At 38.7% G+C, this 126,438-nt stretch overlaps 3 protein-coding genes and 2 pseudogenes across 7 annotated transcripts; 3 read left to right on the plus strand and 2 right to left on the minus strand.

Annotated features, from left to right (window-relative positions):
• Positions 1-290: 290 nt before the first annotated feature.
• LOC125170158 (olfactory receptor 8S1-like) lies at positions 291-88,482 on the minus strand. Its single transcript, XM_047866442.1, has 4 exons — positions 88,419-88,482; positions 3,240-3,281; positions 2,507-2,605; positions 291-1,243 (listed from the first exon to the last, which is right to left on the minus strand). The coding sequence occupies exon 4, from the start codon at positions 1,224-1,226 to the stop codon at positions 291-293; it is 936 nt and encodes a 311-aa protein (XP_047722398.1). The 5' UTR covers positions 1,227-1,243; positions 2,507-2,605; positions 3,240-3,281; positions 88,419-88,482.
• On the minus strand, positions 44,896-45,813 carry LOC125170159 (olfactory receptor 8S1-like). Its single transcript, XM_047866443.1, has one exon. It carries the CDS (start codon positions 45,811-45,813, stop codon positions 44,896-44,898), a length of 918 nt encoding a protein of 305 aa, XP_047722399.1.
• On the plus strand, positions 63,099-94,274 carry CB4H12orf54 (chromosome B4 C12orf54 homolog). Of its 5 annotated transcripts, none has more exons than XM_047866448.1 (9): positions 63,099-63,184; positions 63,861-63,973; positions 69,228-69,258; positions 69,750-69,788; positions 72,687-72,719; positions 76,120-76,144; positions 77,828-77,876; positions 93,851-93,922; positions 94,169-94,274. In XM_047866448.1, exons 2-8 carry the CDS (start codon positions 63,918-63,920, stop codon positions 93,897-93,899), a joined length of 282 nt encoding a protein of 93 aa, XP_047722404.1. In that variant the 5' UTR covers positions 63,099-63,184; positions 63,861-63,917; the 3' UTR covers positions 93,900-93,922; positions 94,169-94,274. The 5 variants fall into 5 exon arrangements, with proteins under 5 accessions (XP_047722404.1, XP_047722401.1, XP_047722405.1 ...); XM_047866445.1 differs by lacking the exons at positions 93,851-93,922; positions 94,169-94,274 and adding exons at positions 86,871-86,985; positions 88,202-88,413; XM_047866447.1 differs by lacking the exons at positions 63,099-63,184; positions 93,851-93,922; positions 94,169-94,274 and adding exons at positions 64,584-64,713; positions 86,871-86,985; positions 88,202-88,413 and having other exon boundaries at positions 63,888-63,973.
• On the plus strand, positions 91,153-92,862 carry LOC125170160 (glutamate dehydrogenase 1, mitochondrial-like; annotated as a pseudogene).
• Positions 94,275-112,209: 17,935 nt separating the features above from the next.
• Positions 112,210-113,155, plus strand: LOC125170754 (olfactory receptor 8S1-like; annotated as a pseudogene).
• Positions 113,156-126,438: the final 13,283 nt, after the last annotated feature.

Genomic DNA, 126,438 nt, shown 5'->3' on the forward strand with positions numbered 1-126,438 from the left:
CCAATAGCAACAGATGTCCACATAGAAATGAAAAATAAATCAACATTTTTATAAAATGACCCCTCAAAAAGAAGACTGATTCATTTCTCCTTTCCTGAATAAGACTGAACCTGAGTCATCCTGAGATAACAGTTTTCTGTCCTCTTCACAAGCATTTTCAAGGAAATAAATGCCACTGCATTCCCTATAGCATCTAGCATCATGGACAATCAAGAAACCCTCCTTAAAATCCATTATCTGATCATGTAGCATAATAGTTCAGTCTCCCTTTAGTCATAATCTTCTGTCTACTACATGAGAGAATGAAAATATTTTCTGAACATTCTTCCCATAGCTGCCTTCACCTCTTTGTTCTGCAGGCTGTAGACAAGGGGGTTCAGCATGGGAGTGACCACGCTGTACTGCAAGGAGAGCATCATCGCCAGACGGGAGCCTGAAGTTGGCAAGAGATAGCTGAGGAAACCTGAGCCATAGAACAAGATCACAGTAGTGAGGTGAGAAGAGCAAGTAGAGAAGGCCTTGCTTCTGCCTGAGGTGGAGCTGATGCTCAGGATGGTGGAGACAATGCGAACATAGGAAAAAACAATCATAACGAAGGTTCCAAAGAAATGCAAGACAGAGGAGCACAGCAGGAGTGTGAAGTTGGTCGAGGTATCAGAACATGACAGAGGGAAGAGAGAAGACAGCTCACAGCTGAAGTGGGGAAGAGTCTGGTCCTCGCAATAGTCTAAATTGACAGCCAAGAGGATATTAATGAGAGCATCAACAAAGGCCAGGCCCCAGGAACCCCACACCATCCCAACACAGAGCTGGTTGCTCATCACCTGGCCATAGAGCAGAGGGGAGCTGATGGCTACATAGCGGTCATAGGCCATCACAGCCAGCAGACAGGCCTCCGTGCCCCCGGTGGCAAACACAAAGAAGGCCTGAGCCAGGCAGCTCTCTACAAAGATGGTTTTACTTTCAGAAAGTAGATTCTCCAGCATCTTGGGGACTGTGACAGATGAGTGGCAGAGGTCCAGGAAGGACAGTTGTCTCAAAAAGAAGTACATGGGCATGTGGAGGTGAGAATCAGCCCTAATCACCAGCAGCATCAAGAAATTTCCCATCAGAGTGAAGAGATAAATCAGAAAGAACAGCACAAAGAGTATGGCCTGAATATTGGGGTCAATAGATAGTCCAAGGAGAATGAACTCACTGATAGCACTGTAGTTTTTCATTGCCATATACAGAAGTGTTCTCTCTGGAAAACAAGAAGATCCACCAAAAGTCTCTCAGTGCCTCTTACTTACCCCAGCACCTAGATCTTATTCTACGTGAATATCTTTTCACTAAAGTCCCACAATCCACATTCATGTATTTAAAAGTTAACATCTTGGCCGTCATTTTGCCATTGATATTTTAAATAAGCCATGGTCCTATTTTTTATTATAGTCTTTTCTGGAGCTAGAATGATTTTATGTGGTTTAGATGGTACATTTGAAAAGAAGTTTCCTGACATGAGAAGAAGGTGGAAAAGAAGATTGCAGGAGTGAATTACTTGAGAAACTGAGGTAGGATTAAGTCTAGAGTAAAAGGACTTAGGTAAGAGTAGGGATACTTTGTCACTTCTATGTCTAAGAGAGAAGGTCAAGAGTGCAAGAAGTGAGTTTCCATTTGACTGCTTCCATTTGTTTTCAATAAGGTGTAAATGAGATCATTGGTTGTGTATGTGTATGTGTGTGAGCATGCCCACATGCACACAAGGAATTATAAAGGTATTGATAATAAAATTAAAATGATAAAATTAATGATAAAATTATAAAGGTATTGACAATGATAAAAAGCACAATCTTGAGAAACGGGGCCAAGGTGAAGTGTAAGAAACTATTGGAGGATAGGAGGACAATAAGACACCAAGGAATTAGAAACTGGCTGTGGAATTAGATTGTTCTGGATTATTCTAACTTTAAATTTCCTTCATTTTATTTAATGGCATCATGCTGTAATTAAACTTTAAAATACATTCACAAAGTAATAATACATTTTCAAAAACTGATAGCCTACACCATGATGTCCAGTGACGTGTTAGGTGGGCTTTTGTGGGCAATGCTATGACTATAATGGGTCATGAAAAGCTGTACTCAGGTGATAAGACAATGGTCTGGTTATATCACGATGCTAATCCTAAAAATAATATATCCAGTAATTTACATAGTCACTATTCCTACCTCTGCCATTATTGCAGGCTTTAAGGCCCCCACATGGTTATCTAAACTTTCTCCTCATACTTTGAAACTTGTGCATATATCCCTATAGTGGCCTGATATTCTAAACGTCATCTGAGTCTCAATAAAACTGTTCAATATTCTTGCCTCAAACTGGAGGCCCTTCCGGGCTCTGGCTGTTCTAATTGAACACTATTTCATTTACTTCATCAGTAAAGACTGAGGAATCTATCATGTTGTCATTCACTAACTGAACAATTAATGCCTCCCAGCCCACATAAGGAACAAAACCTAATTACCTGAATTCTCAGTTGGTAGTACACTGTTCTGTGGCAACAATATTTTCAGATCCAGTAAGTAATAAGACTCTTCAGCTCGTGAAGTCAATATTAAGAATACTGTTTTAAGGGAGAAGTAGAAAATCATATATTGGGTGTTAACATTTATGATGGATTCAACACTAGCAATGTAAAACAATAAATTGTGGGTAATATCTAGATATTTCGTATAGTTATTTGGGTTCAGAGTATAGGAGATAATATCTTAAATTATTCCTCTTTCACTCTCTAGATATAGCAATATTATGCATGGAGGCTCCCAATGCTCATTCTGAGATCACCCCTTTGCCCCCAGAACAAAGCAAGAGAACCCAAGTAAGGGTTCACAGTAGCCAGGGGTGAGGCTTGTGTTGTATCATTTCAGAGACAGCACATACAAAGGAATTCCCTTTCTCTTGGCTACCAACAAACATAGTCCAACTAACTAGATCCAAAGATTCCATGAACTATATAGAGAGAATCCCAACCTTGAATCAAGGCAATACCTTGCAAAGAGAAAAGCATTCTGATAAAAGTCAATGCTACGATTTAATTTCACAGTTAAGTTTCTTCTTTAACATTATTTAGAGATTCTCAGGACAATCTTTTAAAAATAACATTAAGGAGGAATATCAGTAAGATGACAGAATAGGAGGTCCCAGCCCTTATCACCCCAAGAAACAATGATTTAACAACCATCTATGGATGAAAATACCTTTATGAAAGATCTGGAATCCAGGTGAGACATTATAGCACCCTAGTGGAATACAGAAATGAGAAACACATTTGAAAGGGTAAGAAATACCTTTACCCGTATCAACCCTCTCACAACTCAGCATAGTAAAGCACAAAAAAAGATATCCTTGACCCACAAGTTCTCCCATGGGGAAAAGAGGCAGCAAGCATACCCATGGATGCCAGCCCCAGATTTACCTGCCACATACCCCAGCACTATCTGCCTGCCTGTGAACTCCAGCACAAAGCACAAGGCCAGCCCACATACCCCATCAGCCAGCCTGCTCATGGTCCCCACCAACCAGCCTACCAAGAATCTCTGGCCTGGCTGATGGCGAAGAACTCTCCTCGCTGAAGAAGTTTCCTCTTGAAGAAATATCTGCACTCCAATATTCATTGTCACATTATTCACAGTAGCAAGACATGGTGGCAACCTAGGAGTCCACTGACAGATTAATGGATTAAAAAATGTCATATAGGGGCGCCTGGGTGGCGCAGTCGGTTAAGCGTCCGACTTCAGCCAGGTCACGATCTCGCGGTCCGTGAGTTCGAGCCCCGCGTCGGGCTCTGGGCTGATGGCTCAGAGCCTGGAGCCTGCTTCTGATTCTGTGTTTCCCTCTCTCTCTGCCCCTCCCCCGTTCATGCTCTGTCTCTCTCTGTCCCAAAAATAAATAAACGTTGAAAAAAAAAATTAAAAAAAAAATGTCATATATATATATGTGTGTGTGTGTATATATATATATATATATATATATGTAATAGAATATTACTCAGCCCTAAGAAAAAGAGGAAATCCTGCCATTTGCAAAAACATGGATGAACTTAGTGGACTATATGCTAAGTGAAATAATCCAGACACAGAAGGAAAAATACTACATGATAACACTTATATGAGGAACCTAAAATGGTCAAACTCATAAAAGCAGAGACCAGAAAATGGCTGCCAGAAGTTGGGAGGAGGAGAAAACAGGGAGGTATTAGTTAATGGATTAGGGTAGTTAATGGATTAGGTAGTTAATGGATTAGGATTAGTTAATGGATTAAAGGGTACAAAATCAGCTACACAAAATGAATAAGTCCTAGAGATCTACCAAATTTCATGGTGACTATAGTTAGTAATTCTGTATTGTATCCTTAAAAGTGACTAAGAGGGTAGATCTTACATGTTCTTATCACACACAAAAAGTCACAATAATAAATAAAGAGGGTGGGAGGAAACTTTTGAACGTGATGGACATGTTATGTCATAGATTGTTATGGTGGTCTCACAGATGTATACTTATCTCCAAACTCATCACATTTACACATTGAATAGATACAGCTTTTTCTTTGTCAATGTCGTCTCAATAAGGTACTTTAAAATTTATATTAAAGCATTTTTATTGTGGCTGATTCCTGAAACATCACCATTATTGATTTATTTCTTAAATCTCTATTTCAAAATTTAAAGTAAACAGCTCTGGGAATATAATATAATAGGTTTGTTTCTAGATATTAACACCATTATGTGGAGGAAATTAGTTGGCTCTTGCCCAAAGTAAAAGTTCCCTGAGAAATGTTAATTTCAGAATCAGACGAAGGCTACCAAGCATAATAAATAGCCCATAAGAGTTACTCAGAACGTGATAGTGAAAAATATGAATGAATGAATGACTGAATGAGAGACTACTTTTTAAAGACAAGCCAGTCTGTGTGATGAAGACACACGCTTCTAAATAGTATTTGTTGTAGTCCCATGATTTTTAAGGGCACTTGGCATTAGGGGAAAACACAAAATTGGAGGTGCCAAAGATAACCATCACCTATTTTCTTCATGTGTTCTGGTTTGCTTTATGTCCCATTCCTTGACCGATTAGATACCTCATATGCTCTGGGGTGGGTTAAGGGAGATCTTTGGTTTGGTTTGGTTTCACAAAGATTTACTAAACAAACATGGAAATCAATAGCATTATTACATAAATTAGACTGCAGTATAATTTCCCGAGGATTTATATACAAATCACAATGATTCCTATTATGCAATCAATTGTCAAGATTTTGAACAGTACTTTTCCACATGAGTGGCTCACATGAGTGAGGACTAGCTATATACATTGCATAGTAATTAAGATCCCCTTATGGAGTTTCCAGTTCCAGCTTCCCAGGAAAAGCACCAAATGACAAAGCTTACTACCTCACATCTGTGGTACCCTATAGCAGTCACATTTGCCCTACAAGCATGAACAAGATGATAAGGCTGCCCATAAGGGCAGCACAAAAAGAATGATGGTGAAATACCATCTTAGAAGACAAGGAAGCACTACCTACATTTCAAAAGGCTTCAAATCCCATCTGTCAAAACACAAACTCAATTATTAGATATTTATTGAACTATTGTTAATCATCACAGGTCTGTCAATGGGACTGTGATTATATAAGAGAATATCCTTATTTGTAGAAGATGAATGCTTAAGTACTCATGAGTGAGGTGTTACAATGTCATATTACTTTCAAGTGATTCAGCAGATCAAATTACATAGACAGAGAGATAGATGATAGATAAATGTAAGTTAATAAAGTATATGTAGCAAAATGCTAACAATTTATGGATCTAGGTAAAAGTTATACTATCATATTACTTTCAACTTTCCAGTATGTTTATTATTTTTTTTAATTTTTAAAAAATGTCTTAGTATTTATTTATTTTTGAGAGAGAGAGAGACAGAGCCTGAGCCTGAGCCAGGAAGGGCAGAGAGAGAGGGAGACACAGAATCTGAAGCAGGATCCAGGCTGAGCTGTCAGCACAGAACCTGACGTGGGGCTCAAACTCACAAACCGTGAGATTCCATGACCTGAGCTGAAGTGGGATATTTAACTGACTGAGCTACCCAGGTGCCCCAGTGTAATTTTTTTTTTAAGTTTATTTATTTACTTTTGAGAGAAAGAGCAAGTATGAATTGGGGAGGGGCAGAGAGAGAGAATCCCAAGCAAGCTCCATGCCACCAGCATGGAGCCTGTTGTGGGGCTTGAACTCACAAACCGTGAGATCATGACCTGAGCAGAAGTCAAATGCTTAATCTACTGAGCCACCCAGGCACCCTTGTTTATAACTTTTTTTAATGAAAAATGTTTTTAAAATTTTTGAATTAAAAAACCCACAAATTTAATGACTAAATTTTACTTAGACATTTCCACTGTGGAAAATCAAATTAAAGCTAAATGATATACCTTAAAATACAAAAATGTACAGAATACAGTTACAGTGTATTTCCCTTAGTTACAAGACCATGTGTTTGCAATATAAATCTGATAATAAAATGTTATTCTTGGTTACAACACACTCTCTCTATACCCACCAAACACATTCCAAAAAAATTATGTATTCAAATACATAATTAAGACAAGTCTTTGTGTGCTTTTCCTTTTGTTACATGAAAGTTGTGAATTCTCACCTCTGTGAGAAACAAAACAATATACATATAGAACTTGACCAACATATGGAAAATATATACTAGGTAAAGTGACCAAAATAGGAAAGCAACTGAGGAGAGGCATCTGGATGGTTCCGTCCGTTAAGCATCTGACTCTTGATTTCAGCTCAGGTCATGATCTCATGGTTTGTGAGTTTAAGCCCCAGTCGGGCTCTGCGCTGACAGTGCAGAGCCTGCGTGGGATCCTCTATCTCTCCCTCTCTCTCTGCCCCTCCCTCACACTCTCTCTCAAAATAAATAAATAAACTTAAAAAAAAAAAAAAAGGAAAGAAAGAAAAGCAACTGAAGAATCGTACTTCAAATCCCTATCATTGAAACAATAGAGAATCTAGCATTCTGTTAATGCAATGCAAAATCAGCTGCTTAGGGAAGAAATCCAATCAGTTATTTGCCCTGCACATGTCAACCAAGTAGCTGGACCAATTGTTTTAATGTTCAGGTGTAATAAGTACCCAACCTGTGGTGCTCGCTCTGTCAGCCCTCACTGCCAACATAGTTGTACCTTGAGATCTTTAGTTAACACCATTAAAGCCATATTTTCAACAGAATGGTCCAAAAGAAGCAACTAAGTCAAACACAGAAATGAAAAACACACCTTGAATTATTGAACTGTTTGGCTGCCTTGATGGCTTTTAAATGATTTAAGTAATTTAATTTTCAGATATAGATTTGAAAATGTTGAACTGGAAACTTATAAACAAATGATTGTGTAGTTGCTTCACAAATAGAGATCCGAATGAGTTTTACAATGTTGTGATTTTTTCTTTGCAAGTATCCTATTGATTGAGTTTCTTTTGTTTATTGTTTTATGTTGACATACGAAATCATGCACATTGCCAGCAATGGGTAAGTTTATGCTGACAATAATTCCAACTTCTGTTGTGAAGGAATTAGAAGTCTACTGATGCAAATGCACTATATACTACACAGTCAGTTTTGACTTTATTTACTTCTTAGTTTTACACACATATATGAAGACAAAGTGGCAAGACTTCCACTTAAGAAAGCAAGACCCACCAAATATACTTGTTGCAATGTGTGCGTTTCTTTTTCTTATATTTATTTATTTATTTATTTTAAAAAAATGTTTTAATGTTTATTTATTTTTGAGAGAGAGAGAGAGAGACAGAATACTGGTGGGGGAGGGGCAGAAAGAGGGAGACACGGAATCCAAAACAGACTCCAGGCTCTGAGTTTCAGTACAGTAGGGCTCAAACTCAGGAATGGTGAGATCATGACCTGAGCCAAAGTCGAATGCCCAACCTACTGAGGCACCCAGGCACCCCTTTTTACTTATTTACTTATTTATTTATTTACTTATTTATTTAGAGCAAATGCACACATGAGTGGGGGACAGGCAGAGGGAGAGAAAGAGAGCATACCAAGCAGGCTCCACCTCAGCATAGAGCCCAACTATGGGCTCTATCTGACAACTGGTGAGATCATAACCTGAGCTGAAATCAAGAGTTGGTCTCTCAACCAACTGAGCCACCCAGGTGCTACACAATGTATGCATTTCTTAAAGATATTATTTTATAGTATTGATATTTAAGAAAATGCTGACAACTCCTAAAATTACATAAAACAGATCTATAACTTACTTGATACAAACTTTGTGATTTATTTAACTTCCAAAAAGTACAACTCTCTGGAGTTCAGGATTGAAAGATTTTAATCTACAAAAATTAGAAATATGTGTGGTGTTCTTACCTGTTCGGGTGGTAATCTCAGTGACCCAACCTTTCAAGACTCTGATAAAATTCAAGCTCTATGCTAAAAGGCAAAGAGAAGCAGCAGAGGCATGGAGATCTCATTGGAGGCAGACTTATATGGGGCCCTATCCCAGATCTGCTACTGTCTAGATACATGAGCTTAAAAAGAAGTTTCATCTTTTTAATTTCAAGTTTCCCATCTACACAGTGGGGATAACAATACCCACTTTGCAGCGTCATAATAATTTAATTGGGTAATTTATATAAAATAAAAGCTTTAACAAACTCAGTTTTAAATTTATCTTAAATGCTTAACATTCCAAAGGATGAGGAAAAGAAGCACATCTGAGAAGCTGACAAAGACATCTTAGGGAACTAGTCCTAAAAACTAGTCATCCTGGAGCAAACAGCATTGCAGGAGAGCTCTGGGACAGTGAAAAAAGAGTTTAGATGAGAGGAATCAGAAGAAGTATCTTAGAAAGCCATAAAGAGAGGGAAGGCAGAGAGAAGGGAGAATAAAGTAGTTCAAGTAGCTTCAGAAGGAACAAAACCATCAGAGAATTTAGAAAGGACATTATTATGCCCTTGGCTTGTATTCTGGAGATCAGCATTAATAAGTGAAGCCATCCTTGTTTAGTTGATTTCCATAAAGAGAGGATTACCGCAACTACTCAACTCTGTGAATAGGTATAATTTACAGTCTAAAAAGCTGGATGAGTAAAAAGAAGTATGTTTACCCAGGCTCCAAAAGACCCTGTAGATAAATCTGCAGAAACTTTTTCTAATTTCTGCTTGAGGATCATCTCACTTGAGCAATTTCTTTCATCTTTCTTAATCCTGATTAATCATTTGTCCACTTCCTCTATGATGAATACCTTGCTGTTTTCACTGTCCAAATAATGAATCCTCTTATGTAACCTGTCTCTGGACAGGCAGCTGGATTTTGTCAGTTGATGAGTTGAAGGACTGAATGAGGAGCCTAAGAGACAGCTGGCTAATGTTAGGCATTCCCTGGAGTCACACTAGAAGTTTGACTTTGGACTCATTAAAAAGAAGAACTTTTGGGAGGGCAACAGGGGACATTATTATGCAACATCTTTGGAAATTCTGGGTTTGAAGCAATTACTTTGAACTACTGAATGACAAATTCTCTTATTCTGATGAGAGCTCCACAGGAACAAGGAGGGAGAAGAAAATTTGGTCCCCGTGTAGGAAGCCAGGATTTTCCCTCAGGCCAAATACAAGGTGGATGACTCCTCTTGGGATTTTCCATGGAAGCTGAGGAGTGTTATCTCCTGATCATCTTCCCATGTGTATATGAAATAGGTTTGTAAATACAAGTAAGCTGAATATCAGGAGAGTCAAATGAGTAAAAACAAGACAAACTTGCTTTTCATTAGTCTTTCATTACATAAGAAATTATGAAACAATCTCCTGCCATATCAATGAGACACTACACCACCTTACCTAGATATAATGGCTTAGCAGATATGCTCAGAGGCATTTTCTGTACATATATGAGATCCATATGTATGTTCCAGCTTGTTTTCATCACTTAATTAAACATCTTGGAGGTCTTGTCATGCCTACATGCAATACCCAGCTTTTTCCTCTTTATGCCTATGTGATATTCATAATACAGATCTGCCATAATTTAACCATTCTTCCATTGATAATTATTCAAGCTGATTCCAAGCTTCAATAGATTCAAATCTATTATAATCAGTGCTATACTGAGCAAAAAAATGTTTGTACCTATGGGTATGTATGCTAGTTATTTTGTAGTCTAGAACACCATATTGCAATTTCTGCATCAATATCAGAGATATAAATTTGAAATTAGATTTGATAGTTTACATATTCCACCTCTCAATTATATCAACTTACTGTTGTGTACTTGACTGTGTGAGGTATCTATTTGACTATGTGGACTCAACAATGTTAATTTCATGCTGCATAACATATAAAGGGGAATGTGAGAACAAATAAAATCAGAGTCATGCATGTAAGTCATTCGGCCTCTGAAAGGAGACTTCCTCATCTTTGAGGGAGAACAGGAAAACTGCATGTGTCTACAGCTGCAGCACAAAATCACTTTGAGAAGACATGGAACCTAAAGCCAATATATTTAAATTAGTACAGTGACAGGAAAAGTAAGTCAGAATAATTTCTGTATTCTTGTACAAATAGTGCTGGCACAGGTCAACACCAATCGCAATGAAGATTTCCAATGAAAACCAAGCAAGCATTTATTATTGGACATATACTTCTACTACACACAGCACTGACAGATAAAGTACAAAAAGAATTTACCACTTATTTGAAATTTAATCTTATGATATTCCATTTTTTGAACATTTCACAATTTATCCATTGTTCTGTTGATTGGTATTTGAATTGTTCCCACTTTTTAGCAAGTATTCATAACTCTGCTATGAACATTCGTATAAAAATCTTTTATGTAGGGGCGCCTGGGTGGCGCAGTCGGTTAAGCGTCCGACTTCGGCCAGGTCGCGATCTCGCGGTCCGTGAGTTCGAGCCCCGCGTCGGGCTCTGGGCGGATGGCTCGGAGCCTGGAGCCTGTTTCCGATTCTGTGTCTCCCTCTCTCTCTGACCCTCCCCCGTTCATGCTCTGTCTCTCTCTGTCCCAAAAATAAATAAACGTTGAAAAAAAAAATTTTTTTTTTAAAATCTTTTATGTAGATGTACACACTAATTTTCCTTGTATATTACTTGAAAAGGAATTGCTGGGACATAGCATAACTATATGGTTGGTCTTAGTAGAAACTAGCAAACTATTCTCCAAAGTGTTTGTAACACCGCATGCTCAGCACCAACATATGAGGGTTTCAGTTGTTTCACATTCTTATCAATATTTTGTATTGTTCGTCTTTTTTTTAAGTTTAGCAAATCAGATGCATGTGAAGTAGAAATTCATTGTGGTTTAATTGCATTGTATCAATCATGTTGAGGAAATCTCCATGTTTACTGGCCACTTGTATATCCTGTTTGGTGAAAAATATAAATTTTTCCATTTGTATTGAGAATATATATTCCAAAGTCTATGAATTCTTTTACCTTTCTTAAATGTGTCTTTCAATGAACAGAAATTTTTAATTTAATGCAGTACAATTAGGCACTTTTATCTTTTTGTAAGTAGTACTTCTTGTTTCCCCGTCAAAACATCTTTGCCCTTCCCAAGATCATGAATATACTTTCCTAGGCAGTCTTCTAAAAGCTTTATTATTTCACTAGTCACAAATAGGATTACAACACATAAAACTGAATTTCTGTATGGTGTGAAGTAGGCTATACTATATGGGATATTCAAACAATCTAGTACCTTCATTTCCACTTAAATTATATTAGTACATTTGTTGTAAATCAAATGCATATACATATGGGTCAATTCCTGTTCCAATATTCAATTTGTCTATTATTATGCCAATTCCACATTGTCTTAATTACTCTTATTTTACAAGCCTTGAAATCTGACAAAGTACTCTAGAGTTGTTTTTCAAGATTATCTCGTCTATTGTGGAACTTTAAATTTAAAATTGAATTTGAGAACACTTGTCAATTTCCATAAAAGTTTTGCTGCAATTTTGATTAAGATTATATTGAATATACAGTCGCCTGGATGGCTCAGTTGGTTAAGTGCCAAGTCTTGATTTTGGCTCAGGTCATGATCTCATGGCCATGAGATTGAGCCCTGTGTTGGGCTGGGTGTAAAGCCTGCTTAAGATTCTCTCTCTTCTTCTGCCATCTGCCCTTCCCCTGCTCGCCTGTGCTCTCTCTCTCTCCCTTTCAAAAATAAATAAATATGTAAATGATAGCCTTGCTGGATAGAGTATTCTTGGCTGCAGATTTTTCCCATTCAGCACTTGGAATATATCATGCCACTCCCTTCTGGCTTGCCAAGTTTCTGTTGAGAAATCTCCAGCAGCCTTATGGGTCTTCCCATATGGGTATGTTGTGTTTTCATTTTTGTCTCAGAATTTTTATTTCCCTTTAGCATTCTTTTGTAAGGCATGTCTAGTGATGATAAATTCCCTCAGTTTTTTTTTCTCTATGAAAGTCTTTATCCCTCCTTCATTTATGAAGAACAACATACTTTGCTGGGTAAAGTGGTTTTTGTTGACAATTTTTTTGCTTTGAGCATTTTGAATATATCATTCCATTCTCTCCTGGGTGGAAGGTAACTGCTGAGAAATCTGTTGGTCTTATGCGGATTCCCTCATATGTGGTGAATCTTTTCTATTGCTGCCTTTAAAATTCCCTCCTTGTCTTTGATTTTAGAGAACTTGATTATAATCTCAGTCAAGATCTCCTTGGGTTGTATCCTTTTGGAGATCTTTGAGCTTTGGGTACCTGGTTGGCCATATCTTTCCCCAGATTTGGGGAATTTTTGTCCATTATTTCTTCAAGTAAGCTTTTTATCCCTTTTTCTCTTTTCCCTTTTAGAACTTCTATAATGCAAATACTTTTCTTTTTGTTAGTTGCCCATAATTCATACAGGCTTTCTTCACTCTTTTTCATTCTAATTTATTTTTTCTCCTCTGATTGGATAATATCAAGAGTTCTGTCTTCCAGTTTACAGATTCTTTCTTCTGCCTGATTGAGTCTGCTGTTGAAGCTATTACATTTTTTATTTTACTCATTGTATTCTTTAGCTCCAGAATTTCTGTTATGTTCTTTTCTGATTCTAGCTCTTTACTAACTTATCATTTTGTTCATGCCTTGTTTTCCTGAGATCGAGTTGCCTATCTGTATTCTCTTGAATCTCAGTTAATTCCCTTAAAATAACTATTTTTAATTCTTTTTCTGGTAACTCACAGATCTCCATTTTTGGAAGATCAGTTGCTGGAAAACTACTCTGTTCTTTTAGTGGGGTCATCTTTCCTCCTTTTCCATGTTTCTAATGACTCTGCATTGATGTCTACAAATTTGAGGAAGCAGTCAACTCTTCCAGCTTTTCTGGACTGGTTTCAGTGGGGAATATCTTCATCTGAATGTCATTATAATGGCACTGGTTGGGTGGAGTGCAGTGTATTTGCTTCCTGGGAGGGCACAGCAGCATAGTCTCTATGCAGCTCCATCATCTGAAGTCAACATTGGCACAGACTATGGGAGTCTTCTGTGGCCAAGACTGTGGAGTACCTGTGGATGGCAGTGGTGGCTATGGCTATTGGTAGTCTAAAAGAAGAAACCTGCTGGTATCTTCTTGTTGCCCCTTTTTGCCCATGGGAGGAAGTTCTAATCAAAATGATCCCTCTTTCTGCCTGATCTGGCACACTGGAACTCAAAGTGCTAGCAGAGTTGAGGTCCTATGATCAGGTACATGTAGCACTATCACAGTGCCTGGGTCCTGGGGCACAGATGCACTTGCTGCTGTACTAGTACTGGTGTCTAAGGTGTGAGAATCTGCAAATCTCCATGGAACCAGGGTCTGGGTCTCTAGACCTTATCGTAGTGTCTCAGGCAGGAAGGAGAAATGCAGTAGTAGCAGCACACTCGTAATTGCAAGGCACAGTAGTGGCTTGGGTCAGGGGACGGGGTATAGTAGCAGCACAACCTGTGGATGATGAGTCCAAGTCCCAACTCTGGCCCAGGGAGCAGTTGCAGAACAAGAGGAGCATGTTTCAAGTGGCAGTCCTTTAAAGCTACGTGTCAGGACCCAGGTGACAGATTGGAGAGCAGTGGTGGCTGGGTACAAGGAATGGGAGGTCAGAACCACAACATGTTACCTGAGGGCAGGGCTCAGAGCAGGGACAGCTTGCCCCTAGTAATGGTGGTCAAAGAGTGACTTGAGACCCAAGGGGTAGACTTCAGGGAAGCAGTGGCTGCCCTAGAAATGGTAGGACAAAGCTATTACCTGGGACTAGTGGCAGGATGCAGAGAAGCAGCAGCTCTGGTTCCATATGTGGCAAGGTAGTGTGGCATCCTGATCCCAGAAAGTGAGGCACAGCAGTGACTGAGGCCCCTGGGGCAAGTCTCACCACAGCAACATCTCCAACCCCAGGGAGGAGATGCAATGGTGGGGACTCAGGCACCTCCATCAGATGGGATAAGCAATAGTGAAGACCATGGGAGTTCTTAGTACCAAAGGATGCAGACATCCACAGCAGTGAGGCTTGCTGGGGTTCTCCTGCTCGCCTTTTCCCCATAGGATGAAATTCCTCTGAGAGGAACCTTCCTGGAACTGAGCTGCTCTTGACCAGGGGATAGGGTAACACAGGTAAAATGCTTCTTATGCTTTTCTATGTGGCCATCCTCAATTTTGGAGCTCAGCAGTTTTTATCCTTCTTCCTTGTAGTCCAGAACTTTCTCTGAGCTATTTTAGTTGTTTATTTATTGTTTTGCTGGTTTTGGTGGGGAGAGAATGTTGGGAACTCCTAGCCCTCCATCTTGCAGATGTCACTTCCCTTGCCTCATATATTTTCAAAGCTTTGTTTTTATTTTTTGTTATTTATTTATTTTTTTATATGAAATTTATTGTCAAATTGGTTTCCATACAACACCCAGTGCTCATCCCAAAAGGTGCCCTCCTCAATACCCATCACCCACCCTCTCCTCCCTCCCACCCCCCATCAACCCTCAGTTTGTTCTCAGTTTTTAAGAGTCTCTTATGCTTTGGCTCTCTCCCACTCTAACCTCTTTTTTTTTTTTTCCCTTCCCCTCCCCCATGGGTTCCAGTTAAGTTTCTCAGGATCCACATAAGAGTGAAACCATATGGTATCTGTCTTTCTCTGTATGGCTTATTTCACTTAGCATCACACTCTCCAGTTCCATCCATGTTGCTACAAAGGGCCATATTTCATTCTTTCTCATTGCCACGTAGTGCTCCATTGTGTATATAAACCACAATTTTTTTATCCACTCATCAGTTGATGGACATTTTGGCTCTTTCCATAATTTGGCTATTGTTGAGAGTGCTGCTATGAACATTGGGGTACAAGTGCCCCTATGCATCAGTACTCCTGTATCCCTTGGATAAATTCCTAACAGTGCTATTGCTGGGTCATAGGGTAGGTCTATTTTTAATTTTCTGAGGAACCTCCACACTGCTTTCCAGAGCTGCTGCACCAATTTGCATTCCCACCAACAGTGCAAGAGGGTTCCCGTTTCTCCACATCCTCTCCAGCATCTATAGTCTCCTGATTTGTTCATTTTGGCCACTCTGACTGGCGTGAGGTGATATCTGAGTGTGGTTTTGATTTGTATTTCCCTGATAAGGAGCGACGCCGAACATCTTTGCATGTGCCTGTTGGCCATCTGGATGTCTTCTTTAGAGAAGTGTCTATTCATGTTTTCTGCCCATTTCTTCACTGGGTTATTTGTTTTTCGGGTGTGGAGTTTGGTGAGCTCTTTATAGATTTTGGATACTAGCCCTTTTGTCCGATATGTCATTTGCAAATATCTTTTCCCATTCCGTTGGTTGCCTTTTAGTTTTGTTGGTTGTTTCCTTTGCTGTGCAGAAGCTTTTGATCTTCATAAGGTCCCAGTAATTCACTTTTGCTTTTAATTCCCTTGCCTTTGGGGATGTGTCGAGTAAGAGATTGCTACGGCTGAGGTCAGAGAGGTCTTTTCCTGCTTTCTCCTCTAGTGTTTTGATGGTTTCCTGTCTCACATTCAGGTCCTTTATCCATTTTGAGTTTATTTTTGTGAATGGTGTGAGAAAGTGGTCTAGTTTCAACCTTCTGCATGTTGCTGTCCAGGTCTCCCAGCACCATTTGTTAAAGAGGCTGTCTTTTTTCCATTGGATGTTCTTTCCTGCTTTGTCAAAGATTAGTTGGCCATACGTTTGTGGGTCTAGTTCTGGGGTTTCTATTCTATGCCATTGGTCTATGTGTCTGTTTTTGTGCCAATACCATGCTGTCTTGATGATGACAGCTTTGTAGTAGAGGCTAAAGTCTGGGATTGTGATGCCTCCTGCTTTGGTCTTCTTCTTCAAAATTCCTTTGGCTATTCGGGGCCTTTTGTGGTTCCATATGAATTTTAGGATTGCTTGTTCTAGTTTCGAGAAGAATGCTGGTGCAATTTTGATTGGGATTGCATTGAATGTGTAGATAGCTTTGGGTAGTATTGACATTTTGACAATATTTATTTTTCCAATCCATGAGCAGGGAATGTCTTTCCATTTCTTTAAATCTTCTTCAATTACCTTCATAAGCTTTCTATAGTTTTCAGCATACAGATCCTTTACATCTTTGGTTAGATTTATTCCTAGGTATTTTATGCTTCTTGGTGCAATTGTGAATGGGATCAGTTTCTTTATTTGACTTTCTGTTGCTTCATTGTTAGTGTATAAGAATGCAACTGATTTCTGTCCATTGATTTTGTATCCTGCAACGTTGCTGAATTCATGTATCAGTTCTAGCAGACTTTTGCTGGAGTCTATCGGATTTTCCATGTATAATATCATGTCATCTGCAAAAAGTGAAAGCTTGACTTCATCTTTGCCAATTTTGATGCCTTTGATTTCCTTTTGTTGTCTGATTGCTGATGCTAGAACTTCCAGCACTATGTTAAACAACAGCGGTGAGAGTGGGCATCCCTGTCGTGTTCCTGATCTCAGGGAAAAAGCTCTCAGTATTTCCCCGTTGAGGATGATGTTAGCTGTGGGCTTTTCATAAATGGCTTTTATGATCTTTAAGTATGTTCCTTCTATCCCGACTTTCTCGAGGGTTTTTATTAAGAAAGTGTGCTGGATTTTGTCAAACGCCTTTTCTGCATCGATTGACAGGATCATATGGTTCTTCTCTTTGTTTTTGTTAATGTGATGTATCACGTTGATTGATTTGCGAATGTTGAACCAGCCCTGCATCCCAGGAATGAATCCCACTTGATCATGGTGAATAATTCTTTTTCTATGTCGTTGAATTCGATTTGCTAGTATCTTATTGAGAATTTTTGCATCCATATTCATCAGGGATATTGGCCTGTAGTTCTCCTTTTTTACTGGGTCTCTGTCTGGTTTAGGAATCAAAGTAATACTGGCTTCATAGAATGAGTCTGGAAGTTTTCCTTCCCTTTCTATTTCTTGGAATAGCTTGAGAAGGATAGGTATTATCTCTGCTTTAAATGTCTGGTAAAACTCCCCTGGGAAGCCATCTGGTCCTGGACTCTTATTTGTTGGGAGAGTTTTGATAACCGATTCAATTTCTTCGCTGGTTATGGGTCTGTTCAAGCTTTCTATTTCCTCCTGATTGAGTTTTGGAAGAGTGTGGGTGTTCAGGAATTTGTCCATTTCTTCCAGGTTGTCCAATTTGTTGGCATATAATTTTTCATAGTATTCCCTGATAATTGTTTGTATCTCTGAGGGATTGGTTGTAATAATTCCATTTTCATTCATGATTTTATCTATTTGGGTCCTCTCCCTTTTCTTTTTGAGAAGCCTGGCTAGAGGTTTGTCAATTTTGTTTATTTTTTCAAAAAACCAACTCTTGGTTTCATTGATCTGCTCTACAGTTTTTTTAGATTCTATATTGTTTATTTCTGCTCTGATCTTTATTATTTCTCTTCTTCTGCTGGGTTTAGGCTGCCTTTGCTGTTCTGCTTCTATTTCCTTTAGGTGTGCTGTTAGATTTTGTATTTGGGATTTTTCTTGTTTCTGGAGATAGGCCTGGATTGCAATGTATTTTCCTCTCAGGACTGCCTTCGCTGTGTCCCAAAGCATTTGGATTGTTGTATTTTCATTTTCGTTTGTTTCCATATATTTTTTTAATTTCTTCTCTAATTGCCTGGTTGACCCGTTCATTCTTTAGTAGGGTGTTCTTTAACCTCCATGCTTTTGGAGGTTTTCCAGACTCTTTTCTGTGGTTGATTTCAAGCTTCATAGCATTGTGGTCTGAAAGTATGCATGGTATAATTTCAATTCTGGTAAACTTAGGAAGGGCTGTTTTGTGACCCAGTATATGATCTATCTTGGAGAATGTTCCATGTGCACTCGAGAAGAAAGTATATTCTGTTGCTTTGGGATGCAGAGTTCTAAATATATCTGTGAAGTCCATCTGATCCAATGTCTCATTCAGGGCCCTTGTTTCTTTATTGACCGTGTGTCTAGATGATCTATCCATTTCTGTAAGTGGGGTGTTAAAGTCCCCTGCAATTACCACATTCTTATCAATAAGGTTGCTTATGTTTACGAGTAGTTGTTTTATATATTTCTGGGGCTCCAGTATTTGGCGCATAGACATTTATAATTGTTAGCTCTTCCTGATGGATAGACCCTGTAACTATTATATAATGTCCTTCTTCATCTCTTGTTACAGCCTTTAATTTAAAGTCTAGTTTGTCTGATATAAGTATGGCTACTCCAGCTTTCTTTTGGCTTCCAGTCGCATGATAAATAGTTCTCCATCCCCTCACTCTCAATCTAAAGGTGTCCTCAGGTCTAAAATGAGTCTCTTGTAGACAGCAAATAGATGGGTCTTGTTTTTTTATCCATTCTGATACCCTATGTCTTTTGGTTGGCGCATTTAATCCATTTACATTCAGTGTTATTATAGAAAGATACGGGTTTAGAGTCGTTGTGATGTCTGTATGTTTTATGCTTGTAGTGATGTCTCTGGGACTTTGTCTCACAGGGTCCCCCTTAGGATCTCTTGTAGGGCTGGTTTAGTGGTGACAAATTCCTTCAGTTTTTGTTTGTTTGGGAAGACCTTTATCTGTCCTTCTATTCTAAATGACAGACTTGCTGGATAAAGGATTCTCGGCTGCATATTTTTTCTGTCTAGCACACTGAAAATCTTGTGCCAATTCTTTCTGGCCTGCCAAGTTTCAAAAGAGAGATCAGTCACAAGTCTTATAGGTCTCCCTTTATATGTGAGGGCACGTTTACCCCTTGCTGCTTTCAGAATTTTCTCTTTATCCTTGTATTTTGCCAGTTTCACTATGATATGTCGTGCAGAAGATCGATTCAAGTTACGTCTGAAGGGAGTTCTCTGTGCCTCTTGGATTTCAATGCCTTTTTCCTTCCCCAGTTCAGGGAAGTTCTCAGCTATGATTTCTTCAAGTACCCCTTCAGCACCTTTCCCTCTCTCTTCCTCCTCTGGGATACCAATTATGCGTATATTATTTCTTTTTAGTGTATCACTTAGTTCTCTAATTTTCCCCTCATACTCCTGGATTTTTTTATCTCTCTTTTTCTCAGCTTCCTCTTTTTCCATACCTTTATCTTCTAGTTCACCTATTCTCTCCTCTGCCTCTTCAATCCGAGCCGTGGTGGTTTCCATTTTGTTATGCATTTCGTTTAAAGCGTTTTTCAGCTCCTTGTGACTGTTCCTTAGTCCCTTGATCTCTGTAGCAAGAGATTCTCTGCTGTCCTCTATACTGTTTTCAAGCCCAGCGATTAATTTTATGACTATTATTCTAAATTCACTTTCTGTTATATTATTTAAATCCTTTTTGATCAGCTCATTAGCTGTTGTTATTTCCTGGAGATTCTTCTGAGGGAATTCTTCCGCTTGGTCATTTTGGATAGTCCCTGGTGTGGTGAGGACCTGCAGGGCACTTCCCCTGTGCTGTTGTGTATAACTGGAGTTGGTGGGCGGGGCTGCAGTCAGACCTGATGTCTGCCCCCAGCCCACCGCTGGGGCCACAGTCAGACTGGTGTGTGCCTTCTTTTCCCCTCTCCAAGGGGCGGGATTCACTGTGGGGTGGTGTGGCCTGTCTGGGCTACTTGCACACTGCCAGGCTTGTGATGCTGGGGATCTGGCGTATTAGCTGGGGTGGGTAGGCAAGGTGCACAGGGGCAGGAGGGGCAGGCTTAGCTCGCTTCTCCTTAGGTGATCCACTTCAGGAGGGGCCCTGTGGCAGCGGGAGGGAGTCAGATCCACTGCCGGAGGTTTGGCTCCGCAGAAGCACAGAGTTGGGTGTTTGCGCAGAGCAAGCAAGTTCCCTGGCAGGAACTGGTTCTCTTTGGGATTTTGGCTGGGGGATGGGCGGGGGAGATGGCGCTGGCCAGCGCCTTTGTTCCCCACCAAACTGAGCTTTGTCGTCCGGGGGCTCAGTAGCTCTCCCTCCCTTTGTCCTCCAGCCTTCCCGCTTTCCGAGCAGAGCTGTTAACTTATGACCTCCCAGATGCTAAGTCGCGCTTGCTATCGCAACACAGTCCGTCAGGCCCCTCCGCTTTTGCAAGCCAGACTTGGGGCTCTGCTTGGCCGGTGGGCCGCCCCTCCGCCCCGGCTCCCTCCCGCCAGTCCGTGGACTGCGCACCGCCTCGCCGCTCTTCCTATCCTCTTCCGTGGGCCTCTCGTCTGCGCTTGGCTCCGGAGACTCCGTTCTGCTAATCCTCTGGCGGTTTTCTGGGTAATTTAGGCTGGTGTAGGTGGAATCTAAGTGATCAGCAGGACACGCGGTGAGCCCAGCATCCTCCTACGCCGCCATCTCCCCTCTAGATCTAATTTTTTTTTCAACGTTTATTCATTTTTGGGACAGAGAGAGACAGAGCATGAACGGGGGAGGGGCAGAGAGAGAGGGAGACACAGAATCGGAAACAGGCTCCAGGCTCCGAGCCATCCGCCCAGAGCCCGACGCGGGGCTCGAACTCCCGGACCACAAGATCGTGACCTGGCTGAAGTCGGACGCCCAACCAACTGCGCCACCTAGGCGCCCCTCAAAGCTTTGCTTTTAGATCCATAAACATTTTGGAAGCTATTCCTTTTGGGGAGATTTTATTCTTTTATCATTATGTAATATCTCTCTTTGTCCCTGATAATCTTCTTTATTCTAAAGTATACTTTGAAAAATTAGTATAGATAATCCACCCCCCTCTTGTTTTTCTTGGTATATCTTTTATTTTTTAATTTACATCCAAGTTAGTTAGCATATAGTACAATACTGAATTCAGGAGTAGATTCCTTAATGCCCCTTACCCATTTAGCCCATCCCCCCTCCCACAACCCCTCCAGTAACCCTGTTTGTTCTCCATATGTTTTGTACCCTCAGTTGCATAGTACCCTCTAGTTGCATCCACACAGTTGCAAATGGCAAGATTTCATTCTTTTTGATTGCTGAGTAATACTCCAGTGTGTGTGTGTGTGTGTGTGTGTGTGTGTGTGTGTGTGTACATACACACACACACACCACATCTTCTTTATCCATTCATCTATCAGTGGATATTTGGGCTCTTTCCATACTTTGGCTATTTTTTTTTATACTTATTTTTGAGAGAGACAGAGAGACAGAGAGCAAGAGGTGGGGGGACTGAGAGAGTGAGACACAGAATCCAAAGCAGGCTCTAGGCTCTGAGCTGTCAGCCCAGAGCCCAACACAGGGCTTGAACTCAAAAACTGGGAGACCATGATCTGAGCCAAAGTTGGACGCTCAACTGACTGAGCCACCCAGGCATCCCCATACTTTGGTTATTGTTGATAGTACTGCTATAAACATTGGGGTGCATGTGCCCCTTCAAAACAACATACCTGTATCCCTTGGATAAATACCTAGTAGTGCAATTGCTGGGTTGTAGGGTAGTTCTGTTTTTAATTTTTTGAGGAACCTCCATACTGTTTTCCAGAGTGGCTGCACCAGCTTGCATTCCCACCAGCAGTGCAAAAGACATCCTCTTTCTCTGCATCCTCGCCAACATCTATTGCTGCCTGAGTTGTTAATGTTAGCCATTCTGACAGGTGTCAGGTGATATTTCCTTGTGGTTTTGATTTGTATTTTCCGGATGATGAGTGGTGTTTCCTGGATGATTTCCCATCCAGTATTTCCTGGATAATTCAGTGGCCATCTGGATGTCTTCTTTGGAGAAGTGTCTATTCATGTATTTTGCCCATTTCTTCACTGGATTGTTTGTTTTTTGGGTGTTGAGTTTGATAAGTTCTTTATAGATTTTGGATACTAACCCTTTATCTGATATGTCATGCAAATATCTTCTCCCATTCCATCGGTTGCCTTTTAGCTTTGCTGTCATGGTATATCTTTCTCATCAGTTTTTGTCCGATGTATTATTGTCTTCTCCTTAAATTTTATTTCTTATAGACAGCATATATTTGTTTTATAGTGCAATATAATAATATCTTGTGTTTAAACCCATTTGTTTAGCCCACTCGCATTTAAAATTATTAATGGTTTCCCTATGTTGTTATCATATACATTTTTAAATAATCTCAGTCTACCTTCAAATAATAGGTATAGCAATTCAAGTGTAGTATAAAGACCTTGTAACAATTTATTCCCAATTATTCCTTTCTCTGTTTTGTGCCATTGTCATGCATTTCACCTGTGAACACACAGTGCACTATTATATGAACACAGAACACACTGCTACATTTTTGCTTTAAAAATATTTGTTTTTATCTAAGAAAAACTTTCAATTTTTTTCTGATTGGCTTTAATTTTTCAACATTGCTACACTGGATCTTATTTGAGAGTCACTTGTGTCCACTTGTGTCAATGCTTTGAAACTATACATACTACTGCCACATTCTGCCACTCTCTTGTAATTGTCTTGCTATAAAAATAATTTTAGAGCAGTTAAAGTTTTATAAAAGACTGTATTTTCCCTTTATTTGTTCTCTTTTTTTATACTCTCCATTTCTTTTTATAAGTCTAAAGTCTTAGCTTATATAATATTCCATGTACCTGAGAAACCTCATTTAACTTTTATGTACACTAGGTCTTCAGGAAATACATTCTCTCATGTTTTCTTTGCCTAGAAAGTCTTTATTTGTTCTTTAATTTTGGAGGTTATCTTTGCTGGGTACACAGTTCTCAGTTGGCCATTTCTTTTTCGCAGCTCTTTAGAAATTTCACTCCACTGTCTTCTTGCTTGCATGGTTTTAATGGGAATTCTCCTGTAATTGTTTTATTTTTCCCTTAAAAGGTTTTTAGTATTGAATTTTTGTCTTTTTATTGTTTGACCCTACCTGTTTCTCCCATTCCCCAACCCCCCACCTCTGGCAACAACCAGAGGCTGCTGTTATTCTTATATTTGTACCTCCCAGGTAATGTATGTTTTTTCTCTGTCTAGCACAAATTCCTGCTCTTTTCCCATGGGTAGTATTCCACTTTTCCCCCTCTTTTATTTTCCCCAAGGTGCAAAGAATTTTACCAGTGCCCTCAACTAAAGGTTTTGATATACTCTGTGCAGATTAAGGTTTTTGTTCCATAAGGGAAATAGAGAAGGGTCTAGGTGGAGTTTCTGCAATGACTGCTATTCCCTTACCCCCACCACAGGGAGGCTTTTTTACAGTACTCTTTTTTCTTTACATTTCTCAGAGGAAAAGCCTGAAAGTGTGAACCTCCAGTGTCTGCCGCCCCCAGAGTCTTCATATTCTCACACTAGCCTACACTCAGTCTTTGGGAATTGATAAAAATTATGTTGTATTTATTCTTCATACCGGTTTAGATGGTTTTCAGTAGTATCTATCCTAGTTAAACCTTTTTACCCTTGCAGGTGTTTGTTTCTCTCTAGATTTCAAATTAGCCATTTGCCCTGCAACCTGCTTAGGGGCTCAAGAAGCACAGGGGCACCTGGATGGCTCAGTGGGTTAAGCTTTCAAACTTACATTTCGTGAGATCAAGCCCTGAGTCATGCTCTGCACTGACAGCATGAAGCCTGTTTGGGATTCTCTGTCTTCTCTTTCTCTGCCCCTCTCCTGCTCTCTCTCTCTCTCTTAAAGTAAATAAATAAACTTAAAAAAAAAAAGAATTGCAGTTGTTAATCTGCAGTGTGTCCAGCTATTTTCTTCTTGCAGTGATAGGAGCAGCATTCTTTCCAGCTCTCCATATCTGGGCTGCAACGGGAAATTCTCTCTTCATCAGCCATCAACCATTTCACTCTATTTAATGTGAATTTTTCTCTTTCCTTGAAGTACTCGACAAGTTATATCTTTCTTAAATTATGCAAAATTTGTACAATAATTTCGTCAGATTTTGCCTCTTCAGATTTTATCATTTCCTTGATTCCCTTAAATCCCTCTACTAGAAGAATTCTGGAGTCTCTCAATAACTCATTTATATCTTTAGTATCCTTGTGTCAGTGTGCTTTATTAGATATGAGTTTCTCAGTATGATTGTCTTGTCTTTGGCAACATTGAGGTGGTCTAATAATAAAATACAATCTAGGGCTTATTTCAAATATTAATATTTTTATTTCAGTGGTCACCTTTTTTCATTTCTAAAATACAAGTGAAATATTTTATCTCTTTGATCATGTTTTGTTTCTTCCTGCTTTTCTTAGTAATTATCTATTTGTTGAAAGTGGAAATTATGCTTTTGTTTAACACTTTTGAGTGTCTTAAATATATCTTTTAAAATATTTTTTCAGAATAGGTTATAATATGAATTTCTTATAGAGTTATTCCTCTTCTGATTATTGATTTTTTTCTCTGTCATTCCTATTACGTTTTGGAATTATGGCTTACAGACTAATTTGAACTTTTTGTTGTTTTCCTATTAATTTTTTAATTAATTCCAGTAGAGTTAACATATAGCATTATATTGGTTTAAGGTATACAATACAGTGATTCAAAAATTCTATACATTACTCAGTGCTCATTATGTTAAGTGTACTCTTTAATCCCCATCACCTATTTCCTTTTGCTTGTTTCTTAAATTCCACATATGAGTGAAATCATATGGTATTTGTCTTTCTCTGACCAACTTATTTCATTGTAGCATTATACTCTCTTACTCCACCCATGTTGTTGCGAATGGCAAGATTTCATTCTTTTTTATGGTTGAATAGTATTCTCTTTTTTTATCTACACCATTTCTTCTTTATTATCACTGATGGACACTTGAGCTGCTTCCACATCTTGGCTACTATAAATAATGTTTCAATAAACATAGGGTTATGTGTATCCCTTTGAATTAGTGTTTTGGTATTTTGGTGGTTAAGTACCCAGTAGTGTGATTATTGGATTGTAAGGGAGTTCTACTTTAATTTTTCAGGAACCTAAATACTATTTTCCAGAGTAGTTGTATCAGTTTGCATTCCCAACAGCAGTGCAAGAGTGATCCCCTTTCTCCATATCCTCCCCAAAACTTGTTTCTTGTGTTGTTGATTTTAGCCATTCTGACAGGTGTGAGGTGATATCTCATTATAGTTTTGATTTGTATTTCCCTGATGATAAGTGATGTCAAGAATCTTTTCATGATGTATCTGTTAGCCATCTAGATGTCTTTGTTGGAGAAAGGTCTGTTCATCTCTTCTGCCCATCCCATTTTTAAATTGGATTATTTGCTTTTTGGGTATTGAGTCATATCAGCTCTTTACATATTTCGGATACTAATCCTTGATCAGATATGTCACTTGCAAATATCTTCTCCCATTCGGTAGGTTGTCTTTTAGTTTTGTTGATTGTTTCCTTCACTGTGCAGAAGCATTTTATTTTGATATAGTCTTAATAGTTTATTTTTGCTTTTGTTTGTCTTGCCTTGGTAGACATATGCCTGTGGTCTCTTCAAGGATTTTATGGCTTCAGATATCCATTTAGGTCTTTAATCCATTTTGAGTTTATTTTTGTATATGGCATAAGAAATTGGCCCAGTTTAATTCTTTTGCATATAACTGTCCAGTTCTCCCAACGCCATTTGTTGAAGAGACTTTTTCCTATTGTATATTATTTCCTCTTTTATTAAAGATTAATTAATCATACAATTGTGGGTTTATGTCTGGGTTTTCTATTCCATTGCATTGATCCGTGTGTCTCTTTTTGTGCCAGTACCATACTGGTTTGATTACTACAGCTTTGTAATATAACTTGAAGTCTGGAATTGTGATACCTCCAGTTTTGTTTTTCTTTTTCAATACTGCTTTTGCTATTCATGGTCTTTTGTGGTTTTATGCAAAATTTAGGATTGTTTGTTCTAGTTCTGTGATAAATTCTGTTGGTATCTTGATAAAGATTGCTTTAAATCTGTAGATTATGTTGGGAAGTATAAACATTTTAATAATATTCATTCTTCCAACCCATGAGTATGGAATGTGTTTCCATTTCTTTGCGTCATCTTCAATTTCTTTCATCAGTGTCTCATAGTTTCAAAGTACAGGTCTTTCACATCTTTAGTTAAGTTTATTCATAGGTACTTTATTATTTTTGATGCAAGTGTAAATGGGGTGGTTTTCTTAATTTCTCTTTCTCCCACTTCATTATAAATGTGTAGACATGGAGATGCCTGCATGGCTCAGTTAAGTGTCCAACTCTTGATTTCAGCTCAAGTCATGATCTTACAGTTCATAGGAACGAGCCCCATGTCAAGCTCTGCAGTGACAGAGTAAAGCCTGCTTGGAATCCTCTCTCTCCCTCTTTCTCTCTGCCCCTCCCTAGCTCATGCTCTCTCTCACTCTGTGTCTCTCAAAATAAATGTTTTAAAGAATGTATAAATGTATAGAAATGCAACATATTTCTGTCACAGACTAATTTGAATTTGAGTTTTGTTTTTTTGTGTTGTTTTGTTCCCTCTCTCTACTCCTCCTATTTCTCTACCTGGCAATTGCCTTTACATGGACCTTTGTGACTTCTTCCACAATCAGTTAGACTATTCAGTAGGGTATTGCCTCAATGGCAGAGAAAATTAAACCTTGACTAAACACTACTCTGGTTTTACCTAACAAAGTTTTAAAACAAGACCTGAAAATAACCTAACTGCTCCCAGAATAAAGCTCAATAATACTTTTAGGAATTCAAAAATATCAACCATCTGGCAGGGTAAATTTCATAATACATGGTATCATAATATCACAATAAAAAGCTCCTAGACATGGCAATCCCTATCAAAATAACACCAGCATTCTTCACAGAGCTAGAAAAAAGAATCCTAAAATTTGTATGGAACCAGAAAAGACCCCGATAGCCAAAGCAATCTTGAAAAAGAAAGCCAAAGCTGAAGGCATCACAATCCCAGACTTTAAGCTGTATGACAAAGCTGTAAGCAATGGAACAGAATAGAGAACCCAGAAATGGACCCACAAATGTATGGCCAACTAATCTTTGACAAAGCAGAAAAGAACATCCAGTAGAATAAAGACAGTCTCTTCAGCAAACAGTGCTGGGAAAACTGGGCAGTGACATGCAGAAAAATGAACTTGGACCACTTTCTTACACCATACACAAAAGTAAACTCAAAATGGATGAAAGACCTAAATGTAAGACAGGAAGCCATCAAAATCCTTGAGGAGAAAGCAGGCAACAACCTCTTTGACCTCACCTGCAGCAACTTCTTACTCAACACATATCCGGAGGCAAGGGAAACCAAAGCAAAAATGAAGTATTGGGACCTCATCAAAATAAAAAGCTTCTGCACAGCAAAGGAAAAAATCAGCAAAACTAAAAGGCAACTGATGGAATAGGAGAAGATATTTGCAAACAACATATCAGATAAGGGTTGGTATACAAAATCTATAAAGAACTTATCAAACTCAACACCCAAAAAACAAATAATCCAGTGAAGAAATGGGCAAAATACATGAGTAGACACTTCTCCAAAGAAGACATCCAGATGGCCACTGGATCATCCGGGAAATACCAGATGGGAAATCATCCAGGAAACACCACTCATCATCCGGGAAATACAAATCAAAACCACAAGGAAATACCACCTGACACCTGTCAGAATGGCTAACATTAACAACTCAGGCAGCAACAGATGTTGGCGAGGATGCAGAGAAAGAGGATGTCTTTTGCATTGCTGGTGGGAATGCAAACTGGTGCAGCCACTCTGGAAAACAGTATGGAGGTTCCTCAAAAAATTAAAAACAGAACTACCCTACAACCCAGCAATTGCACTACTAGGTATTTATCCAAGGAATACAGGTATGTTGTTTTGAAGGGGCACATGCACCCCAATGTTTATAGCAGCACTATCAACAATAGCCAAAGTATAGAAAGAGCCCAAAAGTCCATCAATGGATGAATGGATAAAGAAGATGTGGTGTGTGTGCATGTATGTGTGTATATATGTATACACACATACATGGTATATATGTATAATACATGGTATATATGTATAATACATACAATGGAGTATTACTCAGAAATCAAAAAGAATGAAATCCTGCCATTTGCAACTACATGGATGGAACTAGAGGGTATTATGCTAAGCAAAATTAGTCAGAGAAAGACAAATATCATATGACTTCACTCATATGAGGACTTTCAGATACAAAACAGATGAACATAAGGGAAGTGAAGCAAAAAGAATATAAAAACAGGGAGGGGGACAAAACTTAAGAGACTCATAAATATAGAGAACAAACAGAGGGTTGCTGGAGGGGTTGTGGGAGGGGGGATGGGCTAAATGGGTAAGGGGCATTAAGGAATCTACCCCTGAAATCACTGTTGCACTATATGCTAACTAGTTTGAATGTAAATTTAAAAAATTAATGTTAAAAAATTATAAATAAACATTAAAAAATAAAATTAAAAAATTAAAATTAAAAAAAACTCCTAGGTATGTGAAGAGTAAGGAAGATACAACCCATAATGAGTAAAAAAAAAAAAAATCAGTCACTTGAAGCTGATCCAGAAATAACAGAATTTTTAGATTACTGGAATGTTGGCCAGGGGTGAAAAGGAAGGATCATAAAACAGCATGAAGACACATTTTGGAGTGATGGATATGTTCATTATATTTACTGTGAGGATGGTTATGTGAGATAGATATAGAATAGACATGGATATAGATATCTCATAGCTTATGAAATTATATAGTTATTATATACAAATTATGACTCAATAAAACTGTTAAAATTTAAATTGTGCAAGACTTTGACCTAGAATTTTTACTTCTATAAATCATTCCTAAAGCAATAGCTACCTATATATGAGAGATGTATGGTCAAAGTACATTAGTAATTTAGTAAGAACAATTAAAAACAACTTAAAAATATGAGTAGATTAATTAGTTACTGTACATCCATGTAAGTATATTATGCAGTTATTAGAAAAATTGTTCCTAATCTATATGTGGATGAAACATGTTTACAAGAAATAGTAATGGTAAAGAAAGGAATTTGAAGAATCCCCTTTTCTTGCTGTATAGCAGCCTAGATACCCTCCAGTGACTATTGTAACTAGACATAGTACATAAGCATATATACTATGTATAACTATATATATGTGTGTGTGTGTATATATATGTATATGTATATGTATATGTATATGTATAACGTACCATTTGCCATCTGCCTCTTCCCCCCTCCCCAAAATAAAATTTTAAAATATTAAAAGGGGTGCTTGGGTGGCTCAGTTGGTTGAGAGTCCAACTCTTGATTTTGGCTCAGGTCATGATCCCAGGGTCATGGGATCGAGCCCTGTGTCAGGCTCCAGGCTAAGTATGGAGCCTGCTAAGGATTCTCTTTCTCCCCCTCTGCCCATCTCCTCTGCTCAAGCACTCTTGCTCTCTCAAATTAAAAAACAAAAAAAACAAAAAAAACAAAACTTACCATTTTATATACATTTCTGAATTTGCAAAAAGAGAAGGATTCTGCAAAGTCAAAAACAAAATGAAATCTGAAACCCAATGAATTAAATGAATACCAAACCTAACTTTTACCCCAAGGATTTCTGTTGAATCCCAGAAGGTCCACTCTAGTGACTATTGTTAACCATGGGCTGTCCCACAGTAGGGACTTTAATTTAGACTCCTGTATAACCTGGGACCCAAAGATGGTCAGTAAGTAACAGTGTCACCATTAGTTCTGAGTTAAAAAAAAAAAATTTAATCTTCATAACATCGAAGCAAGTTTCAAAATTCCAGCTTCTGATGTGATTTTAAACATGTCAAGTGGGAAATTTAATTTAAAATAGTTCCTTCAGGTGTTGTACACTGAGCATGGAGCCTGCTTAAGATTCTCTCTCCTTCACTCTCTCTGTGTTCCTTTCCCCAACTCATGCTCTATCTCTTTCTCTCTGAAAATATAAAACAAACAAACAAACAAACAAGAAAGGATAAGAACCATATGATCATTTCAATACATGAAGAAAAAGCATTTGACAAAGTACAACATCCACTCATGACAAAAACCCTAAACAAAATAGGGACAGAGGGAACATATCTCAACACAATAAAAGTCATATATGAAAGATACACAGTTATTACCCTCAATGGGGAAAACCTGAGAGCTTTTCCTCTATGGTTGGGAATAAGACAGGGATGTCCACTCTCACCACTGTTATTTAACATAGTACTGGAAGTCCTAGCCTCAGAAATCACTGTTCACTATGACATGATACTCTTTGTAGAAAACCCAACGACTCCACCAAAAATTGCTACAACTGATAGACGAATTCAGCAGTCACAGGATACAAAATCAACATACAGAAATCTGTTACATTTCCACATACCATAATGAAGCAGCCGAAAGAGAAATCAAGGAATTGATCTCATTTTCAATTGCACCAAAAACCGTAAGATACCTAAGAATAAACCTCACCAAAGAGGTAAAAGATCTGAATTCTGAAAACTATAGAACACTTATGAAAGAAATCAAAGATGACACAAATAAACAGAAAGGTATTCAATGCTCAGGGATCAGAAGAACAAACATTGTTAGAATGTCTGTACTACCCAAAGCAATCTACACATTTAATGCAATCCTTATCAAAATGCTAACACCATTTTTCACAAAGTTAAAAAAAAAATCCTAAAATTTGTATGGAACCACAAAAGACCCCAAATAGTCAAAGCAATGTTGACAAAGAAAAGCAAGGCTGGAGGCATCATAATTCCAGACTTCAAGCTATATTATGAAGTTGTAGTCATTAAATAGTAGACTGGCACAAAAACAGACATGTAGATCAATGGAACAAAATAGAAAGCCCAGAAGTGGACCCACAGCTATATGGCCAACTAATCTTTGACAAAACAGGAAAAATATCCAATGGCAAAAAGACAGTCCATCCAGCAAGTGGTGTTGGGAAAACTGGACAGCAATATGCCAAACAATGAAACTGGACCACTTTCTTATACCATACACAAAAAAATAAATTCAAAATGGATGAAAGGCCTAAATGTGAGACCAGAAACCATCAAAATCCTAGAGGAGAACACAGGCAGCAACCTCTTTGACCTCAGCTGCAGCAAAATCTTACTAGACATGCTGCTGAATGCAAGGAAAACAAAAGCAAACATGAACTATTGGAATTTCATCAAGATAAAAACTTCTGCACAGTGAAGGAAACAATCAACAAAACTAAAAGGCAACCTTTGGAATGGGAGAAGATATTTGCAAATGGCATATCTGATAAAGAGTTAGTATCCAAAATCTATAAAGAACTTGTCAGACTCAACACCCAAAAAACAAATAACCCAGTAAAGAAATGGGCAGAAGACATGAATAGAACACTTTTCCAAAGAAGACATCCAGATGGCTAACAGAAACATGAAAAGATGCTCAACATCACTCATCATCAGGGACATACAAATCAAAACACACTGAGATACCACCTCACACCTGTCAGAATGGCTAAAATTAAGAACACAGGAAACAACAGGTGTTGGTGAGGATATGGAGAAAGGGAAACCCCGCTTGCATTGCTGTTTGTGAATGCAAACTGATGCAGTCACTCTAGAGAACGGTATGGAGGTCAAAAAAAAAAAAAAACTAAAAATAGAATTAACCTACAATCCAGCAAGTGTACTAAGTATTTACTCAAAGGATACAAAAAATACAGATTCGAAGGTGTACATGCACCCCAATGTTTATAGCAGCATTATCAACAATAGCCAAACTATGGAGCCCAAATGTCAATCAATTGATTAACAGAAAAAGAAAATGTGGCATATATATATACAATGGAACCTTATGAAGCCATCAAAAAGAATGAAATCTTGCCATTTGCAATGGTGTGGATGGAGGTAGAAAGTATTATGCTAAGTGAAATAAGTCAATCAGAGAATGACAAATACCATATGATTTCACTCACATGTGTAATTTAAAAAACAAAACAGATAAACATATGGGAAGGGAGAGGAAGAGAAGAGATGGAAACAAACTACAAGAGACTCTTAATGATAGAACAAACTGAGGGGTGATGGAGGGGAGGAAGGAGGATGGGCTAAATGGGTGATGGATATTAAGGAGGGCTCTTGTCATAAGCACTGGGTGTTTTATGTAAGTGATGAATCACTTAATTCTATTTCTGAAATCAATATCACACTATATGTTAACTAAAATTTAATTTAAAAAAAAGTCCTACCTAAAAAATAGCTTGGAACAATAGGAAACTAACTAACCCTAGGTGAAAGATCTGAGATGCAGGAAGGAATGGTGAACTGATACCAGTAATCATCATGACAGGGCTGTTGCTACATAATAGGAATAATGGAGTAAATGTGTGGCACTCAGCTGAACCTCTAGGACATCTCTTGGCACTGCAGTTATAGGAACTACATCTTGATAAGGACATAGAAACGAAGTTCTCATCTGCCTCAGGGATGAAGTTCTTCTTCACTCAGCAGAAATGTGAGCTGATGGTGACAGGAACCTTAATGAATGTTAGAGAAGGGAGATGATGAATATAATTTATGGTCTAGGGACTAACCACCACAGCAAGAACTGTAATTCCTACTAGCCTTATCCTTGTAGATTATGACAGACACAGAGATAAACTGCCCATATTCCACTTCAACAAGACCTACTTACTGCCCAGATGCAGGGAGTGTAGTCAGTACACACATTCCAGCTGTTAGATCCTTCAGTGTCTGCCTCAAATGCAGGGGGCCAACTTGCCCAAGGTCATGTCCTTCTAGGGACAGACAATACCACTGATTGAGTGAGATGGTAGCATAAGACCTGGCTGTTTTGGTCTGATCAGAGACAACTCTGATGGTCAATACTCACAGGCTTCCTGTGGATTGTCTAAACCTTGCATCACAGTCCAACTCCTCCTTATGCCCAATCATGCTTATCCTCTAACTTTCCATAGGTGTTAATCTCTGATAAACCACCTTGCCCCCCAAACTCCAATGCAGCATCTGCTTCTAGAGAACCAAAATTATGATAGAAGTTTTCCCCCAAGAAATTAGGACCCAAATAATTTTTATAGGGTTTTGGCACAATGGCATTAACTTAGTATAAGGAGTACATAAATCTGAGTGGTAAGATGGATACCCTATAGTGGGCACTGTCATGAACCTCTTAAGAACCTCTTGGATTCCTGTTACATATTCTCTGCACCTTTTTCTCAGCTTCTATGTGCTTTCTAACAGTGTGCACCTTTAATCTTTGAAGGATTCCCCTTGGGTCACAGGGGCCATTTCACTCAGATACATAGAAAGTTGGAATTACCTGGAAATTTATACCCTGGTTCTTCTCACTTTTTTTTTAATGTTTATTTATTTTGAGAGAGAGAAAGTACAAGCAGAGGAAGGCCTTGGGAGAGCAAGAGAGAGAATTTTAAGCAGGCTCCACATTCAGCACAGAGCCCGATGTGGGGCTCAATCTCATGACCGTGAGATCATGTCCTGAGCCAAAATCAAAAGTCAAATGCTTAACCGACTGAGCCACCAAGACTCCCCTTTTCTCACTTAAACAGTTTCTCTCAGGCTCATTTCTTTAAAAAACCACATTTACATGAATCCTCATCTCAAGGTCTGCTTCTGAAGAATGAACTTAAATTACGTCAGCTATAATTTTGGACTTGATGGACCCACCCTGCTTCCAGAACATCTGGTAGATAAAATGGCATACATAATCTAACAAAAACACAAGAATATCCTTGAAACACAAATGGAATAGAAATGCAGGGGCGCCTGGGTGGCGCAGTCGGTTAGGCGTCCGACTTCAGCCAGGTCACGATCTCGCGGTCCGTGAGTTCGAGCCCCGCGTCAGGCTCTGGGCTGATGGCTCAGAGCCTGGAGCCTGTTTCCGATTCTGTGTCTCCCTCTCTCTCTGCCCCTCCCCCATTCATGCTCTGTCTCTCTCTGTCCCAAAAATAAATAAACGTTGAAAAAAAAATTTTTTTAAAAAGAAATGCAAAATACTGCATTGCACTTAAGTAATAAGTCTTCCAATCTCTAGGTAAAGCTCTGATTAAGTTCATATAGGATACTGGGAATTAAATGTGCTCAGTATGAGATAGATGACGAGATTTATTCAAACTTGAAGTGAGTGTGTGGGGTGGAGTCACCCTATTCCTTATAGAAAGCTAAGAACAAATGAAAATTGCCAAATTTCTAGCCAATAACTTTATAGGAGTTTCTGGAACAAGCATGTCAGGAAATCATAAACAAAACCTCATTAGGAAGCACTGAGACAATCTGCTTACTGACTCGCTGACAGGAGTCTTAATTAGTCATCACCTAATATCATCACCAAGCAAAAGCTCCAAAAGGAGTGAAAGCTGGTTGTGGATTCGAGGCTGGAGCAGGGGAAGGGAGACACAAACTGACAGGGAAGAGTTTGCACAGAGAAGGAGGAGGAGGAGGAGGAGGAGGAGGAGGAGAAGGAGAAGAAGAAGAAGGAGGGAGAGGGAGAGTGGGAGAGAGAAGAAGGAAAAAGGACAAAGAAGGAGGAGGAAGAGGAGGAGGAGGAGGAGGAGGAGACGAAGACAACAAAGACGATGAAGACAAAGATGAAAGAAACAATCAAATCCTGCCTATTAAATGAGTCAGTCTGCTTACCAAAATTCCAAAACATATGAAAAAAGTTAGTGCTAAAATTCTAGCCAACAAAATCATCAATTTGCTACTATTTTGGAACCTCATCACATAGACATCAGCATACATGTTTTTAAGATACAAAAAGGGATTGGGGCGCCTGGGTGGCTCAGTTGGTTGAGTGTCCAACTTCAGCTCAGGTCATGATCTCCTGGTTCGTGAGTTCAAGCCCCGCATTGGGCTCTGTGCTGACAGCTCGGAGCCTGGAGCCTGCTTCAGATTCTGTCTCTCTCTCTCTCTCTCTCTCGCTGTCCCTCCTTCGCTCACACTCTGTCTCTCTCCCTCTCTCTCTCAAAAATAAATAAACATTAAAAAATTTTTTTAAAGATATAAAAAGGGATAAATGAATAACACAGTTTAAATATTACAATTTTCTGAAAAATTGAGGCAAAATAAAACAAAATCAAACAGCTACTAAGATAAATTATTAGCTATCTTTAAAATTATTCTCATTAAAATTAAAACTGTAATGGATGGAATAACCTCTACACTACATTGTTTATATATTAATGGGTGATTGTGAAGATAGTACTATGAAATTCTCTCAGAACACAACATAGAAAAATAAAACATAAGAAATTAAAGCATTTAAGAGACATAGAAAATAGGTTGAGAAAATGCACATATTATAGAGCCCTAACGAGACTGTTCAAAAGTTCCAAAAGGCAAATGAATGATAGAAAATTCATACTTGAATAACCAGAGAATTTTCCATAAATAAAGATATATTTTATTCATTTTAGAAAGTATATTATCAACATCAAGCAAGATAAATAAATATAAATTTATAGTAAAGCATATTCTGGTAACTCTGAACATCAAAGGTTTTGTTTTGTTTTGTTTTGCCATTTTAGTCGTTTTTAAAAGTATGGTTCAGTGACCTTAAGTACATTCTCAGTAGTGTGCAACCATCACCACCATACATCTCCAGAACTTTTCATCTTACCAAATTGAAACTGTAGTTATTAAACAATAATTCCCCATTCTCTCCTCTCCCCATCCCTGGCAACTAACATTATACTTTGTGTCCCTATGAATTTGGCTATTCTAGATACCTCACGTGAGTGGAATCACACACTATCTGTCCTTTTGTTTCTAGCTCACTTAACTTAGCATAATGTCCTCAAGGCTCATTCATGTTGTTGCATGTGTAAGAATTTCCTTCATTTTTAAGGCTGAATTATTTTCCATTGTATGTATATCCACATTTTGTTTATTTATTCCTTTGTGGACTAATATTTGGGTTGCTTTGAATTTGGGCTATTATGAATAATACTGCGATGAACATGGGCATAAAAATATCTGTTCAAGTACCTACTTTCAAATTCTTTTGGGCATATAACCAAAAGTGTGATTGCTGATCATATGATAACTCTATGTTTAATTCTTTTGAGCAACTGCCATCCAAACTATTTGCCATAGTGACTGCACTATTTTATATTCCCACCAACGGTACACAAGGGTTCCCTTTTCTCCACATCCTCACCAACATTTATTTCTTGTCTTTTTAAAAACAAAATTTTTTAATTATCTCTACTCCCAACGTGGGTCTTGAACTCACAACCCCAAGATCAAGAGTTGTATGCTTCACCAACTGAGCCAGCCAGGCACTCCTCTTGTCTTTTTGATACTAGTCATTCCAACAAGTATGAGGTGCTATCTCACTGTGACTGTGATTACGCATTTCTGGTCTGATGTGTCATCTAAGGCCATGTCATTTGTGTATCATTTGTGACAACATGGATGGACCTTGGGGGCATTATGCTAAGTGAAATAAGTCAGAGAGAGAAAGACAAATGCTTTCATACAGTGATGACACTGTATGATTCTCTTTATATGATTTTTGTAAAAAGACCAATCTATAGTGGAAAAAGCAGTTCAGTGGCTAACAAGTGGTGAACAAGAATTGACTGGAAATGGATATGAAGTCATCTACTTGGGTGTTGGTAACTTAATACCTGAAAAAGGCTGACTTACACAGCAGTTTACATTTATTAAAATTAACTGAATAACACTCTCAACATTTCAGCATATAGATTTCACCTCAAAAGAAAAAAAGAAGTAGTCAAATTTTGAATTCTAGTTAATGATATACATGCTGAAATATTTAGGGTGAAATATACTGATTAGGGTGAAGTGTACAGATGTAATTGTAACTTTTTTTGAAATGCATTTGAAAAAGGTACATTGATGAATGGGTACACAGATAGGTAGATGATAAGGCATGCATAGGAAAATGTTAATAGTAAAATTTAGACGTGATTTTGTAGATGTTCACTCATAGAATTCTTTCAACTTTGCTGTATATTTGAAATCTTTTATTTTCAAATTAAATGAATGCTGGAAAAGCTTGAAAACAATATTTGAATTTTATAAGTAACAAAATACCAATGAAATTAAAAACATTAAGAGAAAATAGAGAAAAATTATAAATCACTAAAATTGATTCATGTACAAATATGAAACCCAAATATACCATTAATTACTAAAGAAATTAAATTGGCAATCAAAATTTCCCCTCCCTAATAACAACAAAAAGCTAAGTCCTCAAAATTTTAAAAGCAAATTTCATAAAACCTTCAAGGAAGTGATAGTTCCTTTTTTATGCAACTTTTCAAAGAAACTACAAAAATGAAAGCAAGTGTACTACTGATGCCAAGATTAGATGTCTAGACAAATTTACATAGGCAAAAAGCAGATTAGTGATTGCTCATGGCCAGGGTTGTGGGGAGGGAATGGAGAGCGGCTGCCCATGGGTGCTGAAGTTATTTGAAGTAATGAAATGTAGTGATGGCTGCACAGCCGTGAATGTGCCAAAGACCACTGAATCGTATGCTTGGTTTTCTTTGCTTGTTTTCTCCTTTCAGAGATTCTCATTTATTATAAAATGGTTTCACAAAATTCCAAAAATATGCCAAACTTCCCAGTTTCCACCATGTGCATGGGACCATTTAAAATACAACCCTGCTGTGGGACGCCTGGGTGGCTCAGTCGGTTGAGCGTCTGACTTTGGCTCAGGTCATGATCTCACAGCTCAAGTTTGAGCCCCATGTCAGGCTTTGTGCTGACAGCTCAGAGCCCAGAGCCTGCTTTGGATTCTGTGTCTCCCTCTCTCTCTGCCCCTAACCCACTCGCATTCTGTCTCTGTCTCTCTCAAAAATAAATAAACATTTAAAAAAAATTTTTAAATACAACTCTGCTGCCACTGACCATTCTGTGTCCCATACTGGCCGAACCCCAGAACTATGGGCACATACACACATGCTTGAGACCAGAACTTCCTTTTGGAAACTCTCAAGCCAAAAGGTGACAATCAGGTACCTTAGCTCAAAGGAAATGAGTGGCAGGAATTTGCATATTTTAAAAAATTGAGGGGCGCCTGGGTGGCTCAGGTAGTTAAGCCTCCAACTCAATTTTGCTTCAGGTCATGATGATCTCATGGTTTGCGAGATCGAACCCCATGTTGGACTCTACACTGGCAGTACAGAGCCTGCTTGGGACCCTCTGTCTCCCTCTCTCTCTCTCTCTGCCCCTCCCCTGCTCATGCTCTCTCTCAAAATAAATAAATAAACATTCAAAAAAAGTTGAGTCAAACTCATCTGGGCTATAGCCCAAATTTTTTTACTCTAACTGTGCAAAGAACAGGACTTGGATTTGGAGTGGAAGGTCAAGACTGTCCTTCACAGAACCAAATGAAGGCAACTGTACCTTGCAGCAACAGGCTCAGAGTCTCTCTCCAAGGCAGGGTCTGCCCAAGAGGCTACAGGGGGCATTTTCCTAACATCAATCATCCCCGGGCTGGCTCTGTGCAGGTCCTGCTGGGGTCAGGCAAGGGCTCAAAGTCCAGGACAGACCTACCTCACCCACGGGTAGCACCTGCCCCACAGGGCCTCAGCATCTTCCCTGCTGCAGCTTCTCTGCAGAGCCCTGCTCCTCACCGCACAGGCTTGCACATTTCCAGGTTAGCAGTGGTGCTGGAGCTCCTCTGGCAGCAGCCCCTCCCTGAGGGTGCTCCGGGTGCCCAGGATGAGGTGCGGGACTGGGTCCATGCCCCACTACCATGACCTGAACTGTATGCTTTGAATAGGTGATCTTTGTGATTTGTGAAACATAATCTCAGGAAAGCTGATGAAAAGACAACACCAGGTGAATGTAAGAAAAAAATCATACTATCTGATTTATGAACATAAATGGGAAATTCCTAAGTTAAATACTGGCAAAAGTTCATTCAGTCTTTACTACTCCACCTAAATAGGGTGATTTCAGGAATGCAACGATTCTTCAATACCAGAACACCTACTGATACAATTTAGCATTAAAAAAAATAATAAAACCATATAAATTTTAGGATTGTTTGTTCCAGCTCTGTGACAAATGTTGTTGGTATTTTGATAGGGATTGCATTAAATGTGTAGATTGCTTTGGGTAATATAGACATTTTAACAATATATGTTCTTCCAATCCCTGAGCGTGAATGTTTTTCCATTTATCTGGGTCATCTTCAATTTCTTTCATCAATATTATCAGAGTATAGGTCTTTTACTTCTTTTGTTAGGTTTATTCTGAATAGCTTATGGGTTTTGGTGCAATTATAAATGGGATTTATTCCCTGATTTTTCTTTCTCTGCTTCATTATGGGTGTATAGAAATGCAACAGATACCTGTACACTGGATTTTGTATTCTGCAACTTTACTGAATTCGTGTATTAGTTCTAGCAATTTTTTGGTGGAGTCTTTTGGGCTTTCTACGTAGAGTAGCACGTCATTTGCAAATAGTGAAAGTTTTGCTTCTTCTTTGACAATTTGGATGCCTTTTATTGCTTTTTGTTGTCTGAATGCTGTGGCTAGGACTTCCAGTACTATGTTGAATATTAGTAGCAAGAGTAGACATCCCCTGTGATCCAGTAATAACACTACTAGGTATTTACCCAAAAAATACAAAAACACTAATTCAAAGGGATACATGCACCCCTATGTTTATTGAAGCATTATTTATAATAGCCAAACTATGCAAGAAGCCCAAGGGTCTATCAACAGATGAATGGATAAAGATGTGGTATATAAACATACAATGGAATATTAGTCAACCATAAAAAAGAATTAAATCTTGCCATTTGCAACAACATGGATGGAGACAGAGAGTATAATGCTAAGCAAAATAAGCTAATCCAAAGAAAAACAAATACCATATGATTTCACACATATGTGGAAACAAAACAAAACAAATGAGCAAAGAAAAAAAAAGAGAAAGAGGCAAACCAAGAAATAGACTCTCAACTATAGAGAACAAACTGATGGTTACCAGAAGGGTGGGGGGGCGCAGGGATAGGTGAAACAGGTGATAGGGATTAAGGAGTGCACTTGTGATAAGGACCAAGTGTTGTATGTAAGTGTTGAATCATTAAATTGTACAACTGAAAATAATATTACACTGTATGTTAACTAACCAGAATTTAAATAAAAACAAAAAATAAAATAAAACTATATGACTATTTCAATAAACTTATTTTTTATTCAACATGTATTTATTGCATGCCTATTATGTGACAGACACTATACATTAGTAAACAAAAGAGAAAGGGTCCTGGTCTTCAATGGAAACAGAAAAAGCATTTGATAAAATTTTACACCAATTCTTAGTAAAATGTAGTTAAGAGAGAATTATTATAAGTGAATTCACTTATAAGTGTATTATATATCTTATAATGTAAGATATATTAATCAATAACAGAACAAACATCATCCTTAATGTTGAAACATAAGTTTTTTCACTGATCCCAATAAAAAGATGTTTGTACCAGAGGTTCTGGCCCATGAATTAACTTTAAAAATGAAAAACATACAACTCAGCACCAAATAAATAATCCAATTAAAAATGGGCAGAGGACCTGAATAGACATTTTTCCAAAGAAGACATTCAGATGGCCAACAGACACATGAAAAGATACTCAACATCACTAATCATCAGGGAAATGCAAATCAAAACCACAATGAGATACCACCTTAAACCTGTCAGAATGGTTAAAATAAAAAACACAAGAAATAACAAGTGTTGGCAAGGATGTGGGGAAAAAGGAACTCTCTTCCACTGTTGGTGGGAATATAAACTTGTACAGCCACTGTGGAAAACAGGATGGAGTTTCCTCAAAAAAATTAAAAACAGGTGTGGCTGGATGGCTCAGCCAATTGAGCATCAGACTTTGGCTCAGGTCACAATCTCACAGTTCATTGGTTCGAGCCCCACATAGGGCTCACTGCTGTCAGCACAGAGCCCATTTCGGATCCTCTGTCCCCTCTCTCTCTCTGCCCCTCCTATGCTCATGCTCCCTCTCTCTCAAAAATAAACGAACATTAAAAAAAAATAGGAATACTATATGACCCAATAATTCCACTACTGGGTATCTATCCAAAGAAAATGAAAACACTAATTCAAAAAGATATATGTACTCCTATGTTTATTGCAGCATTATTTATAATAGTCATGATATGGAAGCAACCTAAGTGTCCATCAACAGACAGACACACACATACACACACACACACAAATACTACACAGCCATAAAAGGATGAGATCATGCCATTTGGGACAATGTGGATGGATTCAGAGAGTATTATGCTAAGTGAAATTGGCCAGACTGAGAAAAACAAATACCAGATTCACTCATATGCATAAACTAAAAAAAACAAACCAATGAAGAAACAAACAAAAAAGCAGAATCAGACTTATAAATACACAGAAGAAACTGATAGTTGCCAGAGGGGAGTGGGGTCAGGGGATGGGCAAAATGGGTGAAATGGAGAGGAATATAGGAGATTCCAGTTTTGGAAGGAAAAAGTCATGGGAATAAAAGGCACAGCATAGGGAATATGTCAATGATATTGTAAAAACGTTGTATGGTGACAGATGACAGCTACACTGTAGTGAGCATAGCATAACACATAGAGAAGCTGAATCACCTCTGTGTTGTACACCTGAAACTAATGCAACATTGTGTGTCAATACACTCAAATAACTTTTTTAATTTAAAAATAATAAACATAAAAAATAAAAATGAGATACATAAAAATTAGAAACAGAAAAAGAAAATTATTTGCTTTTATTCAAGATGAAATCATTAAAGTGTAATTTTAATATCCAATAGTATTTATAAATAAGCCATTAGAAATAGGAAGATAGTTCGACAAAGTTAACAGATATAAGATTAGTATACAAAATATCACAACTTTCCTATGTACTAGAAATAACCAAGTAGTAAATGTAATTGGATTTTTAATTCATAATAGAAACAAATAATGGAAAAATATCTGGTACTATATCTAACAAAATTTGTGTGTGTCACCTTTATGAAAATAAGTTTTGGGATGCCTGGGTGGCTCAGTTGGTTGACCATCTGACTCTTGATTTCAGATCAGGACATGATCCCAGAGTTGTGGGATCAAGCCCTGCATAGGGCTCCACACTGGGCATGGAGCCTGTTTAGGATTCTCTCTCCCTCCTTCCCTCCCTCCCTCTCTCTCTCTGTCTCTCTCTCTCTGTCTCTCACTCCCACTACACTCTCTCCCACTCTATAATTTAAAATATTTCTAAAAATAATAATAATAATAAGTTTCATCAATGGTAACTGCAGAATAGCCTTTGTGAATGAAAATGTTGAACCTTTGCATAACCATCATGCCCAGCCATGGCCACACTGCAAATTCATGGACCAGAACTAGGCTCCCCAGGAAGGAAGAGATTGGCATTCACATGGTAGACTATTCTACGCATGATTATTTCAAACTGCTTTGGCAGTGGAGTCCTTCTGGTGAGAACTCACCCTATATATTTTCTCAGTTTCTTTGCCTATAATTTACACAATCAAAATACATTTACTGTGAAACATACATGTTTGAAACTATTTTATATTCTTGAAAAAGTAGTGAAGATTGGCAGAGATCAAGATTGCCCTTGATCTCTTTAAGTTTATATTTTCTGCTACTGGGCAGTACAAAGTGAAGGGTAAGTAAGTAAAGTAAGTAAGTAAAATCTAAAAGGTAATTTCAGGGTCGTCTGGGTGGCTCAGTCGGTTAATCATCTGACTTCAGCTCAGGTCATGATCTCCTGGTTTGTGAGTTCACACCCTGCATCGGGCTCTGTGCTGACCGTTCAGAGCCTGGAGCCTGCTTCAGATTCTGTTTCTCCCTCTCTCTCTGCCCCTCCCCACTCGCACTCTGTCTCTCCCTCTCTCAAAAATAAACAAACATTAAAAAAATTAAAAGGTGGGGCGCCTGGGTGGCGCAGTCTGTTAAGCGTCCGACTTCAGCCAGGTCACGATCTCGCGGTCCGTCAGTTCCAGCCCCGCGTCAGGCTCTGGGCTGATGGCTCGGAGCCTGGAGCCTGTTTCCGATTCTGTGTCTCCCTCTCTCTCTGCCCCTCCCCCGTTCATGCTCTGTCTCTCTCTGTCCCAAAAATAAAAAAAAAATAAAAAAAAATAAAAAAACGTTGAAAAAAAAATTAAAAGGTAATTTCAGAAAGAAATAATGATTTTTGACCTTGATAACTTTAATCTCCCAAATCTCCTTCTCAGTAATCCTCCAATTGTATTTCATGATCCAAGGGGCTTTTGCTGAAAATCCATTGGTTTCTTTTTAGAGTTTGTCATAGGCACAGTGCAGCATTTGCTCTGCCATTGACTCTCTCACATTCTGCCATTTCTGTAGCATTATTAGGGCTGAGTGGCAGAGCTACTTGTCCAGCAGTGTCTCCCTCTCACAGCTGTAGAGACTACAATATACAGAGATAGATATAGATATAGATGATACAGATATATATAGATAGATATAGATATAGATATAGATATAGATATATAGATATCTTTTCTTTGCAAATGACAGAATCTAACTCTGACTTACTTAAGTGAAATAAAACAAAACAACAATAACAAAGCATTAAAAGGGAAATTCATGAACTGGGTCTGGGGTAGCTCATAGCACCAAAGGGACAGTCAGTGTGTCAAGGTAGTAAAGAAAACAGGCTTTGGGATAAGTCTATTTGATTCCAAATTCCACCCCCATCACTTACCTCTCTGAGTCCACGTTCTCTTTTCTGAACAAGGACAACTAAAGTATTTACCCAAAGCATTTGTTGGGGTATTTAAGTGAGATAATATACATAAAATACTTAGCACAGTACCTGACATGATGCAAATATCTAATCACGTGCTTTTAATATAATTTCATTTATCAATCTTCCTTGAAAGTACAGAATCTAGGATAACAATAGTGATCTTAGCAGCAGAGGCGCTGGGATAGGCTATCAGAGTGCTGCAAAGAGAAAGGCTGACCTCTGCTTCTCTGAATCTATCCTCAAGATTAAAATTTCTAAGGGAATGGATGGTGTGGCACTGACCATGTGCTCATTCCTATACCAGCCACTGTCTCAGGAAGAATAAGTGAATAACGAGTGGGGGAGGAAAGAGAATTTGGGGACACCATAATTAACAGTCTCTCTAGAACTATACTGAACAACATGGAGTTTAGTTACTGGAAGGATAGTAAAGATAGTGTAAGCAGGCAATAACAAAGTCTACCTTACTGTCTATAATAAATTAAATATTTTGTAAGAAAAATTGTAAGACAAGAGGTTTATCCATCCATTTTCCTCTGACTAGGACAGAACAACTATCATTCCAAGAAAATAATCCCACCTTTTCTTCAGCATTTTAAAGAAACAATGTAAGGTATCTCGCAAACCATGATTATCAGAAAATTCTCCTTAATATTCATGCACTATTTATTGTGGTTCTATTCATTTCTTCCCTCATCATTCTGATTTTGTAGTCTATCAATTAGAACGCTAGACACGTTTTCTCAAAATTCTTCTCACAGCTGCCTTCACCTCTTTGTTCTTTAGGCTATAGATGAGAGGATTCAGCATAGGAGTGACCACACTGTACTGCAAGGAGAAGATTAACTCTTGAGTGGATCCTGAATTTGGCATGAGATAGCGGAGTAATCCTGAGCCATAAAAGAAGATCACTGCAGTGAGGTGGGAGGAGCAGGTGGAGAAGGCCTTGTTTCTGCCTGTGGTAGCATTCATACTCAGGATCGTGAACAAAATGCAAACATAGGAGAAAAATATCAAGAGGAAATTTCCAAAGAAATGCAGGAGGCTGGAGGAGAGCAGGGCAGTAAAACTTGCAGACACATCAGAGCAAGACAAAGGATAGAGAGAAGGCAGTTCACAGCTGAAGTGGTATATATTTTGAGCCCCACAGAAGTCTAAATTGAGAGCTACAAGGATATTGATAAGAGCATCCAAAAAAGCCACGCTCCATGAGCCCCACACCAGCCCCATACACAATTGTCTGTTCATCATCTGGCCATAGAGCAGAGGGGAGCTGATGGCAACATAGCGGTCATAGGCCATGACAGTGAGTAGGCAGGATTCAGTGCCCCCAGTGGCAAACACAAAGAAGGCCTGAGCCAGGCAGCCCTCTACTGAGATGGTTTTCTTCTCAGACAGGAGGTTCTCCAACAGCTTGGGCACAGTGACAGAGGAGTGGCAGAGATCCAGGAAGGACAACTGTCCCAGGAAGAAGTACATGGGGGTGTGGAGGTAAGAATCAGCCCTAATCACCAGCAGCAGCATCAGGTTCCCCATCAGGGTCAGGAGGTAAATAACAAGGAACAGTACAAAGAGCAGAGCCTCAATCTTGGGGTCAGCAGACAGCCCAAAGAGGATGAACTCAGAAACAACACTGTGGTTTCTCATTGCCTTCAATATTTCCTTTAGAATGTAAGAAATAAGTCAGATAAAGCCTCTTCTTCTAACAAATATTCAAGTGTTTTAATGCTCTTCTCCACTCAGAAAGTTTCATACCTACTCAAAAATTTATGCTCTGAAATGATAAACTTCCTTAAGTCTCTAGATTTCCTAAAATCTGAAATAATCTTTTCTACAGGATTCCAACCCTAGATCAACTCCCTGTCCACTTTTATTGTTCTTCCTTTTAATGTCTTAGAATTTATTTTTTGTTGTTTTTTATTATTAAAGCTACTGGACGATGTTTTGTAAACTCTTGATAATAATCCAGTAGAGAGGGAGAAATGGCAGGAGGAATAAGAGAAATTGCAGAAATAGTGTCTGAGAGCAGCTGGGTTGCAGAGCAGAAGCAGAGCATGGCCTTAGGTGGGAGTGGGTTTACTTCATCCATCAAACATGCATAGATTTGTTGTTGGGAAGGAAGTAGTTCCCATCTAATGGCTTGTTTTTTCAATAAATATTTAAATGGGGTCATTAATGGAAACTGAAGATGAGTAGTGACTAGAGATTTGCAGAGTGAGGAAAAAGTGAATGAATTAGAAAGAAGGCAGCATAGAGGTATCCTAGATGCAATACAACTGATTAAGGGAAACTGTTGATGAATATGGGAACATACTCTGGTAATAATCTCTATCCCCAGTTTGTGTCATCTATTCAACTTCAGCTCTAGTCTGTTGCCCTTACGCCATTTGAAAATATAGACTACCTACTCACTTTCCAAAGCTTAGCTTTCTCTATTTCCTACTCTGGACTGACAACCCAGATTATAACTACAGACTCAGAATGACTCTACAACACCACTGACTATATCATCTTGACCCCTCATGTCCTGCTCTGTCTCTTGCACTCATACTCCAAGACTGGCACATTGAATTTCTCAAAGAACGTATTATTTCTTTCCCATTATTTATCCAAACGACACCTAGAATTAAAGCTATTCTTAGGAATCAAGTCCACATCGCCTGTACTTCTCACCTAGGTGACCAATAACTAGCACAGAATTAAATGAAAACCTTTTCAAATCCAGTGATCCAGAAGACAAGTTTGAATGTCAGTGTGAGAATTCAGTGTTAAGGTGGAGCTTGAAAATTCCTGTTGGATACAGACCTCTCCCTTGATTTCTAAAAGAGGGAATAGTAGGCTAAGTTGTATTATTTCTAAAAACCTAAATACTTCCAGTCACATAACGATTGCATTTTCCATATAATTTTTTTCTTTTGCTCACCACTATAGTTCTAGCTACAGCAACTTGGATTCATCCTGAGAGCAGAATATCATTGGCAGAAGATGCCGGAAAAGCAAGGAACCAAACCATGAAATGCAGACAGAGAACCACCCATTATAATTTTGGAGGGCACCAAAAAGAAAGGCTCCTCATCTCTAAATGGTTCCCCACCTACTAGCACTAGAAACTCCTTAAACTTTGGGGAAATTTTCTCTCTTAGAAATAAAGGCAAAAGGACATTTTCATGAAAGATAAACCTGGAAAGTATGCCCTATCAGCAGCCATACTTCCTCAAAAGTATATAGGTGTATTGTAGTAGAGTTATTTGAGCGATCACATAAATAAATAAAATCACTTCTATTTTTACCTGGTGCTGAAATTTCATTACTCTCAATGTTTCATTTATTCAGACTGTGAGTCCAAATTTAGAACAGAAACAGCTCTGAGAACATTACCGCTATAAGTTTTCAGTTATTATCACAATTAGGTGGAGTTAGCTGACTAGATAATTTCCAAAGAATAGCTGCCTAAGAGGAGCTTCTTTTAAGATGAGACATACAAAAGTACCTAGCATTATAACTGCTCCAAAGGATAAAAATGAATATGTGAATGAGTGAATAAGTGAATGAAGGAAACTTAGGGGAAGAATAGTCTACAGTTTTACTACTCACAGGGAACAGATCTGATTAGGAACCAGTAAGGGATTTGGACAGTCGAGGCTTGCATGAAACCAGATGTATGAAGGGCACCGAAAAATTTTGCCAACTGGAAATGTTTGCCCCATGATAGTGTCTCATGCCCTGGTCTGAACCTCCACATACCTCGGAGCATATAATTACAGAGAATACCTATAACTAAAGATGTAATTAGTTTCTGGACCCATACATTTGGAGTGCTTGGAGAGAGTTATTTTTGAGTCACAAAGTACCCAAAGTCTATCATTGATGTCCTATCCCTTCTCACCTCTTACAGACAGCTCTCAGCCTTCCTGAACTTCCAGGTTTCTGGTATAATGTGGCCTTTGAGCACCCCCAAAACAAGGAATAAAGCTAGATATAAAAAAGATCTTGTCCCAGTTGTCCCATATGTAAAACGAAAGCTAAAAATTATTACCTTGAAGAGTTGTGAGGACTTAAGAATCCTGAAATGTTGAAGACTCATTAGATTCTCTTTTCTTCACATCCAATGCTAGGGTTTAATTTTCCCAAAAGGAGGAAGAGAGGGTGATTTTAAGGAGCAGACCAAACATTTCAGGTCTCAGAAATGAATGCCATGTCAGAGAGAGACGGGGAAGCAATGATATCCAGCCCAGGGAAACAGAGAGGAGATGAGAGCTATAAGAAAGGAAGTGCCTGATGAGGGGGTAACAAGAAGCAGCAGTAATTGAAGCAGAAAGGATCCTACACAGGGAGCACAGAAGCAGATAAATTCATCAGAGAACAGATGAAAAATATTACCACGTGTCTGGGTTTTTCTGGGGCAAAATATGTCCCATTTTTCTGAGTTGGTGGGCATGCCACTGAGCTCAGGAGAAATTCACAAGAGAGAAAATGTGCCACAACTGTCCAGTCATGTGAATTGGCATTGCTTTTTCTATTTAAAAACTTTCTGTGCATAAAGAGAAACATGTAAGCTCAGTCCTCAAAAGCCTCTGCAAATAAAGGCTTCAGAAAACTCTTCTAAATTTTGACAGCATCTTTACACTTATCCCTTAGTGATTCCATAAAATAACAAAGGAAAACTTGAAAACTTAAAATTCCTAACAAGTAATAAGGCAATTTCTTTCATATTTCCCCCAACATAATTACACAATAATTTCTGCACATATCTCTCTGTATGAGTGTTAATATAGTGCTCAGAGCACCATCCTGACAGAAGAGGCTCAGGTCTAGCCATTCAGAAGGGATTGTGGGTTAAGGTGGTCAATGAGATGGCAAAGTATGACCTGACAGCCCAGGGGACATTGTGGGTCCATCCTGATTGCTGGAAAGCTCAGCTTGAAGCTTGCTTTAGACTCATTAGCTAAACATGGTTACTGAATGATCCCTCTGGGAATTCCTACTAAAGTGATTCACAGCTTCCCTTTAGGTCATTTTTCTAATGTTGTCATGTATTTGATTATTACATTTATTCAGATGTAATTATTATATATGACATCATCATTGTTACTACCACCACCACCACCACCACCACCACCACCACTACAACAACTACTACTACTACTACTACTACTACTACTACTACTACTATATGGTCAATGATAATTTAAATTTACCAACATATTTGACTTTTATTTGCTCAATTGTTTCTATGGCACAAAAACAGACACATAGACCAATGGCATAGAATAGAAACCCCAGAACTACACCCACAAACGTATGGCCAACTAATCTTTGACAAAGCAGGAAAGAAGATCCGACGGAAAAAAGACAGCCTCTTTAACAAATGGTGCTGGGAGAACTGGACAGCAACATGCAGAAGATTGAAACTAGACCACTTTCTCACACCATTCACAAAAATAAACTCAAAATGGATAAAGGACCTGAATGTGAGACAGGAAACCATCAAAACACTAGAGGAGAAAGCAGGAAAAGACCTCTCTGACATCAGCCGTAGCAATTTCTTACTTGACACATCCCCAAAGGCAAGGGAATTACAAGCAAAAATGAACCTTATGAAGATAAAAAGCTTCTGCACAGCAAAGGAAACAACCAACAAAACTAAAAGGCAACCAACGGAATGGGAAAAGATATTTGCAAATGACATATCAGACAAAGGGCTAGTATCCAAAATCTATAAAGAGCTCACCAAACTCCACACCCGAAAAACAAATAATCCAGTGAAGAAATGGGCAGAAAACATGAATAGACACTTCTCTAAAGAAGACATCCAGATGGCCAACAGGCACATGGAAAGATGCTCAACGTCGCTCCTCATCAGGGAAATACAAATCAAAACCACACTCAGACATCACCTCATGCCAGTCAGAGTGGCCAAAATGAACAAATCAGGAGACTATAGATGCTGGAGAGGGTGTGGAGAAACAGGAACCCTCTTGCACTGTTGGTGGGAATGCAAATTGGTGCAGCCACTCTGGAAAACAGTGTGGAGGTTCCTCAGAAAATTAAAAATAGACCTACCCTATGACCCAGCAATAGCACTGCTAGGAATTTACCCTAGGGATACAGGAGTACTGATGCATAGGGACACTTGTACCCCAATGTTTATAGCAGCACTCTCAACAATAGCCAAATTATGGAAAGAGCCAAAATGTCCATCAACTGATGAATGGATAAAGAAATTGTGGTTTATATACACAATGGAATACTATGTGGCAATGAGAAAAAATGAAATATGGCCTTTTGTAGCAATGTGGATGGAACTGGAGAGTGTGATGCTAAGTGAAATAAGCCATACAGATACCATATGGTTTCACTCTTATGTGGATCCTGAGAAACTTAACAGGAACCCATGGGGGAGGGGGAAAAAGAAAAAAAAAAAGAGGTTAGAGTGGGAGAGAGCCAAAGCATAAGAGACTCCTAAAAACTGAGAACAAACTGAGGGCTGATGGGGGGTGGGAGGGAGGGGAGGGTGGGTGATGCGTATTGAGGAGGGCACCTTTTGGGATGAGCACTGGGTGTTGTATGGAAACCAATTTGTCAATAAATTTCATATATAAAAAAAAAGAAAAGAAAAGTGACTTCAGGAAAAAAAATAAAAAATAAAAAATAAATAAAAAAAAGAAATTGTGGTTTATATACACAATGGAGTACTACGTGGCTATGAGAAAGAATGAAATATGGCCCTTTGTAGCAACATGGATGGAACTGGAGAGTGTGATGCTCAGTGAAATAAGCCATACAGAGAAAGACAGATACCATATGTTTTCACTCTTATGTGGATCCTGAGAAACTTAACAGAAACCCATGGGGGAGGGGAAGGAAAAAAAAAAAAAAGAGGTTAGAGTGGGAGAGAGCCAAAGCATAAGAGACTCTTAAAAACTGAGAACAAACTGAGGGTTGATGGGGGGTGGGAGGGAGGGGAGGGTGGGTGATGGGTACTGAGGAGGGCACCTTTTGGGATGAGCACTGGGTGTTTTATGGAAACCAATTTGACAATAAACTTCATATATTGAAAAAAAAATTTTTTTTTCTACTAAAATTGGAAAGTTTGATAGCTGAAACTGCAATGGATGAATTCAACACAAATCAGACAAAGCTGAAGAGGTATTAGTGAATCAGAAGATAGGTCAGAGGAAAATAAGAACTCACACCTGTGAGCATTTTCTTTCTCCTAGAACTTCTTTTAAGTTTCATTTAGTGCAATTCTGCTTCATGATGTATTTATCTCATCTTCACTCTTAAATGATGTTTGACCAGACAGAATCCTAATGGGGAAGCTTTTGTTTGTTTGTTTGTTTATCCGGTACTTTGAAGATGTCTTCTGTCATCTGTCTTTTGTCTTCTTGTTAGTCTAATTCCTCTCTTGTGAAGGCAGTTGTTAATCTAATTGTACTTCTCTGGAGTTCATTTGTCTTTTTTCTCTCTCTCTCTCTCTCTCTTGCAGGTTTTAATATTTTCTCTTTTGATTTTTAGTAACTTTATTATGATATGACAAAGTGTGACTTTCTTTTTTTAATTTATTTATTTAAATTCAAGTTAGTTAACATACGGTGTAGTATAGGTTTCAGGATTAGAACCCAGTGATTCATCACTTACATATAACACCCAGTGCTCATCCTAACAAGTGCCCTCCTTAATGCCCATCACCCATTTAGTCCACTCCCCTCTGGCAACCCTCAGTTTGTTCTCTGTATTTAAGAGTGTCTTATGGTTTGCCTCCCTCTGTTTTTATCTTTATTTTCCTTCCATTCACCTATGTTCATCTGGTTTGTTTCTTAAATTCCACGAGTGAAATCATGTATTTCTCTTTAACTGACTTATTTCACTTAGCATAATACCCTCTAGTTCAATCACATTGTTGCAAATGGCAAGATTTCATTCTTTTTGATTGCCAAGTAATATTCCAGTGTGTGTGTGTGTGTACACTACATCTTCTTTATCCATTCATCAGTCGAAGGACATTTGGGCTTTCTCCATGATTTGGCTATTATTGATAGTACATAAACATGTATAGATAGATACATATAGATACATAGGTAGATACATATACGTATTGATAGATAAACATAGGGGTGCATGTGACCCTTCCAATCAGCATTTTTTTTTCTTTTCATTTAACATACTTGGGATTTACTTATAGGGCTTCTAGTATTTGTAGTTGATATACTTTTTTAGTTTGGAACATTTTCATCCATTATCTTACATGTTGCCCTATTTTCATATATATTACCTTATTCTCTCTCCCTTCTCTGTAATTCCATGTACATGTATGTTATCCTTACCATTCTATGCATTAGGTATTTTATATTCCCTTGTTTTTTTTCTTTATTCTTTCTGTACCTTACTGAATACATTTTCTTCTTACCTACCTTATAAGTCATTAGTATACTCCTCAACATTGTCTAATATCCTTCAAACTTATCCATTAAGATCTTAGTTTCAGCCACTGAATTTTCTAGAACTTTCACTTAGATTTTTTTATAGTTTCCAGAAATATTATGCCAAATTCTCAATCTTGTCTTTAATCTCCATAAATATTTTAAGCTTATTTGTTTTAAAGTTATGTGTCTGGGTCTGTTTCTACTGTCTTTAGTTTTTGTCTCCCCATATTGTTTATTTTTTTCTATTGAGAACAGGATGTTATTATGAAAATTATGGAAATAATTTAAAGCTCTGGCTTATATTCTCTTCCTCCAGAGAAAATTTTCCCTAACTTCTGTCAGACAGCCATGGACATTCACAGTCCTGGATCATTCTCATGTAATTCCAGGGGCTGAGATGAAGCTGGGCTTCAGTCCTTATGAAGTTGGGCTGCTTCCAATCCACTTTTATTTCAGGGTATTGCCCTTCAAGGCTCCAACCCACCCCCTTGGTGGTCCCTGCATTCCATTTTTCCCACTAACTTTAGGAAACTGTAAAAATAACTTTTCACATTCTCAACGACCTCTTCAAGATGCACTTATGTGAAAAAGAGATCCCCGAATGCTGAGCTTGCTTCTCTAGATTTTCTTTTCTTTGGGATGATGGCTCTAAAATTCTTCACTGCTTTCTTAGTTTTAAAATATCTTCAAAGCATATATTAAAAATATGCTTTTCAAATAAAGATCCCAGAAATAAACCCATGCTAATATGGTCAATTAATCTATGACAAAGGAGGCAAGAATATACAATGGGAAAAAGACAGTCTCTTTCAATAAATGGTGCTGGGAAAACTGGACAGCTACATATAAAGGAATGAAACTGGGACACTTCCTTACACCATACACAGAAATAAATTCAAACCAGATCAAAGACCTAAATGTAAGACCTGAAATCATAAAAATCCTAGAAGAGCACCAGGCACCAATTTCTCTGACATTGGCTGTAGCAACATTTTTCTAGATACCGTCTCCTAAGACAAGGGAAACAAAAGCAAAAATAAACTATTGGGACTCCATCAAAATAAAAAGGCTTTTTGCACAGCAAAGGAAACTATCAACAAACAAAAGGACAACCTACTGAATTGGAGAAGATACTTGAAAATTATACCTGTGATAAGGGGTTAATACCCAAAATATATAACGAAATTATATAACTCAACACCAAAAAAATAAAAACAGTCCAACCAAAAATAGGCAGTGTACCTAAATAGACGTTTTTCCAAGAAGACATACAGATGGCCAACAGACACATGAAAAGATGCTCAGTATCACTAATCATCAGAGAAATGCAAATCAAAACCACAATGAGATACCTATCAGAATGGCTAAAATCAAAAACACAAGAAATAACAGGTGTTAGCCAGGATATGGAGAAAAAAGAACCCTCTCGCACTGTTGGTGGGAATGTAAATTGGTACAGCTACTGTGGAAAACAGTATGGAAGTTCCTCAAAAATTAAAAATAGAAATACCACATGATCTGGGGTGCCTGGGTGGCTCAGTTGGTTGAGGGCCCAACTCTTGATTTTGGCTCAGGTCATGATCTCATGGTTGTAAGACTGAGCCCCATATAGATTGAGATTCTCTCTGTCTCTCTCTCTCTCCCTCTGCCTCTCCCCCAACTAAGCACATGTTATCACTCCCTGTCAAAAAAAAAAAAAAAAAAAAAAAAAGTTCCCTACTGTGCCCAGTTTGCAGACTTTTATAAATAAATAATCACTGAACTTTTTTTAATTTTTCTTAACGTTTGTTCATTTTTGAGAGATAGAGACAGAGTGCAAGCAGGGGAGTGGCAGAGAGAGAGGGAGACACAGAATCTGAAGCAGGCTCCAGGCTCTGAGCTGTCAGCACAGAGCCTGATGCGGGGCTCGAACCCACAGACCACAAGATCATGACCTGAGCTGAAGTTGACCGCTTAACCGGCTGAGCCACCCAGGCGCCCCTCACTGAATTTTACTGAATGTCTTTTTGCGTCTGTTGAGATAACGTGGTATTTTTTTCACTTAAAGTTTCAATTAGTGGGTTTAAATAAACTTTTTTAAAGCTTGAATTAGAAAATTCTTGCATTCATGGTATAAATCCAACCACTTTAAAATTAGAGGATTGGAGAAAAAACACTTCCTTCTAAATATATTCATAGTCAAGGTTCAAATAAATTAATTTTCCCAAACCTTGTAAGTAGAAATTGAAAGGTATTAAAGAGCAAGGATTAAAGTTTATTTACATCTAAAATACTTTTCATGTTGCCTCAAACACACACACCATTATATATGAAACATGTAAGTGAAATATCATATACCTCTCTATCCATCTCTCTCTCTCTCTTTCTGTCTCTCTGATCTATCTGTGTATCTACACAGACACACACAGAGAGACACACACACAAACATCACTTGTAGCTCATTTGCTCTGTCCTTGGAAAAAAAAAAAAAGGAAGGTGACATTTCATTCTTCCACTGAACTGAAACCAGAAATGCCTTATTTTGATTTACATAAATTGGCATTAGAGGCTGCTCCTGTAACCCTGGAGCATAATGGCATTATCAGGTCACACAACTCCTGTTGTTGTTGAGAAATAAAGCAGGGGCTCTAAGTTACAGGAAATAAAATGAAGATAGTTCCTCTAATTAAATCAATCAGATTCAACAGGTGGCATAGCCATTTTTACCTGAGATAGAAACAAGAGAGAAATGATCACAAACTGTAAGCACATTAGGAAGGTCTGGGAGATACGGAGTTTGGCTGAGCAAGTCTGATCGCTGAGAATAAAGCCCATTGACTACTTTTTCTCTTCCTACCCCTTTTTTTCTTTTCTTCTTCTCTTAATGCAACCTAAAATTAAAGGTAATTAGAATAAGCTAAGAGTTAAGAGAAAGATACAAAATTATACCTTGACTTCCTTTTTTAAATGTTTATTTATTTTGAGAGAGAAAGAGAGAGCACAAGCAGGAGAAGGACAGAGAGAGGGAGAGAGAGAATCCTAAGCAGGCTCCATGCTCAGCATGAAGCCAGACACGGGGCTCATTCTCAAGAACCCTGAGATCATGACCTGAGCTGAAATCAAGAGTCAGACGCTTAACAGACTCAGCCACCCATGCACCCCACTGACTTCCTTTTTAACACTTAAATAATTCCTTTTTAACATTAATTCCAAATATCATATTTTTAAGATAGTGCCTGAGTAACCACTGCAACAGATTTACATTTTTTTGTAAATGACATATGCGAAGCTCAAAGTCATAAATCATGGAGGCATGAAGAGTAAAGAAACAAGCTGGTTCAGACCAAATGACTAAGACACCACTGCCTCCTCGTGGCACAATTCCAGGATGACAAGTTATGATTAGTGGAAGGTGTTTTGTTTTTTCAAATCAGAGTTTCGACAGCCAATGTCACAGAAGCCATGGCTTGGAGTAGAAAGAGAGTTGCTATAAAGATCCCAGAAAGACATGAGAAGAATAGCAATTCTGAAAAGAGACAAAACCAGAGGAAAGTTATCCAGGTTTTCTTTCAGGTCTCCCAGGTATGGGGGCAGAGAGGTTAAAAAAGACTTGAGTAATAAGAAAAGCTGGACTTCAGTAGTTCCAGAATGGTATGCAGTAGAGGGAGATTGTACAGAAAAACTAACAGACACTTAAATCAAGTCTACATTACAGGCGTTGCTCTTTTCTGTATCATGTAAAATTATATATATACACATATACACAACCCGGTATTTCTTCATAAATATATAAACACCCAGGCTCAAAAACAATGTAATTTATTGTATGTTTGCCTATGAATAAGTTACTTAATCCTCTATTAGTTTTCTTATCTATAGGGATAATCATAGTAACTACTTCAGTGAGTTTTTGCAACTCAGTTTAGTGAGTTTTGCAGTTAAAAATGTTAATAATAAAAATAATGACATGATTGAGTCTTTACCATGTGCCACAGGCTATTTTAAATGTTTTACTTTATCTTATTTCTTCTCAAGACATTTATAAAGCATGCAAAGCTCTTAGCTAATACTATGTCAGCAGTTTGTACTCAATAAACAATATTTTTAAAGTCTGTAAAGTGTCCTCTATATCTCAAGTCAAGTAGGAGGAACACATTTGTTTACACAGTTCAGCCAATAAGACACGTTGTCCAGGCACTGTACTGGGCTCTGGGAATGTAAGAATGAGTAAGACAGAGTCTCTTCCTTTAAGACATTTATATTATGTGGAAGAAAGTTGTATTAACAGCTATAATGCAACATAGTAATTTATATTACAACAGTGTGACAAGATTGCTATGGGAGTTCTGAGGAGGAAAAAAAATCATTCTTCATCAGATGGTCAGGGAAATATTCACAGCAAAGATACCTATTTGACTTTGCCTGTCTAGATCACTAAATTTCAGGAAGAAAAGAAAAAAAATCTTCCTGGAAAAAGAAACACTTTATAGTAAAGGGAGAGAGATGTGGACATGTAACATTTGAGATTAAGAGGATGAATTTTGGAATTAAACAGAGCTGAACTGAAATCCCAGCTCTGCTCTTCACCTGCCTTCTGACTTTGGACAGGCTACTGCTCTTTCTCCTGTTCCCTTGCCTATAAAAAGGATGTGACAATCGTGCCCTATCAAAGGTTGGTTGTGAGAATTAAATGAGATGTTCACATAACATTTGGCACATTGTCTAGCCCATTAGTGTTGCGTTGTTATTAATATATTTCCCTCTAAGTTGTCATTTGCTGAAAAAGGAAAACCACCTACTAATTGCTAATTTTTTTGTCAAGCAGAATTAACCATATTAAATGGATTGTAAGATGCATTTGTATTTCAGAAACACTAAAATATGAAAAATGTCCATCTTAGAATCAAAGAAGATTACATTATCATAATTATGAGGACCAGTCTGCAAAGAATCTTTAATGCTATCCTGAATATTCAGAATTGAGCCTACTGTTAAAATCCTTCCCTTGTTGGTGGTTTCTAGATATTTTGTTTATAGTTCTTAAATGACACCTTAAGGTTAATGTTAACTTTCTGTTTCGTGTGGTCTCTAACATGTCCTCAGCAAATAGTGGATATTCCAAAGAGTATGGAATTAAATGGAATCTGACCAATCCATGAAAGGTGACCATCAGGTTCTCATCTTCGAACTCAAAGGAATAAGCCATAAGATCAGTACAAAATGAATACAAAAGATGCAGTTTTTGCCTAAACCCAACAGCTGATAGATAACTCACCTCCTCCCACTGTGTGATTGTTTAACAAAAACAAAAAAACAAAACCAACTACAGCAGTGGTAACTACATGTTAGACTGCCTCTGAATCATGTGTTGTTAATACATGGATTGCTGCCCACACCCTAAGAGTTTCTCCTTCAGTAGGTCCAGGGTGGAGCCCCAGAACTTGACTTGTTAAACCTGGTAGGCTAGTACTGATGAATCTAGTCTGCTACACTTTGAGAACCACTCAAGTAGAGGCAATTGGGCCTCCAGAGTCTCAGCCAGGGACAATTATTCAGAAAGGTCCTTGGCTCGTCTGACCTTCTCTCTGGTGGGTTGGGTAAGTCTGCCTCAATGCCCAGAAGAAGCCTGTGAGGCCTCTCCAGTCAGCTGCCTTCTCTGGTTCTGGCTCTTCTCTTTGTTTGGCATTCTCTACATCCACGATAACATTAGATATTGTCCTGGGGAGAAGGAACTGTGCTCCCACTGAGCATTATTAGCCATAGAGAGAGATGAATGGGAAGTGAGATTCTGCCAGGTATCTCGGGGTCTTGTTACTGCAAACTACACTTGTCTCTTTAGGCTCCGGCAGCTTCTGCCTCCTCTGACATATCATAGGAGGCTTAGTTAAGGAAAATTTGTGGAAGGAGCTCCCCAGTGTCCAAGCTCAGGAACAACTGCTGAACTTTAGCCTCCCTCATCTAGAGACCTCTGAGGAAATTGGCCAGCTGCCCACTTTGTCTTCAGCTTCCTCTCAGCAAAAGTATTAGAAATAAAAGAGAGGGGATACCCTTGAGGCATTCCTAGTGAGCTCCAACCTGACCTGCTATAGCCAAATGCAAGCATAAATTGTCTTCAGCCTCACTAGCTGGGATTGTTTAGAAGCTAGCTGGATTTAGAAAATATTTGTTAACTGCTACAGGAGAGGGATTACACCAGTTAAAACCCTGAATTATAAACATTTAAAACACATAACTCAAGTAATTAAACATACATGGCATTTTGTTATTGGGATGTCTGAACAGAATAGACTCCTCCTTTCCATTATAGTTCACACATCCTTTCTACTGCTTTGTTATTGTAACAGTGACCACCCTATTGACCTCCTCCCCATTAACATGGACACTTACTGCATAGCTCATCCAAACATTACTGCTTAACTACAAAAGAGCTACTCAAGGACTTGGACCACCTCCTCCAGCTATTTTACTCCCAGTTTCCATCCTAGTAGTCAAGACACAGCAGGTGCTTAATAAACATTTACAGAACAAATAATGTTAACATCAACCTCCTGATCTCTCTTCATTGTTGTTTTATCCCTGATACCCTTTCCATGAGGATACCTCATTGTTTTTTTTTTAATAAAACCCCTATCCTGATATCTCTTTTCCTATTTTAGAAAGATGATTGAGATGTTTCACCATGAATGAACAGACTCAAATACTTCTAGTCTTTAACAAAACATGTAAATCTTTTAGTTTTCAAATACAGATTTTAAGCAGTTTAGCAGACTTGTCAAATCTTTCTCTTCTTTCTGTTGCTGTGTTTTTCAACAGCATGTCCAAGTATAATGACATTACTTCCCACCCATCAATTCTTTTCTTAAAGTCCACTTTCCCTGTAAGCTGGCTTCCGTCTCTCCTCCTTCTCGGGAACTACACAGTCTGTGCACTAAAATCTTACTCTTGACAAATCTTAACTACCACTTTCTTCTTTGATTTCTATACCTTCATGAATATTACAAAATTGCACCTTCCCTGTTTCCTTATACTTCTTGTAATTCTTTTTGTCTGCTTAATAGAACCTACTTTAAATGGTAGATGTCTCAGGCCAGGACTTTTAGAGCTCGCAAATGCTGAAGTAATTAGCAATGCTATTCACCAATACTCCAGTTTTCTATCTAACAGCATGATAGGAGGGAATTTCTGAACCACCTCAAAGCTAAGAGTGCCTATGTCTTGCTTGAACCAATGAAATATGAGTTGGGGGGCCTGGGTGGCTCAGTTGGTTGGGCATACGACTCTTGATTTCTGCTCAGGTCATGATCCCAGGGTCGTGGGATCCAGCCCCACATTGGGCTGCACACTCAGAGTGGAGACTGCTTAAGATTCTCTCTCTCTCCCTCTGCCCCTCTCTCCTGTTCCTGATCTGTCTAAAACAAAATGAAATAAGTGGAAGTTACATGTTTAAGGAAAATGTTTTTAAAACAAGCACAATTCATCATGTTTCTAGTTTGCTGCATCAGAAATTGCTAAAGCATGAAGAAGAAACTTCCTCAGCTTGATTACTTGAGTGAGGATGATACAGAGTAGGGCCTTTCCCCTAAAGCTCCCCAGAAAGGACATGTAATGTGAACAAAACCAAAACTTCCCAGTTTTAAACTGCTGAGATTCGGGGGTTATGTTGGGAGTCCCAAGAGTACCCTCAGGCTTGATGACTCACCAGAAAGACTCACAGGACTTCAGAAGTGGTGTAATTATGGTTACAGTTTATTACAGGGTTAGGATACAAATGAAAATCAGCAAAGGGAAAAAGCACATGTGGCAAAATCCAAGAGAAACCAAGCACAAGACTCCAGTTGTTCCCTCCCAGTGAAGTTGCATGGGGACCCACTTAATTCTCCCAGGAATGATGTGTGAGAACACATGTGAAGAGTTGCCAACCAGGAAAGCTCACACAAGCTATGAAGTCCAGAGTTTTTATTGGAGGTCAGTCTCATGCAGTGCCTATGTGACCAGCCTCAACTACTCAGACTCAAGTCACCTCCAGATCAAAAACATTCACCATAAATGTAAACTTATTTGGTCAAGCTAGTACACCATGGCTCAAAGCCTCCGTCTACAAAAACATTCTTGTCAGGCAGAATATTCCAAGGATTTGGAGATTATCTCCCAGGAGCCAGTCAAGGAGTCCTGAAGACAGGCCTTTCTTTGGAATATGTAGAGAATGAGAAACCCAGGCCAGCAGAGTTAACTCTTTACTGCCTAAGGAGTTAATCTGGGGGCGCATACAGCCCCAAGTCATCCAAATCATCCAAATTCCAAATCATCCGAATAATTTCCACTTTTGAAATACTTGTTAAACTAGAAAAATTAACAAATGTCCAAAAGTTTAAAAATATCATTACCAGGAGATCTGTACCGCAAGAAATTTAAAGAAAAGTCCTTTGGGGAGAAGGAAATGATACCATATGGAAATCTGGATCCACATAAAGAAATTAAGATATCAGAAAGGATATTTACATGAGTAATTATAAAAGACTGTTTATTCTTTTTAAATCTCCTTTAACAATAATTGACTATTTAAAGCAAAAAAAATAATGTATCTGGGGGGTTATAACAAAAGACAACAATAGTATAAAAGCATCAGGGAATAAATTAAAGTATATTGTTATAAGATTTTTATACTACACATAAAGTGACATAATATCACTTGAGGGTAGTCCCTAATATGTTAAAGATATAAACTATAAATCATAAAGCATCCCTTAAACTAAAACAAAAAGAGCTACAGCTAATAATCCAACAAAGGGATAAAAGAAAATCATAAAAATACTCAATTCACAAAGACACAGAAAAAGAGGAACAAAGGAACAAAGAATAGCTAGGACAAATAGAAAACAAAGAGCAAGATGGCAGCCTTACACCCAAATGTATCACAAATCACATCAAATGAAAAACTGGACAGCAACATGAAAAAGAATGAAACTGGACCACTTTCTTACACCATACACAAAAATAAACTCAAAATGGATGAAAGACCTAAATGTAAGACAGGAAGCCATCAAAATCCTCAAGGAGAAAGCAGGCAAAAACCTCTTTAATCTTGGCCTCAGCAACTTCTTACTCAACACGTCTCCAGAGGCAAGGGAAACAAAAGCAAAAATGAACTACTGGGACCTCATCAAAATAAGAAGCTTCTGCACAGCGAAGGAAACAATCAGCAAAACTAAAAGGCAACCGACAGAACGGGAGAAGATATTTGCAAATGACATATGAGATAAAGGGTTAGTATCCAAAGTCTATAAAGAACTTATCAAACTCAACATCCAAAAAACAAATAATCCAGAGAAGAAATGGGCAAAAGACATGAATAGACACTTCTCCAAAGAAGACATCCAGATGGCCAACTGATACATGAAAAAAAGCTCAACATCACTCATCATCAGGGAAATACAAATCAAAACCACAATGAGATACCACCTCACACCTGTCAGAATGGGTAATATTAACAACTCAGGCAACAAGAGATGTTGGCAAGGATGTGGAGAAAGAGGATCTCTTTTGCATTGCTGGTAGGAATGCAAGCTGGTGCAGCCACTCTGGAAAACAGCATGGAGGTTCCTCAAAAAACTAAAAATAGAACTACCCTACGACTCAGCAATTGGATAAATAGGTATTTATCCAAGGGATACAGGTATGCTGATTCGAAGGGACACATGCACCCCACTGTTTATAGCAGCACTATCAATAATAGCCAAAGTATGGAAAGAGTCCAAATGTCCATCGATGGATGAATGGATAAAGAAGATGTGGTATATATATGCAGTGGAGTATTACTTGGCAATCAAAAAGAATGAAATCTTGCCATTTGAAACTACGTGATGGAACTAGAGGGTATTACGCTAAGCAAAATTAGTCAGTCAGAAAAAGATAAATATCATATAACTTTACTCATATGAGGACTTTAAGACACAGAACAGATGAACATAAGGGAAGGGAAGCAAAAATAATATAAAAATAGAGATTTACAAAATAGAGAGGGGGACAAAACATAAGAGACTCTTAAATATGGAGAACTAACAGAGGGTTACTGGAGGGGTTGTGGGATGGAGGATGGGCTAAATGGGTAAGGGGCATTAAGGAATCTACTGCTGAAATCACTGTTGCACTATATGCTCACTAGTTTGGATGTAAATTTTTTAAAAAATTAAATTAAAAAAAGAAAAAAAGAAATTGAAAGCCAAATTTTTCAGACCCTGTTTTGCAATTCAAAGTTAAAGGTGGATTCTGCTAAGCTCCTTCCTGCTGTCTCTCAGAAGCACTGGATGTTTAATGCAGTGGGTGGAAGGCAATGAAGCAGCCAAAAATCGTAGAAATTAAAATTCAAATTTTATATTTTCTCATTCTTTCATCATTATCATTTAGATTGAATGGAACCCGGGCTGAGGGGGGGGAGGGCAGGGGAGAGCCAATTGTCTCAGATCTATGATGTCACAGCTGAAGTCACAGAGAGTTGAAAAGGGCAAGGTAGACGGGGAGCAGATGAGATGGGATTGTTGTGAAATGGGGTTCAAAGAGGAGAAATTCTAGGGGGAAAGGGGTGGGACAAAGTATGACTTGGGCAGCGGAGCTGGGTAACTTTCTGGGCATAATTGGCCTAGTTCTGACTGGGGTTTGGAAGAGGGGAGGATAAGAGCAGGAAAAGGGGAGGTAACTTTTCAGAGGAGGGTTTAACTCTTGTCTAGGTCACTGCTTTGTCCTTTCAACCCCATGTGTTTTTGACACTATCAACTATGAGGTTTCCCTCTTCCTCCACAAAGCACTTGAAGGCTGGGGCTGCCAGACTTCCAGCCTGCAGTGTTACCCTTAGATAACCATGAAGATTCTGACTGTGGGGTAGAATGGGATAGGGAATTTTCCTATCTTCAGTTCATTACACACTACTTCCTATCCTTGCTTCAAAGTCCACCTTCACCTCAAGGGGACTCTAGCCAGCTTCTTAGCCCCAATCTCAGCCAGCTATTATTTTTTACTCAGGTTTTTTTTTTTTTTCACCTACCTTCTCACTGGAACTTTCTGTTCTTACTTACTGAAAAAGACTTACCTGGGGCTACACTTCCTTCCTCTCACCCTTATCTTTCTTTACACTTATGTGCACGTGCACACACACACACTCACACACACACACACACACACACACATTCAAAACACAAATGCTTCGTGTACTACTGAGACCTCTGTCCTTGTGGGTAAGTGCTTCTCTTCTCACTATACACCTGCCCTCTCCCCCTATCATTTGTGCCTCCCCAGGGCCTAGAGCTATCTCCAACTTCAGCTCCAGAGTGTCTGGTTTCTGTTCAAGGACAAATGGCACAGCATACTTTCCAAGATCAAGAACAAAGGACCTCCATACAGCAGAATAGGTAAATGGGGGTAATGATGATCGCCAAAAGTCTTTAGATTAGATATGCTGCGTGGGAGAAAAACTAGGGTCACCTGTCTACCATCCCCCTTCTGATACACTTACTTCCTGACAGAGGAAGGGGGGGGGGACTTTCATGTATCCTCTCTTCTCCACCTCCTCAATGTTAGAGACATTAGTAGACCTTTGTCATTTCAATTTAGAGGGTTAGCTTCAATCTGAAATCCCTCTAGGAGTTAGTTGAGTATACAACGTAGGGACATTTATCCCAGGGTAAATGTTTGTTAAGAAGTCCTTATGTGACCTACAGTTTAAATCAAGGCCAGCCATCCAGAACCATGCTTCCCTTGGACTAGGGTAGAGAGGAGGGCCAGAATCTGCTGTATGAAACTGAGTATGAGACCCAGGCAATGTTATCCATAAAGTCAGAAGAAAGGAGGCTTGCTATGAACTTATGGGTCAAGAAAGCTTCAGAAAGGAATTAGGACTTGGCTTGAGCTTTTGAAGTATTCAGATGTTTTGACTTAAGAAGTAAGTAGGAAGTCAGGAAGTCAGGAAGAAAGAGAAAGTGTCTTCAAAGTTTCCAAGTTACCTATCTCTAAAATGCTCAGAATGGTCAACTGGACCTCAAGTCTGAGAGCCAGTAAGGAATTGAGAAGCCTGAAACTTGCAGGAAGATGAAAATCTGTTCCAAGAGTATGAAGTCTCTTGAAGACAGCTGCAGGACTATGAGGAGAAATAGTGAGTAGATATTGGAGTCTCTGCGAGTTCTATATGAGAAAGCATAAAAACCACACCAGAGATATCTGCTGACAGGTGTTCTGACGGTAGAAGCAGGCAAGACACTGAAAAATAGTGATAACAATATTTAAAATGAACTTTACAGTTACAAAGGCTTTTATATAATCTAACCCCAAACTCAGTAAGGTAAAGATCATTTCTCCTACTTTTTTTACATGCAGAAATAAATTTATACAAAGAGACTTGACAAAAGTCCAAGAACTAGAACACAATGAAGCTGGAATTCAGACAAACTCTTCTTTCTCCAAACTCCAAATTCTTCCTACTGCAGTGTAATTAGGCTTTCAATAACTCAGTATAAAACAAGGAGGACATGCGCGCCTGGGTGGCTCAGTCGGTTAAGCGGCCGACTTTGGCTCAGGTCATGATCTCGCGGTCCGTGAGTTCGAGCCCCGCGTCGGGCTCTGTGTTGACAGCTCAGAGCCTGGAGCCTGTTTCAGATTCTGTGTCTCCCTCTCTCTGACCCTCCCCCGTTCATGCTCTGTCTCTGTCTCAAAAATAAATTAATTAATTAATTAATTTAAAAAAACAAGGAGGACATAATATATGCTCTCTTAGAGAAGTCATAACAAAGAATATATTCAAACTGACTGGGAATTAGCTTTTTTTATTACTATTACTTAGCATGACAGAGCTTCAGTTTGCTGTAAAGTAAAATGCTTCCCCCACACAGCAGCCCTGTTTGAGGATAAAAAATGTGGATCAAAGCACCCACCTCAGTGCCTGGTTCATGGAGGCTCAATCTTCTTCAGCCCCAACTTCCAAGAATAAATTGCTAAAATTCTACCATGACTGCATCTTTTCTCTCTCCTCTTTCTCCCTTGTTGCCCTCCTTTCTCTTTCTCTTTCCCTCTATCTCTCTCTCTTTAGATAGACAGGTAGATAGATAGATGGATATTGTTTGTTTTAATTTATTTAGCCATTGTTTATTAAATAATGTAATCAATATGTGCTTATCCATGGATCATTACATAGCAATAATTATTTACTATTGCCATTTTGTTGTATCCTGAACATATTGTAATTCCATTGCTTCTCTCCTCTTGCTATCTTTGTGATTTGTTGAATCTTTCTTTTAGAACAAAATAAGCTGTTTAGTTAGGATTATATTTTCAGAAATTGCAAATAAAATTGTAACATTTATAACAGGAATATATATGAATACACACACACACAGAGACAAAATGTAATTCATTCAGTGGAGACAAGAATGTTCATTTTTAGAAGAAGTTCCTTTTAGCCTAATCAATAAGTAGAATGGCAAGTACAATCACCTACAATACATAACAACAACAAAAAAAACATTTTACTAAACCTGTCAACAAATTCCATGAAAAATGTTCAATAAAAAGAAGTTGCCTAAAATGACCCATAAGTAAACAAACCTAAAACTAATAGGGCTAATATTCACTGTCAAATAACCAAAGGCCCTTTCTGCTTCCATATATTCTGTAAGAACGATGAATTGTGAAAGAAAATCAAAGTTTGGAATTTCAATGTCATTTAAAAACTTTACAAAAATGGCTCTTCTATATTAATAAGAAAAGAAACTAGGTGTACAATCCCCATTACTACGTTAACAAAACTAGGAAATGACTGGGAATGAATTGTTGAATTTTCCTAGTGTATGTTTTGATTCCTTTCTCTTTATCTTTTGTGTATGTACTAGAGATTTCTTCTTTGTGGTTACAAGGAGGTTTACATAAAATATCTTATATAGTATAAGTCCATTTCAAGCTGATAAATTTGATTGCATACAAAAACTACATTTTACCCCTCCCCTATGTTTTATATTATTGTTGATATTTATATCTTTTTTTTTTAAGATTTTGTTTTAAGTAATCTGTGCATCCCACGTGGGGCTCAAACTCACAACCTAAAGACCAAGAGCCGCATGCTCTACTGACTGAGCCAGCCAGGCACCCCAATATTCACATCTTTTCATAATGTGCATCCATTAACAAATTATTGTATCTAGAGTTATTCTTAATACTCTCGGGTTTTAAGGTTTATACTAGCATTAAAAATGATTTAAGCACCAACATTACAGTATTGAAGTATTCTGTATTAGACTATATACTTACCTTTTCCAGCAAGATTTACACTTTCATGTTTTCATTCTACTGTTTAACATCCTCTCATTTCAATTTGAAGAACTCCCTTTAGCATTTATTTTTTTTAATTTTTGTTTTTACATTTATTTATTTTTGAGAGACAGAGCACAAGTGGGGGAGGGGCAGAGAGAGAAAGAGACACAGAATCCCAAGCAGGCTCTAGGCTCTGAGCTGTCAGCACAGAGCCCAACATGGGGTTTGAACCCACAAACTGTGAAATCATGACCTGAGCCAAAGTGGGACGCTTAACCGACTGAGCCAGCCAGGTGCCCCTAGCATTTGTTGTACACCAAGTCTAGTGGTGATGAACTTGCTTAGCTTCTGTTTGTCTGGGAAAGTCTTTGTCTCTCATTTATTTCTGAAGGATACCTTTGCCAGGTAAAGTATTCTTGGTTAGCAGTTTTTTTCTTTTGATACTTTGGTGTGGGATGCCTGGGTGGCTCAATTGGTTAAGCATCTGTGTCTTGATCTCAACTCAGGTTGTGATCTCATGGTTTGTGAGACAGAGCCCCACTTCAGGCTCTGTGCTGACAGTGCAGGGCCTACTTAGGATTCTCTCTCTCCCTCTCTCTCTGCCCCTCCCTTGCTCTCTCTCAAAATAAATAAAGAAACTTAAAAAAAAATACTTTGGCTATTTCATCCTACTACCTCTGGCCTGCAAGGTGTCTGCCATAAACTCTGCTAATAGTCTTCTGGAAGTTCCTTTGTATGTGGCAATTCACTTTTTCTTGCTGCTTTCCAAATTCTCTTTGTCTTTGACTTCAGACAATTTGATTATAATGTCTCAGTGAAGATCTTTCAATGTTCAGCCTTTCTGAGATTTTTGAGCATCCTGAATCAGGATGTTTATTTCCCTTCCTGAATTTGGGGATTTTTCTGGCATTATTGTTAAATAAGCTTTCTGCCCCCTTTCTCTTTCCATTCCTTCTCTCAAAATGTCATTGTGTCATTTGATGGTATCCCATAAGTTACATAAGGTTTCTTCCCTCTTTTGCATTCTTTTTTCTTTTTGTTCCCCTGCTTGAGTCTGCTGTTGAAGTTCTCCATAGAATTCTTTAGTGCAGTCATTGTATTCTTCAGCTCCAGAAAGTGTTTGGTTCTTTTTTTTTTTATGGTTTTTACCTCTTTGTTGAACTTTTCCTTTTGTTTATGTATTGCTTTCCTGATTTCCACTAGTTGTCTGTGATCTCTTGTAGCTCACTGAGCTTCTTTAATATGATTATTTTGAATAGTTTTCAGACAATTCCTATGTTTCCATTTCTTTGGTGCCTGCCACTGGAGCTTTGTTCTTTTAGTAACACTCTTCCTTGATTCTTCATGTTCCTTGAGTTCTTCCATTGCTGTCTTGGCATTTGAAGAAGCAGTCCCCACTGCCAATCTTTACTGACTGGTTTCAAGAGTGAAAGACCTTCACCAATAGCCCAGCTAAAAATGGGGGTGGGGGTGTCTCTCAGGCCTTTTTTAAGGATGCACTTACCCTTACCTTCTTGTTCCCTCTTGTGGAAGGTTTAGGATTTCGTCTTCTCTTCCCATAAAGCTAGTCTGGGTACTGAGAGCCTCCTATTTATTTTCCCCAGGATGGTGCCCTGGTGCATTCCAAGATTGTATGTCTTCTCTCATTCCTACATAATTGAGCCAGCTGCTGACATCTACATACTGTGCAATGCTTGCACTTGCCATCTGCAAAGGCCTATGTGCACCATCTTGGGGTGTGTGCAGAGTACTGTGGGCATTTGTCAGCCAATTCCAGGGGTAGGGGGACCTGCAGATAAGGAGTCCCATGGAGTTCATGCGTGGTCCTCTTGGTAGAGCCTACAAACCAGCTAGTAGGATCTGCAGCTGGTTTCTGAGATCCATGTGGTGGCCTCTGTGAGTGTCCACTCCTTTTCTTTGTTCCCAGATTCCCCCAAACTATTTAGCTGTGCCAATAACCTCAGTGACCTGGGTGAGGTGAAGCAGAAATTGGCCTCTTATGCAACGTCTCACAAGGCTGGGGAATCAGACTGCTCATTTCACTCTCACTTTTCCCCATGGGAGAAATCACAGGCTAAGAGTGTTTCTTTTGACACTGAGTTATGCTGCCCTTGGGGAAGGGTGACATAGGTAAAGTGAAACTGTTTTTCTTAACCTCTTTAATGCATCTACTTATGGATATTTTGCTCCTGCAAGGTGCTAGAATCTCTCCACTAGACTCCTGGTTTCCCACAGAGGTTTTCCCATTCATGGTGGTTGTCAAAATTGATGTTTCTGTGGTGGGTATGAGGACTGGAATCTCCTTTTCTGCCCTCTTGCTGACATCACCTACCCAGTGCCTCATCAGATTTATATCATTCTTTCCAGAAAATCCACTGATGACACCATGCAACCAAAGGTAGGTAAGACTTCCAAATAGACTGGTTCCTTTTGGGTTTCTCATTCCTGGGGAAAATGGAGAAGAAGGGACTGTAGCTAGGAGACAGGAATGCTGCCTAGTAAGGACCATATCTTGGAGGACTTGGGCATTATAGTTCAGAGTGCTCTTGACCAGCTGGTGGATCACTGTCTACCAGGACTAGGTAATACCTTCAATGCTACTACCACACTAGATAACTCCAGGGGCTATGTGGGTGTTCATAAGGGAAAAATATGAGACTATTTATACCTGTCACCCACCAGATAGATCAAGAGATGACACAGGAGATGTGGCCTGAAAATGACTCAGTAGGGCTGAAGCAGACTTTGGGATGTCTGAAAAATAGGGTGACTTCAAGTGTCCATCTCAATTTCAAAAAAATATCTTGTATTCTATCAGTTTCAGGGTGTGTCTTCTGATTCTGGGAGAATTAGAGTAATATTTCCAAGATATGTCTCTTATTTCAACAGGAAATACAGCTAACAATAACTGAAGCCCTCTGGGACCAAGTAAGTACAAAGGGGTCATCTTCGACAGCATTGTGAGAGGCAGGAGAAGGGATAGAAGACTTAAGAAAGGAGCAAACTTCTTTCTTTCCCCTTGAGTAATTACTGATTGATAGTGAAGGATTCCCATGCTCTCTTCCATCTTGTTCTATCACCCATCCAGTCCTAAATCCTCAGAGACTCCTTATGTTTGTGCACTTTAGCACTCTTCTAGAGATCCACCTGTCCATTAGATAATCCCAGCCTTTTAATGACTGCAAAATGAATAATTTAAATCTCATCCACGAGCAAGAACCTTAGGGGAAGTATTGAGAAAGCCATATACTTTAAATCTCGGATGAGAAGAAGGCAAAGTTACCATTTTGTTAGGAAAATTAAAGATCTTAACTCCATTTATGATCCAAAAGAAAGTTATTTTATCTTTGGAGCTACTCAACTTGTCCAATAACTACTTGACTGTGGCCCTTGATTCCTATATCATAAAATGTTTTCTGAAAGATTTGGCCCCTCCAGAATAAGTTAGCTCCAAAATAAATGTCTCAAAAAATAAATGAATCAACCTGAAGAACAGAAGTATTTAGTTTTATCCATTTGAATGCCAAATTAAGTCCATTAAAAAAATACTAAGTTTCCTATAATTGCTAGTGAGTTTCAGAGAGTAACATGCCAAGTGATCCCATTGCTTCTAAAGGTCTTGTCTGGAACATGATTGGGGTTTTGTCATTAGCACAGAGGAGGATTGTTTTTTCCCATTGGCTATGGCTGGCAGGTCTATATCAAGACATTAAAAGACATTAAAATTAGATTGTCATTCAGATACAATTTCAATATTTGGGAGGCCATTCTCCTCTGCATTATTTATAATAGGAAATTGCGTTATTACTAATGCATTTCTAGCTGTTGTGAATTTCTTTAGAGTATTTTAATAAAGATTTTGGAGAAGCACAAATGCCAGATTCATCCTGTGGGATCAGAGGCTGCTAATAAAAATGTTTTAATGCTCCAAACTGTCCTACACATTCCCAAATTTATTGACAGTAGTTTAAATGGGAATAATGGCTAATAGTAGAAAACCATGCTGAAGCTTTCCTGTTCTTTATTAGATTTGAGAGACTCAGACCCGCTTTTTGTTGATGACTTCTAAAGTGTTGAGAAGTAAACGAATAGAAGTCTGTACTTTGGATAGGAACATGAATTGCCATTTTTGTGGTTAGGAAAAGAATGGTCAGGAAAACCATTTAAGTTGATTTAAAGAAATCCAGTCAAAAAATGTCTTCCTTTGTTAAATCAAATGTTCTATAATAATGAAATTGTTGAATCCAATTAAGAGTGTGTTTTGGAATTTGGCAACTATGAGTTGAAAACAAAAATAGGCCCATTAGGTCACCAATCTGAATTTGTTGCCTTCAGTCTTCTAATGAAGCAATACGATGAGTGGTTAGTCTCAGAATCTACATTATTAAGTCTTGCTTTCTGAAACTGCTTTACAATAGACATGAATTTAATGAATTTGAAAGTAGCTTCTTTTAATTCTATAAAAACTGATGCCTTTTCTATTTTCACGAAATGTCCTTGGTTTCCCAGCTATATGAAAACAACAAGGTGGCCAATTCTCAAACATGAAAATGCCAGGTTTCACTTTATATTTCAATGGCCTATCAGTGCAGAAGCTAAGTATTCCCACAAGGCAGCCAGAGCAAGCTGTTGTGAATTCAAGAACACAGACACTATCTGGAGTTTCTCAGGACTTCCCAAAAATATCAACTACTTCAGCTTCCAAATCTTGACATTCTAGTTGCATATACATTTAAACTGTTAGATAGAGATGGGAATTAGAGGACAATTGATCACTTTGAACTTATATGTTTCCCATACCAAGCCAAGCAGGAAAAGACAATTAAATTAATGACTCTGGATTTTTTATCAAAAAATGAGAAGTCTCGCTAGCCTCTCCTGCAAGCTCCCAATGAACAATATTATATGAAATGAGTAATGTGATCAACTTTTTTATTCTCTGTGATTTACAATGACTCTTCCTGTAAGTTTTACAGAAGAAAGTAATCTTCTTAATTTAAAATGGATAGAATAACTAATGTTCTTATAATTATTGTATTAGAAGAGTGAGTTGCTTATGAAAGCCTCAGAAAACCATCCTGTTGAGAACCAATACATAATTGGATACCTATGACATACAAAAGGATATGATAAAACAAACAGTGAACAAAGGTAGTAAGCTGATAACTGGCATAGTCTGCCCCACTGACTATCCAGCTTCCATATGCACCTGCACACACCTGTTGAAACTCCTGAATTTCAACAAAACAACTCTATATTTCTGCCAAACAAGACATAACTATCTGTCTCAAAGTCTTCATCCTTCTCCCAAAATGAGGCAACTCAGATTTCTAACAGTCATTCTATCCATCCATGGCTAGGTGTGAGGGTAGGTACATAGTCAGTTTTACGAGACTGCCAAAGGTTTTTCCAAAGCGAATATACAATTCTACACTCCTTCCAACAATGTAGGAGAGTTCTGACTGCTCTGTATCTTCACCAGTATTTGGTGTTATCCTCCAATACAAATATGTGTTGACTTTAATAGCTATGCTTAGCTTCAGAACAAGGACCAATTAAACAAAGTATAATAGGTTTCACTTATATTCCTCTCACAACTCAGCCCTCTTTAAATAACTTCCTGCATTTCACCCATTTACCATTTGGAGAAATGATGGCCCAGATATATGTAGAGAAGTCAATGGGATCTATTGCTAAAGCTAGGAAGCCATGGTGTCTTGGCATTCACACCCTACAGCCTAATAGCTGGAAGATTCTATATATATAATCCCTTTGTAATAAAGTCTATAACATTAATTTTTTCACAAGTTTTGTGTCTTCTTTCAGGTACTAATGGCTTTTAGGGATATACAAAAAGAGGTGAGATTAAATTTCAATTTTCTAAATTCCCTGGCCACATCACTTTTCCCTTGCTCCCATGTTTTCCATACCCTACTGTGATGTTGACTCTGATCAAAGTTTAAGTTTCAGTCCTTTATCTAGTGAATTCTCCCTTTAAAGAGCAGCACTGGCTTGTCAGTTCAGGAAGCTAAGGGAAGAAGATGCCTAACAATCCCCTCGTGGAAATATGACAATAGAGAAAATTGTATCTACCAGAACTTCTCTGAGCAAGAATACTCTGTGTAATTATATGAAACATTGATAAGTGACTGAGTTAGGAAGAGTCCCCAAGTGATGTGGTAAATTCCTTATTAGACAAGTATGTCTATTCAGTGTAGGGAAGTGCAAATTAGAGGTCAGAGCTAAATGTCTCTGCTAAACAGAAACATTCCTCCTCCTCTGCTCTTCCTCCACATAGATTTCAGTCTTTTTCTATACAAATACTGATCAAATATTTTAAAAATATACTCAAACATGCACTGTCCCCAGCTTGCTCAAGGTGGTGATATATCTGGGTCCTCCCAAACCTGCTGTCCCGCCTTTTTTTTTCTGTCTGTTACAGTGGACAACAATAGGCACTGTCTACACAATTACCTATCAGTAGACTATTTACATAGGTAAACACATAACTTAGGACAGGTACTAATATTATAAAACCAAAGCAAATGGGAAACTTCTACACAGATTCTTAACTTTTGTTCCTCTGAATAAAGACACAGTTTCATTAAAATTAGCATCTAAGTATAATATGAGCTTCCAGTGGTCTCAGAAACAGTAGCTCTCTCTTTCTAGTTGGCAAGAAGTCATGTATAAATTGATTGAGAAAGCACTGAAAATAAACCTCTTCTAAATCACTATCTTCGCCTTAGAACTGAGCCCCTTCTATGGTCCCAGGAAGCTATGTCATTGTATCCTGCTGCTATGTCCAGGACTTACTCTAGGGAAAATTAGAGCAGTCTTTGCCTCCACCTGGCTGCAAGTAAAAGGCGGCATTAGGTAGAGATAAGAAACTTGATATTTTCACCCAAGTTTTGCCTTAGGGTCTGGGTGCCTCTACCCTACCCAGAACTTTAGTCCCCTTAGGCCTGAGTCTCCTCCAGATAACGCTTGAATTAGTAAGAGGAGAAGCCCATCTATAAGTGAGACTTGTGTGTGTTGATTTCCATCCTCACAAGGCTTATATATTAAGTTAAAAGTCCCCTCTGATGTCCTCTATGTTGAAGCTCTCTTCTAGCGCTTCTTCATGGGATCCACCAGATAAATCCCTGTCTTCATAAATTCCCCCAGGCTGATACAGGCAAACATACTCCTTACTTACAGACTTATTAAGAAAAATTTTTATACTTAAATACTGAGAGAAGGATGTCAAACAAAAGATAGCAGAGAGAGGTAGAATTAGAATGTACTTGGCACAAAAACAGACACATAGACCAATGGAATAGAATAGAAACCCCAGAACTAGACCCACAAACGTATGGCCAACTCATCTTTGACAAAGCAGGAAAGAATATCCAATGGAAAAAAGACAGCCTCTTTAACAAATGGTGCTGGGAGAACTGGACAGCAACATGCAGAAGGTTGAAACTAGACCACTTTCTCACACCATTCACAAAAATAAACTCAAAATGGATAAAGGACCTGAATGTGAGACAGGAAACCATCAAAACACTAGAGGAGAAAGCAGGAAAAGACCTCTCTGACCTCAGCCGTAGCAATCTCTTACTCGACACATCCCCAAAGGCAAGGGAATTAAAAGCAAAAGTGAATTACTGGGACCTTATGAAGATAAAAAGCTTCTGCACAGCAAAGGAAACAACCAACAAAACTAAAAGGCAACCAACGGAATGGGAAAAGATATTCGCAAATGACATATCGGACAAAGGGCTAGTATCCAAAATCTATAAAGAGCTCACCAAACTCCACACCCGAAAAACAAATAACCCAGTGAAGAAATGGGCAGAAAACATGAATAGACACTTCTCTAAAGAAGACATCCGGATGGCCAACAGGCACATGAAAAGATGTTCAGCGTCGCTCCTTATCAGGGAAATACAAATCAAAACCACACTCAGGTATCACCTCACGCCAGTCAGAGTGGCCAAAATGAACAAATCAGGAGACTATAGATGCTGGAGAGGATGTGGAGAAACGGGAACCCTCCTGCACTGTTGGTGGGAATGCAAACTGGTGCAGCCGCTCTGGAAAGCAGTGTGGAGGTTCCTCAGAAAATTAAAAATAGACCTACCCTATGACCCAGCAATAGCACTGCTAGGAATTTATCCAAGGGATACAGGAGTACTGATGCATAGGGACACTTGTACCCCAATGTTCATAGCAGCACTCTCAACAATAGCCAAATTATGGAAAGAGCCTAAATGTCCATCAACTGATGAATGGATAAAGAAATTGTGGTTTATATACACAATGGAGTACTACACGGCAATGAGAAAAAATGAAATATGGCCTTTTGTAGCAACGTGGATGGAACTGGAGAGTGTGATGCTAAGTGAAATAAGCCATACAGAGAAAGACAGATACCATATGGTTTCACTCTTATGTGGATCCTGAGAAACTCAACAGAAACCCATGGAGGAGGGGAAGGAAAAAACAAAAGAGGTTAGAGTGGGAGAGAGCCAAAGCATAAGAGACTGTTAAAAACTGAGAACTGAGGGTTGATGGGGGGTGGGAGGGAGGGGAGGGTGGGTGATGGGCATTGAGGAGGGCACCTTTTGGGATGAGCACTGGGTGTTGTATGGAAACCAATTTGTCAATAAATTTCATATAAAAAAAAAAGACTGTACTTCCTTTTTGATTAGGCAAACCTTAGGACCTGCTTAGAGCATCGTTAGGTAGAAAGATGATCTACCAGGCTCCTGTTTGCTCAGGGGTCCCAAAGTTATCAGCAGCAGCTGTTCACTCTAGGGTGGGTAAGAAGGATTTTTTTTTAAGGTCCTTCATAGATATTTAATAGTTCTCCTCAGAGAACCACTGGAGATGCAGAGAGGAGGGTAAAAGGGGGCCAGAAAAGGGAGAGCAAAAAAAACATAAAAAAGTAAAAGAGAGTAATGAATTGTGTGTCTCCACCCCTAAAGAGGCCACATCTTGTCCTATTTATTTATTCATCATTCAACATTCAGCATACAGCATATGTTGTACGCAGGGCATTATGTTAAGTGGTTTGGTGTGAGGTATATAAAAACAACACAAAATTCTACTTTCAGGAAACTTAGAATTTAATTCCAATCCCTAAAAGCCCCTATTTTCCACATAGACATTCCTACATTTGGCCAAGTAAGTGTACAGCTGGTACACTGAAATTTCAGAGGAGATGGATGGCTTCTAAGTCTCTGACTCTCTCTGAATTCTCATTATCTTTCAGCTGCAGGTAGATGCTCGGATTCGAGGTAAAAAAGCAGTATTTCAAGGTTTGGATAAGCCAAGAGTGGTGGGAGGGAACAAGAGGGAGTTCAACCCAAAGTCTCATCTTTCCTTTGGGTAAGAGCTGGAGTCGAGATCCTCCTTTCTTTTCCCCCTTCAGCCAAGTGAACATGGACTTTCCTTGAACTTGCAGGAGCACTGCTAGTCTCTCCTCTGTCCAGCCCAATTACCGAGATGGGCACAGAGGGATCCTTTTCTCCCATGGGATGACTGCTGAGGACCTGAGGATACTCTCAACCCTCAGTGAGACCTACCTCTTTTCAGCAGAGGAGGGGCAGCAAGCATAGAAGTCTGCTGTACGGGCTTACTAGGACTGGCATAGGGCTTAAATAGTGGGGACATCAGAACAGAATGCTTATTCATGGTGGTCAAATTTTAGTTCTAAACTACAGTCCTATGCCCAGATGAAAATTTTAGTGTTACAGGAAAATATTCAAAACACCCAGAAGCCTAGAATTATAGCATAAAAGCCGTATCTGGAGTTTCTTCCTTCACCCATCCAAGAAGAAATTTATAAATCAGGGCTTTTCAAACTTTTGCATGTATACAAATCACCTGTATACCTTGTTAAAAAGCAGATTCTTATTCAGTAGGTCTAGCGTGGGCTTGAGATTCTGTATTTCTAAGAGAGTACCACATGACGCCAAAACTGCTGACTCGTGAACCAGACTTTGAGTATCAAGGATATAAATAACTGGGCCCAGTGAAATATCCTCCAACGTCAGAATGAAGTAAGATTTATTTCAGGGGTTTACAAGTCCCATCACTTCAAATATGGGTGGAGTAATCACAGGGAGGAGCAAATCAAAAGGAGATTCTGACTAGCCTAGGGGTCTTTCTGAGAATTAAAACTACTCTATGCTTTTCTAGACCCTCCCCAAAACAGAGCTCATTAACAGTCCGAAACTTCTTGAGAATCTTTAAATATAACAAGTCCAGAAAGAATTGTTCTGATCTTGCCCCAAGCCTGGTCAATCACCTCCATTCCAGAATGATAAGGAAATAGGGCCAGGCAGAATCCATCATGAGATATAGAGGAAAGTTCTTGGCTGCCAATCCCTAAGGGTCAACAGGTCAAAAGTGCCAAGTTTACCTCAGCTTAAAGGATACTCTCCTTTATCCAAGAAAGGCTGATTTTCAAAGAGGTCACTGCAGGACTCTGGGAATACCCACCTGATGACCTAGGATGTAACTGCTGCTGTTGCTAGTTTTCCTAAAAGGTGAGGGAGAGCAGGAAGGGGTGGGGGTAGGGAGGAGAGACTCAGAATAGGATGAGGAGAATTAAAGTCTCATTGTATCCATTTTCCATACAAAAAAAGTAGATAAGAAGTGAGAAATCAAGGACCTACTCTAGTGGCAGTGCCCAGGGACTGAGACATTTGGCTAACTCCTAATGCCCAGCACTGCTTAAACACAGAATCATGGTGGCCATGATTTGCTCTGCTTTGCAAATGACCATATGTCTGGTGCAAGCAACCAGGATGGCTGGTGCCATAATCTGCATCTGCCTCTCTTTAGTTTCCCCATAAGTTCCAACCTCTCCTTCTTTGGCTATACTCCAAACTAAGGATGTGAGCAGGGCTCAGGGCCCTTAGGGAGACATTTCTAGATCCTTATAACAAAATGACTCCTTTGTGTGTCCACCTCAGGGATGAGCAACTGCTCCATGATACCCAGGTCATTTGCATTTGGGACTGGGTAAGTAGCCCTCTTTTGATAATCCCCAATGGAAATGGTATCCACCCAGATATGGGTATAATGGCTAGGAATATAGCTGGCTCTGAGCCTTGAACTTTCAGATGCCTGTATTTCCAATATACATCTCTTCTAAGCGGGGAGGAAGTGGCCCCCCACCACTCAACTAATGGTTAACTACAGAACCAGGGGTTCTTCCTCCATCCTCATCCCCATCAGAAATCCCTGTAATCTCAGGATCAGTCCTGGACCTCACTATAATAGAAATGGGGAGATTCTCATCATTCAATTGAGGGAGTAAGGGAACATCAAAAGAATGTCAGATAAGAAAATAGAGTCATGAGAAAAGAATAAAAAATTATGGAGGTACAAGAAAGACTTAGAAGAAGAAAATTAAATTAATAAAAGTTTGAAAGTCCAATGCCCTAACATGGGGAGATGTCAATTTCTTTTCCAAAAGAAAAATACCAGGATTGCTCAGCTGGGAAGACGGCAGAGTAGGAGGACTCTAAGCTCACCTCATCCTATGGATACAACTAGATAACACTCACGTTAGCATAAATAACCAGAAAGTGATCCAAAGCCTGACAGAACAAACTCCACAACTAAAGGTAGAGAAGAGGCCACATCAAGGCAGGCAGGAAGGGTAAAACATGGTTTGAGAGTGAAACAGACCATGGCTATCCAGGTGGGGAGAGAGCTGGTAGTGCAGAGAAGGGCAAAAACCAGACTTTCACACCAGAGAGCCTAAGAATGGGGAGGACAAATCTCCATAACATTTGCCTTTGAAAGCAAGAGGAGCTGAATTTCATGAGTTCTTACAACTAGTGGGACTTAAAGCCTGGAATTTTAAAAATCAGCCAACTCAGGTCTGGCACAGCCCAGAGGGCATTAGGAAGCTGAGTCCCTAAAAAGATAGTACAGCAACAACCTGTGCAGATAACAGCATAGAACCGCAGTGTGAAAAATGCCAGGGCAGAAGAGAGAGTGATTTACTCATCTCAGAGCATGGCCTGGAGAGACAGAGAAAATAGAGAGACCCCTCCAGAAGCAAAAGAGCTGGCAGGCACCATTTCCCTCCTCGATACACCAGCATAAACAACGGCCACCTGTAGGAACCAGCATGGGTCAATACTCATTACCTAATTTGTTTGCACCAAGTCCCCCACCTACTTCACTTCAGCAGATCCACTCTTCCCAGTCACACTCCCATTGGTCCTGTAGCTCCAGGCCCCCTTCCCCAGAAGAACAGCACAGACTATCTCCCAACCTACACATTTTGAGGGACCTCAGTTCCATCGACAAGGCAGATCTCATTTCACAAGCATTTCACCACACATGTTAAAACGCACCCCACCCCCCACCACCCTGCTGGGGACCAAACATTGCCCACAGTAGGCAAAGAGAGCCTCTGCAGACAACCGGACTGAAGTAAAAAGAGGCCAAGACTTAACAGCAGAGCAAATGCAACACACATAGGAGACATTCCCTGAAATTCCAGGCCCTGAGGAACAGGGGACACTGCACTGCAGAGTTCTACAGGACCTCTTCTTCATAAGGCTACTATTAAGAGCAAGAGGTAGCTGACTTCTCTAACACACAGAAACAGACACAGAGAGTTAGACAAAAGGAAGAGACAGAGAAACATGTCCCAAATGAATGAACAGGACCAAACCACAGCAAAGAGACTTAGGGGAAACAGATATAAGTAATATGACTGATAGAGAATTTAAAGTAATGATCATGAAGATACTCACTGGACTTGAGAAAAAAGTACACAACATCAGTGAGACCCTTAACACAGAGATAAAAAAAAAAAAAGAACCAATCAGAGATCCAGAACATAATAAATGAAATTAAAAATACACTTGAGAGAATAGCACACTAGATGAAGAAGAGGAACAAATTAATGACCTGGAAGACAGAGCAATGGAAAGTAACCTAGTTGAGCATAGGAGAAGAAAGTTATGCAAAATGAGAATAGTCTCAGAGAACTCAGAGACTCCATCAAGCATAATAACATTTAGATTAGAGGGATCTCTAATCTAGAGATTAGAGAAAAAGGTAGAAAAAGGGCAGAAAAAATTTTTTTAAATAACAGGTGAAAATTTCCCTAATCTGGAGAAGGAAACAGATATCCAGATCCAGGAAACACAGAGATCCCCCAAAATATTCAATCCAAAGAGGTCCACACCAAAACAAATAGTAATTAAATGTTAAAGGTAGTTAAATATAAGCAACAAGACAAAAGAAGACAGTTACATATAAGGAAAACCCCATAAGGCTATAAGCAGATTTTTCAGCAGATACCTTGTAAGCCAGAAGGGAGTGGTATGATCTATTCAAAGTGCTGGAAGGGAAAAATTTGCAGCCAAGAATATTCTATCCAGCAAGGCTATCATTCAGAATAGAAAGAGAGATAAAGAGTTTCTCAGACAAACAAAAACTAAAGGAGTTCATGACCACTAAACCAGCCCTATGATAAATATTAAAGGGGGCTCTTTGAGTGGAAAACAAAGACCGTAAGTGAGAGTATGAAAAGTAAAAAACACAAAAGCAGTGAAATATGTATTTCTGTAAAAATCAGTCAAGGGATTCATTAAAAAAAAAAAAAAGAATGTAAAACATGACATATACCTAAAACATGGCAGTGGGGAAGAGTTAGAAAGATTTCAAACTTAAGCAAGAATCAATTTAATATAGACGGCTATATGCAGAAGATGTTATATACAAACCTACTGGTAACCACAAATCAAAAACCAATAATAGGTAAGCAAAGAATAAAGAGAAAGGAATCTAAGTATATCACTAAAAAAAGTCAACAAATCATGAAAAAAGCAAGAGAAGAAGGATCAGAGTAAATCTATAGAAACAACCAAAAAACAAGTAACAAAATGGCCACAAATACATATCTTCAATAATTACATTGAATGTAAATAGACTAAAGGCTCCAATCAAAAGACATATGGTGACAGAGTAGATAAAAAAAAAAAAAAAAAACCAAGACCCATCGATATACTACCTACAACAGACTCATTTCAGACCAAAAGACACCTGCAGATTGAAATAAGGGGATGGAGAAACATTTATTATATAAATGGAAGTGAAAAGAAAGCTTGGGTAGAAATGCTTATACTGGAAAAACTATATTTTAAAACAAAAACTGTAATATGAGACAAAGAAAGACACTATATAATAAAAAGGGGAGAATCTAACAAGAAGATACAACAATTATAATATTTATGCATCCCACATGAAAACACCCAAATACATAAAACAGTTAATAACAAACATAAAGGGAAATAATCAATAGTAATACAATAATAATAGGGGACTTTAATACCCCACTTACACTGATGGACAGATCATCCAAACAGAACAGCAACTGGGGCGCCTGGGTGGCTCAGTCGGTTAAGCGTCCGACTTCAGCCAGGTCACGATCTCGCGGTCCAGGAGTTGGAGCCCCGCGTCGGGCTCTGGGCTGATGGCTCAGAGCCTGGAGCCTGTTTCCGATTCTGTGTATCCCTCTCTCTCTGCCCCTCCCCCATTCATGCTGTGTCTCTCTCTGTCCCAAAAATAAATAAACATTGAAAAAAAAAATTTTAAAAAAAAAACAAACAGAACAGCAACAAAAAAAAACAGTGGCCTTGAATGACACACTGGACCAGACAAATTTAACAGACATATTGAGAACATTTCTTCTGAAAACAGCAGAATATGCATTCTTTTCAAGTTCATACAGAACATTCTCCAGAACACATCACATATTAGGCCACAAAGCAAGTCTCAACAAATTCAAAATGATCAAAGTCATACCATGCATCTTTTCTGATCACAATGCTAAGAAACTAGAAATAAACCACAAGAAAAAATCTGGAAGGACTACAAAAACATGTACATTAAACAACATGCTACTAAATAATGAATGAGTTAACCAAGAGATCAAGAATAAATGCAAAAGTAAATAGAAACAAATGAAAATGAAGACACAACAGTCCAAAATCTCTGGGATGCAGCAGAAGTGATTCAAAAGAAGGAAGTTTACAGCAGTACAGGTCTACCTCAAGAAGCAAGAAAAATCACAAATAAACAACCTAACCTTACACCTAAAGGAGCTAGAACAAGAACAACAAGTAAAACCTAAAAACAGCAGAAGAAAAGAAATAATAAAGATCAGAGGAGAAATAAATGAAATAGAAACTAAAAAAAAACAAAAAAAACAAAAAAAAAAAAAAAAAAAAAAAAAAAAAAACAACAGATCAATGAAACCCAAGAGCTCATTCTTGGAAAAGATCAACAAAATGGATAAACTTCTAACCAGACTCATCAAAAAAAGAGAGAGGACCCAAATAAACAAAATCACTAATGAAAGAAGAGAAATAACAGCCAACACCACAGAAATACAAAAATTATAACATAATATTATGAAAACCTATATGCCAAGAAATTGGACAACTTAGAAGAAATGGATAAATTCCTAGAAACACATAATGTACCAAAACTAAAGCAGGAAGAAATGCAAAATTTGAACAAATTACCAGCAATGAAATTGAATCAGTAATCAAAAAACTCCCAAAAAAACAAAATTCCAGGAACAGATGGCTTCATGGGTGGATTCTACCAACCATTTAAAGATGTAATACCTATTCTCGAACTATTCCAAAAAAAAGAAGACAAAGGAAAACTTCCAAATTCATTCCAAGAAGTCTATTATCACCCTAATACCAAAATCAGATAAAGACACCATGAAAAAAGAAAAATACATGCAAACATCTCTCACAAATATAGACGTAAAAATCCTCAAAATATTAGCAAACTGAATCCAAAACTATATTTTAAAAAATCACACACCATGATCAAGTGGGATTTATTCCCAACATGCAAGGTTGTTTCAATATTCACAAAACCACCACCATGATATGTCACATCATTAAGAAAGGATAAAAATCATATGATGATTTTGACAGATGCAGAAAAAGCATGTCACAAAGGATAACATCCATTCATGATAAAAAACCCTCAGCAAAACAGGTCTAGAGGGAACATACCTCAACATAATAAAGGCCTCATATGAAAAACCTTCAGGAATATCAACCTAATGGTGATAAAACTGAGAGCTTTTCCCTTAAGGTCTAGAACAAGATAAAAATATCCACTCTTACCACTGATATTCAACATAGTATTAGAAGTCCTAGCCACAGCAATTAGACAACATAAAGAAATAAAAGGCATCCAAATTGGTAAGGAAGAAGTAAAGTTCTCATTATTTGTAGATGACATGATACTATACAGAAAGAACCCTTTCTCCACCAAAAAAACTAGAATTGATAGCTCAGGTCGCAGGACTTTACTAAAGACTAAAGTCTCCACCAAAAAAACCAGAATTGATAGCTCAGTAAAGTCGCAGGACATAAAATCAATGTACAGAAATCTGTTGCATTCCTATATACTCATAATGAAGCAGCAGACAGAGAAATTAAGAAAATCCCATTTACAATGGCACCAAAAATATGTAGGAATAAACTTAACCAACGAGGCGAAAGACTTGTACTCTGAAAACTATAAAACACTGATGAAAGAAATTCAAAATGACACAAAGAAGTGGAAAGACATTCCATGCTAATGTATTGGAAGAATGAATATTATTAAAATGTCTATACTACCCCAAGCAATCTACACATTTAATGCAATGACTATCAAAATGCCAACAGCATTTTTCACAGAAATAGAACAATCCTAAAATGTGTATGGAACCACAAAAGACTCCAACTATCCAAAGCAATCTGGAAAAAGAAAAGCTAGAAACATCACAATTCCAGACTTTTAAGTTATATTACAAAGATGCAGTAATCAAAATAGCATGGTACTGACACAAAAATAGACACATATCAATAAAAGAGAATAGAAGCCCCAGAAATAAACCCACAATTATATGGGCAATTAATCTTCAACAAAGGAGGAATGAATATACATGGGAAAAAAATCTCTTCAACAAATGGTGTTAGGAAAACTGGACAGCTACAATGCAGAAGAATGAAACTGGACCACTTTCTTTCACACTACACAAAAATAAACTCAAAATGAATTAAAGACCTAAACATGAGACTTGAAACCATAAAAATCCTTGAAGAGAGCAAAGGCAGTAACTTCTCTGACATTGGGCATAGCAACAGTTTTCTAGATATGTCTCCTAAGGCAAGAGAAATAAAAGCAAAAATAAATTATTGGGACTACATCAAAATAAAAAGTTTCTGCAGTGAAGGAAATAATGAAACTAAAAGGCGAGCTATGGAATGGAGAAGATATTTGTAAATGATATATCCAATAAAGGATTAGTATCTAAAATATATAAAGAACTTACACAACTCAACACCAAAAAACAAACAATCCAATTTAATTTTTTTTTTCAACGTTTATTTATTTTTGGGACAGAGAGAGACAGAGCATGAACGGGGGAGGGGCAGAGAGAGAGGGAGACACAGAATCGGAAACAGGCTCCAGGCTCTGAGCCATCAGCCCAGAGCCTGACGCAGGGCTCGAACTCCCGGACCGCAAGATCGTGACCTGGCTGAAGTCGGACGCTTAACCGACTGCGCCACCCAGGCGCCCCAAACAATCCAATTTAAAAATGGGCAGGGGCACCTGGGTGTCTCAGTCAGTTAAGCAGCTGACTTCAGCTCAAGTCATGCTCTCGTGGTTCATGGGTTCAAGCCCCTTGTTGGCTCTGTGCTGACAGCTCGGAGCTTGGAGCCTGCTTCGGATTCTGTGTCTCCCTCTCTCTCTCACACACTCTCTCTCAGTCTCTCAAGAATAAATAAATGTTAAAAAAAAAATTTTTAAATGGGCAGAAGACACGAACAGACATTTCTCCAAAGAAGACATACAGATGGCATACAGACACATGAAAAGACGCTCAACCTCACTCATCATCAGGGAAATGTCAATCAAAACTACAATGAGGGGTGCCTGGGTGACTCAGTCCGTTAAGCGGCTGACTTCAGCTCAGGTCATGATCTAGCAGTTCACGAGTTCAAGCCTCTCATCAGGCTCTATGGTGATAGCTCAGAGCCTGGAGCCTGCTTCAGATTCTGTTTCTCCCTCTCTCTCTACCCCTCCCCCACTCACACTCTGTCTCTCTCTTTCTCTTAAAAACAATTTTTTTTAATTTTTTTTAAAAACTACAATGAGATATCACCTCACACCCATCAGAATGGCTAAAATCAACAACACAAGAAACCACAGGCAAGGATGTGGAGAAAAGGGAACCCTCTTGCACTCTTGGTGGGAATGAAAACTGGTACAACCACTGTGGAAAACAGTATGGAATTTCCTCAAAAAGTTAGAAATATAAGTCCCACGTGATCCAGTGATAACACTACTGGGTATTTACCTAAAAAATGGAAAAATACTAATTCAAAGGTTACATGCATCCCTATGTTTATTGCAACATTATTTACAATAGCCTAACTATAGCAGCAGTCCAAGTGTCCACTGAGGAATGAATAAAGAAGAGATGGTGTATATATACAGTGGAATATTATTCAGCTATAAAAAAAGAATGAAATCTTGCCATTTGCAACACCATGGATGGAGCTAGAAAGTATAATGTTAAGTGAAATAACTCAGAGAAAGACAAATACCATATGATTTCACTCTTATGTGCAATTTAAGAAACAAAACAAACAAGCAAAGGAAGGAAAAAGACAAACCAAGAATCAGACTCTTAGCTATAGAGAACATACTGATGGTTACCAGAGGGGCAGTGGGGGGGGGGGGGGGGGGGGGATGGGTGAAACAGGTGATGGGGATTAAAGACTACACTTATCTTTATTAAAAAAAAAAAACAGAAAAGAACAGGTTGGCTCAGTTCATTAAGCGTCCAACTTCGGCTCATGTCATGATCTCGTGGTTTGTGAGTTCAAGCCCCTCATCGGGCTCTGTGTCGATTACTCAGAGCCTGGAGCCTGTTTCAGATTCTGTATCTCCCTCTCTCTGCCCCTCTACCCCCAAATAAATAAACATTTTTAAAAAACATTAAAAATAAATTAAAATAAATTTTTTAAAAAACGGAAAAGAACAAAAAAAGACTAGGGAAAAAAAGATCAGGCTACAACACCAGACATTTAATTTAGACATTAGGAATAACTTTCCAATAATGACAACTAAGAAACAAGAGGACTGGGTGGTCAAGAAAGATGGCAGCATCATGTTCTGCAGAGGACTTCAGAGATACTTTTTTAAAAGTCAGTTTGATATATTTCAGATACAGTCCTTCCTGAACCAGGAAATGAAGGCGAACTCCCTGACCCTGTTTGAACCAAATTTGATCCTTTCTCAGACAGCTGGCTCTAGTGAAATAAAAACCATAAGAGACAGATCATTATACTTTAAATTGATCAGTGCTAAAACCATGAAAGGAATAACTGACCGGTAATCTCATCTTTACATACATTTTAAGTGTAATTACTGTAAACCTTTATAACGAGAAGCACTTTTGTTTGGTAAAAACCATATCGGAACTATGATTTTATTTAATTTTAATATTCCTCTGAGGCAAGCATGAGAAACTATCCTGACTTTCCTGATGAGGACACAAGCTCTCATAAGCTATGACACTACATCTCCTAAGACCTAGTAAGGGCTATTCCCTGTGGGCCACATGATCACCAGAGAATTGCAACTCCCAGAGCTAGTGATTCCCATTCCTGGTGGAATGTGATGAGAAAATCCTTCAGGACAGTGAAAGCCAGGACAGGGGGGAGGGGTGGATGAGATCACTCTCCGCCATATATTCACAATCACAACCTTCTCTTATTGGGTACAAAAGCATCAGGTCTCCAGATTCTGGGATGACCCTAAATTTGGGAAGCACTGGAGAACAGCCATCAAGGGCACAGGCCCACAACCTAAGAAGACAGTTCTCTGATCAATCAGCTTGCTACCCTGGACCCTAACCCTACAATCAAGAAAAGAAGGTCTCTCTTCTGCTTCTGCCAGGTTTCACCCACATGGCCTTTCCCCTGAGGTCTCCCCTGCCCATCCTTCTATAGTCAAGAAACCACGCCTCATGGGTCCTCACTCGAACATGAGAGAGCAGCGCCAAACCAAGCAGGTATGCTCCAACCCAAGGGACAAGGAGTTGGGGTGCCTGGGTGGCTCAGTTGGCTAAGTGTCCAACTTCGGCTCAGGTCATGATCTCACAGTTCGTGAGTCCAAGCCCCATATCAAGCTCTGTGCTGACAGCTCAGAGCCTGGAGCCTGCTTCAGATTCTGCATCTCCCTCTCTTCCATTTCCCCACTCACTCCTCTCTCTCTCTCTCTCTCAAAAATAAACATTTAAAAAAATTAAAAAATAAAAGGGACAAGGAGTAAGAGAATGGAAGCCTGAGGGCAGGGCCAAGCCATGACTTCTTGGTCTCTTTGAACAATACAAAGAGCCAAAGTATGTCAGGTGTGGATGGTTCCATATAGAGAAAATCACGGAGAAACAAGTATAGGATAAAGAGATAGAAAGGTAGGAAAGCTTAAACACAAACTAAGAAATGTGAGGCCCATTATTCCTTTCTGGAAAGTGCTCCAGAAACTTGCATTACCGTGAGGGCTTAATTCAGACTCAAGAGTTAAACACAGTAGGCCCACAATAGACTCCATTGTCAAGATATTCATCAATAAAGTACTTGAGTATGCTGCCCTCAAAGGCACTGCTTGAGTGACAGGTCATTTTCTCAACCTTTTTAAGTTCCCTACTCCCTAGTTTCATCTGACACCTAATATCATATGGAGAAGAAGACTGTCTCAGATGTTCACCTGTGGCATATACAGTGCTAGCCACACTCTCTATATGGTCCGATCTATGACTTACTAGGAATTCCTTTTAAGACAGAATCTGAGTAATGGGTGATGAAGAAAAGTCGGCATATCTGCATATGTCTAAGTATAGTAACTGTGTATTTTCTTGAGTAGTCCCCTTTCAAATACTTTACTCCATATTTATCACCCATAGCAGCAAAATACACAAAATTTTCCAACATTTTGGCAATAAGATTACATCTTTGTGAAAGAACACACACACTGACAAAACCTCTGTCATCATTCAAAACTCAATTTGGTTCAAAAATTAAGGCAGGGAGCTTCCTTTCTCTTCAGTACCACATGGGCAGCAATGTAGGATAGCAAAGAATGAACACTGCATAGAAAGATGGTATACAACCAGTGGATCTCCTCCCTTACTTCATGTTAGATATCCTGGGATAGGATCATAAAGGCAGTGCCACCTGCTTAGTGAACCAAATCTCTTTTATTTCCATTCATGTGACAATGACATCTAGGGCACAGCTTAGGTTGCCTGAAAAAAAGAGAAGTTACTCGGCAGACATCACCTCTGACCCAGAAGAGAAACTGAGCCTCATGGACAAAGATACCATGATCTTCGGCCACACCTGGTAACTTGGAAATTGAATGAGACCCAAGCACATCACAACTGCCAAGCAAAGAAACCAGCAAACAAACAACCAGTAAAATAAATGTGATATAAAAGGCACTCACTTTATCAGTTCTTACTGGGTAGTGGAATATAGTGATCAGATGTCCAAGTTTGGTTCATAGAACAGCACTGTAGATTAGAAGAAAATATGAATTATAAGGTCACAAACCCACTTCGACTTTGACTGAGTTATTCTTTTTTATGGACCTCAGTTTCCTCCCCTGTAAATAATGCGGCATAACTGGACACTACTGAAGGCTCCTTTCATGTTTAATATCCTGTGATCTAGATGGTCTCACAGTCTACAATTCCAACATAGCTATTCTCCAGACTTGAAAAGCCATCTCATCCAAAAATATTTCCTACAAGGAAGGAATATTTAGGATTTCATCAAAGGTGGTGGCCTTTGAACACACAAATGCACATATTACATGACAGAAAATGTAGAGTTTTTTAACTCTTTCCTTCCTAAACAAAATCTAAACAAATGAACATAACATACTAAAATTTATACAACATAGCATTAACCCAGGACTTAAAATTTGTCATAACATCAGTAAAATAATAAGCAGAACACATTATAGCAACAAAACAAGTATTAAAAAAACATCAGGGGCACCTGGGTGGCTCAGTCAGTTAAGCACCTGACTTCCCTTCTGGAAAATAGAGATTCCTCAAAAAATTAAAAATAGGGGTGCCTGAGTGGTTCAGTCAAACACCTGACTCTTGATTTCAGTTCAGGTCATGATCTCATGGTTCATGAGTTTGAGCCCTGAATCAGGCTCTGCACTGACAGTGTGGAGCCTGTCTGAGATTCCCTCTCTCCCTCTCTCTCTCTCTCTCTCTGCCCTTTCCCTGGTCATGCTCTCTCTCAAAATAAATAAACGTTTTTAAAAATTAAAAATCAAACTACCCTACAACCCAGCAATTGCACCACTAGATATTTATCCAAAGGATACAAAAATGCCGATTCAAAGGGGCACATGCACCCCAATGTTTATAGCAGCATTATCAACAATAACCAAATCATGGGAAGAGCCCAAATGTCCATCGACTGGTGAATGGATAAAGATGTGATGTATGTATGTATGTATGTGTATATATATATATACATACATACACACACACATATACATACAATGGAATACTACTCAGTGATGAAAAATTATGAAATCTTGCCATTTGCAACAACGTGGATAGAACCAGAGTATATTATGCCAAGCAAAGTAAGTCAGAGAAAGACACATATGATTTCACTCCTATGTGGAATTTGAGAAACACAACAGATGAACACAGGGGAAGGGAAGGAAAAATAAGAAAGAGGAAGCAAACCATAAGAGACTCTTAAATACAGAGAACAAATTGAGGGTTGTTGGAGGGGAGGTGGGTAGGGGGATGGGTTAAATGGGTGATGGGCATTAAGGCAGGCACTTGTTGAGATGAGAACTTGGGTGTCATATAGAAGAGATAAATCACTGAGTTCTGCTCCTAAACCCAAGACTACACAGTACGTTAACTAACCTGAATTTAAAAAAATAAATAAATAAACAGCAAAACGGGCACATTATGGTGATACAGAGGTGTTAATTACAAGAAGTAGCTACCGTTCTTAGGGCTAGGGGAAAAAGATGAAGTTGGATTGCCAGCCACTACAAGCCTGCAAGAGATTCTCTGTGAGCTGGGACTCACTTCCCTGAAGAGGCGTGCTGCCTGTCCGTGCTGCTGTCTCAGGAGTTCAGAGGAGGGAGCCTGTGGAGCTGAGAAGGGGAACTTTCTTGCTGAGAGGACATAAGGAGACCAGTTCTGGGAGTGCCAAGAAAAAGCTGGAAAGTGGAAGCCCAGCTATTGCTGGGCTGCTAACAGAAACAGCAAGCAGTCTCCCGTTAGTGCCGGAACCTAAGAGAAGTCTTGTCAAATACGCTTTCCAGAACCCGCACTGCACACAATGGTGGGTCTGAAGATGAGAGTTGCCTAATAACTACTATGAACCTCCAGTAGGATAAATGCAAAAGAAACCACACCTCAGCACTGCATAATAAACTACTGAAAACCCAAGACAAAGAAAATTCTCAAAACAGACGGAGACCAAGGACAAATACCTTTAAACAGCACCACCTTTAGGCCCAGGCAACTGTGGCCCGGGGCCTGGACTTAGGGGTTCCCGTTTGGCTTCCTTCCCACCCGTCACCCTCCACAGGGTGAGGGTCCTGCAGAGTCCCGCAGCCAGCACACTGTGGAACTCAGGCTCCAAACAGAACTCTGGGCCCTCAGAATCCCCTGCCCGCACAGCCTCAGGTCCACCTCCAGCGCTCGCAGCCCTGTTTGCACCGCAGGGCGCGCCCCAGGCCTGAGCGCCCAGAGCTCTACGGTGCGGGCTGAATTCCTTAAGCATGCAGACCCCCCACCTCCATTCAGGGACGACCCAAGGGTGGGGAAAGAAAGGCACCTGGGTTAATGGCCTCCATTTTTTGGTCAGGGTGGGCCTGCCTCGCAAAGGACCATCAGGTGCAGCCGACTCCTCCCAGTCAGGCGGTGGGCGGTGCGAGGGAAGGAGACTGCTGGGAAGGCGGGAAGTTTAAAAGGCCACTCCCCCCAACCCCGCCCCCCGGCCTCCAAGAGCTCGTGCCGCCCTACCAAGAAACGCGGCAGCTGCGCGGGCCTGCGCAGCCCCCCCGGCCACGTGACAGCATGGAGGCAGCGGGCTGTGAGGGCAGCCCCTACCTCTTCAAGGTGGTGAAAAGCCTCTACCACCGCGAGGCCGGCATCCCGGAGGACGGGCTGGCGGCACACATCCAGAACCAGGGGAGTGAGGAGAAGAAGCTGCACCCCGGGTGCGTGGCATCCTGCGAATCGTGAAGCCCTGCAACCATGTGCTCAGCCTGCTGGTCCCCATCCCGAAAGACAACGGCTCCCCAGAGGTCATCTGGGGCTATGGGGCCAGTACAGCCGGCACTGCACGCTCCCGTTACAACCAAGGTGTGAATCTAGGGAAGATAAAAGTTTTGGCTTCCCTTATGACGTCTAAATGTGCTGTGGTTGATGTGCCATTTGGAGGTGCTAACGCTGGTGTTAAGATTAATCCCCAAAACTACACCAGTAAGGAAGTGGGGAAAGATCACAAGGGGGTTCACCGTGGAACTACCAAAACAGGGCTTTATTGGTCCTGGAATTGATGTGCTTTCCTCAGACATAGGCAATGTGAGTGAGAGATGTCCTCGATTGCTGACACCTATTCCAGCATCATAGGGCTTGCATAGTGCATGCAAATTAAAGCACATGCCTGCTATCCTGGTAAATCCATCAGTTGGGGTCTCATCCGCCAACATCTCCGCCACTGGCCAGTGTTTTACATGGGATTGAAAACTTCTTCAGTGAAGCTTTTTTCGTGAGCATTTTTGGAATGACACCAGGGTTTGGAAAGAAAACATTTCTTATTTAGGGCTTTGGCAATTTTGCACTCTATAGTTACATTATTTTGCTAAATGTGTTGGTGAATCTAATGGGAGAATATGGAATTCAGATGGCATTGACCAAAAGGAACTAGAAGACTTGAAACTGCAACATGAATTGGAGCACCTGGGTGGGCTCAGTCAGTTAAGCGTGGGACTCTTGGTTTCTGCTCAGGACATGATCTCACGGTTTATGAGTTCAAGCCTCACATCAGGCTCTGTGCTGGCAGTGCTGGCAGTGTGGAGCCTGCTTGGGATTCTCTCTCCCTCTCTCTCTGTCCCTCCCTACTCACTCTCTCTCAAAATAAATAAACTTAATTTTTTAAAAAAATAAAGTTGCAACGTGAATCAATTCTGGGTTTCTCCAAGGCAAAGCCCTAGGAAGGAAGTATCTTGCCAGCAAACTGGCATACTTATTCCTACTGCCAATGAAAAGCAGGTAACCAAGTCCAGTGCACCCAGAATGAAAGCCAAGGTCATTGCTGATGCTTCCAATGAACCAACAACTCCAGAAGCTTATAAGATTTTTCTGAAGAGGAACATTACGGTCATTCCTGATTTATACTTGAATGTTGAAGGAGTGACAGTGTCTTACTTTGAGTGACTAAAGAATATAAATCATGGGGCACCTGGATGGCTCAGTTGGTTCACCCATCTGACTCTTGATTTCAGCTCAGGTTGTGATCCCAGGCTTGTGAAACTGAGTCCCTGACCAGGCTCCATGTTGAATATGGAGCCAGCTTGTTTGTGTGTGTGTGTAGTCAGCTATGGCTCTTTGACCTTAAATATGAAAGAGATTCTAGCTACTGCTTTCTCATGTCTATTCAAGATAGTTTAGAAAGAAAATGTAGAAAGCACCATCAAACTTTTCCTATTATATCCACAGCAGGGTTCCAAAACAGAGTATCTGAGAAAAGACATTGTACATTCTGGTTTACCTTACACTGGGGAGTTTTCTGCCAGGCAAATCATGTACACAGCCACAAAGTATAACCTGGGATTGAACCTGAAAACAGCTGCCTATCTCAGCACCATTGAGAAAGTCCTGAGGGTGTAGCTGGTTTGACCTTCAAATAAATGGAACATAGCTGACTACTTCACTACCCTCTTTAACTGTAACTTCTGCAAACCTATCACATGTTTACATATAACCACAAAAAGATTTTTCTCTTAAGGACATCATTCTTAATAAGTCAGTCCAAATCACAACAAGAAGCTAAATGATGATAGAAGATACATGTAAATTGTGTGGAAGGGAAATACAGAGAAGTGAGCAAATTGCTTCATGAAATGGAAGAATGGAAAAGAGCAATATTCTAAAATAAATCTATTCTTTTAACAATGTTATTTTAGGGGCGCCTGGGTGGCTCAGTCGGTTGAGCATCCAGCTTCGGCTCAGGTCATGATCTCGCAGTCCATGAGTTCAAGCCCCGCATCGGGCTCTGTGCTAACAGCTCAGACCCTGGAGCCTGCTTCGGATTCTGTGTGTCCCTCTCCCTCTGCCCCTCCCCCGTTCATGCTCTGTCTCTCTCTGTCTCAAAAATAAAATAAATGTTAAAAAAATGTAATTTTAAACAGAGATGTGTAATTAAGTTAATGCATTACATATTATAAGTAGGAAAAAAAATAAGTCAGTCCAAATCAGCCCTTTAAAAAGGAAGAAATTAAGGGTGAGAGATCACAGACACATTGATGAGTGTGAAAGTAGAAATTGCCTGTGCCAGAGGGCCACTTGGGATAATTTGCCTTTAAATCAAAAGCCTTTTCATCTAGCTATATGCTCCCAGCTCACAGTTTGTTCCCAACATGTTAATTACCTTTTGTTTCAGCTGAGCAATCAGTTGTTTGCCTAATTTTACTCTGGCCAAGTCTGAGATGGAACATGCTATAATTTTGATGCATTTAAAAAGTGGGTGTGTGGCATTTTCAGAAGGTAGTATTGTCCTAAAATTAGTTATTATTATTTCACATCAGCAAAATAGCTCGATTTTATAGGTTACAAACAAAAATAAAAGCTGTTTCTTCTATGCATTTTATTCTCTTAGGAAGACACAAGTACATGCTGCTGTAATAAAATTGCCTTTAATCATTTAACAAGCCTAACTTTGACTCAAACAGTAAGTGCTTACAAACATAAATTTAAAAATCTAGTATTTTATGATATAAAATAGCATTACTTATAGCTCATCAGTTCTGTATTGTCCAGCAAAAATAAACAGCCAGATGGAGAATTATTATCTTCAAAACTACAGATGATGGAGGCTATTTTTATTGTAGCTATCTGAATTTGCTAAATATAATTATGACATGTAGTCCAAATAATGCAGTGACCTGCTTACCATGTTAATTTTTCATTTCTTTAGGGATCCATTGCTGAGTAATTGAACAATAATTCAAGTGGAGTAACCCAGAAAAAATCTACTTGGTCTCCCTGTCTGGAATCTGGCTAACAATTTAAGCATTACTTGATTTTGTGTCTCTTTTCTTTTAGGAGGCTTCATATGCACACAAGCTTAATTAACAAAGTGGGACTTAAAACATTGGATTGGGTGTTTTGTTTGGGACTTTTTTGGCCAGGACCTTTTGAACAGTGGTATACCAATGAAATACTAGACATTATGTATGTAATGAATGAGCCCTTTTTTAAAAACAATAAAACTCTCAGAAATTTCTAATTATTTTGTAACTTCATGACTTAACCTGGTAATAAAAACAGTTATTAAAAGTCTGCCTTTTAAAAATAATTGAAAGGGAAATATTTTCAGACAAATGACAGCTAAAGACAGCACCAGTATACATTTACAACAGAAATACTGAAAGGATTTCCTTTTATAGAGGCAATATGTTCCTAAATGGAAACATTGAAATAGAGGAGTGGATTAAGACCTACTGAAAGTTTGAAACATGTGAGTAAGTTTGCATGACTATTGAACTGTATAGCAACAATAATGTCTTGAGGATTATACGCATACATACATATATGTACATGTACACACACACATATAATCAAAATACATTTCAATAACAGCACAAAAAGTTGGAGAGGGGTAAAACATGTTAAAACTGTGCAATGATCCTTATATTGTCTAGGAAGTGGTAAAAGTACTAATTTATAGGATACATTTGGTAACATCCAGGGTAACAACTAAAACAAGAGTAAAAGATTGCCTCCTAATAGAAAGGAAATAATGGAGTGATAAAATAAATGGGGGGGGGGAGGTAATCCAAAAGAAGGCAAGAAAGGAGAGAAAAAGGAATATAGAGCAGGTGTGACAGTGGTGAGGTAGGAAGTTAAATTCAATTACATGAGTAATTATGATAAATGTAAATGGACTAAATTCTCTGACTAAAAGAGATTATCAACTAAATGCTATTTAAAAGAGTTGCACACTAAATATCAGGTACAAAAAGTTGAGAATAAAAGGGTGGAAGATGCTGCATCTTATAAATGATTGAAAAAAAAAAAAAAGCTTATAAGGTGCCAATAGGAACCTCGTCAAAACCTCTCCTTTATCTATTCCCAGAGAGAGGTGTGAGAGCTGGGGAGGTAAATCATCATAAGATTATTATAGGGTGGCACTTATAATCTATTCTACTTTGGATGCATGAGGCAAGATCAATATTCAACCAAGATGTGCCTTAGGAATAAATACAGTCTAATTCAAAAGAATAGTAGATAGATTATTTTGAGAAGCTACATCCCCTTTACCTCAAACATGCAAATGTAGTCCAGGGCCTGGGATGTTGGAGCTGATAACAACAACAACGACAACAACAAAAAACTTTCCAATGTGCAGAAATCTCTTTAAAAGGGTTCTACATTTACCACTCTTCATTATCTTATGAGGCATATATTCACCCAATTGAGCTAAGAATCTCTTTATGATCTTACCATGTCTTTAACAAAAATATTTAAATTTCCCATTCTAGTTGTTCAGTTAAGTCACTACTCCACAGGTGTTAAGTGTTCTTTTGACCCATTTTTGTGTAAGAGTCATATTCAAATGTGTTCCTTGATCCAATGAGGTGTAGGTTATGGCTCCAAATTGGCATAAAATGCCTATTTCCAGGACCTTAATGGTGTTTTAGCTGCTATTTCTGTTAAAGAGTAAGAAATAGTTATTTTTGTTAAAAATCCTTTTGAATTCTTCAGAAATATTAGCAGTGACCTTGTGTCATTCACCTGTCAGCTTTGAGTCAGTCTTGTTATTGGGGATTTTCCCAAGGCCAATTTCAGATAGTTTATCTGTTGTTAACATTCAGTAAATTATATATGTAACTTCCACATTAGTGACTCTGCTAGATGACAGTGGAATATGTTTTTGTAAACTCATTGTTTTATGACTTGGACATGACCATGCCTCATTTCATGTATCCAAGTGATTACCTGCAGTCAGTGGACCAAGGCATCATCTTGGCATTCCAATTCTCCTCTGAAAGAAAAATTGGGTTCTTTTGGGGAGCATCAATATGATCTTTAATTTTCTTTCTGAAATTCCACAGGCCTTCCACAGTTGTGTTCTTCACAGATGGTACTCTTTATTACTCATCCATTAAACATTTATTAGCTATACCCTTGGGCCATTGGCTATGGACGAAGAGCTTGTGATACCCACACTTTTTTACATAGCATTTTATGTCAGGACTGTGATCTAGAGCAATATTCAGTTCTTTTTATATTGCTCTATGCACTGCTTTCAGTTCATCCCATTGTGCAGAATTACCTTTACCTTTTTCTTTCTTCTTTAAATTTATTTTAATTCTAGAATAGTTAATATACACTGTTACATTAGTTTCAGGGGTACAATACAGTGATTCAACAATTCTATACACTATTCAGTGATCATGATAAATGTACTCGTTAATTTCCATCATCTATTTCACCCACCTCCCACGAACCTTCCTTTTGGTAACCACCTGTTTCTTCTCTATAGTTAAAAACCTGTTTCTAGCTTTGTCTCTCTTTTTTTTCCTTTGCTCATTTGTTTTGTTTCTTTTTTTTTTAATTTTTTTTTAACGTTTATTTATTTTTGAGACAGAGCGAGACAGAGCATGAACAGGGAAGGGTCAGAGAGAGAGGGAGACACAGAATCTGAAACAGGCTCCAGGTTATGAGCTGTCAGCACAGAGCCCGACGCGGGGCTCAAACTCACGGACCGCGAGATCATGACCTGAGCCGAAGTCAGCCACTTAACCGACTGAGCCACCCAGGCGCCCCTGTTTTGTTTCTTAAATTCCACATGAGTGAAATCATATGGTATTTGTTTCCCTGACTTATTTCACTTAGCATTATACTCTCTAGCTCATATCCATGTTGCTGCAAATGGAAAGATTCCATTCTTTTTAATGGCTGAATAATATTCCATTATATATATACATATATATATGTATATACATATATATGTATATATACATATATATACACATATATATATGTATATATATATATATGTATATATATATATATATATACACACACACACACACACGTGTGTGTGTGTGTAACCACATCTTCTTTATCCATTCATCTATCGACGGATACTTGGGCTGCTTCATGGTTTTGTTATGGTAAATAATGTTGCAGTAAACATAGGGGTTCATGTATCCCTTTGAATTAGTGTTTTTGTATTTTGGGGGTAAATACCCAGCAGTGTGATTACTGGATCATAGGGAATGCCTACTTTCACCACTTATATTCAGCATAGCATGGGAAGTCCTAGCCACAGAAATGAGACAACAAAAAGAAATAAAAGGCATCCAAATTGGTAAAGAAGAAGTAAAACTTTCACTATTTGCAGATGATATGATACTATATGCAGAAAACCCCAAAGACTGCACCAAAAAAAACTACTAGAACTGGTAAATGAATTCAGTAAAGTCGCAGGATACAAAATCAATGTACAGAAATCTGTTGCATTTCTATACAATAATAATGAAGCAGCAGAAAGAGAAATTAAAACAACCTCATTTACAAGTGCACCAAAAATAACAAAATACCTAGGAATAGAATTAACCAAAGAGGTCCTTTGACCTGTATTCTGAAAACTGTAAAACACTGATGAAAGAAAGTGAAGACAACACAAAGAAATGGAAAGACATTCTATGCTCATGTACTGAGCGAACAAATATTGTTAAAACGTACCTTTGCCTTTTTCAACTAGGGAAATAGCTAGGCTAATGGCAATTTAGCAGCTGGGCAAAGAGCAGCAGACTTCCATAAGAAGTCTTTTTCAGGGGCGCCTGGGTGGCGCAGTCGGTTAAGCGTCCGACTTCAGCCAGGTCACGATCTCGCGGTCCGGGAGTTCGAGCCCCGCGTCGGGCTCTGGGCTGATGGCTCGGAGCCTGGAGCCTGTTTCCGATTCTGTGTCTCCCTCTCTCTCTGCCCCTCCCCCGTTCATGCTCTGTCTCTCTCTGTCCCAAAAATAAATAAATGTTGGAAAAAAAATTAAAAAAAAAAAAAAAAAAAAAGAAGTCTTTTTCAGTATAGGAGCTCCCACTGGTGGAGCAAGCCGTCTATTACATGTCAGTGGAAAGAGTCATACAATTCAGACCACTCAGAAACAGGAGAGGATGTTCTATCATTGATCCTAGAGGTAGAGAAAGGCTACCTGCTCGTGAATATGATGCACTTACTCCATTTCAACATATTTGTAAGTATAACGTTTACATTTTCCAAGGAACTGTGTTGCACATCCCTTTCTTTATTTGAATGTCTTTCTCACATCACTCATATCAAAATATATATCTTGGTAAGTTTGTCCTTCAGCCATATGACCTGTTGCCACCAGAGCTTAAGAGCACACTAGTATTTATATCTCAAATGGTTTATACTAAGTTACAGCATAATCTTCTAATTCAAAATACCAGTACCTGCCATTTAGCGTCGGAATTAGACTTCTAATAACTGCAGTCTCTGAGTTTTAGTGGTATACACATATAAAACCCTTGGTCTGTTAGGATTAGATAGTCCCAGAGGTGCCCTTTATATATCCTCAAAGACTTCCTTTGTTCCAGCTCGTTTGAATTTAGTCTTTTTTTCCCCCTAGTCACTCTATATTACAGAGGACAGGATACTCAAATTCAGTATACGTGTCCACCAGAATATATATAGCTCCACAAGACTTCGTATCTTTTTCTCATTAGTGGGACCCAGAAGGGACAGTAATTTGTTCTTCACTATTTGTGAAATGTCCCTAAAGGCCTCAACCTGGGATATTCCTGGATATTTGCCTGATTGGCCTTGACCCTAAATCAGCCATCCTTGACTACTTCTGCACATTATAATTTACAAATGCCCTTGGCTTCCTCTTCCAAAGAGGAAATTATCATATTATCAATGTAATGAATCAACTTATTTTGAAACTGATCGTATTTAAATCTCATCCTATCAGGTTGTGATAGTATGCTGCAGCATTCAGTTACCCTTACAGGAGGACAGTAATTGCATAATGGAGTCCATTTCACATGAAGATGAACTGTATACTTGACTGGCTTTCCAAAATGAGAGACAAAAGCCAAGTCACCTTTAGCTAACCAGTCACCTTTAACCTGCTGAATGCTTGAAATGTTGTCCTCATGTCTGGCATAGCAAAGGCTATTGATGGAAGTGCTTTTAAAATGTGGTAGTCAGCAGTCAGCTGTGCAGTGTTTTTTATAAGCCATATAGGAATACTATAGAAAGAATTAGGAGAGACACCCTTCTACAGTTTTCTTAGTAAGGGCTGAGGTTCACTATCCTCTAGTACTCAAGTACTGCTTAATAATTACTATAGAAGAGAGTACAGGCAATGCTTATGTCCCAGTTAGCATGTAATTAAAACCAGGCAAAGGGTGAATTTGCCCAGCATTTGGCTACAAGCTGGTAATGGCAATGCCCTCTATTCATGCATTAACTGTCTTCTGTATATACATTTGTGACAATGTGATACCATCACTGAGAATCTCTCACTTTCTCGATTATCTACACTTTTACTCAATCCTGGCACCTTCTGCCACAGAATCAGCATACTACCCCAAGGTTTACTTTTATCCCCTTAATGTTGCTTTCTGATTTCCCTAAAAGTATAATAGACATCATGTACCAAAATCACTAGGGAAAATTATATGTTTTCAGCACTTGAAAGCATAGAGGTTATGATGGTCCTACAGTGGGGGTGATCATGGACAAATCTAAAAGATAAGATCCAAAGGTTAGAAATGAAGTTCTCCATGCCTATATCCAGACCTGCCAGGAACAGTTTTCTTCAACAACCATACGATTTAAAATATATATATATACTGGGGCGCCTGGGTGGCGCAGTCGGTTGGGCGTCCAACTTCAGCCAGGTCACGATCTCGCGGTCCAGGAGTTCGAGCCCCGCGTCAGGCTCTGGGCTGATGGCTCAGAGCCTGGAGCCTGTTTCCGATTCTGTGTCTCCCTCTCTCTCTGCCCCTCCCCCGTTCATGCTCTGTCTCTCTCTGTCCCAAAAAAAAATAAATAAACGTTGAAAAAAAAATTAAAAAAATATATATATATATATACTTTTGATTAGTAACGAATCCTGGGTGAAGGCACCATATCAATTATCACAGCCTGATTTAACTTATCTTCCTCCCTGGTCCAACCATCAGAGTCTACTTCCACGTATATTCCCCAGTTTTCCCCAATATAAATTAGCAAAATCTTACTTCGACTTCTTTCATTTTGCACTTTGTAATTTTCCCATTCCCCAAACTGAGACCATTCTGGGATTTGAGTGCATTAATACATTTAGAAGCAATAAGGGGTTTTGAAGTTGAGTCACAAGGAGAATTGATACCTTCTTGCAAGCTGTAGCAGTTAATGGTTTTAGTGAAATTACAGAATCCTCTCTGGTTAGTTGAAGCAGAAATGAAATCTATTAGCATTCAGTAGCTGGTACTTAACTGCAAAAATCAGGTTAAGGTGATTAAGCTTCCAAAACAATTTCCAGGACTAATCAGCAATTTTATCCTCACCAGAAAGCAGTCATCAACACAGCCATCCCCAGAATTTTGCCTCTCCTGCCACGACCTGTTTAGTTTTCTCTTGCTGTAAAAAAATATTACCGCAGGGACACCTGTGTGGCTCAGTCGGTTGAATGTCGAACTCGGTTTTGGCTCAGGTCATGATCTCACAGTTCATGGGTTCGAGCCCCGTGTCAGGCTCTATGCTGACAGTGCGGAGTGGGCTTGGGATTCTTTCTCTCTCCCTCTCTCTCTGCCCCTCCCCTACTCTCTCTATCTCTCTCTCAAAATAAATAAATAAACATTTTAAAAAACATATTACCACAAACTCAGCTGCTTAACACAATACATTTATTGTATCATAATTATGCTATCGTAGTTTCTGTGGGTCAAGAGTTGCAACTGAGCTAGTCCTCCACTGCACTTGTAATGTTGGCCAGGCTGCCTTCTCACCTGGAGACTCTACTGGATGAAAGTCCTCTTCCAAGCTCAGTCAAATTTGGGGGGAGAACTCATTTCCTTGCAACTTCACAACTGAGGGCCTCAGCTTCTTACTCGCTGGTAGCTGCCCTCAGCTCTCGGAGGCCACCTGTATGTCCCTGCCACATGGCCCTCTATAGGCAGTCACAACATGACACTTTACTTCCTGAATGCCAGCAGGAGAGCATCTCTCTGCACAAAAGGGTCAAGTCCCTTTTTTAATGGCTGATTAAGTCAGGCCCTCCCAGTATAACCCTCCTTTTGACCAATTCAAAATCAAGTGACTTAGGATCTTAATTACCTCTGCAAAATCCCTTCACTTTGCTTTATAACATTACCTAATCAAGGAAGTGGCATCCCTTACCCTCACCATATTCCAGAAGTCACACATTCTGTCCCCACTCAAGGGAAATGTGTGGATTTACCCTAAAAGTGCCCTGAGAGTAAGAGCTGTACGTGACCATTCTCAAGAAACTCTGGGCTTCCAGGAGAACCGCTACAATCTTTGTGTGAACATTAAACAGGGACTCCTGTGGGCAGTTACCACTCCCACAAGTTCACCGTTGGCAAGTAGGGATTGGCCTAGATTTTAGACCACCACTCCAACCCAACCTTTATTCAATGCACAAACTGCGTACTGAACCAAAGGCACAGGCTAGGCCAATACCCTGCACGTAGTGGGTGAACATCTGATGGATGAATGTCTTCTAGAATGTCAAATCACCCAGTCTCATCATCTCATTAAACAAAGTCTACCAAAGGGCACATGGTATAATCCTGCCCTGTCCTTTCTCTCTGAAAACACCTTCTATTTTAACTTTTTTTCCTAAGTTTTATTTATTTATTTTGAGAGACTGTGTGCACACACAAGCAGGGGAGGGGCAGAGAGGGAGAGACAGGGAATCGCAAGCAGGCTCCACACCGCTAACACATGGTGCCAGAACCCACAAATTGCAAGACCGTGACCTGAGCCAAAACTAAGAGCCCGACACTCCACTAAGCCACCCAGGCACCCCAGGACACCTCCTTGCTATTACCATCCTTTTGTCCCACTATCCTGCACTCTTCCCAGTGAATCCTTTGGTTATCAATTTCATTTTCTTTTTTTTTTATTGAGGTATAACTCACATAACATTATATTAATTTCAGATGTACAGCATAATGATTCAGTGTTTGTATATACTGCAAAATGATCATTATCGTAAGTCCAATTAACATCCGTCACCACACAAAATTTTTTTTCTCGTGGTAATAACTTTTAAGATCCTTTCTCCTGGCTACTTTCAAATACGCAGTACAGTATTATTAACTGTAGTCACCAGGCTGTACGTTACATCCCTATGATTTGTTCACGTATTGTACCTTTTGACCCCCTTCACCCATTTTGCCCATCCCCCATCCCTAGCCTCAGGCAACCACCAATCTATTCTCTTTTTTGTTCATTTTGTTGCTGTTATTCTTGTCTCATTTGTCTTTGTGTGTACTTTTTTGGATTCCATATATAAGTGAGATGTTACAATATTTATCTTTTCATTTTGGACTTATTTCATTTAGCATAATGCCCTCATTTCATCCATGTTGTCTCAATGGCAATATTTTATTCTTGTTTATGTCCTATATCTTTTAACATCCTTCATCAGATTTTTCTGGGTCACTTCATAGTGGTTTGGAAAATGTGGCAAATATGAAAAGCGGTTTGCCTATTTGATCATCAGAGAACCAATATGCAGGATTTCTTTTGTGTGTTTTTTTCAAGTTTTTATTTAAATTCCAGTTAGTTAACGTACAGCGTAATATTAATTTCAGGTATAGAATTTAGTGACTCATCACTTACATATAACACCCAGTGCTCATCACAACAAGTACCTTCCTTAATGCCCATCACCCATTTAGCCCATCCTCCCACCCACCTCCCCTCCAGCAACCCTCAGTTTGTTCTCTATAGTTAAAAGTCTATTGGGCGGCACCTGGGTGACTCAGTCGGTTGAGCATACAGCTTTAGCTCAAGTCATGATTTTTAGCTCAAGTCATGATCTCACGGTTCGTGGGTTTGAGCCCCACGTTCAGCTCTGTGCTGACAGCTTGGAGCCTGGAGCCTGCTTCGGATTCTGTATCTCCCTCTCTCTCTCTGCCCTTCCCTCACTTACTCTCTCTCTCTCTCTCTCTCAAAAATGAATAAACATTAACAAAATCTTTTCTTCTTAAAAAAAGTCTGTTGGGGTGCCTGGGTAGCTCAGACAGTTAAATGTCCAACTATTGATTTCAATTCAGGTCATTATCTCATGGTTCGTGAGTTTAAGCCCTACATCAGGCTCCTCACTGGCAGTGCAGGGCCTGGGTGGGATTCTTTCTCTACCACTTTCTCTGCCCCTCCTCCCCATCTCTCTCTTTCTCAAAGTAAATAAACTTTATAAAAAAAGGATCTGTTTCCTGTTTTGCCTCTCTCTCTTTTTTCCCCCTAGGTTTGTCTGCCTTGTTTGTTAAATTTCACATATGAATGAAATTATATGATATTTGTCTTTTTCTGACTGACTTATTTCATTTAGCATAATGCTCTCTAACTTCATCCACATAGTTGCAAATGGCAAGATTTCATTCTTTTTTGTGGCTAATGTTCCATTGTGTGTGTGTGTGTGTGTGTGTACCACATCTTTGTCCATTCATCAGGACAATGGACAAAGGGGATCTTTCCATAATTTGGCTATTTTTGATAATGCTTCTATAAACATCAGGGTGCATGTTTGAATCAGTATTTTTGTATCCTTTTGGGTAAATACCTAGTAGCACAGTTGCTGGATCATAGTTCTATTTTTAACTTTTTGATGAACTCCATGTTTTCCAGAGTAGCTGCACCAGTTTGCATTCCCATCAACAGTGCAAAAGGATTCCCCTTTCTCCACATTCTTTCCAACACCTGTTGTTTCCTGTTAATTTTAGCCATTCTGACAGGTGTGAGGTGATATCTCACTGTAGTTTTGATTTGTATTTCCCTGGTAATGAGTGATGTTGAGCATCTTTTCATGTATCTCCTAGCCATCTGGATATCTTCTTTGGAAAATGTCTATTCATATCTTCTGCCCATTTTTTAACTGGATTATTTGTTGTTTGGATTTTGAGTTTGATAAATTCTTCATAGATTTTGGATACTAACCCTTTATCAGATATGTTATTTGCAAATATCTTCTCCCATTCCATAGGCTGCCTTTTAGCTTTGTTGATTGTTTCCTTCACTGTGCAGAAGCTTTTTATTTTGATGAACTCCCAATAGTTTATTTTTGCTTTTGTTTCCCTGCCTCAGAAGACATATCTAATAAGAAGCTGCTACGGCCAATGTCAAAGAGGTTACTGCCTGTGTTCTCTAGAATTTTTATGGTTTCAAGTCTCACATTTAGATCTTTAGGTCTTTAATCCATTATGAATTTGGTTTTGCGTATGGTGTAAGAAAGTGGTCCAGTTTCATTCTTTTGCATGTAGTTGCCCAGTTTTCCCAATACCATTTGTTGAGGAGATTGTCTTTTTTTCAGTACACAGTTTTGACCCTAAAACATTTCAGATTGTTTGCACCTCCCCCAGTAAAAAATCCAATCCGTATTTTCTGTCACTTGGGCCCATCCACTCTTTTCAAAATTCTTTATGAGCACTGACTTCTCAATATCATTGACCCATTTTACTTTTAATGCCATAGTCCACAGGTGCTTATGGAGCCAATGGGAACATCCAATTTCTCTTCAGATTCACTGACTCTTGTTTCTGTTTCTTAGCTGATATCAGGTTGTTTTGTTGCCATGTTCTCCTATGGGCTCCAAGTATACAAGTGCACAGGGGAGTGTAGAGGAGAGCTGCCCTGACCCCAGCCCCACTCCTTTTCTCATAGGAGGACACTACTGGCTGCCTAATAGACAAGCCAGCTGAAGGCCACAAGTATGATTTTTTTATTATAGTTTACTTTTTTATTTCTGTCGGTCTCATTTTGTTTCATAAAATGTCCTGTATCTCTTTCCATATTTGAAATATCCTGAAATTGATTTTTATAAAATAAGAATTATTGGTTATTTACATTCCTAAATAACTCATCAGTCCAGACCAGTGAAAGGAGGAATTTAAGGCCCAGTGACCTAGCTCCTGTCAGGATTTGGTTGCTGCAATTGCCCATTTACTACACTCACTAAACATGGAAGCAAAAGGTCCTCAGGGAACCCACCTAGCTTCCAGATATTCATCTTCATGACCCCATTATGTAGAAGCATCTCTGGATACTCATGATAAAGAACCCTCATAAATTTAATAACTTCCTATTTGTCATGAGAAGCCCAAAATGACCAGGCAGCAGTTGTATCATTAGGTTTGGTGGAAATGTCACACCATTAGCTGATGGGAGCATTCTCCCTAGCTTATCCCAAAGTCCTCCAATCTTTAATTCCCCAGAGTTTAAAGTGTCAGATATGGAAAGCACAAGTTTCCCAAACATGTCACTAGGAATGGTGATGAGAAGATCTAATTCAACTTTATCCCTATGGTTACTGAGGCCCTGGTATTCTGGCTAATGTGGACAGAGCATCATATAATGGCCATTGCTTCATTGTATAGTCTGCTCCATGGAAGATGTTCACTGAGGGTGTGATAATCAAGCTGGCATATCACCCATTTACACCGTTTTTACCTTCTGTCAGACCAGAAGCTTCCATGTGAGTGGTATAGTGTAGGAACAAGGGACACCATGGTCATGTGGCCATTGTCTCAGCTCTTTGCCCTAAAGTGGGTCCTTTGATACAAGGTAACAATATGCAGGATCCCTAAGTTTATAAATTAGGTATTCTATCAGTCCTTAGATAGGAGGCACTGTGGGAAGGGAAGGTTAACTAATATCTAGAACAAGTGCTAATACAAGCAGGAAGAAATTAGAGGCTTCTCCAGACTAAAAAATGTCTGATGTAATTAACTTACTGCCAAGAGGCTGGTTAGTCTCTGAAAGATGGTTCTACATCAAGGTTTTGGTATTGCACTCTGCTTTTTACAACTTGGACACTAAGCTGCAACAACAGCTATGTCAATCTTGGTGAGAGGGAGTCTATGCCATTGGACCAAAGCATAACTCCATCCCTGTATTATAGCTATACCTTTGGCCCATTGTACAAGTACTGAGGTGATCAAGGACAAAAGTTGGCAGGCCCCCACTTGTTGACCCTTCCTGTCCTTCCTGAGCCTTCTTGGTTTATGAGAAACCAAGATCCACACATTTTATGAACACTTATACATTCATCCACTTTCCTTCTCCCAAGACTTCTTTGTCCCACCTTTCAATATTCCTCTTTCTTGGCCACTGACCATTCAGCTAAGCTATTTTCCACTACCCAAGAGTTCATGTGTAACCCTATTTTGAATCAATTCTGTCTCCATACAAAGTTGATGTCTAAAGTGCACCACCCAAAGTTCTGTCCATTGGGAGACTTTCTCCTCATTACCTCTTGGAGCCACCCCTGAGTAGAAATGTGGTATATATATATATATATATATATATATATATATCTCATCAGGCTTTTTCAGCTGTACTAATTAATTTAGCAAACTCAATCACAAACTAAACCTGGGTTTTGTCTTTCTCCATCAACTGGTCATGGGGAAATTTCTATGAGGCCATAGGTGTGAACTACATTTAGGTGAAACATTGGTGCAATAAAGGTGGGTGTCATGAGGCTACCTGCCCATGAGGACTTGATGGTGTTTTATGTCCCAAGTATCAGGGTTTAGCTCAGACCCTGTGCATAATATCCCTCAAAAGATCTAAGTATTTTTATTTTCTCAGTGTACAGTTAGTCTGATAAATTAACAGTTTGGAAAAAGAATTTGAGTAACAGTTTTGAAAATACTATATGTGACTGTAGGACTTTCCTCAAGGACACTTGGCTTCCCCTTAATGAGATGGACTCTGGGTCTTAAAACTAGTTCACGTCTGGAAACTTGACATGGAACCATGAGTTTTCATGGTGGCAGCTAACATCAGCATTCTGCTCACTATTCCCGATCATGTTTGGGGGCCATTATTAGTAAAGAAATAATGGCTCTTTGGCTGCCTATCTCCCCACTATGCACATTGTGATCAGTTATGCATCAGTACAGATGTTTGCAGGCCAAAACACCTTGGTTGCCAATATGGCCTTGGTGCACATCACAGTAATTGTATTCACCTTACACTTGACTATTAAAGACAGTCATCTGGCCTCTGCTATTCCATAATCTTATTTCCTTTGGCAATAAGCACCCCAATTCCATGGCAGCATCTCCAACCATCAAACCTTGCCTACCTAGGACAGACTCCCCTGAGGTGCTGAGTGATTCCATTGCTCTTTTCAGTAATGAATTCCTTAGAACTTTAGCAAAGGGAGTGCCTCATGAAGAACACAGTCAGATGATGGATACTCCAGCCATAAATAGTAAAACTACTTAACATGCACAAGTCTTTTTTCTTTCCTCAGTAGGTGTGAGGCAGTTCTCACAACTCCAGCTAATTTACTCCATTGTGTGTGGATGCTTCCATTGCACCCTTTCAGGGACCTAAAATTTTAAATTATGTGCTAGTGCTACCATTTAAATAAATCACCCTTCTCCCACAAATACCTTTAGGATATATGTGTTCCACAAATTCCTGCTAGTACATATTAACTGTATCTTGCTGCCCTTTCAATGAATAAGCTATCTCTTCCTACGGGGATGCCGAATTTTCCTACAGTCCTGAGGTCTAACCTATGTTATTGGTCTAGAAGCAATGAGGGGAAGTTAAGGCAGACCCTGAAGAGGACACATATCATCTTGTGAAACATGTGCTTCAGGCAAGGCTTTTCCATCCAAGCAGTGTGAGAGTGATGGACTTTAATAAAGAGGACCGGGAGAGACCATCACTTCTGAAAGCCTGAAGATTTAAGACAATATGTGTTCAGGGTTCTCTGTCCACCCAAATATTCACATTCCTGACTGTAGGGTTTAGTCCCTTCCTTATCAAGGTCTTTACTTTAGCACAGGAAACCTTCTAGAGCTGCATATTTAGATTTCTTAATGGCTCAGCTACCTTAAGATCAAATCTTGAACTTTGTTTTCATACAGTCTCCCCTTCTGCAATGGGAAATAAGGGTTTTTTCAATGCTTCCATATAATATTTTTGGATTTGCAGTGTACCCTAAGTTGATAGCTGACTGATTTGAAAATATCATTTTCTATTTCAGGCCTTCTAGCTCAAGTGACAAATGCTTGGTTGTCCACAATCTTTATAATTATCATTATCCACATATTTTTGAATTGCTGCAGCTACAGCCAATACTTTCACTTCCATATGTACATCATTCAAATCAAAAGAACCATAGTAATTGGATGTTAAAGGGGTTATTCCCATAGTATTTACCCCTAGGAAAAGTCCCTGCTGTCCCTTAACTGGCAAGGGATGTATTACCAAAATCCCACTGTTCTCTAGAACTTCATCCGGTACCATCTTCTTTTGCATTCTCCCAGAAGCATTTAATGAGACATGGATTTGGGTACTGGTAGAGTATTTTAGAGAGGATTCAAAGTAAGGAAATGGGAGGCATGAGACAAGAAAGAAAAACCAATAAAGGATGTGTTAATGATTTTATAATGGGAAACTAGAACTCAATCTCACTGGGGACCCTCAGAAAAACCATGTGATACATAACTCAGGAACTTTCCTCCTGGGGCATTTACCCACTGATTTCCTTTTCCTATTGTTTAAGTTTGATCCTGATGGCCATTAACTCCATGAACTTCTGGGTTGAGTATGCGTGCTTGGAGCAAGATCCTATTCTAGAGATTATCCTCTTTTGTAGAAGTGAATTGATGCAGGTACTTGATCTGGGAATCTATCACTATGCAGATGAACTCAAGTGGGTCCCAGAAAATGTGACTGGGATATAAATACTATATATTCATATATGTAAATATTTCATATACCTAATTTTAATTTTATAAAAACTAATGTAAATAAAATAATTTTAGTATCCACATACGTTTCCTGCAGGAAGACAATCTTCTAAAATGGACTTGTAATCTAACTTCCTTACAATTCTATTGCTTATGTTTATTTAATAAATTGACAGGGGGAATGAAAATCACTATTAAGCATTCTAGTTTGAATGATAACATTATAGTATATCATAAATAAGTGGGCATTATGATTTATCATAATATATTGACCCAATACATGATACATTCAATAAGTAAATGCTTGCTTAAGTGAAATCTTAATCACTAAGCATGATAATTGTTATATAGCCATCACGTGGCTAAAGTATATATGGATTCATGTATATGGGTTAATCACACCAGAAAAAGTTGACTGGGCAGTTTGGACAAATGACTAGTTATGAGATTTCTTTCCTTTATTATAATTTTTTACTCATTTTATCTTCAACTCACATGTACGCAGCAGATTTACCTGGGTGAAATTGCTTTAGAGTGTCAAGTGAAAAATATCTGTTTTTTACAAGGAAGACAGTTAAAAAAAAAACCATTGCCTTTTCTGTCCCCTGTGAACTTCCCTATCAAGAGTTCACATCTGACAGTTTTGGTCTTTGCTTCAACCTAGAAGTTCCAAATGCCACACTTAAGGGAACCCCATCGGTACTCTTTACTATAAAACCTTCAAGTTCTGACTACAGGGAATAATTGGCATTGCATCAACCATTCTCTGGGCTACTGTTGCCTGGTAGTCAATCCTCAAGGTACCTAAACTAAGCAGCTTTGAGGATTACTTGGACCAAAGTATTCTATATATGGCTGAGACAAGGTTTTTGGAAAACAGAGGAACAAATGAAGAGGTGGGGTGGTTGTGTTTCAGACAATTCGAAAGAAAAAAATTCCCTGTAGCTATTTCACTCTAATAGTGAAGAATATGAAAAAATATATTATCAGTAGAATTTTATAACCTCAGTCATAAAACCAGGTATAAAAAAAGTGCCTTCTCCCAATCATTTTTCATTCTTAAAAGTTGAATCGAACACAAGCCCTATAGCCACATCAGGGAGTAGACCGTCTGTTGAAGAAGATGTACAGGTAACATGCATTTGGGTATTGGAAATAGAACAGGGATGTGTTGATGGCTGATCAGTTGAAAAGTAAGCACTCAAAGTTAACCTTGGTCAGGTTTTGAACTTATTGGGAACAGGGCAACAAAGGAATGGCAGGAAGAGGAAATACACTCAGCCACTGTATAAGTCCTACGAGTGACCCAAAGATCCAATTCTAACACATCCGACCAATGCTAGAACTGATAGATAACATCCAATGTTCAAACAGGCAGAGTATTTTTATAAACCAAACCTGAGTGTTTGGGCAAAGTCAAGGTACAGTGAAAGGTGTTGGTACTAGAGTATTGGGAAGTGTCTCAGGATGAATGTCAAAGGATAAATCTAAATATGTGCATGACTGAATGCTTTATTCCCCTCTTTAAGAAGCCTTCTTAAAATGGACAGAGGAAAGTTATTTAGGAAGAATCTCTTCTTGTGGTAATTCCAGAATAATTTAGAAGTCCTGCCAAGCTCTCAGAGTTCTAGGATCATGGGCTCCTGAAATTCTGTCCCTACTTTACCTCTTTTCTGCCTCATCTGAGTGAGTGATCTATGCCATGGACACTGGCAAGGTACTCCTTTATATGACCTCTTCCTTATTTGCCTGGAGGTCTGGCCGTTCATGGAGCACACATCCATCCCAGAAAGTGATTTCTTTCTGGGGCCACAAGTTCACCTTCTCTCTCCTTTGGCATCTCTCAAGTCTGGCTGCTTTTTTGTTCTGAGTAACATTGCCCTCAGTAACTTTAAGGTCTTTAACCCTTGAACATTTCAACGTGATTCCAAATCCCAAACCTTTCAGGTGGGAGATGGAAAAAGGAGAGTATCTATCTTTAGTGATTTCAAAATAACTTTATTATACTCCTTTCAGTAAGGAACAGGAACAGTAGTGGCAAAAATAACTTTAACTCTGATAGGGGATAATTCTGCATGACGATATTATTTGTTTCAGGCCACAATTGTAATCTCAAATAATGATGACAGTACATTAAGAAATAGTGTACAGGTTTTTAAAATGCACTTAACATATGTTATCACATTTAATTCTCCTAACAACTCTAACAGAGGTATATTGTTATCCTAATTTTCAGCAAGGAAACAGAAGACAAAGACAGTTATGTAACATGCCACAATGTGGAGCTGGGATTTGATTTTAGTCTGACACAGGACCCTACATCCTTAGTCATTGCACTATTATCTACTCATATTCTAAACTCTTAACTATTAAGAAATGCCCACGTTTTACTAAATATGCCTTTCTACTTCTCAATCCTGATCTTCCAGTTAAATGGCCTTCCTTTCCATGACTTCCTAGAGAAATCATACTTATCCTTAAATTTTTCTTCCTTTATCTTAAATTAGATGACATTAATGACTTCTCTCTTAATCAAACTTAAAGTTCCCATTTCAGTTACTCTGATTTAATTGCTTGTCTTTATTTTGTATTCTTCTTTCAACTATGACATTTTTTTAAATGTTTATTTATTTTCGAGAGAGACAGAGACAGAATGTGAGTGGGTTAGGGCAGAGAGAGAGGGAGGCACAGAATCCGAAGCAGGCTCCAGGCTCCAAGCTGTCAGCACAGAGCCTGACGCAGGGCTTGAACTCACAAGCTGTGAGATCATGACCTGAGCCGAAGTTGGATGCTCAAGCAACTGAGCCACCCAGGCGCCCCTCAACTATGACATTTTTAAATGTAGGCATCAAATCTTATTCTTTATGTTCTATGTGACTGACACAAAACTTGGCCCATGATGGAAGTTAAGACATATTTTCTGAATGTTTATGATATTACAAGAGAAGCAAAGCAATATGAAAATTGGTTGGAGGAAAATAGAAACTTCATTGCCATGCTTTTCATAATCATATTTAGGGGCCATCCTTTTTAAATGGCCTTGGGGAACCACACCACCATCACAGAGTTTATCCTGCTTGAACTACCTGCTGACCCCCACATTCAGACTCTGCTCTTTGTGCTTTTCTTGGTGATTTATCTCCGACCTTAATAGGGAATCTGACAATGATGCTGGTGACCAAGGCTGATTCTTACCTCCACAGCCTCATGTACTTCTTCCTAAGTTTCCTCTCTTTCTTAGACCTCTGTTTCCCTTGTCACTGTGCCCAAGATGTTGGAAAACCTCCTTTCTAAGAAGAAAACCATCTCCTTTCTAAGAAGAAAACCATCTCAGAAGAGGGCTGCCTGGCTCAGGTCTTCTTTGTATCTATCATGGCAGGGACTGAAGTCTGCCTACTCTCAGAGATGGCTTATGACCACTATGTTGCCATCTGCCACCCACTGCTCAATGGCCAGGTGATGAGTAAACAGTGGTATTTGCAGCTAGTGTAGGGTTCATGGAACCTGGGCATTCTGGACACACTCATTAATGTCCATTTGGCAATGAAAATGGACTTCTGTGATAACCATACCAGCCCACACTACAGCTGTGAGCTGCCCTCTCTCTTCCTTCTCTCTTACTCAGATGTTTCTACAAACCTCTTTGTCATATTCTGCTCTTTCCTCCCATATGGCCTTGTAACTTCCCTGTCAATCTTCATCTCTTATGCCCACATTATCTCCACCATCCTGAGCATCACCTCCACCTCTGGCAGAAGCAAAGCTTTTTCCACCTGCTCCTCCACCTTACCACAACGATCTTGTTCTATGGCTCAGGTCTTCTTCATTATTTCATTCCAACTTCAGAATCCACCCCCCCACTCTGGATCTGATCTCTGCAATATGGTGTGATCACTCCCATGCTGAATCCTCTCATCTGCAGACCAAAAAATAAGGAGGTGAAGGATGCTCTGCAGAGAACACTGGGGAAGTATTTATAATGTTTCCAGTGGCAGAATAAAGAGAGAGGATTATGGGTAATTATAATAAAAATATGTGGCAAAACATCGAGTGAGTTGACATTAAGGGGTACTTCCTGACAGTTCATGATGTCCAGTTTGGCAAAATTAATCAGAAAGGATTAAGAAAAAAAACAAAGACCTATTATATGGTGGATCATTTAGGTCAGTCCTACTTGAAAGCAAAAAAAAAATAATTGATTAAATATTCATGTAACACTATAAAATTTTGCTTAGAACATGTTCATCGATATTTCTCATTTATTTTCATATATATTAAGATGAGTGATGTAAATTAACTATCATCATTTGTAGTGGAGTTTGAAAGCCATGGTTTTCCTAAATGGAAAATTGCCTGAATCTTTGAATGAGAACAGTCATAACAAGTTCACAGGGCCACTGGGTAATGAATTCTGGTTAAAGTTGCAGGAAGAGAAATGAGTGAGTCACCATAATGGGGCTGAAGACTTCCCAAATATTTGTTTTTATAGAAAGCTTAAGGTGGGAATAGGCCTGTGGAAAATTGCCCTCCTAGAGTAACTTTGCAAACCTGCTAACCATTTCCTGGGTTTAAGTAGTGCCCACAGCCTCAGGGAAAGAGACAGTGACAGGAAAAACAGAAGTACCAGAGCAATGCAATCCTATTTCCAAAACAAGCAGACAGAGGTTAAGTTCTGAGTAGATTTGCAAATTGGACATATTTGGTGGCTTTTACCTTTCCTTTGCAGATCCTTACTTTCCTTGATGCCTGCTCACATCTAAGTGCTCAGAGCAACATTTTTGCTCCCGGCAGGAATCTTGCATTTCCTTAGGTGCCCACCTAACCAATGACAATTCACTGAAGATGAATTTTCCTAAATGTCCTTTATCCTAATGATACATTTCTATAGTAACAATTCATTTAGATTCTATCATCAAAATATTTCCAAATTTCTTATGAGAGAGAAATATTTGAGCCCCTTTAGTATTTCGGGATGTTTTTCTCTTGGCTTTGGAGAATTTGAGCGATTATTAGCCCATTGATTCAAAGGCATTTCATATTTAAATCATAATTGTAAATGCTTATCAGTAGGCCATTCTTAACAGAAGATTCATCACGTATATAATTTTAAAAATTGTTGCTCTGTTTTGTGCTACTTTTATTCATATTCACATGAATTATGCTACAAGAAATAGTAGATCAATTTAACACCTGCTTAAATTTTTTTCAGTGTTTTATTTTTGAGAGAGAGAGTGTGTGAGAGGGGGAGGCATAGAGAGGGAGGGAAACAGAATCCAAAGCAGGCTCCAGGCTCCAAGCTGTGAGCACAGAGCCCCACGTGGGGCTCGAACTCACAAACCATGAGATCATGACCTGAGCTGAAGTTGGACACTCACCTGATTGATCCACCCAGGTGTCCTGACACCTGCTTAATATTCACTTGTGGAGGGGCGCCTGGGTGGCTCAGTCGGTTAAGCGGCTGACTTCGGCTCAGGTCATGATCTCGCGGTCCGTGGGTTCGAGCCCCACGTGGGGCTCTGTGCTGACAGCTCAGAGCCTGGAGCCTGTTTCAGATTCTATGTCTCCCTCTTTCTCTGACCCTCCCTGTTCATGCTTTCTCTCTCTCTGTCTCAAAAATAAATAAATGTTAAAAAAAATATATTCACTTGTGGATACTGAGGTATTGTTCTATGGACAGCAAAGGTGACAGTCTATAATGGATACTATAAAGCATTTACTGTCCCTTTTCAGTTAATTTCTTGCTATATTCAAAACAAAAGGTTTTGTTACTACATCATATAATTTGTATTAATGTAAACCAATATTTTCTGATTTGAAAGAAACTGAATTCCTTAAGTTATCAAAAGTTTTCATACAGAGAAATGATAGGTCAGTCTTCTCTTCTTTCATGAATTCCTACATTTATACATAATTTCCTTGGTGCTTTCTTTATGTGATTTCTAGGAAAGGAGTCTACCCATCTCTCACCTGCAAGAAGAGGAAGAAATGATTGTCCATCAAACATATTATAATCCCCTACAGATTGTAATATGAGACAAAGACCTCAATATTCCCTCATCCTCTCTAAAACGCCAGAATTTCTTTTATGTATTGTTCAACATGTGTTGGAGTAGTAGCAGCAGATGTATTCTATTGGTGAAGACTTGCAGTGATGGTGGGGGGTTTGGAGCTGCTGGCCAAGCAAGAATTCTTGAAGATGGCTTTGGTGCAAAAAGGTGATTTTATTAAAGCATGGGGACGGGACCCGTGGGCAGAAAGAGCTGCATGGGGGTTGTGATGGGTAACTCATTATATACCCTCAGGTTGGGAGGGGGTTAGGGATAGAGTAAGTCTCTAAGCAATTTTGGAAGCAAGGTTTCCAGGACCTTGAGGGGCTAGTTGTGTTAAGAAAATGCCCTTTATTATCGTTTAGTAAAACCTTCATCATGAGACCCTTCAGATATATATCAGGTGGCCATAAACTTGGAGTATGACTGCCAGCATATATCTTGGGAGAGTTGAGATAATGGAAGTTTTTGTATGTTAAAGTAGACTTACAGGATCCTGAGGGGTCAGGATAATGGTAAGCCAAGATTCCCTTTTGCTCCTAGCAAAGTGTCCTCATGGAAGCAGCTGAACTTCTAGAGGAAGGTCACTCTGCCTGTTTCAAGGACTTGTCAATGGCCTGTAAGCAGCAAGAGAATTACTTTTTCATTTGCCTTTGTTTCCCACATTACCATGGCAAGCACTTAAACCCCTTTCCTTTGTTCTTGGGTAGCCAGGAGTGTCCAGGAATATCACACATATTCCATAAGGGGTAGGGTTGGGGGTGCTGTTAGCCTGTACTTTGTTCTCAGCTCACCCGATGCTCCCTCATCACTATTACCTGTTAGAAAGCCAAAGAGAAAAGGATTTGGTCATTGTTGGCAGTTCATTTTAAAAGAGGAAACTTAGCATCTGTTTCACTGTGAGCCCTATAACCAACTCCAGTCCAAGAGGATAATTCCCACTGACATGTTTTATGTTTACATCTTTATACCTATAAAATTCATACAACATGTATCACTATATATACAGCTTTTTACTTAAATTATATTGTAAGTGACTTTTATGTTAATATAACTAATATTAATTTTAATTATTTTAATAATCTATTATGTTTATATTCCAAAGTGTGCTTGGCATTTCCTCATCATGGAAAGTAGTTTATTGTTTCACTATTATAATTTATCTTTCATGGGGCTCCTGGGTGACGCAGTCGGTTAAGCGTCCGACTTCAGCCAGGTCACGATCTCGTGGTCCGGGAGTTCGAGCCCCGCGTCAGGCTCTGGGCTGATGGCTCAGAGCCTGGAGCCTGTTTCCGATTCTGTGTCTCCCTCTCTCTCTGCCCCTCCCCCGTTCATGCTCTGTCTCTCTCTGTCCCAAAAATAAATAAACGTTGAAAAAAAAAAATTTTTTTTTAAATTTATCTTTCATATATTTTACAGTACAGTTCAGGTGACATTTCAGTTCTAAAAATAGCAATGCATTAAATATCTCATAAATATATTTTTGTTATAATTATTTTGATGCTTGGAAATTATCAGATCAAATGTGTATGATGTTTGTTAAGCCTTGTGACATGTTTCAACAGATTATTTTGCCAAGTATTTTACGACTATTGTGATGCCAGCAACATATGCAAATGTCTCTCTTTCCAATGTAACCTGTATTATTTATACTGCTTTTAAAATATTTTACTTATAGGCCAGGAATTAAATTTTTGTATCTATCTATATTTCTTTTGATACTACTGACACGAACAATGTTACATATTTATTTACTACTTTTCTCTTGTCTATTCATCTATTTTGCCCACTAATATATGCAGTTGGTGATGTTCTTATCAATTTAACTAATACAATAAATACATCAAACATCGTCTGTCATAGTTGATTCCAACTTGTAAACCTCCTTAAAATGTCTTTTAATTTTGTGGGTTTCCTTTTTAGAGAAAGAGAAATGTTAACTTTTATGTAATCAAATACGTTCAACTTTCCATATGAAGATTCTTTTTTCCTAAAGCTTAGAAAATCCTTTTGTTAATATGAGGCAAATATCAAACATGTTTGCAACTCTTACTTTGTCTCAGAACTTAAATAATTTACATTCACTATCCCATTATTATTGACATAAGGTAAATTTGGCCAGTCACATATATGAACAAGAAAACTTAGAGTAAAGTATGTTAATAAAAATAACCCAACGATGCATATTAAATGGTTTAAGTTGGAATTCAAACTAGGCAGCTCAGAATCTAGAGTCCATGTTCTTAACTATTATGTAACAGAAAAATTGAAATAAATTTGAATTGATCCCACTTATTAATGTAAATAATGACTTGCTCTAGCTTTCTCCACAAACACACACACACACACACACACACACACACACACACACATTTAGAGCAAACTCTTCATTCTCTACCTGAACTGGTGACCAAATTTCAAGTGTGAGAGTCTGTAAGAAACTCTACAATATAGAAACTTCTATTTCTCATAGAATCTTCACTGATCAGGAAAAGTTCCCCAGTTCCTATTTTCTCACTCTTTCTTCTAAAGGCATGAGGGTGCATTCCTTCGTAGAACACAGGCTACAAACAGTAATCAAGACTAATCATCTGGTTTTGTTCTTTTCTTTAGTGGTCCTGAGGCCATCTTTGTAGTCCTTTCTTTGTCAAGCAGGCAACTGGTAAATATTTAGTGGCTGCTGCGTTTGATGATTCTAAAGCCATTGTTCAAGTCTGCTACAAGAACTCATATAGTTCTAAAAATTACAAATGCATTTTAACATGGTTTGCATGTTTCATTTATATTTAAAATTATCTGACTTACTGTCCTTATGTGAAAAGGGTGCTGAGGGAATGAGAATTTCCAGCAGAATTTAATGTCAGTTTATACCTTTCTCAAGCCTCTTTTACAAACTCATCCTTAAATGAATTTGACTTCAGGGCACCTGGGTGGCTCAGTTGGTTGGGCATCCGACTTTGGCTCAGCTCATGAGTTCGAGCCCCATGTGTCGGGCTCTGTGCTGACAGCTCGGAGCCTGGAGCCTGCCTCAGATTCTGTGTCTCCCTCTCTCTCTGCCCCTAACCCACTTGCGTATTGTCTCTGTCTCTCTCAAATATAAACAAACATCAAAAAAAAAAAAAAAAAAGAGTCTCATAACCATAAGAAGGTTAATGGGGGTGGGGGGTTGGGAAGTGGTTTAAATGGAAGACAGGATGAGCACTGGGTGTCATATGTAAGAGATGAATCACTGCGTTCTACTCCTGAAGCTAAGACTACACCATATGTTAACTAACTTGAGAATTAAAAAAAAGTCAAAAAAAATTTGAGAAACTAATTTCAATTTACAATCATTTTACTTTTGCTGGAAAAAATAAGCTTTGAATAATTTTTTTAAAAATTGATTACCCTGCTATTATCACAGATATAAAATTACTAATTTTCATATATAATTTGATACATCACAATGTAAATAAGTTACCTTTAAAGTTGCTCAGCAAAAAAAAAAGTCTCTTACACTTTGTTTCCCTCTCTCTTTTTAGATTTGCCTCTCTCAATGATTGATTTCTGACTGTTAATTTTGCATTCGCAAAATGAACCCCTCTTCATTATGGTATATTATCTTTTTAATAAATTATTTGACTCTATATGCTATGTTTTGCTTGCAATTTTTCCATCTATGTTCGTGATAATTATTGGACTATTTTCTTTTCACGTTCTTGTCAGATTTTAGTATCAGGGTTATTATTGCCCTCATAAAACAAGTTGAGGATTCTTCCTACAATCGCCATTCTATAGATGAATTTGTACGTAAAACTGGTACTATTTGTTCACCAGTGAAGTCATGTAGATTGGAGTTTTCTTTATGGAAAATATTGTAATTTCATGTTTAATTAACAGATACTGAAGTGTTCGAACCTTATATTTTCTCTTGTGTTAGAATTGTTAGGTTGTGTTTCTCAAGGAAATTGTGCTATTAATATAAATATTTGATACTTATATTTTCACGAGTATTTGATATATTTGTGCATAACATCCTTCTAATAAGTTTTTTATGTCTATAAGATTTGTAGTAATTCTTCCTTTTCATTTCAGATATCACTAATTTTTTAATTATTTATTTATTTTTGGTCAATTCTGCAAATTTACCATTTATTCTGATCTTTTCAAGAAATCAACTTTGGCTTTCCTTGTTTTCTTTGTTGTACATCTACTTTCTATTTTGTTTACTGCTCTTGATTATTTTCCTCTTTCCACTTGCTCTGTATATAATTTGCTGGTTTTTTCCAAGCTTCTTGAGGTGCAAGCTTAGAAAATTGAATTCCACTCTCTCTCTTTTTCTAATAGATGTGTTAAAAGATTTCTTGTCTCTCTTAGTACTGTTGTGGCTGTGTCTTACAAATTTTGATATATTACTTTCATTTTCTTTCAATTCAAAATATTTTCTAATTTCCTTTGCAATGTCTCTTTTAACCTATGTGCATTTAGAAATGTATGGGGGGTGGAGGGCACCTGGGTTGTGCAGTCCGTTGAACATCTGACTCAGCTCAGGTCATGATCTCACAGTTTGTGGGTTTGAGTCCCACCTCAGGCTCTGTGCTGATGGCACGGAGCCTACTTAGGATTCTGTCTCTCCTCTGCCTCTCCCCATCTTGTGGTCTCTCTCTCTCTCTCCCAAAATAAATAAATATATTTTTAAAAAGAGTATCTTTTATTTTTTTTTTTATGAAATTTATTGACAAATTGGTTTCCATACAACACCCAGTGCTCATCCCAAAAGGTGCCCTCCTCAATACCCATCACCCACCCTCTCCTCCCTCCCACCCCCCATCAACCCTCAGTTTGTTCTCAGTTTTTAACAGTCTCTTATGCTTTGGCTCTCTCCCATTCTAACCTCTTTTTTTTTTTTTTTCCTTCCCCTCCCCCATGGGTTCCTGTTAAGTTTCTCGGGATCCACATAAGAGTGAAACCATATGGTATCTGTCTTTCTCTGTATGGCTTATTTCACTTAGCATCACACTCTCCAGTTCCATCCACGTTGCTACAAAAGGCCATATTTCATTTTTTCTCATTGCCACGTAATATTCCATTGTGTATATAAACCACAATTTAAAAAGAGTATCTTTTAAAAAAATGTATTTGGGGACTTTTCTATTTATCCTTCTGATATTGATTTCTAATTCAATTTCACTATGCGAGAAAAGATAGTTTACTTTTTCAAACCTCTAAAATGTGGCCTATTTCAGTAAATTTTTTTATTTAACATTATTTATTCAAACTTTATTTCTATTTCTATTTCTATTTTTTTTTTTGTCATACTCTTAGTTGATATTTAACTCTCCTCCAGCTCAGGTTCCTTTTTGTGTTTTGCCCTTTCTAGCTTTGGATTGAAATCTTCACAGAAAATTTTAAAACCATTCAGAAACACAGACATACCAATCAAATGTTTGCAAAATACAAAATATGCACCTCACAATAGGAGAAATAGAATCCAGTAAGTATTCAAAATTTATTCACTCTAGTGAATATAAAATATAATATAAAATATTTATAAAATATTTTTATATTTTATAAATATTTATAAATATATTTATAAATATTTTATAAAATATAAAATAAAATATAATTTCAGGCCAATAAATGTTTAAAATTAAGTATACTAGCAATGTTTAATGTTGGTGAAAATCTAACAAAATAAGCATAATCACATGCTTTAAGCCAAAGTATAAACTGGTTTAATGTCTCTGGATATCATGTAGTAATATGTATCAAGAGTTTTCACAAAGATCATATCCCTTTCCCTAGCTTGTCTGGGTTCAAATAATTAATCGGTTATTGCATCAAATTTTAGCCACAAGACTGCTTATCATAGAATTATCAGTTTTCATGATAACTATGAAAACTATAAATTATTTAACTGTTATATTAGAGAATGCATTATTTGATTAAAGTAAACCCATGCTGGGGCACCTATATGGCTCAGTTGGTTGAACTTCCAACTTTGGCTCAGGTCATGATTTTGCAATTAATGAGTTCAAGCCCTGCATCAGGCTCTATGCTGACAGCTCAGGGCCTGGAGTCTGCTTCCGATTCTGTGTCTCCCTCTCTCTCTGAACCTCCCCTGCTTGCATTCTGTCTCTCTCTGTCTCTCAAAAATAAATAAATGTTAAAAAAAAAAGTTAAGTAAACCCATGCTATGGAATACTGTAATCCATATTTTAAAACCACATTTAGGAAAGTATTTAATGTAAAGAAAATCTACACATTAAAATGTTACATAAAAGTGTTACCAAACTATACTTGGATTTAATTCACTATTTACCAAATTTTTATGTAGACATGGAAATCTGGTTGAATGTAGATCCTAATTCAATAAGGCAAACACAGGTCCTAAGAGCCTGTAGTTCTAACAAGTTCCCACGTGATGCTACTAAGCTGGCTCATTATTGAATTGAGTAGCAAGAGTGTAATCAATTTTGAAGGGAAAGTAGATACATGATAAATAGGTAAATAGATAGATGATAGAGATAGATAGATAGATAGATGATAGATAGATGATAGATAGAGATAGATAAGCAGACAAACAGAATTAAAGGAAAAGTGACTTAATACCAGAGTATTCATCTCTAAATGTGTCAAATAAAAAGGGCTTTATATTTCTTTTTTTTTATAATTTTTTTTCAATGTGTATTTATTTTTGGGACAGAGAGAGACAGAATATGAATGGGGGAGGGGCAGAGAGAGAGGGAGACACAGAATCAGAAACAGGCTCCAGGCTCTGAGCTGTCAGCACAGAGCCCGATGCGGGGCTGGAACTCACGGACCGCGAGATCGTGACCTGGCTGAAGTCGGACGCTTAACCGACTGCGCCACCCAGGCGCCCCTATATTTTCTTAATTATGGTTTTCTTTTACTTGAACTTGTGTTACTCTTGTTCTGGCACTCTATTTCTTATTTTAACAGATACTTAATATAGAAATACAGAGAATCCCCCTAAAAAGAATAAATAATGTATAATACTGCCCATCCAGAAATAACTACTATTAATACTTTGTATATATTCCTTACAAGCAAGCACACGGACACCATGCACATGTGAAAATATACAAACATGCATGTATGAGTCATATACAACATTCTTACATTATATAATATATAATAACATTATACATATATGTATATAATGTTTATAATCAGAGAAATAAATAAAAATTACTTGGCATTGATTTCCTGGAGAGAAACAATTGTCCAGACCTGAGCTGTCCAATGTGATAGCCACTAATCACACAAGACTATTCAAATTTAATTTTTTGTTAATTAAAATTAAGTAAAACTAAAAATCCAGTTCCTCAGTCTCACTGGCCACATTTCAAGGGCTCAATAACCACCCGTGCCTAGTGACTACGTTTTTGGAGAGTGCATATATAGAACATTTCCATCACCACAGAAACTTCTCATCACACAATACTAATCTAGACAAGTCTTCCGATCTTTTTGGAACTTTATTTGCTGGCTTTTCTGTTTGAGTAGGGAAAGGGTTAACATTAGGCAGGGATAGATAAGGGATAGATTAGGCAGGCTCCAGCTTCAGGTGGGAAGCTGAAGTGGCAGACGGGTTTGAGGGGAAAAAAAGGATAAACCTATTCCAGACCTGCCTGGGTGACGTGCCATGAGTGGAGTCTCACAATTTCTGATAAGGTCCCAATAAAAAGTCAGGGACAAAAATCCTCAGTGGTTACCCAGTGAGACCCCTCTCCCTCTTGAGAGCTTTATACTTCCCCTCAATAAATTCTATCACTTTGCTCACTCTCCGATGTTGGTGAGATTCCTTTTTTCGACACACGAGACAAAGACAAGTGTCTCTCCCACCTTCCTGTAACATAATAAATGTTAAGGATTATTTTTATCCTAGAGCTAATATTACTGATGGTCTTAAAACTCATTTTAATAAACAAATGGGCATTTGTTTTATATCAGGACTCTGATAACTTAAGCAAACAGTTCTGCACATCTCAATCTGTGAGCACTCAAACCTTAACAGAGCTATTATGTAGGCTGAATCTACACAGATGCATCATACAATGGGAGTCAAATTGTTTACAAAAATGAGTTCACTGATTTTTTTTCTCTTTACTTATTTGATCATCAATTTAGTGAGTCCGCGACTCACTATCAGGTAAGTTCCCATTGCTTCACGGGGACCAATCAAATAAATACTCTTGGCCCAATCTGTCTCCAACCAGCTCCCTCTAGATTAACAAAGGTTCATACATAATACATACATCAAACCAGTAGTTCCTTAATTCCACATCTAAGCAAGCTCCATGAATTCTTGAGTACAGTTGCTAAGGTTCTTGACTACAAGATTGACTTCAAATTGTGACTAGTGGGAATAACAGAGTTGCCATTCCCCTGAGCTTCTCAGCCAGAGGGTTAATGCTCAAACTGTCTAAACAGGTGTTCTGAGGATTAGCTAGACCAGATAACCCAATGAGTGGCTGAGACATGTTATAAAGAAACATCTGGAAATCCGAATGAAGAGACGCTTGGATGAAGGCATTTGAGATCATTGAAGGAAGCAACTGTGCTGCGACTATTTCATATTTTTAGTTTACAATCTAGTAATATTTTTAGTTCAGAATCTAGTTAGCAATAGGATTTTATGAACTTCACCATGTTTGAGGATGCAAAAGCTACCTTCTATAGTTCATTCAACTTCTTAGAAGCTGTGTTTAAATCACACTTCTGCCGCCTTCTTGGGCATCAGATTGTCTTGTTGGGCAGAATTCATAGGTAATCAGGATTTGGGTTCTGGAAAGGGCTTTGTAGGTGGGATCAGGGATGAGGAATTGATAAGGGCTCAGGAGTCACCCTTGCTGGGTAATTAAGTCTTAGCTAGACCTTGCATTATCAGCTATCAAGCAACTCAGGATTAGCATAAACCAGGAATCAGGCTGGGGCACCACAGTGAATCCTGAAAGTTACCTAAAGGACAGGCTGTAGGCTATCAGGTCAGAGTTGGAAACTATGCATAACATTGCTTAACTGCACTCTCTGATGCTATAAACTAGATATAGAGTCTTAGAAAAAAGTGGAATCTAAGGAGAGGAGCATCACCTGGGCATGAGAAAGGGAGTTGAAACTTAAACACTGAAAAAGTGTTTCAGGATCAAGACCAGAGAGGTACCCAACTGTGGTATATACAGTACTGAATGTTTATAAGCAGCCTTTCCAGACTGGACAAAGAAAGGTGAGATCTACCTCCTTTGGGGCAGGGCTCAGTAGCTATGATGATTTCATCTGAACACAGGGACTCTGCCTGGCACAAGCTGTCATAGGACTAAGTAGATACATTCCCAAACTTCTCTTACGCTCTTCCTGTCCTACCCTGTCTAGGGGAATTGTTCAGAGTGTATTGTTCTGGAGAGGGTCTTCTTTCCTAGCTGTTCCTTTGGGCACCAACATGATTTCTATTCACATAATTTGTTTCCTTCTTTTTCCAGAGTTCTCTGCATCTATCCCAGAAAATAATGTAAGGGCAAGTACCAAAGTTGCACCCAGAGTCCTTCATACTTCCTGTCTCATTTATAGCTGCTCTTCCTTTTTCTTAAATTTTTTTATTTTAATTTAAATCCAAGTTAGTTAACATATAGTGTAATAATGATTTCAGGAATAGAATTTAGTGATTCATCACGTACATATACTACCCAGTGCTCATCCCAACAAGTGCCCTCTTGAATGCCCACCACCTATTTAGTCCATTCCCCCACCCAACACCCTGACAGCAACCCTCAGTTTGTTCTCTGCATTTAAGAGTCTCTTATGGTTTGTCTCCCTCTCTGTTTTTATCTTATTTTTGCTTCCCTTCCCCTATGTTCATCAGTTTTGTTTCTTAAATTCCACAAATTAGTGAATCATATGATATTTGTCTTTCTCTGATTAATTTAATTAATTTAATTTAATTTAATTTAATTAATTAATACACACTAGTTCCAGCCACATGTTGCAAATGGCAAGATATCATTCTTTTTAATCACTGAGTAATATTCCATTTGTGTGTGTGTGTGTGTACCACATCTTCTTTATCCATTAGTCAGTCGATGGACATTGGACTCTTTCCATAATTTTTGAATAATTGTCAATAGTGCTGCTATAAGCATTGGGGTGCATGTACCCCTTGGAATCAGCATTTTTGTATCCTTTAGATAAATACCTAGTAGTGCAATTTCTGGGTCATAGGGTAGTTCTATTTTTAATTTTTTGAGGAACCTCTATACTGTTTTCCAGAGTGGCTGCACCAGTTTGCATTCCCACCAGCAGTGCAAAAGGGATCTCCTTTCTCTGCATCCTCACCAACATCTGTTGTTGCCTGAGTTGTTGATTTTCACCATTCTGACAGGTGTAAGGTGGTATCTCACTGTGGTTTTGATTTGTATTTCCCTGGTGATAAGTGATATTGAGCATCTTTTCATGTGGTCTATTAGCCGTCTGGATGTCTTCTTTGGAAAAGTGTTCTATTCATGCCTTCTGCCCATTTCCTCACCAGATTATTTTCTGGGTGTTGAGTTTGACTAAATTCGTTATAGATTTTGGATACTAACCCTTTATCTGATATGTCGTTTGCAAATATCTTCTCCCATTCCCTCGGTTGCCTTTTAGTTTTGTTGATTGTTTCCTTTGCTGTGCAGAGGCTTTTTATCTTGATGAGATCCTAATAGTTCATTTTTGCTTTTTTTTTTTTTTCCTTGCCTCTGGAGACATGTCAAGTAAGAAGTTGCTGTGTCCAAGATCAAAGAGGTTGTTGCCTGTTTTCTTCTATAGAATTTTGATGGTTCCCTGTCTTACATTTAGATTTTTCATCCATTTTGAGTTTATGTATAGTATAAGAAAGTGGTCTAGTTTCAATCTTCTGCATGTTGCTGTCCAGTTCTCCCAGCACCACTTGTTAAAGAGACTGTGTTTATTCCATTGGATATTCTTTCCTGCTTTGTTAAAGATTAGATGCCCATAGGTTTGTGGGCCCATTTCTTGGTTCTCCATTCTATTCCATTGATCTATATGTCTGTTTTTGTGCCAGTACCATACTGTCTTGATGATTACAGCTTCGTAATACAGCTTGCAGATCAGAATTGTGATGCCTCCAGCTTTGATTTTCTTTTTCAGCATCACTTTAGCTATTTGGGGTTTTTCTTGTTCCATAAAAATTTTAGAATTGTTTTTTCTAGCTCTGTGAAGAA

Source organism: Prionailurus viverrinus, chromosome B4 (genome assembly GCF_022837055.1).
Source record: "Prionailurus viverrinus isolate Anna chromosome B4, UM_Priviv_1.0, whole genome shotgun sequence".
Lineage (NCBI taxonomy): Eukaryota > Metazoa > Chordata > Mammalia > Carnivora > Felidae > Prionailurus > Prionailurus viverrinus.

Bases quoted from the DNA above. Each gene is read 5' to 3' on its own strand.
- LOC125170158 (XM_047866442.1), bottom strand. From the start codon at position 1,226: ATGGCAATGAAAAACTACAGTGCTATCAGTGAGTTCATTCTCCTTGGA.
- LOC125170159 (XM_047866443.1), bottom strand. From the start codon at position 45,813: ATGAGAAACCACAGTGTTGTTTCTGAGTTCATCCTCTTTGGGCTGTCT.
- CB4H12orf54 (XM_047866445.1), top strand. From the start codon at position 63,918: ATGGCACAGCATACTTTCCAAGATCAAGAACAAAGGACCTCCATACAG. The intron at 63,974-69,227 runs GTAAATGGGGGT...CATTCTTTCCAG, and splicing joins ACCTCCATACAGCAGAATAG to AAAATCCACTGATGACACCA. The intron at 69,259-69,749 runs GTAGGTAAGACT...TTATTTCAACAG, and splicing joins ATGACACCATGCAACCAAAG to GAAATACAGCTAACAATAAC.